General features: G+C 41.9%; 6 protein-coding genes and 1 pseudogene across 30 annotated transcripts in view; 1 reads left to right on the top strand and 6 right to left on the bottom strand.

Moving 5' to 3' along the window:
* Nucleotides 1-5829, bottom strand: part of LOC102789482 (methylglutaconyl-CoA hydratase, mitochondrial-like) — a 674272-nt gene extending 668443 nt beyond the window's left edge. For 4 of the 12 annotated variants that reach the window (XM_087838443.1, XM_087838441.1, XM_087838442.1 and 1 more), the window contains exons 1-3: nt 3657-4032; nt 553-885; nt 362-460 (exon numbers count right to left, since the gene is read on the bottom strand). In XM_087838443.1, coding sequence (XP_087694569.1) covers nt 362-460; nt 553-885; nt 3657-4032 — 808 coding nt within the window. Of the gene's footprint in view, nt 1-361; nt 461-552; nt 886-3635; nt 4060-5817 lie in introns of those variants that run through there. The other 8 variants (XM_087838445.1, XM_087838444.1, XM_087838457.1 and 5 more) reach the window with 6 other exon arrangements.
* A 25358-nt stretch (nt 5830-31187) lies between these two features.
* Nucleotides 31188-60086, bottom strand: LOC148103195 (uncharacterized). 6 transcript variants are annotated; one of them, XM_087838501.1, is made up of 15 exons: nt 59971-60086; nt 59615-59722; nt 59442-59522; nt 57856-57950; nt 57399-57512; nt 54417-54618; nt 52191-52538; nt 51404-51736; nt 50704-50814; nt 49945-50262; nt 43730-44053; nt 37838-38164; nt 37257-37577; nt 32834-33160; nt 31188-31468 (listed from the first exon to the last, which is right to left on the bottom strand). In XM_087838501.1, exons 6-15 carry the CDS (start codon nt 54496-54498, stop codon nt 31377-31379), a joined length of 2583 nt encoding a protein of 860 aa, XP_087694627.1. In that variant the 5' UTR covers nt 54499-54618; nt 57399-57512; nt 57856-57950; nt 59442-59522; nt 59615-59722; nt 59971-60086; the 3' UTR covers nt 31188-31376. The 6 variants fall into 6 exon arrangements, with proteins under 6 accessions (XP_087694627.1, XP_087694626.1, XP_087694628.1 ...); XM_087838500.1 differs by lacking the exons at nt 59442-59522; nt 59615-59722; nt 59971-60086 and adding exons at nt 58039-58102; nt 58220-58403; XM_087838502.1 differs by lacking the exons at nt 54417-54618; nt 59442-59522; nt 59615-59722; nt 59971-60086 and adding exons at nt 52705-52722; nt 58039-58403.
* On the top strand, nt 39716-41539 carry LOC148103196 (uncharacterized). Its single transcript, XM_087838644.1, has 4 exons — nt 39716-39851; nt 39993-40244; nt 40821-40910; nt 41081-41539. Exons 1-4 carry the CDS (start codon nt 39722-39724, stop codon nt 41338-41340), a joined length of 732 nt encoding a protein of 243 aa, XP_087694770.1. The 5' UTR covers nt 39716-39721; the 3' UTR covers nt 41341-41539.
* Nucleotides 60087-61189: 1103 nt separating the features above from the next.
* LOC148103197 (uncharacterized) lies at nt 61190-63906 on the bottom strand (annotated as a pseudogene).
* A 7513-nt stretch (nt 63907-71419) lies between these two features.
* On the bottom strand, nt 71420-74180 carry LOC148103198 (butyrophilin-like protein 2). The gene is made up of 5 exons (XM_087838666.1): nt 74024-74180; nt 73449-73772; nt 73261-73362; nt 72176-72508; nt 71420-72109 (listed from the first exon to the last, which is right to left on the bottom strand). Exons 1-5 carry the CDS (start codon nt 74163-74165, stop codon nt 72063-72065), a joined length of 948 nt encoding a protein of 315 aa, XP_087694792.1. The 5' UTR covers nt 74166-74180; the 3' UTR covers nt 71420-72062.
* Nucleotides 74181-78846: 4666 nt separating this feature from the next.
* Nucleotides 78847-86732, bottom strand: LOC148103199 (uncharacterized). Of its 2 annotated transcripts, XM_087838604.1 has the most exons (6): nt 85671-86732; nt 83781-84128; nt 81826-82158; nt 81638-81739; nt 79037-79369; nt 78847-78970 (listed from the first exon to the last, which is right to left on the bottom strand). In XM_087838604.1, the coding sequence occupies exons 1-6, from the start codon at nt 85699-85701 to the stop codon at nt 78924-78926; spliced, it is 1194 nt and encodes a 397-aa protein (XP_087694730.1). In that variant the 5' UTR covers nt 85702-86732; the 3' UTR covers nt 78847-78923. The 2 variants fall into 2 exon arrangements, with proteins under 2 accessions (XP_087694730.1, XP_087694729.1); XM_087838603.1 differs by having other exon boundaries at nt 83781-86732.
* A 2693-nt stretch (nt 86733-89425) lies between these two features.
* LOC148103200 (butyrophilin-like protein 2) lies at nt 89426-107198 on the bottom strand. 8 transcript variants are annotated; one of them, XM_087838567.1, is made up of 8 exons: nt 107187-107198; nt 105026-105395; nt 101922-102254; nt 101731-101829; nt 100676-101002; nt 96294-96620; nt 89607-89930; nt 89426-89517 (listed from the first exon to the last, which is right to left on the bottom strand). In XM_087838567.1, exons 1-8 carry the CDS (start codon nt 107196-107198, stop codon nt 89426-89428), a joined length of 1884 nt encoding a protein of 627 aa, XP_087694693.1. The 8 variants fall into 8 exon arrangements, with proteins under 8 accessions (XP_087694693.1, XP_087694692.1, XP_087694697.1 ...); XM_087838566.1 differs by lacking the exon at nt 107187-107198 and having other exon boundaries at nt 105026-105428; XM_087838571.1 differs by lacking the exons at nt 101922-102254; nt 107187-107198 and having other exon boundaries at nt 105026-105401.
* Between the last annotated feature and the right edge of the window lie 24112 nt (nt 107199-131310).

Raw genomic sequence — 131310 nt, forward strand, 5'->3', positions numbered from 1 at the left:
TAACTTCTGCTGCCCTCCGCTGGTCTCTCTTGTAAAAGAGATTTTAATCCCAGTGAGACTTTTACGTGCATAAATAAAGTACACATGCAGCCTCTGTGTCAGATCAATGCAGTGAAGCACACACACTGGTTAGTAAAGTCATGTTGTGGAGCTGTTTCACTGATCAATGACTGAGTCTGAAGGAGGTTTTCTGACTTCTGGAACAAACCTGGAAGTTTCTCTTCAGCTCTCTGTATCAGCTGTTTGTAACTCTCAACTCTTTCAGCTTCTGGAACAAGTTTGTGTGAGCCACAGTCAAGGAGCCACCAGAGGACACCTGCTGACCATCGGCATTATGGGTAGTGTAGTAGGAGACACTCACCTGACATGAAATAGTGCCGGAAATAATATAGAAGACCTCCAGAAACCACAAGAAGAACCAGGAGAACCAGGAGAGCTGTGGCCCAGGATGGAAATGGTTCTGTGGAGAAACATAAAACAATATCAACATGACTGCTGAACACTGACCTCAATTTCCTCCATTAACACCTGGTGTTTTTCTACATCTCTGACCTTTGACCTGCAGCACTACTTTGTGTCTCAGGATGTCTTTGTCCCTGTAGATGGTGCAGATGTATCCTCCACCGTCTCTCTCTGTGGGGTATTTCAGGGTCAGACTGAGGTCTCCAGTTCTCAGCAGGTCTTCATTCATCTTTGTTCGGTCTCTGTAAAAACTGTCCTGGTCATCCAGGTGGTTACTTTTGTTTGGATACACATGAACCACCATCAGTTCAGGGTCAGAGTGAGTCCACTCCACTCTGGTGTCCTGAGGCAGGTCAGCTGTAGTTTTGCAGGGCAGAATGACAGACTCTGAGCCTTCCTCCACCTCCACCTCCACCTGATGGTCTGAGAGGACAATAAACCACAGTATCAGGTGTAGAAGCAGCAGCAGTCACACTGATGGTAACTGAAGCACGGCTGAGTATCTACACAGCAAATCTCTGGAGTTAAATATCCTGGACTTGGGCATAAAAGTGCACAAGAGTTACATTCTGGGAGTTTATTTTTCACCTTATACTACAGTCAGTGTTGGGGAGTACTCTAAAGCAGTGTAATATTTAGGTTTTCATTCACTGGGTGCTAAGGAGTCGAATTCAAACCATTGCTGGTGTTGTTTGTCTGTCGACCGTTACCGCGCCTATCTGTGTTTCTTTCCTGGACTCCGACATGTAGGAGGTAAAAATACTTTATTTACTTTGGGATTTTCTGAGAGTGTAGTGATGTTATTTGTATATATTTAAAATAAGTAAAACATAAAGTTAACTAACTAGGACTACATGTGTTTTCTGTATGTTATGCTGATTTGGAGATAGCAGCTAGGCTAACGCTAGTCAAAAGTTTGCTAACTAACTTATCTTACTGTATTTTAAGATACACATTTCACGTTGTCAATGAAAACGTTTATTTCTTTTTCTTATTTTTAACACTAACGTTTAATTTAATGTTAGCTAACTACAGTGATATTCTGTTTAGACTCATGGTAATGGCCGTATTTAACCAAAGAGAGGTGCAGCCTGCACTGATGAGATGTTGAGGTACCATTAACATCAGTTAGTTAGTCCTGCTGCACACTGAGATATGCACACAACCCTGTCTCCAGAACTGAGAAGACAAGGACACAGCAAACATGCGGTCACATTGTCTGCTAAACCTAGCCTAGCTAAATAGATTTGAAGCAATATTTAGTGTGGACAGGCTAACTCAATGTTAGAAAGTGTTTATTGATTAAGTTATACACAGTTCACATAAAGTTACCATAAACAACCTCTTCTTCTTCTGTTGTGTTTCATAGTAGTTAAGGTATTTTTTTCTGTACGTGGCCAAGATGTTGATAAAAGTAAAACACAGAGAGACAAAGAAATATGTCAAATTGGAAGAAGTCAGCTTCACAGATTTTGTGAGAGCAGGTAAGTTATGGTTTGTACTAATGTTGTTATTAACTGAGTGATGATTTTACTTCAGTGCAGCAGAAGTTTCTCATACCAGAAAATGCAGCTCTGAAAGTCACAGATGAGCAGGGTATAGAGGTGGATGAGGATGTCTTTCCTGAACTTGCAGCAGTCAAAGAGTTTTGTCATCTATACAGCTGAAGGTAAGTAAATATATGCTGTGATAGATTTTGAAGGATTTGATTTGTACAGTTACTCCTAAATAAACATTTTTAATTTGTCTAATATCCTGTGGTAACGATCACAAAACGCTGCTTTCATGGCTCAACAGTAAGTTGGATTTATCACATGCATTTCAGACATCCTGGAAACACAATCATCCAAGAAGCTGCGCGACTGCTCAGACCTAACACACTGTGTGACACTCACACCTTGTGGTATGTAAATTGTATATTACCATAATAAAATACAAAATAACCATCTGTTCTCCTGGGAGAAAGTATAATTTAATCAAAGCGTGCAGTTCACTGGCCCTGTGTGCATAAATGGTATATTTGTTGTGTTGTGTTTTTGATTGTATATACCTTATATTCTAATATTTATGTTTGTCACCCTCAGATTTGACTGTCCTGAAGCAACATGTGGAAGAGCCCTCCTCTCCAAGTCTAACAGATACATTGTCTGTCCCAACCACCAGCAGTCAGAGCAGTGACACAAGTGATGCCGGACTTCAAACGGTTCAGCCTCTATTGGACAGCATACATGAAAGAAATGTAGATACAGTACTTAATTGACTTATACTTGACTCTTTTGTTGCCATTGAGATATAGTCAAAATCTCTACCGTTGGCCAAATTCATATTGTTTCTATCTATAGCCCTATAAGCGTAAAAACTATAATCTCTATCAAAAAAGGAAAGTTTGGAGTCTAACCTTAGAAGTAGAGAGGGTGTCTGGGATCTTTTGCTTTTACTCTTGAATGGTTTCATAAAATATTCACTGGATCTTTCTCTGGGACAGCCAGTCCACTGAAAAAGATGCTTTCTATTTAGTTTTTTACAAATGTCTCTCAAATGAGTAGATGCTTTGTTTGTGTATAATGAACTTACAGGAAAGTCTAGTCTATTGAAACTATTTCAAGTGTTTCCGTCAGGCAGCAGCTGTCTGAGATGATGGTTGATAAATGTAACAGATAAAAACTTAATCAGAACAATATCAAAATATAAACATCAGTCCTACAGTTTTATGCCATTAACTCTGCAGTCCCCTCGCTGTTACCTGAACCCCGCTATGATTTACACTACATATCCTAAAACAGCAGCTATTAACCTGAGAGTCTCAGTGACATCAGGACCAGCTGGATGAAACATGATGAACCATCTCTGCTCTGTCTGCGTTTCATAGCAGCTCCTCCAGTCTGAGTCTGTACAACATCAGGACACTTCCTGCTGCTCTGTGAGCTGCAGTTAGAGAGCTCATGTTCTCCACTGTGTACAGTGTGTAAATGTTGTGAGTGGAACCCTGCACATGCAGTAAAGACTGCAGCTGTTGTAGCAGAGACATCCTGTTTCCACTGAGGTTAGCTCTGAGCTACATGTTGCTGCTGCTTTTTCAGGTTAGTCACAACAATTTACAAAACGTTCCCTTCAGTTTGACCTCTTACTCTGAGATGTCACATAGATAACAGGCTCCATGTGGAGTCTCTAACCCACCCAGAGTTCTGACTGACCTTTGACCTGCAGCTGTATATCTCTCACTCTCCGTTCTTCTCTCCCATCGCTGATGGAGCAGGTGTAGCTGCCACTGTCAGTCTTTCTTGGTTTTCTCAGAGTGAGGCTGAAGTCTGAAGTGTCCAGAGCATCAGACCTCATCGATGTGCGCCCGCTGTAATGCTGGTTTTGCCCTGTAAGATCGTCTCCTCCTTCTCGTTGTAGATGGACAGATTTGGGATCAAGATCAGAGCGAGTCCACATCACTGTGAGGTCATCAGGTATTAAACCTGAGTACTGACAGGGAAGCAGGACAGATCTTTCCCCCTCATTCACCTCCACCACAGCCAGGGCATGCTGGGAAACTGAGGACACATAAACACAAATTAACTGCATGCAGTGTGTTTGTCTCAGAGTCCACATTTATCAGCAGGACACAGAGACCAGTTTTACAGTCAGACACTCAAATTTAATGTATTTATTTATTAAATCTGAACATTTAATCTGTGAACACCTGACAGATTAAACTGAGTGTGTCTGTGTTCATGAACCAGCCTCAGTTTGGTGCATTTTACTGAGTTTACAGAAAATGTTGGAAAATGTGACTCTTCCTGGTCTTTGCTTTATTTTCTAAGCACTTCCTTTAAACTCTGCTGTATCTTCATCTTTGTTAAATGTTTTGGAGGACCTGAAGGTTTTCTGCTCCCTCTGAAGAGTTCACTGTGACAGTCTGCCATCACGATGAGCTGTACTGAAACCTCATGTTCCCTTTGAACTGAACGTACTCTCATGATCCATCTCTCTGAGACAGACCAAACTAAACCACCAACTGGCAGAATGAGTCACATGAACACAGCCAACATGTTTTTCATCACAAATACAAAAAACTGCAGCTAACACAAACCATTTAAAAGAGAAAACACGGACTGGTGATAAATTAACTTAAAACCCAGAATGAAGCGTCTCAGTAAGGTGTTGGGATTCTGTGAGCCTCCAGATCAGCTTCACTGCTGCTCAGCATTGTTTCTGTGAGGAGGGATGAGCACTGTTCTTCTGAAATATTCTCTTATTCAGAGACAGATTTACTAAGAGGCGAAGGCTAAAAGGCTGCAACTGCAAAACGATTCCACCAGGAGCAGAAAGGTCTGTCAGTTATTTTATTTTAGTGTTTTAATTCTGTTAATGCTTCCCCAGTATGTACTGTTCCCTTTAACTCTTTAAGACCTACCATAGAACCAAGTCCGCCAGAGCTTATATTATATGTTTACATGTTGTGGAGCCATTTTTGGGAGCATTTCAAGTTGATATACATCAATACAACCATTATAGCCTAAATTTTAATAAAGTGTCTGCATTAAGTGCATAGTAATTACATAAACTGCAAAAAAAGTGCAAAAAACTACAAAAAAAATTAAAATCGTTTTTGTTTTTTAACATATATTTCTAGTTAGAGAAATTTAAGCTTATCCCTCAAAACTGTAAATACAAAACAATTGCACAAAATAGTTTCCCACCACAGGAAATTTATTTTTAGTGTTGTCATGGGCCGGGTCTGACGCAGTGTTTGAGTTCTTATATATTTTGGTATTCATTTGTGCCCTAGTTTAGTTCATCTAGTTAATTTCGAGGTTGCTGTTTAGTCCTTTGTTTCTTAGTTGTTTATGTCATCTCCTCCTGTATTCAGTCTCCCTGGTCCGTGCGTCTACCTGTCATGCATCATGTCTGTGTGGTTATGTTCAGTTCAGGTCACGTCTAATCCCCATGTTTCCTGTTTTACTTTGAAAGTCTGTGTCTAATGTCAGTGTATGTAGTTTCACTTTCCCTGTCCTGTCATTAGGTTCATGTGTATCAGCTGTTCCCCCACATCTGTTTCCACTTCCCTTATGTGTATTTAGTCTCTGTGTTTCATTCAGTCTGTGTCGCGTCGTCTGTGTTCCCACCCTCCATGTTTTCACGGCTAGTCTTTGCAGTCATCGTCATAGTTCTCTGAGTCTCCATAATTTATCACAGTATTAGTTTAGTTATAGTTTAGTCACGGTATTTCTGCTTTGTTTGAACTCTTTGTCATCAGCCATAATAAAGGCTCACTTTCAGTTTAAGTTCACTCCAGTCTACTCACTTGTGTTCGCACGTGGGTCCACCACACACACCACCGCACGGCCTGTCTCCACAGACCGTGACAAGTGTCTTCATAGTTTTATTTTTGAAATACACCAGTTTTTATATACTGCAGGAAAAACGAAAATAAATATTATAATGCAAATTTGCAAAAAAACAGCATATGCATCAAAATAAACTATTTCCAGCAGTGCAATATGAGTCCTAAGCATCCCAGAAACCACACAGAAAGTCATGAAGTCAAACATAACTTTTAAAAACACCAGTATAGGCTCATGAGGCCCTGATGGTAAAAAACTACATTTCAGCAAAATGACGTCACTTCCGGTTTCAGGCAGGACATGGAGGACATGCGATAGTTCACGCTGATGGACGTAGGAAGTGTTACAAACAGCTGATCGGATCGGCAAAGCGTGTTTCTGGAATATTATGTTTTTGTTGCTGCAAGTGCTTTTTATGCAGTTTTTGCAAAACTATATGTGGAAGGAAACTGTGACCGAGGACAAGCTGATGGCATAAGATGTAAGTACAACTCCTCTGGTTTCATATGCAAAAAAAAATTATTGCGCTAGCTCACGTGGTTGCAGAGCTACCGGGATTTAAAAATAGTTATGCAAAATGGAGAGAAATGAATGTTAAAAAATACTGTATTTTTTGGATTATAAGGCGAACTGTCGATGAAGGGGTCTGTTTTCATACATAAGGCGGACTGGATTGTAAGGTGCATTAAGCAAAACAAAACAGTCAGATAAGTCAAACTTTACTCAACTCATTCTTCTTGCTTCTGCACCATTACCTCTATTCCCATGTTGTTGCAGTATATTAATGACTAACCTCTTGATTGTAGATGTATTATCTCAGTTGTTCTCCTGACTGAAGTTTGGTCTGTTTACAGCATCCTGCCATGCGATTGCATTTGTCTCTAACAATCAGGAACCCTTACGTTAACTTTTATCAAGTGGAAAAAAGTTAGCGTTCATCCTCCAGGTTTCCAGCTTTGTACCAAAGTCGTACTAAAACATTTTTGACAGATTTTTCAGCGCCATATGCCACAAAAAATCGGTTTGAGGTCAGTAAGCACAACCAGAATTCATACCTAAGGTGCACCAGATTATAAGGCGCACTATCAATTTTTGAGAAAATTAAAGGATTTTAAGTGCGCCTTGTAGTGTTGAAGTGCTGATTCAACTTCTTTACTCAAGTAAAAGTAAAAAAGTACAACCTCAAAGTTTTCAAAGTAAGAAAGTAAAAGTAACTCTTTGGAGGACATTTCAATACTTATATTTATATAAGTGGATTCAGCCGGTGGAACAGTAAAATTAGTTGTAATGGCTCAGTGTGCGGAAAAGAATCATAACTCACAATAATTTCTATTGAGAGCTCCAGTAGATTTTCTGAGTGTACAGGCTGTGATCAGCTGACCTGCTGCTCTTTATACACAACTGAATTCACCCAGATGTGAGCAGATGTTACATGAGTTGTCCCGGCTGATTTCCATCCTCTACACTGACAGTACAGTTTATGCTGTCTTTATACTAGATCTCGGCATCATCTGTGTGCATGAGTCACACAAACTGTTTTTTACTTTTAATCCATCACAGTAAAGCAAACGAACCTGTTTATCTATCTCTAGCCTGCAGAGGATATTCATGCAGTCTGCAATAACACAGTTAGCCTACCTTAGTCTGATTAGCAGCTGCCACGGTCCAGCAGATCTGCCTCAGAAATTCTGCTTTGTTTTCTCTTTTTCCTCTCTTCCTCCCTCTCTCTCCCTCTGTTGCCTGGGTGGAGCTCATTGTGGGCTTCCGCCTTTGGCCTACATACCTGGGAGATGATCAACACCTGCGTCTTATTAACTGGCCTCTACTAAAGGGAAGAAGCGAGGTTGCTCTTCGCTGGATCGTTGCTTGACCTGTGTCAGTAAAATCCTGGCTAGGACACTGCAGTCTAGTTCCCGTGGTTTTGCTTCTTGTGTTAACACATGTGTACAGACTAGGGGTGGGTTTTGATTATCGATTTATAGATTAAAATTGATTCTAGCTTGGATAACGTGATATTGATTCATTAAAATCCTGAATCGATTATTTAATATAAATTTATTTTGCCCGAAATGCCAGAATCTCAGGTTAAACCTCACAAAATTTCAACAACCACCAAACAGCTAAAACAGTAAATGAGAGCAGGTACACAGATTCTGCACAAAGACGCAAACACAAAGAGATGTCGCCTTTCTCACCCGACGGCACGGACACGGTCGGGGCTGAAAGCCGACAGCTCGCTGATTCTGATGTTTCGGCGGGTCCACGCTTTGTGTTTACGCCCTTTTTGCGCTGATTCTAAGGCTGTTAGTTTTATCTCTCCCCAAACAATATTGACTGAACCAGCAGCAAAAGAAGATCCAAACTACGCTTCACATAAACATCCTAATGAATTCACTCTGACTTTTGCTGTTTTGCTTCCACCACGATAAAATCACACTTCATGCACAGCTCTCTCTTTGTACTTCAAGAACAGTTTCCCGTCTAAAAATCTGTTTTCTGCATTATTGGCTTGCTTATTAATCACAAGTCTACTGTTGTTTACAGCGCTGTTGGTCACTGTTTTTTTCCTTTTACTTACTTCCAAAAAGAAAACCTAATTTCCACTGTTTAATACTGAACAAATGTAAACTTTTTAAAATTATGCAAAATTGCAAAACGCTTAACCGTGTCTCTAATAAAACCTCTGTAACTTTGCTCTACTTCACTTCAGCAGCATCAGGTAATTTTCACATGTTGATAAATGGTTTTCTTTTGTTTTTGATGTTCTGCAGAATATTTTAAAAAAAATCCCAGGCCAGGAAAATCACCTTCATGTTTTTCTGTGTTTTATCCTCAGTTACTTTGACACAAAGACATCTGCTGTGATGCTCACACCTTTGATAAAGTCTGGCAACTGTCAGCTTTCTTTTTATAGATATAAAAATATGGAAATGTACTGATGCATGATCTGAATTATAATATTTCTGACTGTCTGAGGCAAAATTTCCCAGATTCAAATCGAATCATGGATTGAATCGATTTGGGACCTTGTGAATCGGAATTGAATCAATTCTAGAAATCAGTGACGATACCCAGCCCTAGTACAGACAACCTGGACCTGCCCTTGTTCCCTATAGAGATTCTGGTGCATGAGAGGAGTGAGAGACTGCTGAGACACCAAGAGAGACTGGAGAGGAGTGAGAGTGTTCCCCCCGCTTTTCCCTGTGGATTCCCTGGAGCCCTGATCCCCGCACCCTTGTATATAGCACTTTGTCACTGTTGCACATTTCACCTGGTGTTTGTGAATAAACCCTCTGTTCTTCCTTTGAGCAAAGGAGTCCTGCGTTTGAGTCCCTCCAGTTACCATAACAGAACAATCCAGCCAGTATGGACTCAGCGGACTCGGAATCTGCGCCACAGCCTGGTCAGCCTGGCGTCTTGCCTGTACGGCACGAGCAAATGTTGCTGCATATCAACCAACAGCTGGCAGCACTCACTCAGGCACTGGCTCAGCGCACACCGTTGGAAAGCATGCCCCCCCAATCTCCTCCTTCGCAACCCCAACCCCAGGCATCCCCGCCGCCAGAGCCTCCTGCCCTGTAATCACCAGCTCCGCCGGCACCTCCCGAACGACCGTGCCCAACCCCTGAGCGATTTTCTGGTGATTTAGAAAAGTGTGCAGGTTTTTTAACTCAACTCTCTTCAGTTTCGGAAGCAGCCAAGAGCTTTTGCGAGTGATGGGGTTAAAATTGCATATTTTGTCCAGCTGTTATAGGAGCGGACGTTAAAATGGACTCAATCTGTTTTGGGAACTAATCCAACTAATCTCTTACCTTGACTTTCTCACTAAGTTCCATGGTGTGTTTGACAAAAGTTCTGGGGCCGCTGCTGCTGCCCACCGGTTACTAAACTTAAAACAGGGCAGACGGAGTATGATGGATTATTCTGTGGATTTCTGGATTTTGACAGGGGAGACCAGGTGGGAGCAGGCTGCACCGATAAGTACACCCCTAAATAATATATCTCCGGAATTACAAGGTGATATGAGAAAATTTCCCAATTCTTTGGATGAAGTTATGTCTTTATGTATTAAGGTTGACAATCACTTTCGGGCTAACTGCGGCACGCGGAACTACAGCTCCGCAGCAAAGTGTAATGGCAGCTGGAGGAGGAGCATCTGGAAGCGGAGTCCGTTGCAAATCGGAGGATTCGGGGAAAAGCGAGGAGCCCACGGAACAAGGATGCTCCATTAACTCCAGAGGTGTGACACCGCCGCTGGGAGGCTGGAGAGTGTGCTTATTGCGGCCGCAAATACCATATCGCTATGAACTCCATATCACTGAGCATATTTCTTTAACTCTCTCCGGCAATCTTTCTGAGATTTTACACTTGTTTGTGTTTAAAGCTCCGCTCATGCCACTGGTATTAGGATTTCCCTGGTTGCAACAACATAATCCCACACTAGATTGGAAGACAGCTAAGGTTTTGGGGTGGGGGAAGGAGTATCACATGACCTGCTTAAATGCCGCTACACCACCTATCAGTTCATCAGATCCAGGCTCCGTCCCTGATTCTTGTGATCTTTCCTCTATCCCTCCCATCTATGATGATCTCCGGGGGGTGTTTAGTAAAGACTGCACGTCATCGCTGTCCCCACACAGACCTTATGACTGTGGAACTAACCTCCTCCCTGGCGCTCCCCTTCCGACGAGCCGTTCATACAGTATTTCTCAACCTGAACGTGAGGCAATGGAAAAATACATCACCGAATCTCTCGCCGCTGGAATTATCCGGCCCTCTTCCTCACCTCTTGCTGCTGTGTTTTTCTTTGTAGAAAAGAAAGACAAGAGTTTAAGGCCTTGTATAGACTATCGCTATCTTAATAAGATCACTTTGAGAAATAAGTACCCGCTGCCTTTGCTAACATCTGCCTTTGAACTCTTTCAGGGGGTCACCCTTTTCACTAAGTTGGACCTGCACAACCGGTCGCAGCAGATGGCCGTCCCTCCCTGAGCCTGGTTCTGCCGGAGCTCATGGAGGACCAGGCTCATGGAAGTGCGGCCATCTGCTGTGATCGGTTGCGGTGAGAGAAGAAAAACAGGACAAAGACATGCTGTGGAAGAGAGACAGAGATTAATAACAGATATGATTCAATGCAGAAAGGTCTATTAACACATAGTGAGTGAGAAAGGTGACTGGGAAGGAGAAACTCAATGCATCATGGGAATCCCCGGCAGCCTACATCTATTGCAGCATAACTAAGGGAGGATTCAGGGTCACCTGGTCCAGCCCTAACTATATGCTTTAGCAAAAAGGAACGTTTTAAGCCTAATCTTAAAAGTAGATATAGTGTTTGTCTCCTGAATCGAAACTGGAAGCTGGTTCCACAGAAGAGGGGCCTGAAAACTGAAGGCTCTGCCTCCCATTCTACTTTTAAATACTCTAGGAACTCTAGGCCTGCAGTGTGAGAGCAAAGTGCTCTAATAGGTCTTTTCTTGGCTCTTGGCGAAGGTGGTCGCAAATTTTCTCCTCTCCTCCTTCCCCTTATCTTCCCTGCTTAGCCTCTTGTGTCCTTGTCTTGTCTCGTGTGTATTACTTTCCCTCGAACAGTCTCTCACTGTCGTTCTCTAAAACCTAAAAGAGAATTATTGATTTGATCAACTGGTCTCTGAATGCTATTGACACCCTTTTCTCAACGAGAAGTCTGGGCTCGGGAGAGCCCGAGTGCCCTGGAGGGACTTTCCCTGCCGGATACACGATGGACGGGTGGCAGAACTGGAGGGTCATGTGCCTGGCGGGACTGTCGATCGAGGACGCTGAAGATATCTACCTATTCGGAACCATGATAACAGGGTTCTTGCTCTTATCGGAGAAATAAGAGAGCGGAACCGGCTGTTCAAACCGCCCCAAGGCTGCCTGCTGGAATCGAAGCGATGGGACGAGGCGCGACCTCTCACAACGAACGCAGCGTGGTTAACACCTTGGAGATGCTTACAGCTGCCGTGAAGACTCAAAACAACACCATTGAGCGTATGTTGGGATACATCAAAGAGAGGCCTGCTCAAAATGAGACCCTTGAGCGAAAGTTGGATCACATCGCAGAACGGCTCACTGCAGTTGTGGGGTCTCAGAATCAAAAGAATGACAACACCATGGAACAGAAGTTTGATACCATCATGGGGAGGCTCGCGGCTCTCCAACGGGAGATTGAGAGACCAGTGTCGGAGTGTTAAAGAACAGCTTGAAATTCTCCTGAGCTGCTCGCATAAAAGAAAAATCAACAACATCAACATGCGGACACCACGGCGCCAGCTGCACGGGCCCAAGGCTGGAGCCGAACAAAAACTCCCTGATAACGACTGTGTGATGACTATTCTTCCCATTCCATGCAAGGCCACCTGGGTTGGCTAGCAGACTGTTTACTTAGCCTGATAGGGTGAAGGACACTGTCTCAGCTGAACTATGGACACGCACACACATACACTTACACTGATAAGGATTCACACATCCCCCTTCCCCTTCCAACGCCTTCGATGCTTGTTGCCTCCTGGGAACACGAGGCGGGTCTGGGCCCGCGCTGGAGAGTCGGCGCAGTGGCAGGATGGCTGCTGTGTTGCCTGGGATTACTCCTTATCCCCTACCCAACCCTGTTGCTGGTCACGTGCTCTATAATGTTGTGCTGTGGACATTTATGTGCTTTCTGTGCAGAGGAGGTTTTTTTTTTGTTTCCTGTTCTCATGCTGTCCTCCTCCTGCTGTACTCCAGCATGAATAGAGGTCTCTTTTTTTCCTCTTGTACTTTTCCCATTGTAGCATCCATTTCAGTGTTTTTTCTGTAATGCAACCGTTCTCTGACTTGAATCCCCATGTGATGTCTGTGTTGTGTGTGTAAGGTCGGGGGGCGGGTTCATTCCACTGCAGGGCAACCTGCCACTGCATGTGGCGAATAAAATTTGAACTTGAACTTGATATGGTACTACAAGGTCATTAAGATAAGATGGGGCCTGATTATTTAAGACCTTGTATGTGAGGAGCAGGATTTTGAATTCAATTCTGGATTTAACAGGAAGCCAAAACAGGAGAAATGCAAAATCGAGCGCACCTCTCTGCGTTTCGAACACGCGTCACAACAATTAAGAGGACCCGAGGGAAGCTCTGTGTCATGTTTCGGCTGAATTAGACACAGAAGGGAATCACAGCTGGGAGAAATCGGACATAACGAGACCCAAGGGAAGCGAAACTCAATACATTCACGTAGGACACAGTCCTTCAAAGTAAAACAGGAAATGTAACATAGACGCAGACTTGACTAGGGGAGACAGAGCTACTAAGAAACACAGAACAATAACAGAGAGACACAGAGGGCGCTAACTAAATACTCAGAAAACTAAAGAGAATACAAGAAAGCCAAACTAAGACACTAGACCAGGGGTCTGCAACCTTTAATACCCAAAGAGCCATTTGGACCCGGCTTCCACGCAAAAGAAAACACTGGGAGCCGCAAATACTTTTTGACATCTAAAATGAAAATAACATTGTATATATTGTTTTTTACCTTTATGCTTTGTGTGAACAACTAAGGTGTGTTGCTTATGAAATCCATGAAGTGCTACAGAGAAAATTAGATGTTATTTATGTAATTAACACATTTTGAACTCCTAAAGAAATATAACAAAAGGAAAGACACCCAGCTGAACTAAAATGATCCATGTAGCAAACAAAAAACTGTTGTGAGCCGCCACCCTTATATCGCCTTTGGGCTTTTGGATCCTTGACCTGACTTTTAAAAAAATAATTGGAAAAAAGGCACTATGTTGCTAAAAATGAAAAATAGATATTTGCAAAATTCTGCCTAAATATTAGGGGTGCAACAATACACAAAATTCACGGTTCGGTTCGGTTCGATACTTTGGTGTCACGGTTCAATATTTTTTTCGATACAAAAAAATGTTCATGCTTTTTTAATTTGTCATTTATTAAAATTATAAATATATATTTTAACTCAAAAGTACAGTTTTTAAATTTAATGTTGCTGTTCACTAGTTCATGCATTTATTACTTCCAGGCTGGACTACTGCAATTCATTATTATCAGGATGTCCAAAAAACTCACTGAAAAGCCTTCAGTTAATCCAAAATGCTGCAGCAAGAGTACTGACAGGGACTAGAAAGAGAGAGCATATTTCTCCTGTTTTGGCTTCCCTTCATTGGCTTCCTGTTAAATCCAGAATTGAATTCAAAATCCTTCTCCTCACATACAAGGTCTTAAATAATCAGGCCCCATCTTATCTTAATGACCTTGTAGTACCATATCACCCTATTAGAGCACTTCGCTCCCGCTCTGCAGGCCTACTTGTTGTTCCTAGAGTATTTAAAAGTAGAATGGGAGGGAGAGCCTTCAGTTTTCAGGCCCCTCTTCTGTGGAACCAGCTTCCAGTTTGGATTCGGGAGACAGACACTATCTCTACTTTTAAGATTAGGCTTAAAACTTTCCTTTTTGCTAAAGCATATAGTTAGGGCTGGACCAGGTGACCCTGAATCCTCCCTTAGTTATGCTGCAATAGATGTAGGCTGCCGGGGGATTCCCATGATGCATTGAGTTTTTCCTTTCCAGTCACCTTTCTCACTCACTATGTATTAACAGACCTCTCTGTATTGAATCGTATCTGTTATTAATCTCTGTCTCTCTTCCACAGCATGTCTTTTATCCTGTCTTCCTTCTCTCACCCCAACCGGTCGCAGCAGATGGCCGCCCCTCCCTGAGCCTGGTTCTGCCGGAGGTTTCTTCCTGTTAAAAGGGAGTTTTTCCTTCCCACTGTCGCCAAAGTGCTTGCTCATAGGGGGTCATATGATTGTTGGGCTTTTCTCTGTATCTATGAAGCGCCTTGAGGCGACATTTGTTGTGATTTGGAGCTATATAAATAAAATTGAATTGAATTGAAACAACAAAATAATAATAAAAAAAATCTATCAGATCGAGAAATCACTTATCTTTGGAAAAGAGAGTTTATTACAGAGAAATGGCTCTTTCCAAAATAAAAGCTATACTATACGCTTCTTCTGGGCTATATTCTCAGCAGCATATTAAACATATCAGGTCCCCATAAGGAGAATCATGTGCTAACGGCTGTCTAAATGACTCGGGTAAAGTTTGTAGCATGCGTGTTTGTTGTTTTTGTCTGCTTCCACTTGCCTTTGCACTAGGATGACGTCGGCGTAAATGTGCAGTCATATTCGTTGTGTTCCCACTAGTGCTGTCAGTGTTAATCTCGTTAAGATGACATAATGTGGCAAATTTCCGTTAACGAGTTACCGCGGATCGCCCCGTGTGTGGGGCTGGACGGCATCAACACGTTAACAAGCTAACTGCACTAACGCACTAGTTCCCACCAATTGAGCATTGCGTGGCACATCCAACATACTGCTTTACTTTTGTCCATGACGCGCTTACCTTCAGGGTCATACATCACATGAACACCAAGATAGTTCCAAACTCCAGATCTGAATGAGGGTGGGGGAGGTTCAATTTGCCATGTTGCAACGAGTTTAACTTCTGTCTTGCTAGCTTGCGCTGCGCTCAGTGGATCTGCACTCAATAGTGCAGCCTAGGCAGAGTAGTCGAACGCAGATCCACTGAGCGCTCAACAGAGAAAGCATCGTCAGAAGAAAAGTTGATGAAATAAATAAAAAAATTTGTATTGTTTGATACATATGCATACCAAACCAAAACCACTGTATCGAACGGTTCAATATTGATACGAGTATTGTTTCACCCCTACTAAATATGTATTTTACCTGGTTAATGTGTGTGGTGGGGCGTCATCTGCAGTGCCGCTTAGTGGACACACCTGAGCGGCACCCGCAATCAGGCCTCGCGGCCATAACATCTGTGCTATCTATGCTCCAATGTCCTGTTATATTTTAGATAGCAAGGAGCAGACGGCCGAGTTTATTAAACTCCACCGAGACAGCTGGTGAAGCAAATCTGAAGGCTAGACCAGCGATCCCCAACCCCCGGGCCTCGGACCGGTACCGGTCCGTGAGTCGTTTGGTACCGGGCCCCGCGAGTTAAGGCTCAGGTGTGAAATGTATGGTTTTCAGGGTTTTTATCGTTATTTTGTTATCGTTTTTATTGTTTACTCGGTTTTCCTGGGTCTTTTCACGTGTGTTATGTATAAATCTTCTTTTTTTCGGTACCGGTACTAGTTTTATTTTGTTGTATTTATCCGCGACACCCTAAAGGCCGGTCCGTGAAAATATTGTCGGGCATAAACTGGTCCGTGGCGCAAAAAAGGTTGGGGACCGCTGGGTTAGACCATCCTATTTCACAGCCACTCTCTTCTGGCCTACCCGGCCTCCTGAGGACCCAGCCCAGGTAGACCGCAAAGGCCGGGTCCTCCGAAGGATGCAGCCTATGAATTTGGACACCCCTAAAGTTTGTCTGTTGTTGACCAAACTGACACTTTCAGAATTGCAGCGACTTTTTTTGTACTGAACGGCTGGTTGCCCCAGTGTGACCCAGGATGTTTTTTAACACAATTGAGTAACACCATTGAGAAATTAGGTCCCATATGCGACCAAATCGGTTGCACTGTAGAGCCCTGGTAGGGCTAGCTAGATGCTAAAGTACCACAATCACAACTTATGGATATCTGCAGTCGTTCAGGTGTTGTGGCAACCCCGCCCCCCCCAAAAAAAACAAAAAAACAAAAAAAACAAAAAAACAAAAAAACAGGCCCACTTTTAACACCTGAATTTTGCACACGTCATCTCTCTAAGTTACATCCTCTGATCAATAAATGAACAGGGTTTCCTTTCATGTATTTCTGTTTAACCTCAAATCGGTTTGATGTTTGGAGGCTTGCGGTGACGAAATAATAACTCCCCTAAAAACCAAACGTAACAAGCCTGTTTTGAAAATGCAAGGAGCAGAAAAATGCAGATATTTGTTTAATAATGTAGAGGGTAAAAGTAAAAAGCAGTCAGAAAAAAAAAACTACTCAAATACACATACCTGAAAATTGTACTTAGGTACAGTAACAGAGTATTTGTACTTCGTTACTTCCTGCTTCTGGATAAAACTATGCTGATCCTACAGTATCTGTATTTAGAAGAATTCTCTTATCTGAAATGAACGTCTTTCACTCCTTGATCGCATTCTTTGGACATCGCAGATAAATTAATCAAAGATTAATCAGAAAACCAGACATCACTATATTCTGAAAATACTGTCTACTACTCCTCAGCCTCCTATTATATTCACCTGTGTTATAAATTTGAAAATTCTCATCAATGCAATTAAAGAATCTTTACTTTATTCAGTAGCTATACCTGGATTATAGCCACTCTTTAGTCATAATTACCTCATCTCTGATAACAAGTGGAATAATAAATTCTTAATTTCCAAAGAATATTGCTTCCTCCTTAAAGAGAAGTTATACTGTTCAAAGATTATTCTCTCAGGATTGTAAAAAAAAAAATAAGATGTGATTATTTACAATTCCCTGCTCCACCAAAGGCTAAGCAAATCATATAAGAATAATGTATCCATATGGAAGTAATTGCTGAGATTAAAGCTTAAGAACTCAAATGACTGCACATTCTGTGAAGCTGGGAATAAAACAGCAGAACTTTTTTTTCTTTTCTGCCAGGCTTTGCATTGATAAACCAGATCGTTGTACTCGTTGAGTAGCTCCTTGAACTGATGGTTATTCAGCCCTCTGCTTGTGATGAAGTTTGTGGTAGACAACGGTTTTCATCAGTGTTAACCTTCAGGGAATGTGCACACAGACTCTCTTGATGTATGAGTGGCATACAACTAAATTATTTGCATCCAGACTCAAACAGCTCATTTCTTTTTTGGCTAATGCAGACAATCCTTTCTGCGTGCCAACCATTGTGGGTGCTCCATCAGTGGTGAGCCCGCTCAAGTTTTTAAATGGCAGTTTAAACTTGTTCAATGCCACAACAACAAATCCTCACCTTTAGTAGTGCCATGCATGGCTTGCAAAGACAGCAACTCCTCCTTCTTTTAAAAGTCAGCCATAATCCTCAAATCTGAGATTTTACATGTTATAGTTTCTCAGTGCTTAATTTTCAATTTCCAGATTTTTGTGCAGGAATACAAGCTGGTTGACACAGTCAGCTCTCAGGACACTTCTCTGTGCATTTACTATGTCTCCTGCAGAGGGGAATGAAATTCATTCATTCATTTATTTACTTACTTTTTTTCCTTCTTTATCACAGCCACCAGTGTACAGCAGTCTGGAACAGGCCTCACTGGTCTCTGCTTCAGACAAGAAGTCCTTAAACCGAGGATCAACAGTTGATGCCACTGTTTTTAGTCTACTGTGTGGGAGGTGATCTGTGATGACCAGTGTTGGGTAAGTTACTTTAAAATAGTAACTTAGTTACATTACTAGTTACTTCTATCAAAAGTAACTCAGTTACTTCAAGTTACTCGTTACTTTCAAAGTAACTAGTTACTATGGAAAGTAACTTTGGTTTTACTCAGAATTCTCTTGTTAATGTGTTGCTTCCATAACTTTGCCAGTCTTCTAGCTTGCTTACTTGCCACAAGTGCACTGTGCCACCTACCAATAGAAAGGAAAAGATAATGTGCATATTTCCACGAGAGAAATCCCACGCCTGGACCGTCATTGACTGCTGCCATAATTCTAGCCTACGTCACAGCGTCATGTGCGCCTTTTACATCCAACACAAGTCGTGGTGCTTTGATTGTACTCAGAACTCGGAAATTCTGCCTTCTGAATAGGAAGATGTAAGTAGAACCAGACTGCAGATGAGCTGCATACAGGGCTGGATGGGGACAAAAAATCTTCCCGGGCATTTTGACTAGAGACCAGCCCACCATTATAGGAAAAATCATAAAGTCTTTGAATGAAAACAAACGCTGTTGTGACAGTGATATACACTTTTTTGATGGTATATATGCATCAATCTATCAATCGTTTGTTGTAAGATTCAGGTAATTATTTTTTAAAATCTAGACATTTTAAATGAGAATAAGAAAGAAAAGTATTTCTTTGTGCCCACCTCTCCCTGTTAATGCCCTACCTGGCCCCCCTGGCAAAACTTTGCTAGACCCGCCCCTGCACAGTTACCAGCTGTCAGCTACCTAAAAAGGATCCTGGGGTTATCTGTCTCTCAGAAACAGTTCATAACTTCCCTTCAACTCATTTATGTCACCTAAAAGGTAAACCTGTTTCTCCATCACCTGTTCAGCTCTGATGATTCAGTAAGGATGTCTCCTGGTTTCATCTTCATGTTTCCCTCTCACCAAATAACCAAACCAATATCATGACCAGCAGCTTTTTTGCAGCTGTGGCTCCAGCAAACATCAGCTGATACTAGAAAATAATATTAAATAAATTCTAACAACAGCTGATCAAGCTTAAACGTGCTGCTGTTGTTTAACGCGACATCGGCTGGTTTCCTCTTTCTGGCGCAAAGTGGGCGATAAACAAACAAGAGAGCCGATCAGCTGATCATTGATCAGTTTTCATGATTGAAGTAGAAACGGGAGAGGGAGGGGGGAGAATGAAAGAAGAAGAGGCAGCTGTGCAGCAAAGACACAGAATAACTCCAGCTTTGTGTCTTTTTCATTGTAGCTGAATAACGGGACAAACTGTTCCTTTTCGCCTCAATAAGAAACGCGTAATATTTTCTCTGAATACCAGACGGGACAGTTGGCAACTCTAATAACTTATGAACAAAATAAAGTTCAACATCATTAACTTCATAGCACCCACCAAGCTGTATAGAAACTCCGTCATGCTAGCTAGTAAGCAGTACGAAAAAAGTCAGAATAACGAAAATAAACTCCACCTAAACTTGGTTTATATCTGACCCAGATAGACTGCAGGTCATAACTTCTTACCTGAAGTTCAGTTCACACTTGGACCGGTGGCTGCCTCGGGTCTCTTTTCCTTCTGCGTCCCCTTTCACTCATCCACCTGCTGGCCGCCACCACTTGCTAATGTTACAGAATCTGTGGAAGCTCCGCGATAGCCACCACACGAAGTAACGAGTAACGACCCTATCTAAATCCCAGTAACGACTAACGCGTTCCTGATTTTGGCATAATAACTAGTTACCGTGCTCATTACGACAATAATAACGTAGTTACTGTAACGCGTTAGTCCCAACACTGGTGATGACCACGGAGAGGACATCGACAGACTGGTGACATGCATTACGGACTATATTAACTTCTGTGTGGATAACACCGCACCCTCCAGGACTGTGCGGTGTTTCTCCAACAACAAACCTTGGATTACCCCAGAAATTGAAGCTGTCCTCAAGCAGAAGAGGAGGGCCTTCAAATCTAGAGACAAGGAGGAGCTGAAAAGGGTGGAGAGAGAGCTGAGGGGACTGATAAGGAATGGGAAGGACAGCTACAGGCAGAAGATGGAGAACCAGCTTCAACAAAACAAGGAAGTCTGGAGAGGCCTCAGAACCATCTTGGGCCACAAAGAACTCTCTGCCTGGGAGGGATGTGAGGTGGGCAAATGAACTGAATCATTTCTTTAATAGGTTTGATTCATCCATGAGGCAGTCTCCAACATCAGCTACAGACTCACCCACCCCTACTGCTGCTGTTCCACTTTTGACACCTCAGACACTTCACACCTCCTCTACTCACCCTGCTCACTCCTCCCCACCCCCAACGACAGCATCCAATACACACTCAACACAAGGCTCCAGCCTGTCTCTCTCAACCAACCAGGTTCGGAGCGAACTGAGGAGGATTAAAGCCAGGAAAGTTGCAGGTCCAGATGGCATCAGCTCAAGGGTCATCAGGTCCTGCGCAGACCAACTGTGTAGGGTGATAGAGCACCACTTCAACCTGAGCCTGAGGCTGGGGAGAGTCCCACAGCTCTGGAAAACCTCCTGTGTTGTACCAGTGCTCACCACTGTGAGAATCATGTTCTTTGATTTCTCCAGTGCCTTTAACACCATCCTTCCCACGGCCCTGAAGGACAAGCTGGAGAACTCTGAAGTGGACCATCACCTCACTACCTGGATTTTGGACTACCTCACTGACCCACCACAGTATGTGAGAGCTCAGTCAGGTCTGTGTGTCGGACAGGGTCGTCTGCAGTACAGGGGCCCCACAGGGAACGGTTCTGGCACCGTTCCACTTCACCATCTACACTGCAGACTTCTCCCACAACTCCACCCAGTGCTTCCTGCAGAAGTTCTCTGATGACTGTGCAATAGTCGGCCTCATCATTGATGGGGACGACAAGGAGTACAGAGAACTGACACAACGCTTTGTGGACTGGTGCCAACAGAACCACCTCCAGATCAACACCAGTAAAACCAAGGAGCTGGTGGTTGACTTCAGCAGGCACAAACGTCCTCCACTGCAACCACTGAACATCCAAGGTATGGACATTGAGACTGTGGACAGCTACAGGTACCTTTGTGTTCATCTGAACAATAAACTGGACTGGACTCATAAATCAGATGCCCTCTACAGAAAAGGGCAGAGCAGGCTGTACCTGCTGCGGAGACTCAGGTCGTTTGGAGTGGAGGGCCTGCTGCTGAAGACCTTCTATGACTCTGTGGTGGCCTCAGCTATCTTTAACGGTGTGGTCTGCTGGGGTGGCAGCATCTCTGCTGGGGACAGGAAGAGACTGAACAGGCTGATCCGAAGGGCCAGCTCTGTTCTAGGATGCCCTCTGGACCCAATGGAGGTGGTGAGTAACAGGAGAATGGTGGCTAAGCTGTCATCCCTGTTGGACAACATCTCCCACCCCACGCAGGAGACTCTGACAGCACTGAGCAGCTCCTTCAGTGGCTGCGGCACCCACGGTGTGGGACGGAGAGATTTTGCAGGTCTTTCCTCCCCACTGCTGTCAGACTCCACAACAAAGACTTCAACTGATCAAACACACACATCCATACATGTTCAAAAGCAATAACACTAAATGCAATACTCTTTCTGGCATCGTTATATTATACTCATATTGTATGAGCAGTTTCAGTATACCTAGAAGTGCGTTTGTCTGTGCTTTGAATTGTGCCTGTGCAATGCAAAGAGTTTAAAGGTGAATTAAGGGCCAGATTAGGCATAAAGTGCTACAAGCCATCAAGCTGTCCTTCATAACTGACTAAATAAATTAAATAACTTGTCTCTTAACCCTTTAAAACCGGTCGGAGCGGGCACGCTCCGTTTAGCGTAACTATTTTTAAATACCTGTAGAACCGGAACCACGTAAGCTAGTGCAATCATTTTTTTTGCATATGAAACTGGAGGAGTTGTACTTACATCTTATGCCATCAGCTTGTCCTCAGTCACGGTTTCCTTCCACATATAGCTTTGCAAAAATTGCATAAAAAGCGCTTGCAGCAACAACAACATAATATTCCAGAAACACGCTTTGCCGATCCGATCAGCTGTTTGTAACACTTCCCACATTGAAATAGACATCAGCGCAAACGATTGCATGTCCGCCATTACCTGCCCGAAACCGGAAGTGATGTCATTTTCGCGGAAAATGTAGTTTTTTACTTGTAGGCCTTAAAAGGCTATACCGGTGTTTTTATAAGTCATGTTTGACTTTATGCTTTTCTGAATAGTTCCTGGGATGGTTAGAACTGCACTGCTTAAAATAGTTAATTTTGATAAACATGCTGTTTTCTTTGCAAATTTGCATCATGGGAATGTTTTTTGTTTTTTCTGCAGTATATAAAAATTGGTGTATCTCAAAAATAAAACTATGAAGACACTCAAAATAAATTTCCCATTGTTGTAAACTATTTTGTGCAACTTTTTTGTATTTAAAGTTTTGAGGGATAAACCTCTTGAATTTCTCAAAGTAGAAATATATGTAAAAAACCACCTAAAACAATTTTTAAATTTTCCGTAGTTTATTGCACTTGTTTGCAATTTATGTAGTTACTATGGACTTAATGCATACATATTATTAAAACTTGGGCTATAACAGTTGTATTGATGTATAGCAACTTAAAATGCTCCCAAAAATGGCACTACAGCATGTAAAAACATAAAGTAAGCTCTGGCGGCCTTGGTCCTATCGTAGGTGTTAAAGGGTTAATCATTCCATCATAAAGATTTTTTTCTTTTTTAAAAAGCCACGTGGTTCTCTTTTACATCACAAAATGTTAGACATACAGGCAGTTCATAACAACCTGAAAGGTTGGGAGTTTAAAATGCAAATCAACAGAAGGAGAAGTAGAAAAGTAGAATGTCACAGAGCACATGGTGTTATGTTTATAATATGTATTATAAAAGAGCTATATAAGGATCTGAATGTGGCAGGATGAGCTAATCTAACGTTAACCAGAATTTCTCTCATTGTTTCTTGTGATTTTTGTCCTAATACACTAAATTTCTGTGCTACAAAACTGACTGGATAGAGAATCACATAAATCATTGCTTCGATTATCAGAAGCAATCCTTATTTTAAAATTCTGATAGTTTGTCTAATGACTTTTGAGTCTTTGAAAAGGACTGTATGTAAGGGGCTGTAGATCATAAAAAAGTCCATGCAAAATTAACAGTCGTGGCAGATGGCTCCCTGTCTCTGAGCCTGAGTTTTTGTTTCACAAAAACCAGGCATGCTGCCAACAGATACTGTGCTGTGTGAGATATCTATTCTTTGCAGTCTTAAAACTTCCATGGAAGACAATCTCCTTGGTAGAAAACTGGAACCATCAACATAACACCTGTCACCCTCATCATCACAAACTGCACCTTTGTTTCACATGAATTTCTTGTGTTAATCTGACCTTAACGAGCAGTTGAGGAGGAACTGTATACCTGAACTGCCAGGAAAAACTGACAAATGGCAGAGAAGATTTCTTTTAGATGTCATCAAGTTGAAGTGCCAGCAAAAGGACAAGAGAGAAAAGATGTAAATATTAGAAAGATAACAGCCATTCAGCAAGTTGTTGATATATCATTATTATTATTACTAATAGAAGGAGTAGTACAAATAGTCATTCATTTGTATTTGGGACATTGTAGAATGTATTTTGTTCTGACTTGTTTTTTACTTTTTTACTGCTTTTGACACGGTGAGATACACCAGTATGTTGTGAAATGGATGCAAGTGCAGACACTGAAGGAGACAGAACTGTGTTGTAGACGAAAACAAACCTTTTTTATTGTGTGAATGCTGTAAGGCACATGTGTCAAAGTCAAGGCCCGCGGGCCACATCCGGCCCGGCGTACATTTATATCCGGCCCGCGAGATCATTTTATATAGATTTATTATTATTGTTATGCATGGCCCGGCGATACGAGGTGCTAATAAAACACAAACTACAGATCCCATAATGCAGCGCCGCAGAGTTGGGGAAAAGTTCTCAATCGAGTTTTTGAGCTCAGCAAGGAAATCTGTCAGTTCATGGACATGGCATGTATGATATGGTGAAGGCATTTCAAGTGAAGCTGTCACAAATGCACCAGTGCAACTGAGATACACCAATTTTTATATACTGCAGAAAAAACAAAAAACAATCCTATGATGCAAATTTGCAAAGAAAACAGCATGTTTATCAAAATTAACTATTTTAAGCAGTGCAGTTCTAAGCATCCCAGGAACTATTCAGAAAAGCATGAAGTCAAACATGTAACATATAAAAAGAACAACAACAAGGTCCTTTGCATTCAATCCCTATTCAATCACAGCCTCAGTTAGTAACACTACAATGTTTTCACCTGTGTTACTATCATGCATGGCTCGCATTTGTAGTACATGAGACTGAAGTTTCCACTGGTCCGTTATGTGACGTGCTGTAACAGTTACGTACGATTCAGTGGCTCTCGAAGTCTAAGCATCGCATGTCAATGCAACTGTCTCCGATGAGCTGAGAGAGTCCAGCACTGTCGCTTTGACTTCTTGGTACAACTTTGGCAAAGCGATGTCCGTGATGTGTTGTTGGGAAGGAACAGTGTAACGGGAATCCAAAGTTTTAATCATATTACGAAATCTTTTATTCTCCACGACACTCAGAGGGCGCATGTCTTTGCAAATAAAAACAAGTACTGACTGCGTTATTTTTGTTGCACGAGTTGAAGTTGCTGGTAGTTTCAAAAAGTTAACTTCTTCAATTGTCCGTTGAATGGGATCACATTTGTTTCGTTTTAAAATTAGCGTTTGACACTTCGTCGTTATGGTGTCTAGACACGTGTGTTCGTAAATTTGTTGTATTACCTGAATATTTGACTCTGGCGGTGCAGATTTTACGGGTGCATTGCTCTTGTCATAGTCTTTACTGCCTTCTTTTGTCCTAAATCCAAAATAAGTCCACATATCAGCTTTGAAAGCTGTTGGGGCCGGCTGTATCCTCTCCTCTTCAGTCATCAGTTAGCTAGCACAACTGGCCACACATCCACTGTTTTACTTCCTTGGTTTTGGCAAACTAGACGCTTCTACAGTTATCGCGAGACCTTGTTTTTCCATCAATGTAAAGGCGGTAAAAACTGCAAACAAGTGGCCAGAGTTTGAATTGCAACATACAAAAGAAATACACAGTAAATGCATGTAATTTTTCAATTAAAAAAATCGATAACACTGATTTTGAATATCCATTCAGTATCAATACACGAAATATCACGATATTTCGATGTATCGATATTTTCGTACATCCCTACATGCTATAAGTGCGTATATAAACATAAATTTGCAGTCCGACTGAAATAGTCTCATGGGCCGTATTCGTATCCGGGGGGGTGGACGTTCCCCACCCCTGGCATAGACTCTCAAGCAACAGGCACTTTGCTCTATCTACGGTTTATTGAGGTTATAGTTAACCCTCTCAGGCTCAAATTAAGTTTTAGTTGCTATTGCACAACCAAGTCCTCCAGTGGTACTTCTGAGTAAAAAAAACTCGTAAAATATGTATGTGGGGTAATCAGGTTGTTAGTTTTTAACTGTTGCAAATCTGCAACGCCTGCCTTGAGAGGGTTAATCTCAGGAAGAGTCTTCCTGAAGAACTCACTCTGCAGCCCCATAAACTAACTCCACCCCCACTGACCACTCAAAATTTTTCATGCAGTACAGCCAAAACATGTCTCTTAAGGTGGTGTTGGAGAGGCGGATGTTGTCCAAGACTCTGGTTTGTTTAACCAGGAGGATCCCAGGCCTGATTTTTGTTGCTGTATTATAAGTATTCTTGTTTTATTGTTATTGTTATTTACTTTATTGTTGTTAAATACATATCAATTCAAAATTGTTCAAAGTTAGTGTTATGTTCCTACATGTTAAAAATACTTTTAAGTAAAATGAGTTCAGTGACCATTGCTGTTTGTTTTAGTCAATTTATCCATAACATAAAACTTTTAAACTAGTGCAACACATATAACTGTCATGGTGCGCTGTGTGGCAGGCAGGGATTGGACTCAAATGCAGGACTCACGGAGGCAGAACGTGAACTTGAAAACAGGTTTAATGCTGACCAAAGGAAAACCAAACAGAAAACCCAAACTGGAAACACATTAAAGAGAGAGAGATGAAAGAAAAGCTGATGATGAGAGCAGAGAGAGGAAGGTGTACTTACCGTGCAGGAGGATCACAAACACCACAAACATCTTCATGTTCCTGTCAAACTCAGAGACTCTTTAAAAGCCCTTCAGGACATCAGCTCACAGCAGCTTCACTTTCCTCTGCTGATCATCTACTGACACTCTCACACTGCTCACACTGTCACAGCTCAGAGTTCAGCTTCACACTTTGTTAAACCAGATCTGTGGAATGAAGTCCGGCCGGCCACAGATCACTTCTGAGGAAAGAGGAGGACGTCGGCTTTCCTCCTAGTTTCACGCCCAAGCGCTCCGGTTGGAGGCGGCTGCTGCAGCCTCACCCTGACATGCACAAAGCTCCACCTTCAGTCCTGACACTCAAACTTCCCTTCCGCTGTCGCTACAATGATGCAGATGTGAAAAGCTCAGTACAGGTTATCAACGAGGCCGGGTTCTCTGATCACAGCGATCCTCTGTTTCTAAAGTCCCACATGATCACATTTATGATGTGGTTTCTTTTCAAATCAGGCAAATAAAGTTTAAAGTCTGCGTGTCTCCAGACTGTGTCCACAGTGTTTCAGTGCAGCAGAGTGAATCTGATTTACTGGCAGCTTTTTGTCCTTTCACTGAACAAGAAGCTCCAACAGAGATGAAATGAAGCTGTGTTTCTATCGTTGCTTCATGATGGAATAATGCTGACATCAATATAAAAATGGGACTTTTGGTTGTCGGTGATATTTGTGAGGCTCACATGTGTGAATGTTGTTGTTTGGAGGCTCAGCAGCTTTAATGAGAAGAATGGAGGCCAGGCATATATCAGCACTGCTGCTGCCTGAGCCTGTTCACTCCCTGCTTGGTGTCCACACTGTGGACTTTATATGTGCTCTTTATACTGTCTGTGTCAGAGCTGATGGCTCAATACACACAAATATGCCACATAATGTGAGCGCACACTCTGTGTGTGGCACATTCCAACAGTGCTGTTTGTGTGTCAAAAAACAAGCAGAACAAAGGTTCAGTTTAAAAAGAATGACTACACCCTGAGGGTTCCTCGGGTGGCTCAGCAGGTAGAGCAAGTCCTCTCCTGACTCCTCCCACCAGCATGTCAAAGTGATCTGTACAAATGAAACTGAGGTTATTGTTCTCGTCCCTAAACATCATAGAAATATGGTATCTAACCAGATTCTTTCTCTGGATGGCATTACCTTGGCCTTCAGTAACACTGTGAGGAACCTTGGAGTCATTTTTGACCAATTCAATTCAATTTTATTCATATAGCGCCAAATCACAACAAAAGTCACCTCAATGTGCTTTATATTGTACAGTAGATCGTACAATAATAGAAAGAAAGGCCCAATGGAAAAATGTACCATGTCAACCAATTAATTAAGTGGGATTTGGTTGTTGGAGAGAGAGAGCGAGATTCTAGATGTGGGAGATTTGTGACGTTTGGTGTGGAGTAGTTAGTTAGTGTGTTGTCTCGTGTAGTTGCTGTGTAGTCGTTTTGTGTGTCAGTGAGGGCACTGATGAATGTCACAAAGGCACATTTGTAAACACTGTCACCGAGTAGAAAACCAGTGGAGTGATACACCTCCTGCTGTCAGGCCTGCAGGTTTATCCCTGTGCTGCTCTCCTCTGTCTTTTGGTGGACCAACATTGTTTTTTCCTGTCACACATCATTTGTGGGTTTTTATACTTATTGGGCTACATATGTATTTATCATACAGGCTATACAGGACATAAAATCAAAACTCACATGTTTTATGTAACTAAAGTGTTTAATTATGTGGGCTACAGACAATAATTAAATTATAAACTATATGTATATGAAAAACGTGTATACTTACTGCATTTGAATTATTTTAACCACATGTAAACACCTGCATGTGTGTTTGAATAACAGGTTTTGATTTTGCCGCCTCATTTGATTTCTTTGCCACCCTCATGCCACCCTAAGAAAATGTCTCTAGATCCGCCCCTGCATATACAGTGGCTTGCAAAAGTATTTGGCCCCCTTGAACTTTCCCACATTTTGTCACATTACAGCCACAAACATGAATCAATGTTATTGGAATTCCACGTGAAAGACCAACACAAAGTGGTGAACACGTGAGAAGTGGAATGAAAATCATACATGATTCCAAACATTTTTTACAAATAAATAACTGCAAAGTGGGGTGACAATGTTGTTGTCTTGAGTTCCTTCTTTTCCCTTCCGAACACACGCATGTAAAGGAAGCACTTAAAACATGCGGTTATCCTAATTGGGCGTTCATAAAGTCAGCAAAGAGGCAAAGAAAAGAAGATGAGACACCAACTAGGGAGGATAAGAAGGACAGACACAACAACATTGTCATCCCCTATGTAGCCGGTGTATCAGGAAAACTCAGGAGGGTTTTCTCCAAGCATGACATCCCGGTGTACTTCAGACCCAGCAACACGCTCAGACAAAAACTGATTCACCCGAAAGACAAAACTCCAAAACACAGACTTAACAATGTGGTGTTTGCTGTACAGCAGCGAGGAATGCCCAGACCTCTACATTGGAGAGACCAAACAGCCACTTCACAAGCGCATGGCACAACACAGAAGAGCCACCTCCACAGGACAAGACTCAGCAGTTCATCTGCATCTAAAGGTCAAAGGTCACTCTTTCAAGGATGCCAATGTTCCCATTTTGGACAGAGAGGACAGATGGTTTGAAAGAGGAGTGAAAGAAGCCATTTATGTCCATTGTGAGAAACCATCCTTGAACAGAGGCGGTGGTTTACGACACCAACTGTCTGCCATCTATAATCCAGTTTTGAGATCCTTAACGGACGCCTTAACGCCCAGAAACAGAGTCCGCACAATGTGGTGAGCCACACGGTAAATCAGGGTTCCTACTGCGATGAGCTGTGGCTTTCCATGCTTTCAGGTGACAGCCTGGGTGATTAACACAGGGAGTTGTGGGGAATAATCCAGCTCCAACAAGTCTCAAGCGTATCTTATTGGCAGCAGCCCAAGAGTAAAGCCCCTGAAGATCCAGTTCTCTGCTAAGCCGACGAAGCAGCACAAAAAAGCCCGCTCTCTTCCCCCATTACCTCAGATGAGGCCTGGGAAGCAAAAAAGAGCTGACTGGCAAGAATGGAGGTAAACCTGGTGCTGTGCCGCACCCAAGTGCCGCGCCCAAGTGCCGGTGGGAAAACACCCTTGTTTCGTTGACTCTGAAAATTATCCATAGCAGATTTAACGCTATCGCAATAACACATGGTGATCATAAATCCGGAGGGAGATGATGCTGGACAAAAGTGTAGAAAAGACACTAGCACAACATGAAAAGTAAACAAACAGATGGACAGAGGCAGCGGCACAGCCAAACACAGGCGCCATCTTGCATCTGTGAACCAGTGCACCTTACATTCCTTGCTAAAGATAAGACTTTATTAATCCCTCGGGTGGGTTCCTCTGGGAAATTCGGTTTCCAAAAGCACAGCACCGACAGAAGTTACAGAGCGTGAGCAGAATATTATATATATACACATATATAAATACAGAGACATATATAAATAAAATATACGAAGGGGATAAATAGAATAAATAGGAATAAAAATAAAAATAAAAATACAAGTGAATTGCACATTTCAAGTATTGAAGTCTGTCTTATGTAGGAAAAAAGACCCGTTCATCGACAGTGCGCGTTATAGTCCGAAAAATACGGTAATATTCTAGAAATAATAATGGATTGCATTTATATAGCTCTTTTCAAGGCACCCAAAGCACTTTACAATGCCACTATTCATTCACTCTCAGCTACAGTTGTAGCCACAGTTGCCCTGGGGCAGACTGACAGAAGCGAGGCTGCCAACAGGTGTCTTGCCCAAGGACACAACGACCAGGACAGAGAGCCCGGGGATCGAACCGGCGACCTTACGGATACAGATGCGTTTCCCAACCCCCTGAGCCACGGTCGTCACACACCTGTCCTATCAATTGTCTGTAACACTTCCTACGTTGGAATAGCCATCAGCATGAGCTATCGCATGTCCACCATCACATGCCCGAGTATGGAAGTGACGTCATTTTCACGGGAAATGTAGTTTTTTGGGTTTTTTTTTTTTTTTTTTTTTTTTGGGGGGGGGGGGGGGGGGGGGGGGGGGCTTATAAGCCTATACTGGTGTTTTTAAAAGTCATGTTTGACTTTAAGGTTTTCTGTATATGCTCAGAACTCATATTGCACTTGTAATAGTTTATTTTGATGCGCATGCTGTTTTTTGGGTTTTTTTTTTTTGCAAATTTGCATTATATTTATTTACATTTTTCATGCAGTGTATCTCAAAAATACCCTCAAAATATCAAAATGTCCTGTTCAATTCAATTCAATTTTATTTATATAAAATATATAGCCAAATATATAGCCAAATATATAGCCAAATATATAGCGCCAGATCACAACAAAAGTCGCCTCAAGGCGCTTCATAGATACAGAGAAAAGTAGCCATGATGGTTACCTTCTGTTAAACGCTTAATGACGTTTCAAACGTGGCAAACTTGTCTGTGTGTGTACCGATTTCCAGATTTAATGAACTGATATCGGTTTATTCCAGTTAAAATCAATTTTAATTGAAAAATCGATTATTAAAACCCACCCCTACTGTGTGTGTGTGTGTGAGTACTGTAACTCCTTTATTTCACACAGACAGCTTCAGCATTTGTTCTGCTTTCTCTGCTTTAATTTGAATGTAACAGAAAAACACGACTAGAATTTACACAAACGTGTTTACAGACTGACTTTAATGTGTTTCTGCACATGCTTGTCCTCTGGTCATGTGAGCATGTGGTTTGCAGGAACGCTCCTCTTCCTCAGAGGATCCACCTGTGCTTCCTCTCCTCTCTCCTCCACCTGTTACAGTGAGGGAACGTCCTCCATGATGGAGGAGCTGCTGGAAAGTGCTGAGAGTTTCCTCCAGAGTGAGACCTCTGTCACAGTTCAGAGGATCTACGGCAGCAGAGACCTTCATGGACACTAAAAGTCTCAAACACACAACAACAACATCACACTGACTCCACTCTGACATCACTGATCAATAATCAAAGAACACACAGATCAAACTGATTGATCAGCCATCAGAGGAGTCGGATCAATGGAGCTGCTTCTGTTCCTGATGTCCCCTGTTTGATCCTGGACCTGAACTCTCCCTGCAGAGGAGACACAACACAGTCAGACACACAAAACTCGCTTCCTTCCTCAGACATAATCGGTGTAAACTGGTCCAGTGAGGTCCTGCAGAGAGTTTTCAATAACACAGGAGATGTGCTAACTCCAGAGTTCAGATGACAGTGAGCTGGGTTGAGCCACAGACTGAGCAGCAGAGCACAGAAGCACTATTGACCATCATCCTGCTGGTCTGTGCACACTTAATCTACTCCATCACTGTGTCATTCTCCTTATTCACCAGTCTTTGTTTGGTTATAGTTCATAGTTTTGATGCATGATTCATAGAGTTATGATGTCTTTGTGTTTCCCTGGTGAGTATTAATAATAGGTAGAACCTTAGATTTCTGAAACAATTAAAATGTTCAGTAAGCATTAAAGTAAAATCCTAAAACAGGACACCTACACTGTTTGTACACAGACTGGGCCGATGTTTGAATTCAGGTTTCATATTTCCTCTTTACTCTCAAACCTTCGAACAGCTGCGAGTCTGCAGCTGAGACAATAACAACTCAAACTGTTGGTTATTTTCAGAGTTTTGTTTTAAAATCACTTGGAACCGTCATGTTTTCAGTGATTCTTTTATTTCCAGCATGTTTTAAAAGCATCACAGATCCTGTGCTGGAGGAATATGTTCTATATGTGCAGGTTCAGCCGTACTTCACTGAAACCACTGAGCGAAGCCAAACTGTGCATCGCCTCGTCACAACTATGTGTTTATTAATTTAAGGTTTTTGAAACCGTAGACAGGTTTTTAATTTCTTTTAGCTGTTGCTAAATCTCTATTACACTGATGGAACTGGATGCTGACCTTGCTTTGTAGTACAGGGCCCAGGAAGATATAATATCAGCAAAGTTCATCACAGTCAGGATTTATTTACCTTACTGTGGTTTAACTTTCTCTGTTGGGCTTCTGCCTAAACTGAGCACATTTAAACTCTAAAGTTTACCACCCGTAGCCTAAAAAACAAGCAGCACCAGCTGAGGCTTGTCAGCTCAGGTGAGAGGATTACAAAACCACCTCAATCTAGAGGAGCTCTACACCAAATGGTGGTGAACGAGAGTCATGAGCCCTCATAGGAAGCCCAGTCACACCAAAAACAGAACATCTTCTGATGGGCAAGACAGAAAACGAGCCGGAGCTTCTAACCTCAGATCATCATACTGAAACATACCAGCACTAAAGCCCCTCCCTCACTACTCAAATACTCACTCATGAACATCTGTCGTTATTGCTCTGTTAATGCTAATTTTTCTGTGGTTGCATTTCTTTCTTTAATTATTCTGAACTCGTAACAATCATTTAACGGTGCATTAACTTACATATCAGAGCAAAGACACAAACAAACCTGTGACTGTGAGCAGCACTGTTTTCTTCCTCCAGATGTCCCCACTGATGACCACACAGCTGTACTCTCCACTGTCTCTCTCTGTGGGCTGTTTCAGGGTCAGACTGAGGTCTCCAGTTCTCAGCAGGTCTTCATTCACTCTTGTTCGGTCTCTGTAAACCTGGTGCTGTTTGTCAGGCTGGTCAGATCCACTCTGACACATGTGAACCATCGTGTATTCTGGTTTATATCGTTCCCACTTCACTGTGGCCTTTTCAGGAAGCTCAGCTGTGGTTTGGAAAGGCAGCTTTACAGACTCCACCCCCTCCTCTACGATCACCTGACAGTCTGAGTGGACAACAAATACAACAAACACAACATGAGCTCTACACAAAGCAACAGATGGTTTTCACAGTTTCACAGTTGTAGAGAAATCTGAAGAACAGAAGCAGATCTCAGAATAAAAAATAAAAGAGGCAGAAATCTTTTTCATTCAGTTCAAATCCAGTCTTTAAAAAACAACCCTTGTGTCCTGACTGCAAACTGACAGCTGATTTAATGGGAGAGAGACTTTACAACTAAACGTTCTGCCTCTAATTCCACTTTTAGAAACTCTGGGAATCACATGTTAGCCTGCTGTTATGGTCCCTGCACTGGGCAATGTGTTGTCTCTCTCTCGGGCTCTAGGGCTCCTCCTCTGGGTGGAGACCTTCATTCCACCTGGGAGCTGCACCTGAGGCTGATTATGTCAGCAGTATTTAAGACCAGCGCTCACAACCACTCGTCGCCTGAACGTCTGCTAATCATCGTTAGTGCTAATCCGTTCATGTCTCTTGCTGATTGTTAGTATTTGTGCTAATCTTTTGCTCTGTCTTCAGCTAAATCCACCGACCACGCCTGCAAACTGTCACCGCTTACACAGTCTGGTTGCTGGTCACTTTTGCCAACCATTGTGTGTCAGTCATAGCAGTCCCAGCTCACAGTGTGTGTGTGTGTGTGTGTGTGTGTGTGTGTGTGTGTGTGTGTGTGTGTGTGTGTATCTGCCCTAACCTTTGTATATATTCCCCCAGCCCAAGTGTTTATAATCACAGTTTTCACTTAGTCACTATTTCACTCCACCTGTATATAGCCACTAAACTCCATATTAGTGTGTATTCACGTTTTTTTCACTTGTTGTAATAAATTCTTGCCACGTTCATCCGGTGTCTGTGTTTAATCTGTTTGAGTCCAATCCGCCCTGTACAGCCCGCGCCGTGACAATTTCCTTTAATACAAATGTTGTATTCTAGCATCTGTAATTGTGTGGATGCTGTAAGCACTATTGTTTTCCCGTTTCTCTTAATTCTTTATTATTCTAGTTGCTTCCATTTTTAGCAAAAACCTCTTTTCAACAGAATTTTTGAGAATTTTCACCTCTTATTAGAACAAATCTCAGCTGTTTTCAGAAAAAACTATTTTCGGCCCAAATTCTGCTGATTCACCTCTTTTCTGCAAAGTTTTCAGCCTTTTCACCTCTTATCAGCACAATTCTCAGCCGCTTCTGCTCATTTCAGCAGAATTGTCAGTCTCTCCACCTTTTCTTTGTGAGAATGACTTTGGCTCAGTGAGATGAGTAGCTGCCTTGAGACCAGGAGGGCCAGGTTCTAATCCTGCTCAGGGCAACATTTTTTTTCACCACTTTTAAGCACAAATTTCAACGTCTTTACCCCTTTCAGTAGGTTTTTTGGCTTTTCACCACTTTTCAGCAAAAATTTCTGCTTCTTCACTTGTTTTCAGCAGAATTTTCAGTTTCTTCACCGCCATACAATTTTTGCAACTTTTAACTTTTTCAGCTATTTTCAGCAGACATCTTCAGCGTTACAGCATCCACACTGCATTTTCTCAGGAAATGCAAATTTTTCTAGTCTAATGTTGTGGTCAGCAGCATCAGTTGCTACAATAAGGACCAGCACAGAGATGACTCCACTTTCAGAAACCATAATAAGATCATTTTTATCTTTCACCAGTGCTGCTTTGGTGCTGTGATGAACTTTAAATACAGACTGAAACTCTTAAAATAAACCACCTTCTACAAATGATCACACGCTGATTTATAATCACTTTTTAAGGAGTTTAGGAAAAAACTGAAAGCTCAAATTTGATCTATGATCATTCTGTCTCAGCTACACCTGTTGATCAAACAAACAAATCTTTACCCGAACATCAGAGGAAAAAAATCCACAGGAAAGAAACACTGCTATTAGAAATTATAGTGATGTGAAAAACTGTTTGACCCATACTGATGTCCCACTGTCACCATGTGTTCACACTTAAAAGTTTCACTTCATCAAACTAATTTTAACCCTCTCAAGGCAGGCGTTGCAGATTTGCAACAAGTAAAAGCTCACAACCCGATTACCCCACATACATATTTGATGAGTTGTTTTTACTCAGAAGTACCACTGCAGGTATTTGTGCATTAGCAACAAAAACTTAATTTGAGCCTGAGAGGGTTAATATATTTGATATACTTAATACCACTTTTAAATCGCATCTTAAAACTCATGTATTCAAAATTGCATACCCTTCATTATGATTCCATATTAGTCTATTTTTCCTTTGTTTAGTTTTTATACTTTCATACTTTTCATACACTTTGTTTTTATTTTCTTGTACTATTGTAAGGTGACCTTGAGGGTCTTTAATAAAATTATGAAATTATGTGATAGTGAAGCCCGAGATATCCAAACTTGCCTTAACTAACATGAAAATAAACATAATCTACATAAAATAAATATAATAATAATAAGTGTTTTTGATAACTTTTGATGAGTCATTAAAGCACAGCGGAGGAATTTTGCTTCACTACCTGCAGAATTACTGTACGCGTACTGTAATCTGATTACAGTAACACGCTACTCTCTATCTGAGACTGGAGTCAACTAGGGCGCTCCAGTACCTCCATTTTGGTATTTCTGAGTTGTTCAGAGGTGGACTTCCTGCTGTGTTCTGGATCAACGTCCTGCTGCATAACTCAACCACTCTGGAGCTTCAGAGTAGAAACTGATGGTCGGATATTCTCCTTCTGATTTTCTGGTAAAGACCAGAGTTGAATATTCCATCAAACACAGTGAATCACCTTTAAGCAGAAAAGCAGCCCAGACCATCACACCACCATGTCTGACTGCTGCTGAGTTCTCTTAACTAAATGCTGTTAGATTGATGCAGATGTAAGAGGACTCAAACCTTACAAAAATTCCTCTACCGAGTATGATGTTTCACAGAAAATGTGATGCAAACCTTTTTCTTTTTGCTCAGCAGTGGTTTTTATCTTGAAATGCTGCCATGCAGGCCATTTTTGTGCAATCTATTTCTTATAGTGGGGTCATGAACTCTGACCTCACCTTTGGGAAGTGAGGCCTGCAGTTCGTTGGAGTTAATGAGCTGTTGAGCTTTTGGGGTCACTTTGGCCGGCTCATAGGAAGGTTCACCACTGTTCCACAGTTTCTCCTTTTGTGGATAATATCTGTGGTTTGTGGTAAATAGTGACATGATGTGTTGCTTTTCAGGTCTGTGAGCCTACTTCACTTTTTCAGACGATTTCTATTTAGTGAATTTCTTGATTCTGGCAATAATATGGCCACACCTGAGTGTGGATAGTGAACGTGAACTCAGCTTTCCAAACATGTGTTTTCACACAGGGCCAGGTGGGTTTGGACAATCTTTTGCCCAAAATAAATGAAATCATCATTTAAAAATGTGTTTTGTATTTAGTCAACTTATCCTTATCTAATATTATAAACTGATTATCTGAAATAAGTAAGTGGGGCGAACATGCAATATGGAAAAATAATGAAGAAGAGGAACAAGTTTTTTCACAGCACAGTCACCAAACTTTAACGTCTCTGCTTTTATGAGATTTCTCTCAACAAAAAAGTGTTAAAGATTTTTTGTAAGATATTCTTTAGCATACATTTTTGAGGTAGCATTTTAAAATGGTACCATCAGTCAGCTCCCTTTGGCCCCAAACTCAATTAGAGACATTTCAGTGGGAAACCGCTTTTACCCTCAGGTAGCTTTAAATGAATATAGTAGTAATAATTTAATAGCAGGTCTCACAGTAAGAAGGTCCTGAGTTTGATTCCACATGACTGGGGCCTGTCTGTGGGGAGTGTGTTCCCGTGTTTGCGTGGGTTCTCTCCGGGTTCCTCCATGCAGTTAGTGCGGTTAGATCATTGGTAATTCTAAACTAAAAGGTGTGAGTGTGCGAATGAACGTCTGTCTGTCTCTATGTGTTAGGTGACCTGTCCACTCTCCCTGTGGTAGCTGGATAGTCTCCAACCCCCCGTAACCCTGACAAGGATAAGAAAATGGATGGATGGTGCTACAAAATACACTACTGACTGGAAGCAGAAAATTAGATGATGCAAACCTCTGACCTCTGACCTGTATCTACAGCACTGACCTCTGACTTTCAGCTGCACTTCCTTCTTCATCAGGATGTTTCCCTTCCTGTAGACGGTGCAGGTGTAGACTTGTGTGTCTCTCTCTGTGGGGTATTTCAGGGTCAGACTGAGGTCTCCAGTTTTCAGCAGGTCTTCATTCATCTTCGTTCGGCCTCTGTAATCCTGGTCCTCCTCTTCAGGCTGGTCAGAGCCGTTCTCATACACGTGGACCTTTCCGTAGTTACCCTTCCACTCCACTTTAGCATCTTCAGGCAGGTTTCCTGTGGTTTTAAAAGGCAGCTGGACAGACTCCACCCCTGAATCCACCTCCAGTTTTTGGACTGAGAAGACAGAAAAGCACAAACTTATAACTTAAACATGACAACAGTTTAAGCTGTTTTGGAGAGGTTTCATGTTTGGAAAATGCTATTGTCTGCTGGCGGGAATGAAGGAGACAACGAGTCTCTTGATTGCACTATTAGTTATGTTAAATTATTGTTTCTGTGGTTGTGTTTCTTTCTTTAATTAATCTGCAGATGAACAGCTAACAACCATTTAACGGTGCATTAACTTACATATCAGAGCAAAGACACAAACAAACCTGTGACTGTGAGCAGCACTGTTTTCTTCCTCCAGATGTCCCCACTGATGACCACACAGCTGTACTCTCCACTGTCTCTCTCTGTGGGCTGTTTCAGGGTCAGACTGAGGTCTCCAGTTTCCAGCAGGTCTTCATTCACTCTTGTTCGGTCTCTGTAAACCTGGTGCTGTTTGTGAGGCTGGTCAGATCCACTCTGACACATGTGAACCATCATGTATTCTGGTTTATATCGTTCCCACTTCACTGTGGCCTTTTCAGGAAGCTCAGCTGTGGTTTGGAAAGGCAGCTTTACAGACTCCACCCCCTCCTCCACGATCACATGACAGTCTGAGAGGATGAGAAATAAACAACATGACCTCTTGTGACCTTGTGCTGCTTAGTTTTGACAGTTTAACAGATGCAGAGAAAGCTGAAGAACAATGTTACAGTCATTGCAGGAGCTCCAATAAAACTGACCTCATGTGGGTCTCTCCTGCCTTTGATGCCACCCTGTTTTGTTCAGCCGACTTTAGTCAGCGATTAGAGCTACTTAAGGCAAAAGAAAGGTGAGCTCTAGTGCCAGGCATCCTTGTTGGTTTTGTAGCTGGTGTGAGTGTGCAGTGGCACTTTTAGGGAAACGTAACAAGTGGGGCCTAGTCCGTGATCTCAGAAACCAGAAGCTTGGAATTGGCAATATTTCATTTTTGAATATTTGACTTGTAGGTGTCTAGAATAATGTTACCTTGGAAAATACAACTTCCCAGTTAAGTTAGGTGAGTGTCTGAGTTTAAGTTCTTACTTCAGGCACTAGTTGCATAGATAAGATAAGATAAACCTTTATCAGTCCCAGTATGGTCACGGCACAAAGCGGACAATACAAAGTTAAGAGCAGCAAAAATTAAGAAAAACAGTAGAATAGAATAAAAAAATAGAATAACATACTATACAAAAGAGAATAAAATTGTTTAGCCTTATTTTCAGAGTAATCTGGGGATAAGTTCTCTGTTGGGGACAGGAAATTGAGGGCTCTTGTCACTGAAGCTTTTGCCTTACAAGTCGCCTCAAACCCAACATGCTCCAGAAGATAGGGAGGTGAAGTTCATTGTGGTTATGAACTGGGTCAGTTTGTATTTACCATTTAATGTTTATGCCACAACAGGTAAGTTGGTCAACGAGAGTAAGTTGTGTTCAGTTTAGCATTAGTGTGTTTGATTGTTAGCAAGCTTGTGACCGAGTTGGCAGACGGGTGTGGTGGTGCCTTAATTAGGTGTTTCAAGGCAGGTGCAGCATGCTGGCACTGCTCAAGTTTGTGTATTTGCTAACCGTTCTCTGATCGATATCAGCATTAAATTCAGTTTTATGTATAAATATATAGCAGCAATTCACAACAGCAGCTGCTTTAAAGGTGCTTCATGCTGCAAGGAGGCTAAGGTCCTGGGAACAACAGGAAGTAATAGCTTTATTTTAAAGGGAAAAGACCACCAAACGAATCAGGCCTCAGGAGCAGCCTCTGTCCCGACAGTGTAACGGTGTGTTCACACCGAACGCGATGGACGCGAATAGAGCGTCAGGTTTACATGTAAAGTCAATGGAAAAGCGCGATGACGCGCGATTGTGGGTCCCGCGAAAATTCGGAAGCAGATTTGCGTCGCGAAAACGCCAAAACGCGTGAAACGCGCGTCAGTGTAGCGCGTCTGGCGCGTTTGACTCGCGAATAAAACCACGCGCGTGAGTTTTTGTGTTGCATTTTGTGCATACGCGCGTTTCGCGTCTACCGCTCGAGTTGGAAAAAGCTGAACTCCAGCGTCAAATCGCGCCGCGACAACCAATCAGGAGCCTGGTGACGTGTCTCTGACCTAGGTCAAAGGGGCAGATCCAGCCAAAGCCCTTCATTCTTCATTCAGTATGGAGGAAAAGCTCATCAGTGCCGTGGCTAATCACCCGGAGTTATATGATGCTAGCTACTACTTCTACCGAGACAGGAATAAAAAGGACCTAGCTTGGAGACACATAAGTGAGGAGATCGGGCAACCTGGTAAGTTCATTCCTTCTTCTTTTTAATTTTCAGACTGACCCGATGTACCCGCGCAAAAGCTAGCAAGCCCGCCTACTGTCCCGCTATTTTCCCACTGATGTACAAATACCTTTCCGCTAACAAGATAATGCGTTTATTCAGAGGACATCTGCAGGAGAAAGTGGAAGAGCCTCAGGGACACTTATAATAAGGAGAAGAAGACAGAGAAGGAGAAGGGGAGTGGGTCTGCAGCAGGATCGGGGAGAAAATGGAAGTTCTTCACGGTCATGGGGTTTCTGGACCCCTTCCTCACCCCGCGGGAGACTAGCGGTAATATGGTGCGGACCGTGGAGAACTTCTCCCCCGAGGACCAGGGACAGCCCGAAGAGGCAGCAGGGGAGTGTCAGTCAGAAGGTATGTTTACAATGAGTTAATGTAGGCAGTTAATTTATGCGTGTTGTCATACAGGAACATATTTTGTTTATTAATAAACAGTATACAGTAGTCCCGCTGTTCATCCGTCACTGCCTCGCCTTTTCGCTGATTTTATTTATTGCACCGTACAGCTTTCAACGATGCGCATTGCATTCTGCAGCCCAAATGACAAATCTCCTCCGTGTCGTGTCTCCTGCGCTTGCCAAACTTATCATGTTTGGTTTTGATAACCATCACGTCCAATAGAAAAAAACAGCACAAAAACACTCATAACTATGACCCTTATTCGGAAATACACACCTGCACCGGGAGCAAAAAAGGCGCACAAAAGTGGCGCTGCAGACGGAGAAAAAGCGCGGCATAATACTTTTACGTTTTAAAATCGACAAAGGTTTTCACTTTGAGAATCAACTTGTGAGAACTGTGACTACTGTTCATGTGCTGCAATAAATGAGAGACCACTGTATATAATAATAAGTATATAAGTATATAATAATATAATATTCTCTATGACTATTGTCTTCAACCTGTTAACATTTAATATTGTCTTCATAGAGTCAAGTAATCATGCAGCAGAGTCCTCAACTGTCTCTTCTCCTGGCTCTCCAGTCCCTGGTCCCTCAGCTCCTGCTGCTGCACCCACAGGTATGAACATCAAGCACTGACAGCTTTTTACTTGCTTGGATTCCCTTGTGATCACCTTTACTAAATATCTACAACCAATCTGTTTATATCCTGTTTTTTTCAATTTTGAAAATGAAAATCTAGTAGCAGCCTTCTCATTACTTTGTGTTGTTTTGTGCTGTGTTTTACAGGCCCACAGAGGAGGACAGCTCGAAGGCGGGCGAGGGACGGGTCCCAGGACGGTCCATCGGCGGTGGAGCTGGCCATCCTGGAGTCCCTAAAGAGGCCACGCCCGTCTCCAACAGAACATTTCCTCCTCGGCCTTGTTCCTGTTCTGGAGAGCATGCCGCCTCAGACACGAGAATTCGTGAAATTTCAAATTTATAAATTAGTTTTTGAAAACAGCACAGCTGTGTTAAATTTGGAAACATTGGACCCTAATGATCAGTAGTTTTCTGATGAGGCAGCAGCTCTCCAGGGCAGAAACAATGTTCTTATTTTTCTCCTCCTTCTCCCTGAGGCTCTTCCACTCCAAGCTGGGTCCTTTTTATTCCTGTCTCTCTGTAAATAGTTAAATTTCATATATTTATGATAAATGTTTTTGTTAATGAATTTATATATTTTTTCAAATAAACATTTATAATGACTAATGTCTCTGTTCTACTACACAGCAAATATTGGCACCCGACTTGACACAAGTAGAATTTATTTCATATTATACTAATGACAAAACATACTAATACAGTGGGATGCAAAAGTTTGGGCAACATTGTGAAAAGTAATTATTTTCTTGTACAAATTATTGGTTGTCACAATAAAAATTGTCAGTTAAATATATCATATAGGAGACACACACAGTGATATTTGAGAAGTGAAATGCAGTTTAAAGAAAGTGTGCAATAACTGTTTAAATCAAGCAGGTGCATAAATTTGCGACACAAAAAAAGAGAAATGAAATAAATATTTAGTGTATATCAATGTGTGTGTCTCCTATATGATATATGTAAGTGACATTTTTCATTGTAACAGTGATTCATACAGGAAAATAATGACTTTTAATAAGGTTGCCCAAACTTTTGCACCACACTGTATATAGGAACATAGTGAAGACAAGTTATTTAAGAGAGTAAAAAGAGGTTAGTTTATTTTGGAGTAGAGCTCCATTTATTAAGAAAAATTTAAAAGGACAGGAACACTCTTTAGAGGTTTGTGGGTGGCTCTTAAAAGAGCCGTTGTGGGGAAGTCACTCGGACTTCAAACAGGCTACTCCTTTGGTTGCCAAGACACAGCTCCCTCCGCCGAGAAGTGAGCCATGAACTTCTCCCTCACCAGGACAGCCTCTCTGGAGGAGTTGTTTGCTGGCAAGGAACCTGGACAAAATTGTTTAAAATGAGTATTATGTGTACTGCAGTTACAAAATACATTATTGAAATTACAAAATTACAAATTGCAAAACATAAATCTTACATAAAACCTTTTGTAATTATAAGGATAATTACATGATATATATTAGATATAATCTAAAACAGTCTGCGGGGATTATATACAAATATTCAACTATCCCAGAATTAAACCAGGTCTAAATAAAAAGGAGTGAGTATCACTACAAAGGTTAACTCAGTGGTCCTAATGCTACAGTTTGATATCAGCAAACACCGAGCGCATACATTGATATGACACCACAGACATGCTATCATTCAAACACTGATAACAGCATAAATCGAATTAAATCGGGACTTGATGAGACCTTCTGAGTATCACTAGAAATATTATAAACAGTCGTCTCCGTACCACATTCACTGTTAGCATAGCACATCCATGTTAGCAGTGTATAAATGGATGGTTTAGCATGTATTAGCACAGGTATCAATAAAGGACTACCGTATTAAATACTTTTACTAACCTCAGGCAGATGGACAGGCGCTCTGCAGGTGGGATTGAGCGCCTGTAATTGGTGTCTAGGCGGGCGATTCTGGGACCGACCCGGGGAAGCAGGTCCTCAAACTGGCCGAGTGAAAGACAGTGATGTCGCTGGAATCGGCCGTCATCCAGGCGCAGCTCCTGGAGCAAATGGTGAAACTCACCAAACTGCTCATGCCTCTGGAGGACCTGATGGACCCAGGTACGGCGAGGGTGTCTTTTACGCCGCTGCTCTGCTCTCCACAGTACATAGAGAAGGGAGACTCTCTCTTCAAGCGCTAACTCGACAGCTGCCATCTTGCAAAGATACCGGTCTGGCACAACTTCCTCCCACATCCCTCCCACATTTCCGGTTCACGCGCGTCAAAATATCATATTTTGACGCGCGATGGATTTTTCTTGGACACGCGTTGAGGCGCGAATGTGCACGCGTCAAATTAGGGGCGTTTGGGGCGTTTTTGTTCGCGTCCATCGCGTTCGGTGTGAACACACCGTAAGGGTTTCTGGTTGAAACAGAATAACGTAATTTTCTCTGAATTTGGAAGCAGGTAATTAAAGTTTACCCAGGCTGTGCTTTATACATGTCTGCAGTGACTCATTGATTTCTGCCATCTCGCTTCTAAAAGTCTTAGTTAAACCTTCTGAGGATCCATAACTGGATTCATGTGTGAAGAAGATTGCTCACACACATGCACAAGTTAAGTCTGTCAGAAATGGCACAGTGCCAAATGTGAAGGTAGGCAGGCAACTGTGAAGGGGGCTCAAGTCACTTTGCTCTTCTTTAAATAATCATTCATTTTCCTCCCACACAGCATATTAATTTAGGGCTACTTTAAAATTCCATAATCAGTCAGTTCACTTTTTTCACCTCAGACCTGTAACTACACCACTGACCTTTGACCTGTAACTACACCACTGACCTTTGACTTTCAGCTCCACTTCTTTCTTCATCAGGATGTTTCCCTCCCTGCTGTAGACGGTGCAGGTGTAGGTGTTTGTGTCTCTCTCTGTGGGGTATTTCAGGGTCAGACTGAGGTCTCCAGTTTTCAGCAGGTCTTCATTCATCTTCGTTCGGTTTCTGTAAGCCTGTTCTTGTTCTTCAGGCTGGTCAGAGCCATTCTCATACACGTGGACCTTTCCATATTTGTCCTTCCACACAACTTTAACACTGTTAGGCAGTTTAACTAACGCTTTGCAGGGTAGCTGGAAAGACTCCACCCCTGAATCCACCTCCACCTGGAACACTGAGAGAACAAAAAAGCACAACATGAATACATTTACAATGTTTCCTTTGACTGGATAAGTTGAAATATTTCCATTGAAATCCTTTCTGACTAGTTCCATCCTTTTACATCAGCAGATGCACTGACATTTGAAACAGTTCATTCAGCTGTTACTCCTGAAGGAGGAGGAGGCTGGTGGTGAGTGAGACTCTGACATTTGATGATGATTGTTCTGGCTCCTTAAGCACTCACGTTATGTAGTGTTATATAAGTTCATGCAACCTTTATTCGTTTCTGGCACACTGTTCATTTTATTTTGACATTCTACCGGAAGTGCTACTTCTCATTACTTCCTGTCTAACGGGAGAAGGACAGTTTGCTACTCCTGTGCCTGCCTATGCTGCCTCTTAAGCCAGCACAGTCTGTAAGTTGGCAGTAATGTTGTGTTTTACCAGTGAATGTTTAGCACTAACTGCCGTGTGTTGTTTGTGATATTTTGAGAAAGTAAATTCACTCAATTATGTGCTTTATTAGTCATTAGCCTAGACGCTAATTAGCGCTAGCTAACCACTAACATTAGCTTGTTAGCTTGTTTCGTTCTGCTTTGCTTTGCATAGTAACAGGTCATAGCATCTTCTAATTATAAGATTGTTTGCTTATGTCAGCTCATACGGGATATTTTGTTTGTTTACAGTTTTACCATTCATCCATTCATGCATTTCAACAAATCCATGCTATGCATCCAATCAAATAAATCCACCAGAAAGGAACAACGGTGTGGTTTTTCTACATGGGATGATGGTTGTCTGTCTGCCTAGTTAAGTGCAAGGGCAGAATAATGATGAAGAAAACGCTCTTATTTTTATTTGTTGGCATTTGACGCATCATCTGAACCTCCTTTTTTGATGATACTCTTCAACAAGAGAAACAGCTCATGGAGGATGGGACTACACTCTACTATGTTAAAGCAAATAATATAAACATGACAACAGTCACCTGTTTAAACTGGTTAGATCTGTTAGATTCTTTGACTTAACTACTCGGATCATTTTACATAAACACTGACCACCACACTTTATCTCATTCACATTTACTAACGAGATGAAGTAAATAAGTTGGAATTTCAAGGTCATAAAGTGTGAAAATGTGTCCTCAGTAATTTCTCTCCATTCAGTGTGTGACGATCCACAGTATGAAGTATAATTAAAGCTTCTGTATTTATTGCTCTCTGACCATTTTGTTCTGAGAGTATCAAACCTGACTTGTCTCCACATGTAATCATTGTCTGCCTGAGTCCTGTTCTTGGGTCTGTTTGACTCTCTTGGTGTGCTGTCTAATAAATGGAAGCTCTCTAACCATGTTCTGTTTAGTTTCCAGCCCTGCCTCGTATGCAAGCAATCTCATAATGAAAGCAATTTTGAGTTTTGTGAGTCTAACGGTGTGTTCACACCGAACGCGATGGACGCGAATAGAGCGTCAGGTTTACATGTAAAGTCAATGGAAAAGCGCGATGACGCGCGATTGTGGGTCCCGCGAAAATTCGGAAGCAGATTTGCGTCGCGAAAAAGCCAAAACGCATGAAACGCGCGTCAGTGTAGCGCGTCTGGCGCGTTTGACTCGCGAATAAAACCACGCGCGTGAGTTTTTGTGTTGCATTTTGTGCATACGCGCGTTTCGCGTCTACCGCTCGAGTTGGAAAAGTCTGAACTCCAGCGTCAAATCGCGCCGCGACAACCAATCAGGAGCCTGGTGACGTGGCTCTGACCTAGGTCAAAGGGGCAGATCCAGCCAAAGCCCTTCATTCTTCATTCAGTATGGAGGAAAAGCTTATCAGAGCCGTGGCTAATCACCCGGAGCTATACGATGCTAGCTACTACTTCTACCGAGACAGGAATAAAAAGGACCTAGCTTGGAGACACATAAGTGAGGAGATCGGGCAACCTGGTAAGTTCATTCCTTCTTCTTTTTAATTTTCAGACTGACCCGATGAACCCGCGCAAAAGCTAGCAAGCCCGCCTACTGTCCCGCTATTTTCCCACTGATGTACAAATACCTTTCCGCTAACAAGATAATGCGTTTATTCAGAGGACATCTGCAGGAGAAAGTGGAAGAGCCTCAGGGACACTTATAATAAGGAGAAGAAGACAGAGATCATGGGGTTTCTGGACCCCTTCCTCACCCCGCGGGAGACTAGCGGAAATATGGTGCGGACCGTGGAGAACTTCTCCCCCGAGGACCAGGGACAGCCCGAAGAGGCAGCAGGGGAGTGTCAGTCAGAAGGTATGTTTACATTGAGTTAATGTAGGCAGTTAATTTATGCGTGTTGTCATACAGGAACATATTTTGTTTATTAATAAACAGTATACAGTAGTCCCGCTGTTCATCCGTCACTGCCTCGCCTTTTCGCTGATTTTATTTATTGCACCGTACAGCTTTCAACGATGCGCATTGCATTCTGCAGCCCAAATGACAAATCTCCTCCGTGTCGTGTCTCCTGCGCTTGCCAAACTTATCATGTTTGGTTTTGATAACCATCACATCCAATAGAAAAAAACAGCACAAAAACACTCATAATTATGACCCTCATTCGGAAATACACACCTGCACCGGGAGCAAAAAAGGCGCACAAAAGTGGCGCCGCAGACGGAGAAAAAGCGCGGCATAATACTTTTACGTTTTAAAATCGACAAAGGTTTTCACTTTGAGAATCAACTTGTGAGAACTGTGACTACTGTTCATGTGCTGCAATAAATGAGAGACCACTGTATATAATAATAAGTATATAAGTATATAATAATATAATATTCTCTATGACTATTGTCTTCAACCTGTTAACATTTAATATTGTCTTCATAGAGTCAAGTAATCATGCAGCAGAGTCCTCCCCTGTCTCTTCTCCTGGCTCTCCAGTCCCTGGTCCCTCAGCTCCTGCTGCTGCACCCACAGGTATGAACATCAAGCACTGACAGCTTTTTACTTGCTTGAATTCCCTTGTGATCACCTTTACTAAATATCTACAACCAATCTGTTTATATCCTGTTTTTTTCAATTTTGAAAATGAAAATCTAGTAGTAGCCTTCTCATTACTTTGTGTTGTTTTGTGCTGTGTTTTACAGGCCCACAGAGGAGGACAGCTCGAAGGCGGGCGAGGGACGGGTCCCAGGACGGTCCATCGGCGGTGGAGCTGGCCATCCTGGAGTCCCTAAAGAGGCCACGCCCGTCTCCAACTGAACATTTCCTCCTCGGCCTTGTTCCTGTTCTGGAGAGCATGCCGCCTCAGACACGAGAATTCGTGAAATTTCAAATTTATAAATTAGTTTTTGAAAACAGCACAGCTGTGTTAAATTTGGAAACATTGGACCCTAATGATCAGTAGTTTTCTGATGAGGCAGCAGCTCTCCAGGGCAGAAACAATGTTCTTATTTTTCTCCTCCTTCTCCCTGAGGCTCTTCCACTCCAAGCTGGGTCCTTTTTATTCCTGTCTCTCTGTAAATAGTTAAATTTCATATATTTATGATAAATGTTTTTGTTAATGAATTTATATTTTTTCAAATAAACATTTATAATGACAAAATGTCTCTGTTCTACTACACAGCAAATATTGGCACCCGACTTGACACAAGTAGAATTTATTTCATATTATACTAATGACAAAACATACTAATACAGTGGGATGCAAAAGTTTGGGCAACATTGTAAAAAAGTAATTATTTTCTTGTACATATCACTGGTTGTCACAATAAAAATAGTCAGTTAAATATATCATATAGGAGACACACAGTGATATTTGAGAAGTGAAATGCAGTTTAAAGAAAGTGTGGAATAACTGTTTAAATCAAGCAGGTGCATAAATTGGCGACACAAAAAAAGAGAAATGAAATAAATATTTAGTGTATATCAATGTGTGTGTCTCCTATATGATATATGTAAGTGACATTTTTCATTGTAACAGTGATTTATACAGGAAAATAATGACTTTTAATAAGGTTGCCCAAACTTTTGCACCACACTGTATATAGGAACATAGTGAAGACAAGTTATTTAAGAGAGTAAAAAGAGGTTAGTTTATTTTGGAGTAGAGCTCCATTTATTAAGAAAAATTTAAAAAGACAGGAACACTCTTTAGAGGTTTGTGGGTGGCTCTTAAAAGAGCCGTTGTGGGGAAGTCACTCGGACTTCAAACAGGCTACTCCTTTGGTTGCCAAGACACAGCTCCCTCCGCCGAGAAGTGAGCCATGAATTTCTCCCTCACCAGGACAGCCTCTCTGGAGGAGTTGTTTGCTGGCAAGGAACCTGGACAAAATTGTTTAAAATGAGTATTATGTGTACTGCAGTTACAAAATACATTATTGAAATTCCAAAATTACAAATTGCAAAACATAAATCTTACATAAAACCTTTTGTAATTATAAGGATAATTACATGATATATATTAGATATAATCTAAAACAGTCTGCGGGGATTATATACAAATATTCAACTATCCCAGAATTAAACCAGGTCTAAATAAAAAGGAGTGAGTATCACTACAAAGGTTAACTCAGTGGTCCTAATGCTACAGTTTGATATCAGCAAACACCGAGCGCATACATTGATATGACACCACAGCCATGCTATCATTGCAAACACTGATAACAGCATAAATCGAATTAAATCGGGACTTGATGAGACCTTCTGAGTATCACTAGAAATATTATAAACAGTCGTCTCCGTACCACAGTTTGCTATCAGTAAAAACCGAGAGCATTCACTGTTAGCATAGCACATCCATGTTAGCAGTGTATAAATGGATGGTTTAGCATGTATTAGCACAGGTATCAATAAAGGACTACCGTATTAAATACTTTTACTAACCTCAGGCAGATGGACAGGCGCTCTGCAGGTGGGATTGAGCGCCTGTAATTGGTGTCTAGGCGGGCGATTCTGGGACCGACCCGGGGAAGCAGGTCCTCAAACTGGCCGAGTGACAGACGGTGATGTCGCTGGAATCGGCCGTCATCCAGGCGCAGCTCCTGGAGCAAATGGTGAAACTCACCAAACTGCTCATGCCTCTGGAGGACCTGATGGACCCAGGTACGGCGAGGGTGTCTTTTACGCCGCTGCTCTGCTCTCCACAGTACATAGAGAAGGGAGACTCTCTCTTCAAGCGCTAACTCGACAGCTGCCATCTTGCAAAGATACCGGTCTGGCACAACTTCCTCCCACATCCCTCCCACATTTCCGGTTCACGCGCGTCAAAATATCATATTTTGACGCGCGATGGATTTTTCGTGGACACGCGTTGAGGCGCCAATGTGCACGCGTCAAATTAGGGGCGTTTGGGGCGTTTTTGTTCGCGTCCATCGCGTTCGGTGTGAACACACCGTAATGCTTCCATGTGAACTGTATCATTAGTGGCCTTGCCGTATTCATTTTTAATGGTGGTTATAATCTTGTTAGATGGTGGTTAGAGTTTGAGGTCAAAAGCTAGTGAAAGAGAGGCAGGGACACCACAAATTCGTGGGGTGCCTCAGGGGATAGAGCAGGACATCTGCTAATGGAAAGGTTGAAGGTTTGATTGGTTTGATCTGCTCCAGTCTCATGTCAGGTGGCTGGAATGTGAAATTGTGTAAATGTTTGATAGAAAAAGTCTAGAAAAAAGTACTTTAATGAGTGAATGAGGCCATTTGTTTTTGAGTGCTCAGATAGAAAAGTGCTATATAACAACCAGTTCATTAAGAAATCTAAAAGTGAGACAAAGTTCTAAATTATGTTCCAATATCGAGACTCAGATGTGACTCACTATAAATGGACAGAAAAAAAGCTTATGCTGTATTGTGATGTATTGGGGGGAGGAAGGAGCGTTTAGCCAACTGATACTTAGCACACCATTACAATGAATCTGACCTTTGACCTGTATCTACAGAACTGACCTCTGACTTTCAGCTCCACTTCCTTCTTCATCAGGATCTTTTGCTGCCGGCTGTAGATGGTGCAGGTGTAGGTGTCACTGTCTTTGGGATGTTTCAGGGTCAGACTGAGGTCTCCAGTTTTCAGCCATTTTCTCTTCATCTCCGTTCGGTCTCTGTAAACCTGGAGCTGTTCTTCAGGCTGGTCAGAGCCGTTCTCATACACGTGGACCTTCCCATATTTGTCCGTCCACTCCACTTTAGCATCTTTAGGCAGGCAAACTGTGGTTTTGCAGGGCAGCTGGACAGACTCCACCCCTGAATCCACCTTCACCTTGTAACCTTTGAGGACAACAAAGAACAACATGATGACATCAGCAGCAGCTGTGATGGTCACATGACCTCACTGTCCCCTCCTTGTCTTCTAGTCTCAGTCAGATTGTGTCTCAGTTTGTTCCTGATGTGTTCCTGACTCGTTCTTTGGTAACTAGTCTGCAGCGTCCTGTAAAGTGCTGCAGACATGTTGGATGAAGAGCAGAAGAACAGACAGACTGAGCCTCCACAGTCGGCCATGTCTCACACACATCAGCACAGAAACCATGAAGATCTCATGTGTCTGAACATCTGAAGCTCTCCACCACATGACTGAGCACAACTCAAGGAGGAACATTTACTCTCTTCAGCTCTCTGTAGCAGCTGTTTGTAACTGACGCCAACAAGTCAACAAATGACAAATATTAACCACACAAATGCATTATGGGTAGTGTAGTAGGAGACACTCACCTGACATGAAATAGTGACGAAAATGAAATATGAGACCTCCGGAAACAACGAGAACAAGAAGCAGGAGAAGCAGGAGAACCAGGAGGGCTTTTGTCCAGGCTGGAAATGGTTCTGTGGAGAAACATAAAAACTGACCTCTGACCTTTATCTACTAGGGAAGGGATATATGGCGTCATTATCAGTCTGACCTAAATTACTGGATCAGATATCAGGGAGAAATACTGGCATCCATCATGAAGCCGAGTCTACATTTATTTGCATTGCTTTCCACTACGTTCAGCTATAAGTATAAAAGTGTCCTGTTACAACGTGTTTTGTTTTAAGTTGTTGAAAATAAACATCATTTTGTCCTGATATTGCACTGGTTTTTTTTCATAACCAAACCAGTTTTGAAAACTGCATAAAATTGCATTTAAATTACTTTTTGAATATTACTTTAAATGTGTAGATTTAAAGTTCTGCTAAAGGTTTAAATAAAAGGATCAGTATTGTTGAAAAGTGAAGTATTTTGCATGATTAGTTTTATGTGTTTTGTTTGTTAAAACTTGAGTATGAACTTACAAAATGCAGCACGACATAGAAAAACAGTTTTACTAATGATAAAAGACGGATTCATGTCTGTATCAGCAGATATCCAAATTTCTGATATTGGTATGGGACATAACAAAGTGGCACCATCTGTAGTATCTCCATGTCTGACCTTTGACCTGCAGCACTACTTTCTGTCTCAGGATGTCTTTGTCCCTGTGGATGGTGCAGATGTATCCTCCACCGTCTCTCTCTGTGGGGTATTTCAGGGTCAGACTGAGGTCTCCAGTTCTCAGCAGGTCTTCGTTCATCTTCGTGCGACCACAGTAAAGGTCGTCCTGGTTCTTAAGGTGGTCACTCCTGTTTGGATACACATGGACCATCAAGATTTCTCTGTCAAATCTCGTCCACTCCACTGTGGTGTCCTTGGGCAGGTCAGGTGTTGTTTTGCAGGGCAGGATGACGGAGTCTGAGCCTTCCTCCACCTTCACCTCCACCTGCTGGTCTGCAAATGATAACAAACCACAACCAGAAGCAGAAATTATAGTCGTTCCACTGATCTAGTTTGGGTATGTATGTTCTACCAGTCGTGATCATATACAACAACAATACTTTCCAACAAAAAGCAGCAAAAAGGGCATTTGCTGGGACAAGACATCAGTCACTTTCTATAAAGAGTCTGTCCTGAATGAGGACGATGACATCTGTGCTCATGAAAAGAAGAACAGTTCATGTTTTTTTGGACGTTTGAATCAAATATTTCTGAGGTATTTCCTTTTTGGTGAACAAAGCCTCAAATAAAACTAAACGTTCTGAACTCAACTCAAAAAGGACCATGTTTAAAACTGAAGTTTGTCCAGATAAAGTCTCAACACTGAACAGATACAGTATCATTAAAGCCAACCGTTACTGTGCACTGTTGGACTGTGGTTTGTACGACTATCAGGACATCTGCTGACCTTTGACCTGCAGCTGTACATCTCCCACTCTCTCTTCATTTCTTTCATTGCTGAGTGTGCAGGTGTATCCTCCGCTGTCAGTCAGCTGCAGGTTTCTCAGAGTGAGGCTGAAGTCTCCAGAGTCCAGAGCATCAGGCCTCATCGATGTGCGTCCGCTGTAACGCTGGTTTTGTCCTCCGAGATCGTCGGTTTCTTCCTGTCTCACGTGGACAGATTTGGGATTGAGATCGTTGCGAGTCCATGTTACTGTGGGGTCCACAGGTATTAAACCCGAGTACTGACAGGGCAGCAGGACAGATCTTTCCCCCTCATTCACCTCCACCAACACAGCCAGAGCATGCTGGGAAACTGAGGACACACAAACAGAAACAAAAATTATCTGTGAGCTGTGGATTACAGCAAGAAATCACAGCTTCATCTGAACGTGTTTAATGTTGATGTATTCTGCTGTTAGTGTAGTTGCACATGCTCATAGTTATAATGGAAATGTTAATGAATGACAGGAAGCTCAAACCTGCACGATCTCCTCCTGCTGCACTTCAACACATTAAAGAGAGAGAGATGAAAGAAAAGCTGATGATGAGAGCAGAGAGAGGAAGGTGTACTTACCGTGCAGGAGGATCACAAACACCACAAACATCTTCATGTTCCTGTCAAACTCAGAGACTCTTTAAAAGCCCTTCAGGACATCAGCTCACAGCAGCTTCACTTTCCTCTGCTGATCATCTACTGACACTCTCACACTCTCACACTGTCACAGCTCAGAGTTCAGCTTCACACTTTGTTAAAGCACATCTGTGGAATGAAGTCCGGCCGGCCACACATCACTTCTGAGGAAAGAGGAAGACGTCGGCTTTCCTCGTAGTTTCACGCCCGAGCGCTCCGGTTGGAGGCGGCTGCTGCGGCCTCACCCTGACACGCACAAAGCTCCGCCTTCAGTCCTGACACTGAAACATCCACTGTAGCTACAATGATGCAGATGTGACCCTCAGCAGCTGGATTTCCTCTCCATAGATGTGTTTCCATGCAGATCATGGACATAAAGCAGCTGCAGGATGAAGAGTGTGAAAGAACTTCTTCCACTACAGTATTCATTACAGCACTGTGGCACTCCACAAACCCTCACACTGTCCCAATCCCTGTTTCCAGTTTGACTGAGAGAAGGCCTGAAGCTCAGCCAATCACAGGACAGGAAGTGATCAGCTGACAGTGATTTGAAGCTGTCAGGGTGAGGCTGCTTCATGCAGGTGTGAAACTATGAGGAAGCTGAACGCCTCCTCTTTCCTCAGAAGTGATCTGTGGCAGTCTGCCATCATGTTTGGCTGCACACACTGAATCACAGAAGAGCACCAGGACACGCTACAATCAGCTGTCAGTGACTTGAAGGTTCACATTTCTAGGTTCACACCTGTTGATGAACTTTGGCCGACACAGAGTTCATCAACAGGTGTGAAACTACGAGGAAGCTGAACGACCTCGTCTTTCCTCAGAGGTGATCTGTGGCAGTCTGCCATGTTCAGCTGCACAGACTCAGCCTGAGCTCTCTGAAAGCTGACTGGGACCTTTTTAAATAAGTGTTGTTTATAATTTAAAACATGAGAAATACATTCAAATGTCTGATAAAATAAGTATGATCTGATTTCAAACTGCAGCTATATTTCTTAATTTTTAAGAGCCAGTAAATGGTTATTGTGAAATGATAATTAAAAACATTTGAAATAAACTGTGAACAATGAAATTATTTTGATAGAAGTGTTTTGTGATGAATACAGCAGACAGTAACCCTTCTGTGTGCAGCGGTGCTCTGCTTTCCTGAGCAGACAGTAAACGCAGCATGCAGAGTCCAGTCTGTCCTCAGTGTGTCAGCACAGCTTCAGTTCAGTTTCATTTAGTCATCCATTTATTTCTCTGTTACATTCATTTGGTGGGGACTGAGTGTTTATCTCTAAAGATCGGATCCAAGACATTTATTCAACCCTTAGAGGTGAAGGTTGTTACCATGGGAACCATAGACCTTAAATCTTAATGTTGATGATTTTATTTTAACAATCTCTGGGGAAATAAATGTTTCTCTGTTTAAAGCTGTAAATCTACTGCTGAGGAGAGTCCAGAGACATTTCCACAGATGTGTACAAATGTAATAATTTAAGAAGAATTCTGTTATTTAACCATAATAATAAAAATGAAACACCAGGTGATGATTTCAATATAAGACTGAATAACTACCTGCTGCTGGTTTCGGCTGCGCTGTGCAAAGCTCTTTGGAGCTGCAGGATGAAGAAACAGCTTTTGCACATGTGAGCAGCATTAAGGGCGAGTGTGGTCATGACGCTGAGCCTGTGGGTGTCTGCAGAGACCCTCTCACTCTGTTAATGGAGCCTATGTCACCTGGAGCCCAGCAGACTGGAAACTATAATCAGGTCTTTATCTGTGTGGAGGCGTGAAGCGAGGACACAAACATGGACACATGTCTCCCTTATTGTGACTGCTTGGATACTCAGTGAAGGACACTTCTGCAACAATAATCAGCCTAAAATAGTTTCTCTGTCCTGTCACAAAGTTTCTAAATATTTCACACTAACTCTTAATCAGTTTCATGTTTATTGTCATCAGATCTTGAGATTTGTCAGGTTCGATGATGTCACACGACAGAAGAAACTGAAGCTGATTGGATCATAGATGACAGACAATTTTGTGCAAATGAGATTTTCAAGATTTCAGCAGCAGGTCAGCTACTAGAAGAAGGCTGGTGGATAATAACCCTCAGCTGTTTTCTGAGCATCCACTGGAGTGTAACTGGTGGATATTTCCACAGCTAACCCATCATGAGAAAAAGTTTCATTTTTATTTCTTTCATCCTTCCTTAAAGAGATAAAGCAAACAGCACATATAGTATAGGACGCCAAACAGAGGAGAGTTGTCTGAAGGACAGGAAGACAGATCTGCATTCTGTTTCCTGATGGGCATGGAGGAGGAGGCACAGCTGCTCTGACTCAACTGATGCTTGAGGTTAAAGTTACCACACTTCCAGCTCACGTGCTGAACAACAGAAACAATCTGCACCACCTCCAGGTAGACTTTAGGTGTTGTGCTTCTGCTGCACTATGGAAACCTGATGATGACGCTGCTGCTGCTGTTTGTCAGAGTCCAGCTCACAGCCCAGTTTCTGGTTTCCATGCCAGAGTAAACACGGCTGCTAAGCAACAGCTGAGCAGGATCTTCTCACACAGGGAGAGTTATGGCTGCACTCTCAGGATGGCGTTTTGTTTTTCTGCTTTGATAAACATTTCCTTGCCCTTCGTGCTCTTCGGCCTCGTGGTGGATCATGTTTGGAGGCCTTCCCAACATCTCAACAAGATAACGCAGCAGTGCTGCCCGAGGTCGTTCCCAGATGAAACCGTCTTCTTATCACCCAGGAGGAAGGAGAGAGTCTCACACTGAAGCTCAACCTGTGACTGGACTCTCACAGACAGATTCATGTTGTTGTTCACAGCTGTCTGCCAGCAGGAACACACACTGCTGCACATCTGTGTGCGTCCAGCTGTGCTCCACTGTGCACAGTGTGTAGATGTTGTGAGTGGAACCCTCCACTGCAGCTGTCGTAGCAGAGACATCCTGTTTCCACTGAGGTTCGCTCTGAGCTACATGTTACTGTGAGTCTATTTAGGAAATCTTCCCTTCAGTTTGACCTCTGACCTTTGCCTACAGTACTGACATCAGTATCTACAGCAGGTGCTGGGGTTTGTTGCTGACCTTTGACCTGTAAATGAACGCTTGTCGGTCTCTCCCATCACTGATGGAGCAGGTGTAGTTGCTGCTGTCAGTCTGTTGGTTTTCTCAGAGTGAGGCTGAATCTGTGTGACCATCGTAGCTGTTTCTCCTCTAAGATCGTCTCCTCCTCCTCGTGGACAGATCAGCTGAAGAGTCCACATCACTGAGGCCTTCTAAAGTATGAAGCTGAGTACTTGCAGTTTGTTCATTATTACAAACACATTCCTCTGGACACAGACCAGGTACAGACAGCTCTGCATCCTCATCTCTTTAGAAAGAACTCTGAAGTCGCTCTGACCTCTTTGTGAAATGTTTCAGTCTTTGTGTCAAACAGAATAAAACAGCTGTGTTTGGACTATAAATGCTGCTGGAGCTTCTACGCTCTTACAAACTCATCTCCTCTCTGGTAAATCAAAGTAAGGAAAAGAAATGAATGAAACAGCTTTTAGGAAAATTAAACACCAGCCCAGTCTGTGTCCTCTGTGAGACCTTTGAAAAACAATGAAAATCTCTAAACATTCAGTCAAATGTGACCCAGAGTTCACTGGGTCAGACCTCAGCAGATCAGCAGGTATGAACTCACCACCTACTGACCAATCAGATCTGTGGAATAACACCACTCTCTGTGGCAGATCTCTGTGCAGACAGTGGGAGGGTCTGAAGTCTTTGTGTTTCCCTGATGAGCTTCAGTAATAAAGATTTTTAGACTTTAACAGAGTCACAAATCTGTTCTGATATAGGCTTTCATATATATTCAGACCGTCCATTCCAAGCAGTATTTCAAGCCTACACTTGAATCCTGTGTTTATTCTCTTTAAAGTATAAGTATAAGTACTATCTGCAATCGCTGTGCATCCTTTATGACACATATCTGTTATTAACCTCTGTCTCTCTTCCACAGCATGTCTTTATCCTGTCTTCCTTCTCTCACCCCAACCAATCACAGCAGATGGCCCCGCCCCTCCCTGAGCCTGGTTCTGCTGGAGGTTTCTTCCTGTTAAAAGGGAGTTTTTCCTTCCCACTGTCGCCAAAGTGCTGCTCATAGGGGGTCATATGATTGTTGGGTTTTTCTCTGTATCTATGAAGCACCTTGAGGCGGCTTTTGTTGTGATTTGGCGCTATATAAATAAAGTTGAATTGAATTGAAATTCCCAACTGTGACTTGCTCTCTTTAAAGTATAAGTATAAGTACTATCTGCAATCGCTGTGCAGCCTTAATATTTGCACATCCTAAAAAGAGTATGTCACAAAATCTGCATGACTTAGGGCACCAAAGTATTAACCATATACTTAATTTGTGCAGTATACTGTGAAATTTAGAATTAGATGTATTCATATCTATTACAGCTACTGTTATGGATGTGGATATTCTTCTGACCATGGCATGATGGCAAACAAGTAAGAAATTATATACAAATGTATATTATCATCACTTACCATCCACAGCTGAAGCCATCCTTCTGCACTGGATGGGTCAACACACCTCCCTTCCATTTAATGTCCACCCATTCTGTTTTTGCGTGGTGGGTTCTCCTCATTTTTAAGTAATCACTGCACATTATTACAAAGCAGAATACAATTTGGTATATGTCGTATTTCCTAATTTAAAAAAAAGATATTTTACAGAATTTTATTTATTTTTTATTTATTTATTTTTTGGCCTGTCCCGTTTGGCTCTTTTGCATCAGAATTATTGTCTAAATAATTTGTTCACCTGATAATTTTTATTTAACCGTACTGATTTATTTTGCAAATGAGACCTGGCCAAGAGGATGCCAACAGAGAAACACGCATTGTGGGGCCAGGTACAAAAAGCTTCTACAAAGATGCAGTTGTAGTAAACTAACTTGTAAAGCCTATTTGCATAGAACAAAATGTGTTAAAGCCTAAATACCTGAATTTACGTGCAGCGAGTTTAGAGTCTTCCTCCTCTGATGAACTTGGGGCAGGATCAAGGAGATCAACAGTGTGATTCACTGCATTGATGAACTGTAGCAAAGATAAATCATTAAAACAATATTAATATATCGTCATTAAAAAAATACACAGACTTTAAAGTTATAATCTTGTTGCTTACCAGAAACTTCCAGTGCACATTTTTAATGTTAACAAACGTGACAATGGTACCGATCGAAGTTTACCTGTCAGAAAACATTTATGTATTTCTTACAGTTTGTGGAATTCTGTTAGCATTCAATCAGTAATTCTTTCTAAATGTATTTGAACATAATTATATGGACATTGGACAATCATCTTACGTTCCCCAAGCTTTGGCGAGAAAGCTGTGTCCGATCACCAAAGAGAATCAAGCCCGCTGTGTAATGGTTCATAATGTAGATCCCCTTTTGCTCCTTTTTTGCCAGACAATGAAACAGCCCTTCAATTACCCACGTAAACAATTTGCATAAACACAAAGCTATGTAATTTATATACTTTAAATTATGTTAATGATAAATAATCATGATAATGTCCTTTTAATTGAATTACATTACACAGTCTAATTATTGTGGTTATGAGTGCTTAAATTAATCATTGATATACCTCGCCTGTTAGCCACAGCTGTGGTCGAAGGGTTGGCAGATCACTGTGGCGGATAATTATGGACGTACCATGGTTTGTTGAGGGAAGCACAGAAACCACAACCTCTGTGTCTCTTTTCTTCCACAAAGACAGGACCTCCTCATTAAAGGAAAACACACTTAACATAAGATCTGACCAGCTATTGAACATGGTTTTGTTATTTCTAACACAGGTTTATGGACTGTTACTAACAATATGTCTTTGGAAAATTCATTCAAAATGTATCACTCCATGTCTTGAATGGTAAATGAACTGGTTCTTATAAAGCGCTTTTCTACTCTGAGCACTCAAAGCGCTTTACACAACTTGTGCATTCACCCAAGCAGATTTTTCTAAGTGTGTTCTAACATTCACACACAATCGATGGATGCACTGGAGAGCAATTTATGGTTAGTATCTTGGATATCTGGTATGCAGACTAGGAGAAGCCAGTAATCGAATCACCAACCTTCAAATCAGTAGATGACCTGCTCTACCACCTGAGCTACAGCCACCCTTGAGCATTGGTAACTATATAAACTCAAAGCTGTAATGGCAACACTTGCAAAGTTACTTTTCCCATACTCTAACTATGTTCCTGAATGCTTGTTCCCATTCAGTTTCTACTGAGGAAAACATATTTATTTATTTTGTTATTCCAAAAATTTACCATGTAATCACTGCAATCATTTTGAATTTTGGTGCCTCCCACTTAGGTTAAGGTTACAACTAGTCAACCAAAATCCTGGATGTTCACATCGAATGAATTGAACATGAATATCAACATGTAAATAAATAAGATTTGCCCTTCATACACGTGTCCATGACTGATTACTGTGTCATGGAAAGGATCTTCTATGGAAAAAGAAGACATCACTATTACTTTGATGAATCCTTTATGTTAGCAGTTGTCAATCCTACCTGAAATTTTGGAGTTTCCAAGGTAACATCCTCAACTCTACCAGTCTGCACAGGGGAACTCGGGGCCATAGAGGAAGCAACCTATATAAATATTGTGTACAAGAAATACAAAAAATGTTAGGCAAAATATTTGTCTTTATAAATGAACGATAAATTTGCGCAACATTTTATACCGTCTTTGAAGATCTCCTGAAAGGAAAGGGCTTGCGGAGTACTGTTACATATCTCCCCTTCTTTTTTTGGCGACGTTCCTTCCATTTTTCTTCGTCCACTCTAAATTTCTGAACAAAATATAGGAGTCATTGAACATTGTTTAGGAATTACAAGTGAAATGCTGTGACAACATTTTCCTTAATTTACAATAAAGCAAAACACACAAAAATGTCCAGTAAGACACACCAGTGCCACCAAGCTATAAAATCACAATGTGGGGCACCTCAATATCCCACCACATCAAGAAGACTTCTTTTTAATGTTCCATTTTGAAACGGCAAAGCATTGATGGACATCAGCCAGTCATTCTGCAAACCTTTCTTTGAAGCTTTCTTTTTGAGTCTTCGTACTCCTTCAGCAGCGCTGTGTGACTGATTTGATACTGGACAACAAAGTCATCCAGCCTGGTGAGCCTTCCCGAACGTAGACGGATATGTTTTCAGATCCCACTGGCTCTTCTCCATTATCCCTGCGTTTTATTACTCTCAGTAATATTCTGAAAAATCAAATTAAGAAATCATTAAATGTGATTTTTTTTAAAGATACACATTGTTGTTGTGTGCAATGTTGTATGATCTGCAATACAGATGACTCCTCTGGACCCGCCGTTTCTCAATCACACCACACAAATATGTATATATACTAAAAATCATGTGTCTTACTTGTCTCTTGATCTTTCTTAAGGCATTGTATTTGTTGTGGTACTGCTCATACATTTTCCCAGTGCCATGTCTTCCAAGGTCACCTTTGGATTTTGAAGATTAGAATAATATTGATGTGTGTAATTTCATTTTATAAACTAATTACTTGTCTACTTTGAAATGGCTTACCTAACATTATTGCAGACCATAATCCAGAAAAAGGAAGAAGATATTTGCTGATGTGCTCCATGAGCCCCTTGCTATAGTAAGGGTTTGCCTCACCATCCATCTCCAATGATGTGTTGGAAATGAGCTCCTTAAAATGTCTCCCAAAGAGGTTGTTTCCCTTGACTCCCAAGCCAACAGACAAAACAGAATAATTATGTGATTTGAACATTGTGTGCACTCATCTTTCATATTTTTAATCTAAAAACCCAACATTATGTTGTATAAAACATTTAAAATTACTTGTGATTATTATGCTATTCCAAAGTATTTAAAAAGATGTATAAGAGGCAAAAGTTTAGCCTTTAGATAAATAATAAAAATTGACTTCAGTTTACCTTCAGGTCCTCATCAGCTTTTGAGTTTCTGGCATTGCCATCAACATCAACATTGGCTTTCTGCATCCATAACTGCAGGTTGTGAAAATGTTTTTCGACATTCTCACCACTACAAGGACTCCCAAAAACAACTGCAGCACTTCGAACCATGTCAGTGAGGTCTTTTAAGGAAGTTGCAGTAGTGAAGACTCCAACAGTGTGCATTGCAAGATGGTAGTTCTTTGGTGCAGTTTAAGAAGAAATTATCTTTAAGTGTTTCCAAAACAGTAATAATGTTTTCCCAAATTGAAAAATGAAATGCCATGTCACACGTCACAATAAAAAACAAACAAGTGAATACTGTATTAAAAGGACTACACTTACTACTTTTTACAGATCTCCTTGGCATTCTTCATAACATGACTAAGGCATCTGTGAAGAATTGGAACCTCGAAGTTTTCCTTGTTTCCTTGTGATGTTATAATAATGATTTATTGTGTCAGACAGATTTTTTTTTGCAAAAGCTAAACAGATAGCTTGCATTAGGACCATAGATCCATCACACATAAGCATTAAAGGTGAACGCATGGCTTTGCGCCCAAAGGCCCTTTGCAACATCAGTCAGAAATGCTTCCAAAAAATATGTGACTGAGGCAGTGGTATGGTCACATGTTAAATATGTAGCCACTGGTAGGGGAGAGGATGTTTTCTGTGGATTTCTTACTACAAGTTCGTAAACATAGAAAGGAGGCGAACCCTTTCTTTTTTTCATGATACTTCCTGTAGCATCCAAATAAACTATGTCCTCCCGACAGCGGCTCTGGAAAATCTCAATGCTCCTGGAAGACCATAAAAAAAAAAACACCTTTTGGATGTAACATCACTTTCTGCAATACATCCTCTGGGTTGTTCTTCTTGTTTGCCACCATTAACTGGAGACTCATAATCTCATTATGATGAAGACGACTTTTCTTTCGGATTTCCAAGGCTATGTTTCTCAACACTTGAGGAGTTGGAACTTCATCTCTACACCCCGATTGCACAACATCATCATCCATTTTGCTCATTTTTTCCAGATACATGGCTCTAGGTAATTGGTTTTCCAATTCATGGCCAATTTTATCTCTCTTATGAGCTCTTACTGGCCTTCTTCTTAGTTCATAGTGGTTGTGCACACACTCGAGACCTTGAAAATTGACTTTTGCCTTTAGATCGTCTTCATTATCTACAGTGACAGTGACTGGACAGTCCTCAAAACTGCAGTAACCCAGACACCAGAAGAAAGGGCCCTTTCTTACTGAGTCCAAAGCCTTGACTCTGTGCCTTTTGAAGGCAAAGGAACAATATGGAAACACTGTCCGTATTCTGTCTGAAATCAGATCTGTCCACTGTAGTCCCTTGTATCCTCTTTGGGATCTCTTATTTTTTATATTAGTCCATTCTTTCCTTTTCAAGAAAAAAAAAAGTCTGTTCAAGTGGGACCCTGATTCTTATGAATCCATCATCAGATGAGTTGCTGTTAGGCTAAAAAAGAGGAAAAATTTATTTTGTGAGAAAACGTTTTGTCCATGTTACATAACTACTATAATATCAGTAAATATACTTGAAACACTTGTGTATTTTAAGTATATTAACAACCAGTGTTTCTAATGTCAGAATATACAGCAAAAATTCATGTTGAGAAGTGTCATGAAATATAAATTTCATTCTATGTTACAACATTTGATAAAATTCTTTATTTAATTGTATATTGTGTTTTTAAAAATATTTTTTATGTAACATAAAGTGGTCATTTAAACAATGATCCTAGCACCAATCATAACTTATTTGAAAGCATTTTTTAATGACTGACCTGCTCAGGAGACAGCTGTCCTTCCACCTGCGAGGAGATGTCCGGTGACAGAGAAGAGGCAGCTGATAGTTCTTCCTGTTGAAAATGACAATATTAAGTTTAGGGATAATTTCAACAGTAACACATTGACTAAAATTTGGTATACCAACATATTTGATATCAAACACATAGAATTTTATTTATGGAACCTGCTCTGGTGGCTTTTGTCCATTATCTGAATCCCCTTTGACTGGTATAGACAAGTTCTGTAGAGAACAGGCATACATTTTTAATAAATTTGATTTTAACTAAATAATTTAATACAATATGTTTTTAAAAAAATTAAGTGAAAAGAACTAACCTGATGAAATGCATCACAAATTCTGTAGCGGTTATTTTTATTATTCTGAATAGCAAGTGTCAGGCAAACTTGACCCCAGGGGCCTTCTTTATGAAGTGCATGGTCCTCCAGTTGCATGCCATGTTTTTTCAGCTGTTCCACAGTTTCAATAATTTCATTGATTGTAATCGTTTTCTTTTTGTTCTAAAACAGAAGATATAGCATTTTCAGTTTTATTTTTCCTGGAAAATGTATATGAAAGAAAAGAAGAAAAAAAATACATACCCCAAATAAGCAGAAGCGGTAGACTCTAAGTGTAAAAAAGGAAACATTACAGTGGCATTTATATCATTGATGAATATGAAATCATAACATTTTATAAAGAATATGTATAATATTCTCAATGAATTGAGAACAATTTTAAATCGGTGCCACTAATTACAAAACTTTGTTTCTATTCAAGTACTATTTGAACATGTTTTTGTGAAATACAATGCCCCTGAAGAAAATGTGCAGCACTTGATGTTAAAAAGCCATTGCCTGTTAGCAACAGATGTGCCTGTTATAGAACACGTGTTAATTAATTTCTGCCGTATGCTACAACTTTGCCTGAGTCCTGTGCGCAAATCTTTTTTTGTTTTTGCTCATAGCGAAGCCTGTTATCGAAAAAACCCCAGTAATAATATGGTGACATAAATGTAATTTTACGTGTTACACATAAGAAAAAAGACATTTTTACAATCAGAAATAACCTGGCTAATATCTTAGGCTAGGCTACAAGACTTGATTACTCAATTACATGTAATTGGAGATGAACTACTTTGTTAGCAAATTTTAAAAGTTACTATTTAAAGTTTATACTTAAAAAAGGAACTCACCCCTTCTCCTTCTTCGGCATTTTTTCTGCACAAGACTTTTATGTTCAAAATGACATGTTTTCACCTCTAGTTTTTGAAATGCCGACAGAGTCAGACACTCCAAGCTCGCCTGTTTAATTGTAACGTCCAGTAGTGGGCGGTATAGGCTCTCCAACAGATTTTGTTTTTTTCAAGTGGACCATTATGGCTTTGCAATATTGCTCCACTTGATTGAAGTTTTAAAATATCTTTATTTATTCAATCATTTTATTGTAAAATTTAAATTTGCAGTTATTATCACAGGAATACACATAATTGGTTGATAGGAAATATTAACCCTTTAAGACCTACCATAGAACCAAGTCCGCCAGAGCTTATATTATATGTTTACATGCTGTGGAGCCATTTTTGGGAGCATTTCAAGTTGCTATACATCAATACAACCATTATAGCCCAGATTTTAATAATATGTCTGCATTAAGTGCATAGTAATTACATTAATTGCAAAAAAGTGCAATAAACTACAAAAAAATTGAAAATCGTTTTTGTTTTTTTAACATATATTTCTAGTTAGAGAAATTTAAGAGGCTTATCCCTCAAAACTGCAAATACAAAAAAGTTGCACAAAATAGTTTCCCACCACAAGAAATTTATTTTGAGTGTCTTCATAGTTTTATTTTTGAAATACACCAATTTTTATATACTGCAGGAAAAACGAAAATAAATATTATAATGCAAATTTGAGAAAAAGCAGCATATGCATCAAAATAAACTATTTCCAGCAGTGCAATATGAGTCCTAAGCATCCCAGAAACCACACAGAAAGTCATAAAGTCAAAGATAACTTTTAAAAACACCAGTATAGGCTCATGAGGCCCTGATGGTAAAAAAACAAAATTTCCGCGAAAATGACGTCACTTCGAGTTTCGGGCAGGTCATGGCGGACATTTGCGCTGACGTCTATTCCAACATAGTAAAATGTTATGAACAGCTGATTGGATCGGCAAAGCGTGTTTCTGGAATATTATGTTTTTGTTGCTGCAGGTGCTTTTTATGCAGTTTTTGCAAAGCTATATGTGGAAGGAAACTGTGACCGAGGACAAGCTGATGGCATAAGATGTAAGTACAACTCCTCCGGTTTCATATGCAAAAAAATTATTGCGCTAGCTTATGTGGTTGCAGAGCTACCGGGATTTAAAAATAGCTACGCAAAACAGAGCGTGCTGCTCTGACCGGTTTTAAAGGGTTAAGACTTAGACAAGAGACGTTCAAAAGAGGGGAAAAACAGAGGGGATGAGGGACGGTGACACAAGACAGTAAATTCCATTGGATTACCTACTGGAAGAAAAAAACAGAAAAGAAAACAAGCAAAAATATAACACAGTACGCAACAGCAAGTATCACAGCCACAACCTAGATAAGTATAAGTAACAGTAGATAATAAATATTGGTGTCAGCACGGCCCCTGCCGAGAAACATTATCATCTACATGTATTTAAAATTGAGACGTGGGCACCGGCAACTTAGGAGAGGTTGAATACACAGACCATCCCTTGGACGCCATTCAGCATGCCCAGCACAAGTGATGTTGATGTATAGATTGTGGAATAAAATTGAGGTACAGGTGGTCGGAAGGGCACACAGCAGGAATGTCTCACACCCACCTCAGTGAAACAACTGTACGCCAAAGCCCTGCATGTGAGGCGGTGTGATGGAGTGGGGATGAGGAGGGGAGGGAAGTGAAGGCAAAGTACTCTCTCGTGGGGCCAGGTCCCCCACTGACCCAAGTAGGCACCCCTGGAAGCCACAAAGGCACATCCGGACGGGGGCCTATATTAGCACCACCACCAAGCCCCACGGAGCCTGGGGTGGGGGGCGCACATCGTAACCCACCACAGAGGAAAATACATCCACCAAAACATTCAATAATCTCTCTGACTGCATAAGACAAAAGACACCACGGCTGAGTTTATTCTCCACCTCTGTACTAATTTTAAAGTTAACTATTGTCTTTTTTTTGTGGGTTTTAAATGTGGTGAATACTTGACAAACAAAGTAAAAACAAAAAAGACAATTATAAATTAAAGGGCCTTGGAGATGTCATTCAAACTAACACCATTGCACATCAAAACATACATGTGAGTAACAGAAAGAATGAAAAAACATTTCAGAATAATTCTAAGGTGGAAACCGAAATTATTCTTTTTAGAGCATTTTGAAATCACTGAAAGGTAGGTGAATTATGGACAATTTGAAAAGGCTTTTACTTTGGAAGGCAAAATCAGAATGACTTGATATTGATATGGTATCACTGTGGGGCTGTATACTGTTGATCTAACATGGATTCATCCTGTGGAAACAGCAAAATTCTGTTTAAGAGCATTTTGAAATCGTTAAAAGAGTAGGTCATATATGCTAAATTTGAAAGGGCTTTTATTTTGGAAGGCAAAATCAGACTGACTTGATTTTGATATGGTATCACTGTGGGGTTTGATACTGTTGATCTAAAGTGGAATTATCTTGTGGAAACAGTCCCAAACTAAACCTAAAGCCGGCATAGATAAACCCTACGTTGCAGGCCTGTATTGACCCTGTGCACGAGAAAATGCTAACTTCCTGGTTTGAGACTGGATGTGGGGTTGTACATTTCCGGTAGCTTTACTTTGCGGTCAATCGCTACTGCGAAGATATCCTCCAAAATCATGTCCACAACTCGAAAACGGAAAGATGGCGTTAAGTTACAAAGAGCAGGAGGTGGGAACACTCACCACTGTGTGTCATAAAAAATCTAATGATCATTTTTGACGTTTAAAGAGTTTAGATCGATCAGTTGTTTACATCACTCAACACAAGCAGAACTGCAGCAGAAGACACATCGTCCACATTCAGAAGCACATCTCTGTACAGTGACTGGTCTCATGATTTAAACAGGCAAATGTTCAGCATTCAAACTACAGGTGAACAATAGTCAAACCAGATGTTTCCCGTTATGTCGAGATCAGCTCGTCAAGTACACACCTACACAGCATGTTAACAAACCGTGAAAAAAAAGCCACACAAAAATGAATGATTGCTGGTAACGGTTTCTATACATTAGTATTTACGAAGGGTATGTTGTGACTTACCTTCAAAATTACAGCGGTCCCTCGCTATAACACGGTTCACCTTTCACCTCGCTGTTTCACAGATTTTTTAGTGCAAGTTTGCATGTTTTTGGTTTTTTTTACGTCACATTGTGTCCTGATCACTGCAGACGATCTCCTCCGTGACGTCTCTCCTGTACAGCATCGCTGCATCGATGCTAGCAGTGTGACTCTGAAGTGCAGTGCTGTATGTCCACGATGTCCACCAAACGTTTTGCACCGTCAAAAAATAAAATTGGCTACTTGATTTCACCTATCACTGGTTATTTTTAGAACATAACACCCGCGATAAACGAGGGACACTGAGAAATATAACATTTGAATCCCTTTTCTCTTTTGCTCTGAGGCGCGGGGAAAAATATCGACAAGTCGATGAACATCGTTTACAGATATATTGGGTAAATGCCCGAGACATCTATAGAAATGTAAATCGCCGCTTGATTTATTCATTTGCTTAACTTGTTTTGGACCGTAAACAGGGCGTGAATAGGACACCGGAAACAGAGCTCCCCACAGGAGTTTCTGCACCGGAAGTAGCATATGCTAACGTGCACATAGTCAATTGCTCCAGTATAAATCCAAAACGATCTCCCAACCGGAAGTTCTTCACTCAACGATCAATAAATAAATAAATAAACTCAGTACCTTGTGAAACGTGCACTTCCCACCAGATTAATCCAGGCAACAAGTTGTCTTCAGCTCCTTCAGAAACACTCCGCTCTGAATGCAGTAGCACAAAGATGAGGAAGGTCCGTGATCTCCACGTGCTCCACAAGCTACCTGTTTTAGCTTCCCACGTTGCCAGAGGTACTCTGAGTGACTCGGGCACTCAGAGTGACTATCCGGGGTCTGTCCGTCGTTATCCAGTTCGGTAACGATCCTCTGCAGCTTGTTACTTCCACAACTTTAGCGAAACGGCAGCTACAGTAGTCCTTATTAGCTAACGGCTGGGTTAGCCTCGCTTTAACTTAATGCCTGCACGGCCGCAGTAAACAAAACACACAGTCCAGCAGCTTCACGCCGAAACTTTACGTGTCACGTCACTAACTTACCGACACTGTGACTTATCTTTCTGAAAAGTCGAAACACACTCACTGATACTACATAAAAACAAGCTAACTTCTCCGGATGCTCCGTGTAACTCACGCACCACCGCCCTCTCTCCTCGCGCTCTCTTTTTTCTCTTTTTCCTTCTCCACCCTGTGTTACCTTCACAGACCTTATCCCCGTAGGAAATTACAGTTCTCACAAACAAGTCACAAGAAAAGAAAGATAACGTATTTTAAACAATGCAAACATGTTTTTAATCAGTTGACATGAACTTTGATCTTTTTAATATACAAGAAAATTTAAATAAATGAACTCTTTGATATTTATATTCTTAGACTTTACTTATCTTTTACTATTTATGCATCTTTTTAACTCGGGTTACATAATGAAAGCATACTATACTGTAAGAACAGAGGTTTATGGCTCCATAGTGTAGAGGTTAACATGTTCAGTGGTGACAATAATTGCCTTTGTGTTGCATTTGGTGTAAAACATGCAGAGCTGTGTGCTGTGACAGCGTCTTGTGATGAGGGAGCAGCTGAAAGTAGCTGCTGTACGAACACGTCCATGACTGAGTGGTCTGTTTGAGGGGACGGAGGTGAGTCTGTCACTCGGATCTACATCCGAACAGAATCAAGTTTTTAGGATGATGCAACTTTACAGAAATAAAATAAACTACAGTGAGGGGCTTCATTTAGTGAACTCATGTTACAGAGTTTGTCGTTTGAATGCTTAAACCACTGCAGAGAACAACAGCAATCTCTCCTCCTCGACCAGGACAGGTTTACCGTCCTCCTCTAAATGTCACACAATAATAAAATGGACTCAAAACCCAAACTGGACAAAAGGGAATCCCAGTGAAGAACAGACGGTTTTCATTATTACAGTCAGGTTGTACAAACCAACATGTGTTAACTCACTAAGTTAACCCAGAGTTTGCTCATACGTTCACATGAAAGAGGCGGTGCTGGCAGCATGTAACCAATCTAAAGGGGGTGTTTGATGGATCACATGACTCCACAAAAAATGATCCCTACGAGCTCCACCTACTAAAACACATTATCAGATAGGGATGAAAAATCTATAAAAGAACACTATTGTGAAAACGAATGCTGCAGCAAATCATTAACCTGCTGATTTAAAGCACAGAGCAGTGAAATAATGGTTTTGTTGCTGAGCGCGCTCTCAGTGCTGCTGATTATTTCTCCGTGATGGCTGCACATTAAACTGGACCAACTGAAACTATAAAGCTTGTTGTCCAACAGCCTGTGGAGCTTCATTTTAATGCACATCACAGTGAAATGAACGTGAGTGGTTGAACAGGTGTGCACTGCTATGCAGATGACACCCAGCTTTAACCATGAAGCCAGATAACACTTGCAAATATGTAAGACTGCGTTCTTCCATTTGTGCAACATCTCTAAAGTTAGAAATATCCTTTCTCAGAGTGATGCTGAAAAACTAGTTCATGCATTTATTACTTCCAGCCTGACGACTGTAATTCATTATTATCAGGAAGTCCTAAAAACTCGCTGAAAAGCCTTCAGCTAATCCAAAATGCTGCAGCAAGAGTCCTGACAGGGACTAGAAAGAGAGAGCATGAAGTGGCTGCTTGGTGTCTCCAGAGGTCTGAGAACTGCTCGCTGCTCTGCACAGCATACTCTATGTTTGTTTTTTTCCAAACTGCTGAGACGACCATGACCTGGATGACTGGGACACTACACAGACTTAGAGTTTAAAGCATCTTGAGACGGCTGTTGTTGTAATTTAGGGGTACATAAAGAGAAAGAAAGAAATCTAGAAAGTCAGAGCAGCTGTCTGTGTTATGACTTACCATCAATATGATCATACTTCAAAAAGCAATATCATCATGTTCAATGAATCCAAATCAACCTGATGATCAAATGACCTCAGATGAGCTGCTTCCTGAGTGGATTTGTTCCCTCTGTAGTGTTGAACATGAACAGCTTAGCAGGACGAAGAAAACGAGACAAAACCTCAGTGTGTAAGAACAGGATCAGAGCCTGAAGTGAGAAACTCCTCCATGATCTACATCCAGACTTCAGCAGAGCCAAACTGGATCAGACTGTCTGCTGGACTCTTACACATTCAGAGCTCAACATATACACTACACACTAAATAGTTGGATGGTGTTTACTGGCAGTGTTTTGTTGCTGTTTCAGACTCTGAATCTGAAGCTCAGCAGTGTGTTTCCTGTGTTTCTGTCTTCACATTGTTCCTTAAAGCAGCGGTCTCCAACTTTTTTTGCGCCACGGACCGGTTTATGCCCGACAATATTTTCACGGACCGGCCTTTAAGGTGTCACGGATAAATACAACAAAATAAAACTAGTACCGGTACCGAAAAAAAGAAGATTTATTCATAACACACGTGAAAAGACCCAGGAAAACCGAGTTAACGATCAAAACGATAACAAAATAACACTGAAAACCGATAAAAACCCTGAAAACTATACATTTCACACCTGAGCCTAAACTCTCGCGGACCAGTACCAAACGACTCACGGACCGGTACCGGTCCGAGGCCCGGGGGTTGGGGACCGCTGCCTTAAAGGTTCCTCCATGTTTTCTCACTGTTGCTCTGATCCATGCAGATCACCATTACAGGCATTCAGCTTTCTTCTTCTACTCCTTCTTCTCTGTGTGCCATGTTTGAATCATCCATCTGTAGTCAGGAGCAGCCGCTCCATCACCACAGCAGAACAACAACACTGGATCAGATTAAATTGTTACGACGAGGTTAAATTCATGGAACAATAATTATTATAATAATTTAGATCAAAACCAAATTGACAAGTTAAAAAAGGCGAGTGAGAACAAAAAGCGTTACTATGGTTACTATGGACCTGTGATCATGCTGACATCACTGATCAGTCACACAGATCAAACTGATTGTTACGGCCCGTCTAGGCGTGGCCAGACCATAATATACGGCTGATCCATCCCCGTGTGACCGTGAGCAGCACATCGCATAATTAGTACATTTTGATGGCGATTCATTTACAATGAGTGGGTTCAACACAAAGGAGCGGACTTCAGCTTCGGGGTGGAGCTAACAGCAATACAACAAACAAACGGGGCTCAAGGTGTGATGGCTGCACAGGATGAGCCACACCTCAGCATTACTTCACTTTAGTTTGCTTTGCAGTCACTACTTTAAATATATTCTACTCATTGTCCAATATTGTTCCTTTATTATTTGTTTTTATTACACCTTCCAATGTTTAGAAGGCGTGCACACATATGAACACTGCAAGGTCAAAGTTCTGTTTTAGATTAATACATCTTTCTGTGTTTGAGTCACCTGGGGTTTCTCTCCTGTCTGGCAAAAGGGCTGGGAGAGCTGAAGTACCACTGACAGCCGTCGTGCTTCATTGCCTGGAGGGTGTTTCAAGTTTGTTTAATTGTTTTGTATTAGTTGGTTACATGGCAGCCATTTTTTCCCCCGTGTGTCATGTGGTTTAGCTAAACCAGTATTAACGTTCCCCCGTGTGTCGTTTCAGGAGCTCAGTCTGTCTTATGTTTGTTTGAGGTTTTGTTAATTGTTATCTTGAGCTTAGTCTATTGAGTTGACCTGTTTTGCTGGTCTGCCTGTTTAAGTTCTGGCTTTGTTAAATATCTGTTTATACTTTTGGGTCAATAAAACCCAATTTTTTAAATTAAACACCTGGGTCCTTTATGCTTTACTGCTTGGTCCCTGAGACAAGGATACAAACAACATATTCAAAGAAATTAAACCAAATGACAGCAGCGTACCTCCAAAACTGACAAAAACAGGAGAAAACAGTGATCAAATACAAAGGCAGTCCACCCCTACATGCTCCTGTGTAAATATGTTGTCTCCATGTAGTTAGCCAATCAGCAGGCACCGTCTCCGGGATCCACCAATGACAGAAATGCACCTGCACACTTACATTTGCACATGAGAGACAACATTACGACAGCAGTCGTAACACTGATCGATCAGCCGTCAGAGGAGTCGGATCAATGGAGCTGCTTCTGGTCCTGATGTCCTCTGTTTGATCCTGGACCTGCAGAGGAGACTCGAGACAGTCAGACACAATCACATAAGCCAGCAAACAAACAGACAAACCAACCTTTGACTTTGAGCTTCACGGTTTTCTTTCTGATGAAGGTTCCCTTCCTCCAGACCAAACACTCGTACTCTCCACTGTCTCTCTCTGTGGGCTGTTTCAGGGTCAGGCTGAGGTCTCCAGTTTCCAGCAGGTCTTTGTTCATCACAGTTCGGTCTTTGTAAACCTCGTGCTGTTCTTCAAATTGGTTTGGGCCGTTTGTAAACATGTGGGCCTTCTGGAACGGCTCGTAACGTTCCCATATCACTTGAACTTCCCCCGACAGGTGTTTTGTGGTTTTGAAGGGTAGCTGGACAGACTCCACCCCCTCCTCCACCTCCACCTTCACCGGAATCACTGAAAGAGCAACAAACACAGACAGCAGCAGGTTTTCAGAGGTGTAGAGAAATGCCATGTCCTGTTTGAATCATCCATCTGTAGATTCACTGAATGCTGGAGGTTCAAACAATCTAACACACAAAGTCTGATTTGTGTTTACAGAGCTGCTCAGAGCAGATCTCGCTGTTCTCACAGGGGGAACGTTATCAGGTTTTCTCCTGGAGGTCAAAGTTCAGCAGGTGTTCGCTTCTCATTTTACACTCTGATCCTCGAGGACACAGGAGGAGCTTTCAGACCAAACTGTCCTGCAGACTCTCTGAGAGGAGCTCCTCCAACATCTACAGACTAACAAAGACTTGTTTTCTGTTTGAACGACACCACCAGCAGGGACAGGCTAATGTAATGGAAAAAGGTCTCCCCAATCTTACTGGTGGAATTGGAAAAGAATACAAAAAACTCCCACGAATGAGAAATGTGGGTGTTACACAACTCTTATAGCAAGGGGATGTAAAATATAAAAGGAAAACACAAAGTGGTCCTATTTACATAAGCAACTGAAGTTTGTATATGCAGGTAACGATGTACAGAAACATGTATAGACAACTGTACGGAGTAAGATAGCAGTAAGATGAACAATGGGCTGTGACTTTGATCATTAATATGCAAATTAAATATTTACATATTAATGAATAAATTAGCGGAACAAGTCAAGAAACCACCAGAGGAGGCTAACTATATGCATTATGGGTAGTGTAGTATGAGAGACTCACCTGACACCAAGGCATGACGGAAATGAAACAAAAGACTCGCAGAAACAACCACAAGAAGAAGCAGGAACACCAGGAGAACTGTGGCCCAGGACGGAAACGGTTCTGTGGACAAACAAAACAATATCACATGACTGCTGAACGCTGTACTCAATCTGCTCTGACCTCTGACCTGTAGCTACATGTCTGACCTTTGACCTGCAGCACTACTTTCTGTCTCAGGATGTCTTTGTCCCTGTAGATGGTGCAGATGTATCCTCCACTGTCTCTCTCTGTGGGGTGTTTCAGGGTCAGACTGAGGTCTCCAGTTCTCAGCAGGTCTTCGTTCATCTTCGTGCGACCACAGTAAAGGTCGTCCTGGTGGTCGCTTCCATTTGAACACCCATGGACCATCATGAGTTCTCGGTCAGAGTGAGTCCACTTCACTGTGGTGTCCTCAGGCAGGTCAGGTGTTGTGTTGCAAGGCAGGATGACGGAGTCTGAGCCTTCCTCCACCTTCACCTCCACCTGCTGGTCTGAGAGGACAAGAAACCACAACATCAGCAGCAGCAGTAACACTGATGATAATCAAGGCATCTGTGTTTGTGATGGTCTCTTTCTCTCTCCAGTTTTGTTTTGATGTTTCCAGACTGGTTGCGTTTAGAAAATGTTTCTGCCATTTTTTAGGTTTAGCCCCTTTCTACTACCTTTTACTGTGACCTCTGACCTGTGTCAGCACTGTACTCATCTTTGACTTGTAATTACAGACGTTATTGGGGTTTTTGACCTTTGACATGCAGCTGTACGTCTGTCAGTTTCAGTTCCTCCCTTCCAGTGCGGATGGAGCAGGTGTAGTTGCCACTATCAGTCGGTCGGGGGTTTCTCAGAGTGAGGCTGAAGTCTCCAGTGTCCAGAGCATCAGGCCTCATTGACGTGCGCCCGCTGTAACGCTGGTTTTGTCCTGTTACATCATCAGTTTCTTCTTGTCTCAGATGGACAGATTTGGGGTTGAGATCAGTGCGAGTCCATATCATTGTGGGGTCCTCAACTACAAAACCTGTGTACTGACAGGGCAGCAGGACAGACTTTGCCCCCTCATACACCTCCACCATCACAGCCAGGACATGCTGGGAAACTGGAAGGAGACACAAACACAAAAAACACTAATTAACTTTAACTAACCCGTATAACGAGGATAGAAAGAGACTGAAATCCCCCTGATTTTTCTCTCCCTACATCTGAGCAAGTGTGGAAAGGTTTAATATTTTTATGTGTGAAATGATAAAGCTCTAAAAAAGAGCTTTTCCATACAGTGGGATGAAAAAAGTTTTGGCAACCTTGTTAATAGTCATTATTTTCCTGCCCAACAATCGTTGGTTGTTCCAATAAAAATGTCAGTTAAATATATCATATAGGAGACACACACACTTGGATTAACAGAAAGTGTGCAATAATTGATTAACAAAATCAGGCAGGTGCATAAATTTGTTGTCATGTTATTGATTCTAAAACCTTTAGATCTAATTATTGGCTCGGTAAGCTCAGTGACCCCTGACCTACATACACAGGTGTAGAAAGTGTAGCTGCACTGCAGCAGCTACGTTTCAGATAACAGAAAATTGCTGACTGGGTTTCCCATGAACTGGTGAAAGACTGCACGAGATGAAGTCAAGCTATCTAATGGATAGCCACAGATAGTGGATATGTAATTATGCAATTAGACCCATTAGTCTGACACAGAGACAGACAACCATTCACACTACGGGCAAATTAAAATCACAGATTAACCTCAACCCCACTGACTGCATGTCTTTGGACTGTGGGAGGAAACCCTGAGAGAACCCACTCATACAGGAGGAGAACATGCAAGCTCCACACAGAAAGGCCAGATGCTGCAGTGAACTCAGAACTTACAGTGCATCAGTAAATTCATCGACTCGGGAATTTTCTTCTCTCCTTTTTAAATCCTCTGCAGCAGCATCAGAATTATGATGCGAATGCCAAGATCAGCTCTGTCTCCTCTGGTTCATGTGTTTCTTTTATCTTTTTATTTCTTCATTTCTATTTGTGTTGTTTCAGTTATTAAAATATATCTGGTGTACAGTATGATGATGTCTAAGGCAGGACAGGCAGGAGGAAAACATGGGGTGGAGGAGACTTTAGGAAGATGTAATAAATGACTAGAGCACAAATAGAAATGAACAGCATATCGCCAACTGCTCTGTTGGTAAGAGAAAAAACAACAACAAATGTACAACGTCTGGAAAACAAACATCTAAAAATTCACAGCTACATAAATCCACTTAAATCTTATCGTGGTGTGTGTGAGAGCGAGAGTGTGTGTTCGTCTTCATCACAAAATGTATGAGGGTGGGAATCTGCTAATTATTTTTCTTTTATTTAGTTGGACACTTACAAAGTTAATTATTGTGTGATAATTTAATTAAAAACAGAATCATTGATAGTGAATATTTCTAGATCTACTATCACTCCAGTAATAAGGATTTCAATTTGAAGATGAAGTTTAAAAAAGCTAAACTCTCAATGCAAAAAGTACTTTTTCAATTTTCAGTTTTTAAAGATGTTTTTGAAAATAACTATGAAATTAGTTAACAAATCAGTCATGCAGTGTGATGAAAGGAGCTCTCTGATTGGTTAGAGCAGGGGTCCCCAATCCCAGTCCTCGAGGGCTAGTGTCCCTGCAGGTTTTAGATCTCACCCTGAGTCAACACACATGAATCACATGATTAGTTCATTACCAGGCCTCTGGAGAACTTCAGGACATGTTGAGGAGGTAATTTATCCATTTAAAACAGCTGTGATGGCTCAAGGACACATCCAAAGCTTGCAGGGACACCGGCCCTCGTGGACTGGGATTGGGGACCCCTGGGTTAGAGTAACACAAACATGCACTGATGCTAGCATTAGCTGTTTTAGCACATTAGCTTAAGAGGTTCAATGTTGCACAGAGTGTGAATGCTGGAGCTAAAAGTCCTTTGTACGAGCACACACACCTCTTAATAATGCTAAAGCTAATGGTTCAAACAGGAGTGTAGAAAAAAATCCAGGTCAGTCTCCAAAGTAAATTTAAAAAAAATTCCTACATGTATTTACTAATCTGTATTTTACTGTACAATTAAACACCAAATCAAAAAAGCTTTATGTCAATGTGTGTGAATCTCTTGGTCTTCCATATCAGACATCTGGTGCTTTGACACACCTGGAACACTGCACAGCCAAAAGTCCTCAATTTAAAAAGTCCAGAGCACGTTTGTGCGTTCGGAACAAACTGTTACAAATAAACCAAAAACTAAATGTTGTTTGTTAAGTTTAACAATGACCTGTGAATCAGTGAAGCTTAAAAAGGCACCAGGATGAACCAGTGTGGGGACTACACTACACAACTAATACATTTGACATTATGAGCACTTTGTTAAACTGACCTGCTGCAAAAACACACTGTTCTCATTTATTTAGCTGAAGCTACAATAGATCTGGCACCAGGCTTCTTTTATAACCTTTAATGTGGCCAAACTTCACTACAGGCAGTACTGTGGTACTATTAGTGAGACAGGACAGGAACATTTCTTAAACAGATGAGCAGATACCAGGATCATGAGCATGAAGCCTGCAGATTTCAGCAGGAGTAAAGTAACTGCAGTGAGTAGTTATACATGTTACACACTTCAAATTATTTTAAATAACCGTGTGTGTGTGTGTGTGCATTCAAAGAGCGCTCTCACCGAGTACCAGCAGCACGAACAACAGCAGCAGCATCTCCTTCTCTGGGAAAAACCTTTAGTCAGAAATCACTGTGGTGTTCGCTGCACTGCAGGCTTTGCTGCACGACGAAAAGTTTCCTGATAAGAAGACCCTCCTGAGTTCCTTCAAAATAAAATCCTTTACAGAAAAGGACTTTCAACATTAAACTCGGAGGAGAAGCGTTACAGCATGTCTCACACAAACTACTGACAGCTTTTAGCAACATGTGGATTTATATTCTGCTGGAACCTGAAGCTGAAAAGAAGGTTTGAAAGGGAGGACGTCAGTTTTAGTCTCTCTAATAGAAATGTTAAAGTTCTGCAAAACTGACAATAAGTTTTCAACCTATGAAAAATGTTTTTATAGCTTTAAAAATAAAATTCAACTCTTCAAGCTCATGACTTTGTTTTTTGAGTTTTATTCTTTGACTCCTGCTGCAGTTCTTATGTGTTAAAAAACACAAATTAATAATGTTTAAAAAATTAAGTATTATAATTACTAAGAAAATGTTTGGAATCATTTGTAAAAGGAGTACAGCGTGTTTAAGAAGTTTAAAGCATCACTTTGGTTTTAGCTAACGAGCTCGCGCCATGTTGGAGATGATCACTCTGCAGTCCTTCACAAATGTTTTACAGAGGGAGGAGGACGTGTTTCTGTTACTAAATACAAAAATCTGTCGCAGAGGATGACTAAAGGCTCATAGAAAGTTGAGAACAGATAGAAAACATGTCCTCCACACTCTGGAAACATGGGCCTACAGAGCCGATAGACGCAGTATGAAAACAATGTCTAAAATGAGTTTATGTTTGAGGTTAAACACACATGTGGACTATAAACAGCTCGTACATGAAGGTAACAGTGAGTAAATGTTCAGAAAAAAAGACCCAACATTGGACGTCCAGAAATGGTCATAAAAGTCTCAATTCATGATATCAGGTTTGCACAGTGGGTAAGCTTCCTGAAGCTGTGGGAAACCCTGATTACATCAAACACATCAGGAGCAGCTGCTCCATCACAAACACCACAGAAGAAGAACAACACTGGATCAGATTAAGGGTTAGCCTGTTGTTTTTATTGAACAGGGACAGTGTGAGTTAATGTAAATGAATCAGCAACATAGTGATGGAAACCAGTCAGATTGTAGTTAAGCTGCTCATTTCCAGCTGTACACTCTGGGCAGGTCACATGGTCCCAACACCGGTTACACCACAGTAGCAAATGATGCATTCAGTGCACTGTGAACCCAAACAGTTCAACTCAGTTTTATTTATAAATCATGATGACAGTTGCCTCAAGACAAGCAGGTGAAAAACAGCAGAAGCTGTCAGAGGAACGAACACACAGGCCTCTCATTTCTCTTCCTCTGGGGAGAGCACGGGTCCCTCACCTTAGGAGTCCCAGGTGCAACACCTCACAGCCCACTGGTTCCACTTAGTTGGTCCCGCTCTCCATTTCCATCACAATGTAAAAATAACAACCTTCTGTTGCAACAATTACTTTGGGAATACCAAAATATTTTCTTCATTTTAATTTGCAAAAGTCAAATACACACAAAGCTTTAAATGACAACAAACAAAACCCCCAAATAAACAGTAAGGTAACACTAGACTATGTGTGCAACATAATGCATACAAAAGACACAAGAAAACCAAACGATAAGTGAAGTAAAACCTTTATTTAAAAGTGTTTAATTAAAGTGCAGAAAAAGCCCAAAAATGGCTTAAAAAGGTTAAACAACACAACTGTAAAGATGGTGAGAAACAGATGAGGAACGTCGAACAATAGCTGATCACACACATCAAAGACAGACTGAGGATGTGACTGGACTTAAAGTGAAACGTGTGTTCCTGTATTATCACGCTGTGACATTAAAACTCACTAAATGAACAAAAAGGCGAGTGGTGAGGGTAAAACTCAGAGTCCGATCAATGGAGCAGCTTCTGGTCCTGATGTCCCCTGTTTGATCCTGGACCTGCAGAGGAGACTTGAGACAGTCAGACACAATCACACAAGCCAGCAAACAAACAGACAAACCAACCTTTGACTTTGAGCTTCACGGTTTTCTTTCTGATGAAGGTTCCCTTCCTCCAGACCAAACACTTGTACTCTCCACTGTCTCTCTCTGTGGGCTGTTTCAGGGTCAGACTGAGGTCTCCAGTTTCCAGCAGGTCTTTGTTCATCACAGTTCGGTCTTTGTAAACCTCGTGCTGTTCTTCAAATTGGTTTGGGCCGTTTGTAAACACGTGAGCCTTCTGGAACGGCTCGTAACGTTCCCATATCACTTGAACTTCCCCCGACAGGTGTTTTGTTGTTTTGAAGGGCAGCTGGACAGACTCCACCCCCTCCTCCACCTCCACCTTCACTGGAATCACTGAAAGAACAGCAAACACAGACAGCAGCAGGTTTTCAGAGGTGTAGAGAAAACTGAAGGACGGAAGCAGACCACAGCACAGAAATTTGAAACTGCTGACAAAAGGTAAACATAAATTCAGTAAAATTGTAATTCACGTCGGCAGTAATGACACCCGGTGACGGGTGGTCACTAAAAATGATATTGAATTGCACGTTTAGCCGCATGTTCGCCTTAAATTGCTGGCTGTCTGAGTAGTGTCCAAAAAACGATGTGGGCTTTATGGATAATTGTGAATCTTTCTGGAGGAAACTTGGTCTTGTTAGAAGAGATGGCATCCATCCCACTCTGGATGGAGCAGCTCTCATTTCTTGATAAACCTAAATCCCAACAAATTATTGATCTTGTCTCTTGGCTCTTGATGGAGGCGGTCACACTTTCTCCTTCTTCCCTCATCTTTCCTGCTCAGCTTCTCATGTCTTTTGTATAGTCTCGCTTGGGAGGGCCCGATTGTGCTGTGGAGACGTTTGCTTCTGGATACTCGATGGTCGGTTGCGTCTCTTGATGGAGGACATTGAAGGACATCTACCAATTTGGAACTATGGTAACAGAGTTCAGGCTGATTGGAGCTGGCTTATAAAAGAACAAGAAGCAGATGAAGCTGTTTAAAATCCCACAAGGCTGGCCGACATGATAGACGATGGGCTGTGAGCACTCAGACTGTGTTTTTGGAACACATTATGGATAAGATCTTGAAGAAGAACAACAGGAATTAAGAGACCTGGTGACCAGTGATGGACGTTACACCAGCTGTAAAACTGGATGCAGTTTTTTCGCCCTAACCAAAACAACTACCATCTTCATCTCATGCGGCCCCCCTGGCACCAGCTGGATGCTCAAGGCAAAAGCTGACGGGAAAAACAAAACTCTCCTTTAGATAATAAGACTGTTTGTTGTGACTCTCTCTTCCCTCATTCAAGGCCGCCCACATTGAAGAAGATTGTTGACTTTAGCTTAACCGGGTGAAGGGACACTTTCTCTCGGTTGAACACAGAACACACACACATACGCATGTACACTGACGCACACCTACACTCACCCCCCCGATCACCCAGTTGGAGCTCAGTCTGGGGGGAGTTATTTTTTCTCCTCGTCTTTCCTCATGTTGTGCATTTTCCATTGTTATACCTCTCTGACCTGTCCATGTGATGTTTGTGTAATGTATGTATGGTTGGAGGGTAAGATGGCGCTGACGAGGCTGGCAGCCTTAACCCGATTTCCCTCGGGGATGAATAAAGTATTAACGGTCTCATATTTTCTACCCACTGAGCAGCTAACAGTACTGTGACCTGTGTATACTGAACATTCATCTTTAACCCTTTTCCTGCTTTGACATGAAACTCTGGAACAATGAATGCTGACCTGGTTTGATCACATGTATTCTTTTATTTATAGATTTGGACAGAACTTGAAAAATGTAAGCCTGCATCATATGTGAGTTTAAAGTTAAAACTCCATCTTTGCTCTTCTTTTCCATAAATGTGAACCTACTGTCTGCTGCTGAATTAAATAGTACACATCTACGGTCCAACACTCATCTGATCAACACAGTCTACAAAGCTCTGAGAGAAATCCTGTCTGCTGCTCATATTAACCATCTCATATTTAACACCTTACTAAAATGTATTATCCACATCATTGTTTCAAACCACAAACTTGAACTGTTTAAATCGCATAACATTTAACTTGTGCCTGACCTCATTTTCTACCTTTTCCTTATAAAAACATCATCTTTGTCTTGTTGAGTAAAAATTTCAATCTCCATTCATATGAGTACTTTTCATTGAAGTGCAACTCACTAAGGCACCTTTAACCAAATATTGCAAACAATCTGTACCTCACTGATGTTCTTGAAAATTGTTATTATTACACTTCTTCTGGATTCCTTCATCTTGATAAAAAACCGCAGACAAGAGTCAAAGCAACAATGTTTTGGAGCATGATGGAGACACAAGTGTTAGACTGCGTCTCCATCATGCTCCTGATGTGTTCCTGACTCGTTCTTTGGTAACTAGTCTGCAGACATGTTGGATGAAGAGCAGAAGAACAGACAGACTGAGCTTATTTACTGTCAGCACATTTTTCCAAGTGAACAGAGGGTTTTGATTGAGTTCACTGATCAATGACTGAGTCTGAAGGAGGTTTTCTGACTTCTGCAACAAACCTGGAAGTTTCTCTTCAGCTCTGCTAACCATCGGCATTATGGGTAGTGTAGGAGGAGACACTCACCTGACACCAAATAATGACGGAATTGAAATAAAAGACCCGCAGAAACTACTAGAAGAAGAACAAGAAAAACCAGGAGAGCTGTGGCCCAGGACGGAAATGGTTCTGTTGAGAAACATGAAACAATATCAACATGACTGTTGAACCTCAATCTCCTGCACTGACCCCTGATGTTTTTCCACATCTCTGACCTTTGACCTGCAGCACTACTTTCTGTCTCAGGATGTCTTTGTCCCTGTGGATGGTGCAGATGTATCCTCCACTGTCTCTCTCTGTGGGGTATTTCAGGGTCAGACTGAGGTCTCCAGTTCTCAGCAGGTCTTTGTTCATCTTTGCGCGACCACAGTAAAGGTTGTCTACATTTTTAGGATGGTCACTTCTGTTTACATACAAATGGACCATAGTGAGTTCTTGGTCGGGGCAAGTCCACTCCACTGTGGCCTTTTCAGGCAGGTCAGGTGTTGTTTTGCAGGGCAGGATGACAGAGTCTGACCCTTCCTCCACCTTCACCTCCACCTGCTGATCTACGAGGAAAATGAACCATAATATCAGAAGCAGCAGCAGCCATGCTCATGGTAAAGAGAGAACTGACGTGCTCTGATCTCTGCTACCAGTAAAAATACATATTAATAATATATAAATATCATGATTCTCTCTCTTTTTGTTTAAAATGGTAACTAAACTGGACACTATAAAATCCATACAAATACTCTTCACAGTGCTACCTTTAGTAATCACTAACAAGCAACAGAACATGTGTGTAAATAAAGATAGAGACATACACTGTAGCTCAGGTGGCAGAGCAGGTAAGCCACTAATCAGAAGGTCAGTGGTTCGAGGCCAGGCTGCCCCGTTGGGCAAGATACTAACCCCATGTTTGCCTACTGGTGGTGGTCAGTGGCGACAGTGTCCGGCAGCCTCGCCTCTGTCAGTGCCCCCCAGGGTGGCTGTGGCTACAATGTAGCTGCCATCACCAGTGTGTTAATGGATGGATGATTGAATGTAGTGTAAAGCGCTTTGGGGTCCTTAGGGACTAATTAAAGTGCTATACAAATGCAGACCATTTACCATACACGATCATGATTGGTCATATGGGCTGTTCCATCAAGCTCAACCACTGTTGCTGATTGGCTTTGATTACCCACATTTCCTGACTCCAGTGGAGCCTGCACATCTGGATCCATGGCGTACATACACAGTACAGATGGCAGCACCACATTGTTCATCATCATGTCAAGGATCGCATCTCGGCCCTGCTCTGAAAACAGTTGGCCAGCCAGCATCTCCATTTCAACCCTCCATACGCTCCACATGGTGGTTCATGGGAACGGGAGATTTGTTCCATCAAATCAGCTCTACACCATCTCGGAGCATGTCACTGAAGAAGTCTTTAGGACCATACTCAGCAAAGTAGAGGGCATCGTCACCTCCAAGCCCCTGGTTATGTTTATGTCCTCTCAAACGTAGCTGATTTTGATTCAATCACTCCCGACATGTTGTTGATGCGGCGGCCTGATGCTGGTACGTTCAGGTCATCTACCCAGAAACGGAGCTCCTGGGCCATCATAGATGGAGGCGGTGCCAAGTTTTGGATCCACAACATTCAAAATTATCTGCCTTTCCTCCAGACGTGCCACAAGTGGCAGCTTGAGGCCGTTAAGGGAGCGTCACCAATTTCTCATGTTGGCCCTTCTATAACACCCCCTTACCACACTACCTCCACACTCACATTATGAATGCATAACCCTGCTTCCTGTTCAATAAATAAATAAACGAAAGCTACTTGATTGGAAGTGGATTCTTCTGGAATAAAGAACAGCTGGCAGCACTTTATCATCCTGTCATTCATAGTTCCAGAGGTCAAGTTTATCTTCTTAAAATGACATCCTCTGTTACATGTTGCACATCAGTCTCTATTAGACCTGTGAGCTGCAGGTTTTCTTGCGTATACAGGATGTAAAACCGTCTGAATCAAATCATCCAGATTTAGTAGAAACACCAAAAAATCTACCTGTGAGATTTTGATGTTTGCAGACTGGTTACATCTGGAAAATGTTAATGCCATTTTCCAGTTTTCAGCAAAAGAAATTCCTTTTCTATCAACCTTTAATTTGACATTTTTCTTTTGTTTGTTTGGGTTTCTTACCTTTGACATGCAGCTGTACGTCGGTCAGTTTCAGTTCTGCCCTTTCATTTCTGATGGAGCAGGTGTAGTTGCCACTATCAGTCATTTGGGGTTTTCTCAGAGTGAGGCTGAAGTCTAAAGTGTCCAGAGCATCAGGCCTCATTGATGTGCGCCCTCTGTAACGCTGGTTTTGTCCTGTTACATCATCTGTTTCCTCTCGTCTCACGTGGACAGATTTGGGGTCGAGATCATTGCGAGTCCACAGCACTGTGGGGTTCGTAAGTATAAGACCTGTGTACTGACAGGGCAGCAGGACAGACTTTGCCCCCTCATACACCTCCACCACCACAGCCAGGACATGCTGGGAAACTGGAAGGAGACACAAGCACACACAACAAAAAACACTAATCACCTGTATGCTGTGGATTTTTCTAGTGGTTCTTATCGTGGGGAAAGTGGTTTCAGAAGCCACGTTTTCTGCTAAGTACTCAAACATGGATTCTTCCCATCCAACAAAAACTAACTCGAAGGATGCTTAAAAAACATCAAAGAAAACTTTGATGCACGTCTGAAAAACACGGAAGTGAAACGTTCTGAGACTAGTCTCTGTTAGGAATGAAGTGCTTTTAATCCTTGACTGTAATCTGCAAACGATGAACGTGTTAATAAACAAGCATTATTAAAGAAAAGGCGTCATCGACTTTGAAGACGGATGGTTTTGTTTCATTTTCATTTTTTTTTAAATATTGTTTTTTGTAAATTTACTCCCTTCAAGTAATCATAAGGACATCTATAAAAGAAATTTAGTTAGTTAATTTTTAACCATAACAACAACACACACACACAAACACAGGTAACCGAGTGGACAGGATATAACAGGGGTGACTAAACCAAAGGGAACGTGCATTTTGATTTGCTTTCATGTGTCGGGCTTAGAAAAGAAGGAAGTTCTCATTAAGCAGATGAAACATTTTTCATGACAGTTTTTTCAACCCCATGAAATAAAAATAACAACCATAATAACAGCTGTTAAAAACAGTTTGAGAAACGTAATAAAGCTTTTACGAACATACTGATTTCATGAAGTGACACTTCTGCAGCTGTACCACCTGACCTCGACGTCTAAACACACTTTTACATGGACACCTTTACTGACGTTTGTCCTGGTACCACCAGCATATATAATACTTCTTAAATATAGTAACAATATTATAATGCATTAATATTTCCTAGTTTTCACATTTGTTCTATCTCCTGACATGAAATGAACACCAACCGTACAAAGATATCAGTTTGTACAGTAACAGTCACAGTGAGACATTCTGATGTATGAAAAACAAAAACAGGGGTGACGATCTTACTGTGGACCTTACTGTAAGTCATGTGACCAGAGGACCAGGGAGGGGACCTGTTCAGGGGGATTTCTATAAGGGGGCAATTCAGGACACAAGTTATTCTGAGACTAAGCATTAAAAATGTACAAACACACAGAGTAACATCTGGTGTTGAATAAAAAAAGAGAAAAATGTCTATTTGTTGTTTTAGGATTGTTATAACTTTATTAATCAGTGAACTTGAACATAGATGATTGTGCACGTGGCGTTATTGTGAACAAAAACCATTTTTGACACATTAAAGTGCTTTCTATGGTAAACGGGGCTTTTAATATTGTGAGACAAGCTTTTAGTTTTTATACAAAGTACTTTTATTTCTGCCGTGAATCACACGCACACGAGCACTGACGCACTTCTTAACAAGCAGATATCAGGATGATGAGCTCAGCTGTCACGGGGAGACCCGCCCCACATGAAGCCCGCATGTAGGGACCACAGTAACTACACAGAGGGGCTTCATGCAGTCAGCTCGTGTTACACACTGTGTGTGTGTCAGTCTGCGTGTGTGCTTTCTTACCGAGGACCTGCAGCACGAGCCGCAGCAGCATCTTCCTCTCCGCTGAAAGTCCCGTTAACTCTGAGGAACAGGCGCACGCAGCTCGATCACAGCACCGCTGACACACTGAACAAAGTTTCCTCCTCTGAAGTTAGACAGAGACACCTCACAACTTCCTGTCAGAGCCTTCAAAATAAAATCCTTCTGCAGAACTCTAAACATGAAAGTGAGGAGAAGCAGCAGGGAGCACAGACACTGCAGACAGCGAGCTGCTTTCAGGAACACGTGGTTGATCCACGTGGTTATATTAATGTAAGCTGACCTAATTACAGTTTTAGTTTTGCAAAACTGACAGTAAGTTTAGAAGCTGTATAGATGATGGCTGTGTGTGTGTGTGTGTGTGTGTGTGTGTGTGTGTGTGTGAAATAATAAAAACGAATAAATAATTAAATAAAAAGAAAAAGTATTAATATAATAATATGATCAACTGTCCTCACTGTTATTTCATAGTTTGAGTTTGGACCCCCAAAAAGGTCATGCCTAAAATTCTGACTTTAACTAAATTAATTACAGGGAAATTTTCCATGTATTTTGTTACATAAATACACTGTAAAATGTTACATTTATCATAATCTGGTCAAATTAAATGTAGTTGATTGGTATTCATGCAGGTTATACCGAACACGGTTTACTTAATGGTTAATTAAGTGAATAAACAAGCCTGTGATTGCTGTATTTCTGCACAGTGTTCATAGTTCGTGTCATTGTGAGTTTGGTATTTGATTTATCTCCTGTTTTAGTTTTATTGTCAGAGTTTCTTAGTTTTACTTTTACTTTGATTCGTTGGGTTTCCGGTTTCCTGCCCTCCTGTGCGCCCTAATTTCATGTCAGGTATTCTCTGCTGTTGTAACCTTTTATTTTGGTAGTTATGTCTACTGTGTGCTGTTTCTGGTGTTGCTTTCTCTTCTTCTCATATTGAAGAGTTTTCAGTTACTGTGCACAAATGTACTCCATTTGTGTATAGGGGGTTTTCACATACTTCACTGAAGAGGTATGTGCCATCCTGCATAGACCTGATCCCCCTCTTCTGGCCCTCGCATGTAACATTTTCTAGATTTTCCCTGTTTGTTATCAGATGGATACTCAGTAGGTGAGGCCATAAATAAATGTCCCGTAGAGCTATTCATGAACCCAGGAAACAAAGAGAGAAAAGAACAGATTGGAGATCAGAGCTGAACACACACTTTTTTAAAAGCATGCAGGAGCCGTGAGGACGAGCACAGATTCATTCATTCATATCTGCTCTGTAATCTGAACTCTCTCTCTTTCTAATCTCATGTCTGAAGGTGAGAAGGACACCGTCTCCCTAACAGAAAAGCTTCTCCACCCACACAGCTGAAGAAGATATTTACAGTGTGTACAATGGCATCACTCTTCCACACACAGACAATCACTTGTTGATGCAGCGTGGTCCAGCTGGGAGTAAGGAGGTAGGAAAGCTGAGCCAGTGTTCCCGCTTTAAAGAAGGCACCTTCAGCCAATCACTGACTCCACCCACAACTCAGCATAGTGACAAATACTCAGCACAGGCTAAACAGCTCCACCCTCAGGCCAACATGGAGAAAAACATTCACACTGAAACAAGACAAATGATGATCTGGGCTCCAAACATTCATATCCAACACATGTAAAGCCTTCAAACGTCATCTGCTAATGTTTCTGTTTATTCTATGATTATTTTAAAATGAGCTCACAGCCACCTGTCGTCCTGCTGAGCTCCACCAAGGGGCCACTTTAAGGACCTGTCAGATTATCTTATTAGTCAATCGTTATCTTATCCTTTTACAATTCTCTTTAAACTTTCAGCCGTTTAACTTCAGTGATCCTCAGAACGTCTTTGATATCCAGGAGTTTTACCCACGTCCAGTGAAAAATGACGATCAAATGAAAAAATCCACTTTTTCTTCTTTGACTCAGTTCCTGAAGAGGGTCTCATATCTGCCAGACTCCCAGAAACTCAGTGTGTTCAAGAGTGAGCTGACAGTCAGAGTCCCTTCAGTCTCAGCGTGATCCAACCATATTTGTGTGAACAGCATCACAGAGGATTCAGCTGCTTTAAATGGGACAGTGTGAGTAAATAACAGGGACTAGAAAGAGAGAGCAGAGTTCTCCTCAGTAACACCAGGATACCTGACCCGTCTGAGTCTCGCTTCCCCGCCTCCATCATTTAGTGACGGCCAAATCTACCATGTCTGTGCCGAGCGCTTTGGTCAGGGCCAAACCTTGTGTCACCATGGCAACTACACCATGACAGCATCCAGAGAGAAACTTGTGAGCCCACGACTACATTAGATGTTTGCTCTGCTGAATCCAGCCAGCCCCTACCTGCCTTTAGTCATATGGGATAAAACGGTAGGGCCAGAGGTGGGAAGTAACTAAGTACAAATACTCTGTTACTGTACTTAAGTAGGATTTTCAGGCATCTGTACTTTCTACTCCTTACATGTTCAAACAGGCTGGTTACTTTAGGTTTAACACATTTGAGGGGAGTTATTATTTCATCAGTGCGAGCTTCAAACATCAAAGTGATTTGAGCCTAAACAGAAACACATGAAAGGAAATCCTGTTCATTTATTAATCACATAAAAAGAGACCAAAGAGTCAAACTGTGAGTCACAGTCAGGGCTTAAAGTGGGCCATGTTTTTATTTGATATGTTTTTGGGACAACACCTGAACGCCTGCAGGTGTCTGGAAGTTGTGTTAGCGCTACTTTAGCATCTAGCTAGCCCTGCTGAAGAGCAGCGAGCATAAAGGGACGAACGTTTTTGAAGTGTCAGCTAATTTCAAATGCAGCGTTTCTATCAGCTCAACAAACATCAGCAAACACACAAACTGTTTGTGTGCAGTTTGTCTCACAGTGTGTTGCAGCTAAAGGTCCAGCTGCTGTATTTCACAGGGAGAGAAAAGAAAGAAAAGCTGCTGTAGGAGAGGAAGCCAAGCTTTGGCATCGCTCTGAAAACTATCGCTGATCCTTTTACTCGCTGGCTTTCAAATAAAAGCTGAAATGAAATTTGTGGCGTTTGCAGGATCGAATCAATCACACAGGATCAGGGGATAAGACAGCAGAGCAGCTGATTTTACACCTGAAGATAAAACTGTAATGTTAGAAACATATGAAGATATTACACACACAATACAGACTGCAGCTCAGACAGCTGCTGGACAGATGTGTGTGTGTGTGTGTGTGTGTGTGTGTGTGTGTGTGTGTGTGTGTGTGTGTGTGTGTGTGTGTGTGTGTGTGTGTGTGTGTGTGTGTGTGTGTGTGTGTGTGTGTGTGTGAGTACTTTAACTCCTTTATTTCACACAGACAGCTTCAGCATTTGTTCTGCTTTCTCTGCTTTTATTTGAATGTAACAGAAAAACACGACTAGAATTTACACAAACGTGTTTACAGGCTGACTTTAATGTGTTTCTACACATGCTTGTCCTCTGGTCATGTGATCATGTGGTTTGTAGGAACGCTCCTCTTCCTCAGAGGATCCACCTGTGCTTCCTCTCCTCTCTCCTCCACCTGTTACAGTGAGGGAACGTCCTCCATGATGGAGGAGCTGCTGGAAAGTGCTGAGAGTTTCCTCCAGAGTGAGACCTCTGTCACAGTTCAGAGGATCTACGGCAGCAGAGACCTTCATGGACACTAAAAGTCTCAAACACACAACAACAACATCACACTGACTCCACTCTGACATCACTGATCAATAATCAAAGAACACACAGATCAAACTGATTGATCAGCCATCAGAGGAGTCGGATCAATGGAGCTGCTTCTGTTCCTGATGTCCCCTGTTTGATCCTGGACCTGAACTCTCCCTGCAGAGGAGACACAACACAGTCAGACACACACACACACACACACACACACACACACACACACACACACAGAAAAATAATAAACAAACCTTTGACCTTGAGCTGCACTGTTTTCCATCTCATGATGTTTCCATGACTCCAGACGAAACATCTGTATCCTCCACTGTCTCCCTCTGTGGGGTGTTTCAGGGTCAGACTGAGGTCTCCAGTTTTCAGCAGGTCTTCATTCATCTTCGTTCGGTCTCTGTAAACCTGGTGCTGTTTGTCAGAGCCGTTCTCATACACATGGACAGGTATTACTGGTTTAGGTTCATAGCGTTCCCACTCCACTTTAGCGTCTTCAGGCAGGTTTTGTGTGGTTCTGAAGGGCAGCTGGACAGACTCCGCCCCCTCCTCCACCTCCACCTGACACACTGAGAGGACAACAAACACAACATGAGCTGTACAAAGTGTGATTGGTGGTCACAGAGCAGCATCATGTGACTCTTGTTCTGCACTAAATGAAGCGATGGAGTGGCGCCTCCTTCAGGCAGAGAAACAGCTCATGGAGAGAAATAATTATTAGAGCAAAAACAAGAGTGGAGCTGCAAATAAGGCCGAGAGGAACGCTGCAGAAAACTGTTCATGTGTGAATTCATAACTTCATAGATTTCTTTGAGCACTAAAATCAGAGCTGCTTCTATTTCTAATATGACAGCTGTACATTAGAGCTGGAACACTTTAAATGTGAGCCATAAAAACATGATACTCTACAAGTGCATTCAGCTCTGACACTGTCACATCATGAAGGAGACGTGGAAATCACTTTGTTACACAAATCAAAGTCAAATCAGTTCTATTGATGGAATATTGTGTGATCAATAGACTGATCAGTTTCTAATCTGTCATCTATCAGCTGGAAATCCAGCAGTGTCAAACAGACTGGGCAGCAGATTAGGACCAAACACAAACACATTGAGACTTTTTCTTCAGCAGTTGCAGGTAAACTGCAGCAACAATGCGACTCAGACAGTTTCTCTATAACTGCAGGGCTTCCTGCGCTGCTGTTAGTCAGATACGGATCAACAGGTTGTGGATAGAAAGCAGATTCCTTCAGCAGAGGATCCAGATCACACTTGAAGCATGTCGTCGGGAAAACCATCAGTGAAAATGGGACACTTTGAGCCAATTTGAGCCTCAAACTCTGAACATAACCTGCTGCAGACCAGCTGATGTGTTCAGTTACCATGGTGAGGAATTTCACAATAAAGGAGGCGTACGCTCTGTCTTTTCCCAGCCCGATGCTCTGGGACATTTTAGACAAGTTTCCTGGCAGAATACGATCCCGTCCGGAGGCCGACACCATCCTTATCCACATGGGCACAAACCGGATTCCAAACAGCGCTCCCACTTCCTCAAACTGGACTTTGTGTGTCTTTGTGAGGCTGTGAAACAAGCCCACCGTAGTGTTTGTATCTCCGGCCCCACTCCCACCTGTGGCCGTGGGGCGTTTGGGTCCTGCTCGGCCTCCACACCTGGCTCTCCTCTGTGTGTGACTCCCACAGCCTGGGCTTTAGAGACAACTTCAATGTTTTCTGGGACAGGAGGCATCTTTCTGCAGCAGATGGGCTCCACTTCAACCAATCAGGAGCCAGATCCTCTCTGCTAACATATCATATGGAGTCCAGCAGGAAACACTCCATCAAGCACCTGTCCACACCTGCCCACACCTGCTGACCGCTCCGTCACTGACTGACGTCCCCCAGGTCCTAGTCCCTACCATCTCAGTTCCACTCTAAACACTAATACATGTTCAGCTGGACTCGGAGCCTCTGGAGACATTTTGGATGTTCCAGTCATGATAACTAACAGGACAGTTTGTGCAAGGTGGAGAAAATCTGCTGCATCATCCCATTGATGAAGCATTCAGCTCCACCCTACAGTTTCTCTGCTGCCTCCATCCACCTTGGTTCACTTTGCTCTTCTTAATGTTGCAGCTCTGAATAGTCAGGCTTTTATTCTGAAGGATTTTACAACTTCCCATCAGCTTGATTTGATGTTTTGAACAGAAACAGGATGAAATCTGGAGAGGACTGTCTAGTCTGTGAACTCTGACCCCACATATGATTGTTTCAGTCAGCCCAGAGAAAGTGGCTGGGTGGGTGGAGCTTTGGCTTCAAATGCTCCCCTATTAAGGTGGATGAAGGGTGTAGTTTGGAGGTGCTGCTTGTTAAAGAGTGAAACAGCTCCTATCTGTGCAGGTATCTCCACCCTCCTAAGACTCCATCAGAGTTGGAGCTGAACTCTCAGATGTTTCCTGCTCCATGGTTCTTATGTGTGATCACATGATCTGAGCTGCTGATTTTAAGATCCATGTTGATGATCTCACTGACTCATTTGAGTTCCTCAGTGCAGTAAATTCATTGGTTTCAAACAGCTGGGACTGTGTGAGGTCCTGAGGACTGACACTCAGGTGCAGCTCAGGATTTATCAGAGGAGAGCTGCATGATTACAAACTGAACTGTGAGGATCAGCTGACTGTACATGAACATGATTCAGCATCAGATCTGATCACTTACACACTCTGATAACATCTCCCCCTCTCTGTGCAAATACATGAACACTGCTAGAAGCAACAAGCACATCAGGATCAATCACATTTTGATTGCTTTTTGTGTTCCATTGAGAACAATCTGCAGTAAAGTGTGCGTCACAGACCTGATTTATTTCAACACTTTACTCCAAACTTTGAAAGTGAAACTCCTCCAAACACATATGAAATAATCCAGCCACAGAAACTGTCCACAGCTTTCAGTCTCCACATTTCCTGTGAAGCTCTGCAGGAAACCCTGACAGCAGCTTTTTAGCTCCAAAGCAGGTTTAGCTGTGGTGCAGAGTGTTAGTGACTCTGCCCGTGGACACAGTTATTTCTGCAGGTCACCTTGTTACAGGTGCATTTGGAGGAGATTCCCTTTCAGAGCACTCAAAGCTTTGTGGCAGGGAGTTTACTGCAGACTGCAGCATGTTTAATACCAAGCATGATGTGAGCCTGATGTGGCTGATAGCTGCTTCTAGCAGTCTTCATGTATGTGGAACGAGAGGGGAGATGTTATCAGGACCAGTTGGACGTCTCAAAGCTGTGAGCGCAGTGCTGAAACTTTGGCTCTGTCCTGTAGCTCTTCACTCAGTCCTCACCCTGAGTGTTTAGAGCCCAGCCACACATATTCCTGCTCCTCAGGAATTCTGGGATTTGGAGGAAACACAGCTAAACTGACCTGAAGCTAAGGGGGAGGAGCCACAATACAAGCTGCATCCAGCCAATGGGTGCACTGTTGAGCCACGGATGTGCAGAGGGTCACATGTTTAGTCCCATTTGTAGAAATGTGTCCATAATGAAGACAAATGCAGTCACACAGCTCTGCAACAGCACAAATCACTTTGATGGAGTTTGTTTGTGCTGCTCTCAGATCTGTACAACACTGACATGTGTGTCAACATGCTGCAGACTCACAAAGATGTGCCGTGTTAGCTTCATGTGTCCATCTGACACTATATTATAGTGACTTGAAGAAATCCCTGCAGCATCACATGCAGAACAAACAGAGGCCACGTGTGGCACAGTTCCTGTAACGGGATGAATCCGTGGATGTGTCGGGATCTGACGCTGAATCGTGTTGCTGTTCTTTTCCACATGGTACAGGTCAGCTGTTCCACACAGATTTCAGCTTTCTAGAAGAGTTAGTCTGGAATAAAGCAGCTCTCCTCTGGACCAATCCTGCCTCCAGCTGAGCCGTCACACATTCACACACAGTCCCAGCAGTTTGTAGCACAGCAGTGATCCTTCTATCAGAAACATGCTGCTTCTCCTTCATCCTCCTCTCATTGATCTGAATCAGCTGTTTTCACAGAGAAACGCTGCACAAATCCTTCACTCCACTATTTCTGTCAGCAGATGACTCGCTCTATCATGGCTGCTGCTCCTTTTTCACACACTCATTTGTGCTTTGAATCCAATCTGTTTCTCATCATCACCATGAACAGGCTGCTCATCAATCAGCACATTAGCTGTAGATCAGCTGCACACTGATGAAGATGCTCAGACAGACGGGCTGGGCACACAGAGGACTTTATGATCTGTTCTTAAATTCAGTCCAACATGGATCATTTCTGCTCACAGTCCAATCATCTCTGGAAACTTGTGCTTCCATGGCACACGGTGCGCTGGGCTGCTTCAACAAATAGCACTACACCTCTGGTTGTCAGCTTCACCTCTCCATCGCTCTCCCCGTGGCTACAGTACAAGTGAGCTGACACATCCATCAGTGGAGACTGTGGGCCAGTAAGGAGCAGCAGCTGCCTGCAACATGGGCTTTACATTGCAAACAGCCACAAGTCTGGGCCTAACCACGCCTTTGACTTCTTCTTCATTTCCATGAGATTTACATTTCAGGGAGTTCCCCTGGAAAAAGAGCCATTTTGAAAGCTGTTTGCTGACTTCATCAATAATCTGCTTCAATCATCCAGATGAGAATCCTGAGAATGGAGCAGCCCTGATAGCAGCTCATAGGATCACAGTGTTTTTCATTCAGCTGATTGATTTCACAGGTTAGGAGGTGAACCATCTAACTGTGCTCCTCCTTCCACCTTTGGACCACTCATTTAGTGACAGCCAGGATTTGACAATCAGCTGTGACACAGGAAAACATGAGGTGGGAAACTCTGGAGAAGATCTGCTTTTCTCTACAGGGAGGCTCGCACATCTGATCTGCTCACCATCACTCAACTCACTTCAACAACATGCTGACTCAGTCATTTCTGCACGTTTCCTCATGTTACAGCCCTGACTTCAGTTCAGCTGAGGAGGAGATGAGGGAGGAGAGAGCAGTGGTGGAAGAAGAGGAGGAGAAGATCCAAAGAGGAGGCAGGGGGAGAGGCTCAGGAACAGTTAGCATCAGAGACTTTGAGCCATCATGGACTCCCACTCCTTCCATCCAGCCCTGTGTGGATCAGCAGCTCCAAAATGTCTGCTCACTCATGTTCTTACTGTCTGTGCTCTTCTTTCATTTCACTCATTATATATGAACTGCTCCTAAATCACACTGGATATGGATTTTCTGTCCATCCACACTAATTCTCTTCATTCTCACCTGATTGTTTGGATGCTCTTTGATAGCACATTGAAAATCCTCACAGTGACTTCTATTGCCACACTGACTGGACAAATACAAAGTTGAAGGCTTCATGTGTTTGGCACAAATAATACTTTGGTAGGTCTGAATTGTGTTTTGAACCATCTCTCAGGACCAAAGTCTTTTTGCTTCATTCAAAAAGAGCTGAAGGCTTTTTCCCTCACAGTTTGTCCTTTGATATTATTGGATGATGGACTGTGGAAAACACAAATGTGCACTTCTTAATGGCTCATATGTGCTGTGAAAGAGCTCTTTGTGATCCTGAAGCTTTTCAATAGTTTTTCTTTGGCTGTTTGTAAAGTTTTCTGTGTGAACTCTCAGGAATCTGGAGCAGTCTAATAGAAGTCTACTGGGGTATAGAGGGAGGAGCTTCTGTCAGACTCTTTCTGATGAGGAACTGAAGCCGCTCTCATGGTCTCATCAAATCCATCAGACTGAGAAAAACTGTCATGTGACCTCTCAGAACAAACAGCCTGTTAGTTTCCTGCTGCCTCCATCACTCACTTTCATTCACTCTCAATCACACCAACATGTTAAAGCAGCGCTATAGCTCACCTGGCTGAGCAGGTGGGCTGAAGGCGGGGCTTACTACAGGTGCCTGTGTGTCCCTCACTCTCTCCCCACTTTCCTGTCTACTCTCTGCACCTATATAATAAAGGCAAACATGCCTCCAATAGAAATCTTTGCAAACACAAAGTCCCACAGCAGCCCCGTGTTCTCCGGCTAAAATGAGAGTTTTTGTCAGTGGAGTCTGGTGGCTTTAACCACACAAACATTACAGCTGCGCTCAAATATCACAAAGAGCTGTGACAGCAGAGAAACACATGAAAATCCTCCAAAGATCATCTAGAAATAGAAATCTGTCCACTGTGGGACGTGTGAGGCTGACATTAATATGTCTTAAAGTGGGAGATGAAGAAATGCTTCCAGGGCCCAAATCATGGAGACAAACATCAATCCACACTTCACTTTGTTTCCTGTCTCTAAAGTGGGAATATTTCAGTGTGATGAACAAACGGCCTCCAACAAATAAAGCTCATTTCCTTTTCCTGTCTTTTCTCCAGCGGCCTCAGCTTCTTCCTCTTTCCCCTGTCTTCTTCTGCAGACGCTCCTCTGTAGCTTCAAGCTCTTTCTCTTTACAAGGAGAGCTACAAACCTTTGCATCCAGCCACAAACACCCCATGGGCTCCTCTGGATCATCACACTCAGCATTTTCACAATAAAAGCCTCATATTTATGGCTGCTCCACCCTGACATGTGACAACATCCAAATGACTGGATCAAAGTGTTTGAATGATCTCAGCAGCTTTAAAACTATTGATATTTATACATTTACACTGATTTGGACTAAACTAACAAAACTATTGATTTGATCCAAACTCAAATAATGCCAGAGGCTTTTATTTTGAAGGTAGGATCATTTTAATGGTCTTCTTAGTCTGTTCATTTAAACACACAGTTGCTCCACCTGACATTTTTGGCTTTTAGATCAAAACATCAAAGAATTTATTTTATTTGAATGAACTGAAAATAGATTCAAACTAAAAGCTTTTAGAGAATAAACTCCTACATGACCTCTGACCTTTGACTTGTATCTACAGCACTGACCTCTGACTTTCAGCTCCACTTGTTTCTTCAGCAGGATGTTTCCCTCCCTACTGTAGACGGTGCAGGTGTAGGTGTAGTTGTCTCCATCTGTGGGCTGTTTCAGGGTCAGACTGAGGTCTCCAGTTTTCAGCAGGTCTTCATTCATCTTCGTTCGGTCTCTGTAACGCTGGTGCTGTTCTTCAGGCTGGTCAGAGCCGTTCTCATACACGTGGACCTTCCTGTAGTATTCGTCCCTCCACTCCACTTTAGCATCTTCAGGCAGGTGAAGTGTGGTGTTGAAGGGCAGCTGGACAGACTCCACCCCTGAATCCACCTCCACCTGGGGGACTGAGAGGACAACAAAGCACAACATGAGCTTGGATGGAGACATTTGTGTTGACTCTAACAGGCTGAATGCTGCTGCTTCACTGGGAGCTCACTGTTAGATAGAAAGTGGTCAGTGTGAAGAGGAGACGCAGCAGAAAGATGAAGACTGACAGGAAGAAAGCAGTGAACAGACTGTTGGAGCTGCTGTTAGTGGGACAGGACTTTATTCAGTCTCTGAGGACCAGATTTGACTTGATGAAGCAGAGAAACACAGTCTGAGTGTTTCTGTCACACTCACTTCATCACACAGCTCAGTTTGACAACATTTGGAAGAATTTGATAGAAGCGTTCCTTTAGTAAAAGCACCAAGAAAACACCATGAAAACACCTCAGTACATACAAAACTGCAGTACTGGCAAATTGTACATAAAGTATGAAAAGTCAAAGTACTTATTGTGCAGAACTTCCGATATATGGAGCGACTGCCTCTCTCTCTCTCTCTCTCTCTCCTGCTTCTACTTCAATCGTGAAACTGATCAATGATCAGCTGATCGGCTTTTCTGTCGAGAGTCCGTCTCTCTTCTTTGTTTTTGGCCCACTTCTCACCAGAAAGAGGAAACCAGCGGCTAAACAACAGCAGCACTATTAAGCTTGATAATCTGTTGTTAGAATTTATTTAATATTACTTTCTACACCAGGATCTTTTTCTACGCAGCTGACGGCTGGTAACTGTGCAGGGGCGTATCTAGCAAAGTTTAGCCAGGGGGGCCGATAGGGCATGAACAGGGAAAAGGGGGCACAAAGACATACTTTTCTTTCTTATTCTCATTTAAAATGTCTAGCTTTTAATAAATAATTATCTGAATCTTACACCCAAAGTTTTAATCTTGTGTAAAATATATATAAGTCCATTACTGTATATAGTAACTGTTAAATCTAATATACCCTAGTAAGCTGTAGTACTTTTTCCTTTGGGAAGATACCATCTGTGCAGTCTGCAATTCTGTTGAAGAAAGATGTTGAATCTATTTAATTATTCTTGAAAAATAATTTCTTTCTGTGCATTTTCCCCCTGCATCAAATTAAATTTGATTACATCGATTAAGCATCATGAGCTGGAGGGTGGGGGGTGGTTCCCTATTTTTTTTTTTGCTGGGAGTTTGCAACCCTATTAGTTAGGTTGCTTAATATTTCTGCTAAGTACTCTTTAAAATACCAGAATAGGGAGGATGGAGCAGGTTTAAGTTTATTAGATTGATCAGTTTTGCTGAACTATGAAATATTTTGTTGTATTTTTTACATACAGGTATAACAGAATAGCTTTAGTGTTGTTATTTATTTAAACTTGAGTATAAACAAAATGCAGCAAGATATTAAAAAAAAAACGTTTTATTGATTAAAAAACACTATATCGGATTCATATCGGTATCGGCAGATATCCAAATTTATGATATCGGTATCGGTATCGGACATAAAAAAGTGGTATCGTGCCATCTCTAGTCTGTACAGGTGGAGATCACTGGAGAAGCTGAAAGCTTTGGTGCTTTTCTACTAGTTGGGACAACTCTGTGAAAATCTGCTGACAGTCTGAGCAAGTTTTTGGACTCTTGCGCACAAAGTAAAAGACATTTTACAAAGTGAACAGAAAAGAAACTTGTTCTGAGTGTAAGTGTTGTTTTGGATGCTGATGGATTGTTGAAGCTCATGTTTGAAGAGTTATGGATTGTTTCATGTTCTTCTGTTTTAAGTTGAATGAACAGCTCAGCTCGTCTCCATGTTTATAAGCTCACATGATGCCTGTGCAAAGTCTCTGTTAGCTGCCTTGCTCTGAAACTTCACACAGCTTTGGATGATAACATGGAGAAAGGATGTGGAGATTTTCACACTTCTGCTAGAAATCATCTTCTAGTTATTGTGACTCAGATATGACTGATTATAGATGAGGACCAAAGAGGGATTTACTGAGATTTGAACTGACTTAGCTTAGCCCAGGGGCGATTTTAGCTCATTTTTGGGGGTGAAAATAAATCAAAGCACCCCCAAAGATTTCTTTCTTTTTTTGACAATATTTGCTGTTTGTGTGAAACACTTCTAAAAATATAAAAAGCATATAGTCCTTGGTTGAGATGTAACATTTTAACAAAAATAGTATAGATACCCCTCCTACCCCCCTCCCGAAATGGTTTGTCCCAGCTCGCCTCTCCCCTACTCTGGCTCTAGCACCGTTGCTGCCAGAACGATGGTGGCTGAGATGCAGCTGAGCGGAGGTGTGAGTGCCTGACTTAAAACAGGACATATTAGCTGCATTTAACCTTCAGTTACTCTTTATATAGTTAGGTTAGGTAGGAGTCACACCATGTTTCTTTTTAGCTGAAAAACATTACACCAGGTAACCTGCAGTGTTGAAAACTTGTTTTCTGACGATGTTTCTACCCTACAATCCGTCCTCCTGTAGTAAAATCAGTTACTATTTATAGAGTTAGGTTAGGTAGGAGTCAGATCATGTTTCTTTCTTGCTCCCATTGAAATTTATACAGCCTATTTAAAATCTAAAACTTAAAATTGTTTTAGCCTACTGTTGTTGCCACTTTCTTGTTTGAAATGAAATGAGAGAAGCTGCTTATTTTGTCATATGTGCCGATATTAAACCCAGGAACAACATTCAGGTAAAAGTGTAAAATCAAATGATCCGTTAATCAAGAATAATGTTGGATCAGTGTTTCAATGTTTATATCTTTTATTAGATGTTCATGTGGTTTGGTTATTTGCCTTTGGGTTGAAAGTAGACTGAGAGAGGACTTTTTGTTAGTGATCTTAATAGTATTTTTTCATATTAATGTAATTTATCATCTAATTGAATACAATCTATTTGTGTATGATTGTCAGTCCAAAGAGGGAGAGAGGAAAGAGGGAACGTGAGGAGGAAGTACAAGATCAGGAAGAACCAGGTAAGGAAACAGACAGGGAACAGTGACAGGCAGAAACTGTTAAACTGCTTGAGAAAGTTGACCACTAAAAGTGACAGACAGATTTGCCAACCTCAAGGTGAGGCCACAAAAAAAAAAAAAGAAAAGAAAAGATCTGTAGTAGTATCTGCAGTAAAGATCTTTTCATACATTGTACCATAGGCAAAGTCCAAAGTCCATTTTTATCATTTTTTATCAATATTTTGTACATTTGTACATTTCAAGGACTCTATTTTGTGTATTTTTTGTGTATTGAGTGTATTATATTATACATACACATTCGAAGTGAATCTCTGACAAAAAATGTACTCAGTTTACTTTTTACTCACTATGAGCATCATTCATTATTCCCCCCCAGTAATTAAGGTTAGGATATGTATTTTTTTTCCAATCCATTCTTCTTTTGCAGCATTTAAATAAACTTTATCTGATTTGATGGTTTTCTTACAGACTTTAAAAAAGTGTTTTGCTTTTCTTTCAGGGATTAAATTGTGTTAAAATGTACAAAACAGTGATGTCATGTTTTGTGACGAGGACCCAGGCACAGAGAGAATTGATGAATTTAAGAATCTTATGATTTAATAAAGAAATTTGTAGACCTGCACAGAGATGGTAAAATTATAATGACTGATAACAGAGATGAAGACAACAGACAATGAGGACAGGGAGGAACAGGAGTTTAAATGCACCAAGGAGACAGTCAGAAGTAACTCGGGACAACTGGAGACATTTAAGGATGCAGGAGCTGACAGAGACGGGGAAGACGTCTCATCGTGACGAGTAAAGTTTATCTTGCTTGGCTGGGCAGCTCCCCCAAAGCTCTGATCCTAGAATCGCCCCTGGCTTAGCCTGTGTTTTAGCCACATGCTAAACAAACACATGTTCAGAAACTAGAAGATGTTACCTTTCAGATGAAGTCTCACACATGAACTTTGCTCCTACAGTTCATCTGCTGAAGCTTTTACATTTGGGTTGAAATCAAATAAAAACCAAAACAGCCACAAACATCAGACATGCTAACACTGTAACATTATTGGATGGAGCCCACTGACACTGAACCACCATCATGAGTCTGACCTCTGACCTTTGACCTGTGTCTACAGCACTGACCTCTGACTTTCAGCACCACTTGTTTCTCCATCAGGATGTTTCCCTCCCTGCTGTAGACGGTGCAGGTGTAGGTGGAGTTGTCTCCATCTGTGGGGTGTTTCAGGGTCAGACTGAGGTCTCCAGGTTCCAGTAAGTTTCTCTTCATCTTTGTTCGGTTCTTGTATTTATCGTTCTGTTCTTCAGGCTGGTCAGAGCCGTTCTCATACACGTGGACCTTCCTGTCGTATTTGTCCTTCCACTCCACTTTAGCACCTTTAGGCAGACAAACTGTGGTTTTGCAGATCAGCTGGACAGACTCCACCCCTGAATCCACCTCCACCCAGGTGACTGAGAGGACAACAAAGCACAACATGAGCTGTAGTGAAGTTACTAATGTTCTCCTTATGACCTGTTACAGAGGACTTATTTCTGTGCTTGTCCTGTTAGACCTCAGTGTAGACCACAACATTTTACTGCAAACACTAGAACACACCAGAGTTATTAAAGGAAATTCACTGCAGTGGTTTGAATCACATCTGATAGATTCCAGTTTGTTCATTTAATGAGGAGTTTTCTTCACATAGAAAACTCAGGCATGGACTTCCACAGAAAGGTCACCATTTCTGCTGACATTATACTTGGTTTTCTACAACATAATGTAAAGTTATTATATATTATTCACGTTTCTGTTCAGTTGTATTGGTTGTTTTCATTGTAACTTCTGCTGCCCTCCGCTGGTCTCTCTTGTAAAAGAGATTTTAATCCCAGTGAGACTTTTACGTGCATAAATAAAGTACACATGCAGCCTCTGTGTCAGATCAATGCAGTGAAGCACACACACTGGTTAGTAAAGTCATGTTGTGGAGCTGTTTCACTGATCAATGACTGAGTCTGAAGGAGGTTTTCTGACTTCTGGAACAAACCTGGAAGTTTCTCTTCAGCTCTCTGTATCAGCTGTTTGTAACTCTCAACTCTTTCAGCTTCTGGAACAAGTTTGTGTGAGCCACAGTCAAGGAGCCACCAGAGGACACCTGCTGACCATCGGCATTATGGGTAGTGTAGTAGGAGACACTCACCTGACATGAAATAGTGCCGGAAATAATATAGAAGACCTCCAGAAACCACAAGAAGAACCAGGAGAACCAGGAGAGCTGTGGCCCAGGATGGAAATGGTTCTGTGGAGAAACATAAAACAATATCAACATGACTGCTGAACATTGACCTCAATTTCCTCCATTAACACCTGGTGTTTTTCTACATCTCTGACCTTTGACCTGCAGCACTACTTTGTGTCTCAGGATGTCTTTGTCCGTGTAGATGGTGCAGATGTATCCTCCACCGTCTCTCTCTGTGGGGTATTTCAGGGTCAGACTGAGGTCTCCAGTTCTCAGCAGGTCTTCATTCATCTTTGTTCGGTCTCTGTAAAAACTGTCCTGGTCATCCAGGTGGTTACTTTTGTTTGGATACACATGAACCACCATCAGTTCAGGGTCAGAGTGAGTCCACTCCACTCTGGTGTCCTGAGGCAGGTCAGCTGTAGTTTTGCAGGGCAGAATGACAGACTCTGAGCCTTCCTCCACCTCCACCTCCACCTGATGGTCTGAGAGGACAATAAACCACAGTATCAGGTGTAGAAGCAGCAGCAGTCACACTGATGGTAACTGAAGCACGGCTGAGTATCTACACAGCAAATCTCTGGAGTTAAATATCCTGGACTTGGGCATAAAAGTGCACAAGAGTTACATTCTGGGAGTTTATTTTTCACCTTATACTACAGTCAGTGTTGGGGAGTACTCTAAAGCAGTGTAATATTTAGGTTTTCATTCACTGGGTGCTAAGGAGTCGAATTCAAACCATTGCTGGTGTTGTTTGTCTGTCGACCGTTACCGCGCCTATCTGTGTTTCTTTCCTGGACTCCGACATGTAGGAGGTAAAAATACTTTATTTACTTTGGGATTTTCTGAGAGTGTAGTGATGTTATTTGTATATATTTAAAATAAGTAAAACATAAAGTTAACTAACTAGGACTACATGTGTTTTCTGTATGTTATGCTGATTTGGAGATAGCAGCTAGGCTAACGCTAGTCAAAAGTTTGCTAACTAACTTATCTTACTGTATTTTAAGATACACATTTCACGTTGTCAATGAAAACGTTTATTTCTTTTTCTTATTTTTAACACTAACGTTTAATTTAATGTTAGCTAACTACAGTGATATTCTGTTTAGACTCATGGTAATGGCCGTATTTAACCAAAGAGAGGTGCAGCCTGCACTGATGAGATGTTGAGGTACCATTAACATCAGTTAGTTAGTCCTGCTGCACACTGAGATATGCACACAACCCTGTCTCCAGAACTGAGAAGACAAGGACACAGCAAACATGCGGTCACATTGTCTGCTAAACCTAGCCTAGCTAAATAGATTTGAAGCAATATTTAGTGTGGACAGGCTAACTCAATGTTAGAAAGTGTTTATTGATTAAGTTATACACAGTTCACATAAAGTTACCATAAACAACCTCTTCTTCTTCTGTTGTGTTTCATAGTAGTTAAGGTATTTTTTTCTGTACGTGGCCAAGATGTTGATAAAAGTAAAACACAGAGAGACAAAGAAATATGTCAAATTGGAAGAAGTCAGCTTCACAGATTTTGTGAGAGCAGGTAAGTTATGGTTTGTACTAATGTTGTTATTAACTGAGTGATGATTTTACTTCAGTGCAGCAGAAGTTTCTCATACCAGAAAATGCAGCTCTGAAAGTCACAGATGAGCAGCGTATAGAGGTGGATGAGGATGTCTTTCCTGAACTTGCAGCAGTCAAAGAGTTTTGTCATCTATACAGCTGAAGGTAAGTAAATATATGCTGTGATAGATTTTGAAGGATTTGATTTGTACAGTTACTCCTAAATAAACATTTTTAATTTGTCTAATATCCTGTGGTAACGATCACAAAACGCTGCTTTCATGGCTCAACAGTAAGTTGGATTTATCACATGCATTTCAGACATCCTGGAAACACAATCATCCAAGAAGCTGCGCGACTGCTCAGACCTAACACACTGTGTGACACTCACACCTTGTGGTATGTAAATTGTATATTACCATAATAAAATACAAAATAACCATCTGTTCTCCTGGGAGAAAGTATAATTTAATCAAAGCGTGCAGTTCACTGGCCCTGTGTGCATAAATGGTATATTTGTTGTGTTGTGTTTTTGATTGTATATACCTTATATTCTAATATTTATGTTTGTCACCCTCAGATTTGACTGTCCTGAAGCAACATGTGGAAGAGCCCTCCTCTCCAAGTCTAACAGATACATTGTCTGTCCCAACCACCAGCAGTCAGAGCAGTGACACAAGTGATGCCGGACTTCAAACGGTTCAGCCTCTATTGGACAGCATACATGAAAGAAATGTAGATACAGTACTTAATTGACTTATACTTGACTCTTTTGTTGCCATTGAGATATAGTCAAAATCTCTACCGTTGGCCAAATTCATATCGTTTCTATCTATAGCCCTATAAGCGTAAAAACTATAATCTCTATCAAAAAAGGAAAGTTTGGAGTCTAACCTTAGAAGTAGAGAGGGTGTCTGGGATCTTTTGCTTTTACTCTTGAATGGTTTCATAAAATATTCACTGGATCTTTCTCTGGGACAGCCAGTCCACTGAAAAAGATGCTTTCTATTTAGTTTTTTACAAATGTCTCTCAAATGAGTAGATGCTTTGTTTGTGTATAATGAACTTACAGGAAAGTCTAGTCTATTGAAACTATTTCAAGTGTTTCCGTCAGGCAGCAGCTGTCTGAGATGATGGTTGATAAATGTAACAGATAAAAACTTAATCAGAACAATATCAAAATATAAACATCAGTCCTACAGTTTTATGCCATTAACTCTGCAGTCCCCTCGCTGTTACCTGAACCCCGCTATGATTTACACTACATATCCTAAAACAGCAGCTATTAACCTGAGAGTCTCAGTGACATCAGGACCAGCTGGATGAAACATGATGAACCATCTCTGCTCTGTCTGCGTTTCATAGCAGCTCCTCCAGTCTGAGTCTGTACAACATCAGGACACTTCCTGCTGCTCTGTGAGCTGCAGTTAGAGAGCTCATGTTCTCCACTGTGTACAGTGTGTAAATGTTGTGAGTGGAACCCTGCACATGCAGTAAAGACTGCAGCTGTTGTAGCAGAGACATCCTGTTTCCACTGAGGTTAGCTCTGAGCTACATGTTGCTGCTGCTTTTTCAGGTTAGTCACAACAATTTACAAAACGTTCCCTTCAGTTTGACCTCTTACTCTGAGATGTCACATAGATAACAGGCTCCATGTGGAGTCTCTAACCCACCCAGAGTTCTGACTGACCTTTGACCTGCAGCTGTATATCTCTCAGTCTCAGTTCTTCTCTCCCATCGCTGATGGAGCAGGTGTAGCTGCCACTGTCAGTCTTTCTTGGTTTTCTCAGAGTGAGGCTGAAGTCTGAAGTGTCCAGAGCATCAGACCTCATCGATGTGCGCCCGCTGTAATGCTGGTTTTGCCCTGTAAGATCGTCTCCTCCTTCTCGTTGTAGATGGACAGATTTGGGATCAAGATCAGAGCGAGTCCACATCACTGTGAGGTCATCAGGTATTAAACCTGAGTACTGACAGGGAAGCAGGACAGATCTTTCCCCCTCATTCACCTCCACCACAGCCAGGGCATGCTGGGAAACTGAGGACACATAAACACAAATTAACTGCATGCAGTGTGTTTGTCTCAGAGTCCACATTTATCAGCAGGACACAGAGACCAGTTTTACAGTCAGACACTCAAATTTAATGTATTTATTTATTAAATCTGAACATTTAATCTGTGAACACCTGACAGATTAAACTGAGTGTGTCTGTGTTCATGAACCAGCCTCAGTTTGGTGCATTTTACTGAGTTTACAGAAAATGTTGGAAAATGTGACTCTTCCTGGTCTTTGCTTTATTTTCTAAGCACTTCCTTTAAACTCTGCTGTATCTTCATCTCTGTTAAATGTTTTGGAGGACCTGAAGGTTTTCTGCTCCCTCTGAAGAGTTCACTGTGACAGTCTGCCATCACGATGAGCTGTACTGAAACCTCATGTTCCCTTTGAACTGAACGTACTCTCATGATCCATCTCTCTGAGACAGACCAAACTAAACCACCAACTGGCAGAATGAGTCACATGAACACAGCCAACATGTTTTTCATCACAAATACAAAAAACTGCAGCTAACACAAACCATTTAAAAGAGAAAACACGGACTGGTGATAAATTAACTTAAAACCCAGAATGAAGCGTCTCAGTAAGGTGTTGGGATTCTGTGAGCCTCCAGATCAGCTTCACTGCTGCTCAGCATTGTTTCTGTGAGGAGGGATGAGCACTGTTCTTCTGAAATATTCTCTTATTCAGAGACAGATTTACTAAGAGGCGAAGGCTAAAAGGCTGCAACTGCAAAACGATTCCACCAGGAGCAGAAAGGTCTGTCAGTTATTTTATTTTAGTGTTTTAATTCTGTTAATGCTTCCCCAGTATGTACTGTTCCCTTTAACTCTTTAAGACCTACCATAGAACCAAGTCCGCCAGAGCTTATATTATATGTTTACATGTTGTGGAGCCATTTTTGGGAGCATTTCAAGTTGATATACATCAATACAACCATTATAGCCTAAATTTTAATAAAGTGTCTGCATTAAGTGCATAGTAATTACATAAACTGCAAAAAAAGTGCAAAAAACTACAAAAAAAATTAAAATCGTTTTTGTTTTTTAACATATATTTCTAGTTAGAGAAATTTAAGCTTATCCCTCAAAACTGTAAATACAAAACAATTGCACAAAATAGTTTCCCACCACAGGAAATTTATTTTTAGTGTTGTCATGGGCCGGGTCTGACGCAGTGTTTGAGTTCTTATATATTTTGGTATTCATTTGTGCCCTAGTTTAGTTCATCTAGTTAATTTCCAGGTTGCTGTTCAGTCCTTTGTTTCTTAGTTGTTTATGTCATCTCCTCCTGTATTCAGTCTCCCTGGTCCGTGCGTCTACCTGTCATGCATCATGTCTGTGTGGTTATGTTCAGTTCAGGTCACGTCTAATCCCCATGTTTCCTGTTTTACTTTGAAAGTCTGTGTCTAATGTCAGTGTATGTAGTTTCACTTTCCCTGTCCTGTCATTAGGTTCATGTGTATCAGCTGTTCCCCCACATCTGTTTCCACTTCCCTTATGTGTATTTAGTCTCTGTGTTTCATTCAGTCTGTGTCGCGTCGTCTGTGTTCCCACCCTCCATGTTTTCACGGCTAGTCTTTGCAGTCATCGTCATAGTTCTCTGAGTCTCCATAATTTATCACAGTATTAGTTTAGTTATAGTTTAGTCATGGTATTTCTGCTTTGTTTGAACTCTTTGTCATCAGCCATAATAAAGGCTCACTTTCAGTTTAAGTTCACTCCAGTCTACTCACTTGTGTTCGCACGTGGGTCCACCACACACACCACCGCACGGCCTGTCTCCACAGACCGTGACAAGTGTCTTCATAGTTTTATTTTTGAAATACACCAGTTTTTATATACTGCAGGAAAAACGAAAATAAATATTATAATGCAAATTTGCAAAAAAACAGCATATGCATCAAAATAAACTATTTCCAGCAGTGCAATATGAGTCCTAAGCATCCCAGAAACCACACAGAAAGTCATGAAGTCAAACATAACTTTTAAAAACACCAGTATAGGCTCATGAGGCCCTGATGGTAAAAAACTACATTTCAGCAAAATGACGTCACTTCCGGTTTCAGGCAGGACATGGAGGACATGCGATAGTTCACGCTGATGGACGTAGGAAGTGTTACAAACAGCTGATCGGATCGGCAAAGCGTGTTTCTGGAATATTATGTTTTTGTTGCTGCAAGTGCTTTTTATGCAGTTTTTGCAAAACTATATGTGGAAGGAAACTGTGACCGAGGACAAGCTGATGGCATAAGATGTAAGTACAACTCCTCTGGTTTCATATGCAAAAAAAAATTATTGCGCTAGCTCACGTGGTTGCAGAGCTACCGGGATTTAAAAATAGTTATGCAAAATGGAGAGAAATGAATGTTAAAAAATACTGTATTTTTTGGATTATAAGGCGAACTGTCGATGAAGGGGTCTGTTTTCATACATAAGGCGGACTGGATTGTAAGGTGCATTAAGCAAAACAAAACAGTCAGATAAGTCAAACTTTACTCAACTCATTCTTCTTGCTTCTGCACCATTACCTCTATTCCCATGTTGTTGCAGTATATTAATGACTAACCTCTTGATTGTAGATGTATTATCTCAGTTGTTCTCCTGACTGAAGTTTGGTCTGTTTACAGCATCCTGCCATGCGATTGCATTTGTCTCTAACAATCAGGAACCCTTACGTTAACTTTTATCAAGTGGAAAAAAGTTAGCGTTCATCCTCCAGGTTTCCAGCTTTGTACCAAAGTCGTACTAAAACATTTTTGACAGATTTTTCAGCGCCATATGCCACAAAAAATCGGTTTGAGGTCAGTAAGCACAACCAGAATTCATACCTAAGGTGCACCAGATTATAAGGCGCACTATCAATTTTTGAGAAAATTAAAGGATTTTAAGTGCGCCTTGTAGTGTTGAAGTGCTGATTCAACTTCTTTACTCAAGTAAAAGTAAAAAAGTACAACCTCAAAGTTTTCAAAGTAAGAAAGTAAAAGTAACTCTTTGGAGGACATTTCAATACTTATATTTATATAAGTGGATTCAGCCGGTGGAACAGTAAAATTAGTTGTAATGGCTCAGTGTGCGGAAAAGAATCATAACTCACAATAATTTCTATTGAGAGCTCCAGTAGATTTTCTGAGTGTACAGGCTGTGATCAGCTGACCTGCTGCTCTTTATACACAACTGAATTCACCCAGATGTGAGCAGATGTTACATGAGTTGTCCCGGCTGATTTCCATCCTCTACACTGACAGTACAGTTTATGCTGTCTTTATACTAGATCTCGGCATCATCTGTGTGCATGAGTCACACAAACTGTTTTTTACTTTTAATCCATCACAGTAAAGCAAACGAACCTGTTGATCTATCTCTAGCCTGCAGAGGATATTCATGCAGTCTGCAATAACACAGTTAGCCTACCTTAGTCTGATTAGCAGCTGCCACGGTCCAGCAGATCTGCCTCAGAAATTCTGCTTTGTTTTCTCTTTTTCCTCTCTTCCTCCCTCTCTCTCCCTCTGTTGCCTGGGTGGAGCTCATTGTGGGCTTCCGCCTTTGGCCTACATACCTGGGAGATGATCAACACCTGCGTCTTATTAACTGGCCTCTACTAAAGGGAAGAAGCGAGGTTGCTCTTCGCTGGATCGTTGCTTGACCTGTGTCAGTAAAATCCTGGCTAGGACACTGCAGTCTAGTTCCCGTGGTTTTGCTTCTTGTGTTAACACATGTGTACAGACTAGGGGTGGGTTTTGATTATCGATTTATAGATTAAAATTGATTCTAGCTTGGATAACGTGATATTGATTCATTAAAATCCTGAATCGATTATTTAATATAAATTTATTTTGCCCGAAATGCCAGAATCTCAGGTTAAACCTCACAAAATTTCAACAACCACCAAACAGCTAAAACAGTAAATGAGAGCAGGTACACAGATTCTGCACAAAGACGCAAACACAAAGAGATGTCGCCTTTCTCACCCGACGGCACGGACACGGTCGGGGCTGAAAGCGGACAGCTCGCTGATTCTGATGTTTCGGCGGGTCCACGCTTTGTGTTTACGCCCTTTTTGCGCTGATTCTAAGGCTGTTAGTTTTATCTCTCCCCAAACAATATTGACTGAACCAGCAGCAAAAGAAGATCCAAACTACGCTTCACATAAACATCCTAATGAATTCACTCTGACTTTTGCTGTTTTGCTTCCACCACGATAAAATCACACTTCATGCACAGCTCTCTCTTTGTACTTCAAGAACAGTTTCCCGTCTAAAAATCTGTTTTCTGCATTATTGGCTTGCTTATTAATCACAAGTCTACTGTTGTTTACAGCGCTGTTGGTCACTGTTTTTTTCCTTTTACTTACTTCCAAAAAGAAAACCTAATTTCCACTGTTTAATACTGAACAAATGTAAACTTTTTAAAATTATGCAAAATTGCAAAACGCTTAACCGTGTCTCTAATAAAACCTCTGTAACTTTGCTCTACTTCACTTCAGCAGCATCAGGTAATTTTCACATGTTGATAAATGGTTTTCTTTTGTTTTTGATGTTCTGCAGAATATTTTAAAAAAAATCCCAGGCCAGGAAAATCACCTTCATGTTTTTCTGTGTTTTATCCTCAGTTACTTTGACACAAAGACATCTGCTGTGATGCTCACACCTTTGATAAAGTCTGGCAACTGTCAGCTTTCTTTTTATAGATATAAAAATATGGAAATGTACTGATGCATGATCTGAATTATAATATTTCTGACTGTCTGAGGCAAAATTTCCCAGATTCAAATCGAATCATGGATTGAATCGATTTGGGACCTTGTGAATCGGAATTGAATCAATTCTAGAAATCAGTGACGATACCCAGCCCTAGTACAGACAACCTGGACCTGCCCTTGTTCCCTATAGAGATTCTGGTGCATGAGAGGAGTGAGAGACTGCTGAGACACCAAGAGAGACTGGAGAGGAGTGAGAGTGTTCCCCCCGCTTTTCCCTGTGGATTCCCTGGAGCCCTGATCCCCGCACCCTTGTATATAGCACTTTGTCACTGTTGCACATTTCACCTGGTGTTTGTGAATAAACCCTCTGTTCTTCCTTTGAGCAAAGGAGTCCTGCGTTTGAGTCCCTCCAGTTACCATAACAGAACAATCCAGCCAGTATGGACTCAGCGGACTCGGAATCTGCGCCACAGCCTGGTCAGCCTGGCGTCTTGCCTGTACGGCACGAGCAAATGTTGCTGCATATCAACCAACAGCTGGCAGCACTCACTCAGGCACTGGCTCAGCGCACACCGTTGGAAAGCATGCCCCCCCAATCTCCTCCTTCGCAACCCCAACCCCAGGCATCCCCGCCGCCAGAGCCTCCTGCCCTGTAATCACCAGCTCCGCCGGCACCTCCCGAACGACCGTGCCCAACCCCTGAGCGATTTTCTGGTGATTTAGAAAAGTGTGCAGGTTTTTTAACTCAACTCTCTTCAGTTTCGGAAGCAGCCAAGAGCTTTTGCGAGTGATGGGGTTAAAATTGCATATTTTGTCCAGCTGTTATAGGAGCGGACGTTAAAATGGACTCAATCTGTTTTGGGAACTAATCCAACTAATCTCTTACCTTGACTTTCTCACTAAGTTCCATGGTGTGTTTGACAAAAGTTCTGGGGCCGCTGCTGCTGCCCACCGGTTACTAAACTTAAAACAGGGCAGACGGAGTATGATGGATTATTCTGTGGATTTCTGGATTTTGACAGGGGAGACCAGGTGGGAGCAGGCTGCACCGATAAGTACACCCCTAAATAATATATCTCCGGAATTACAAGGTGATATGAGAAAATTTCCCAATTCTTTGGATGAAGTTATGTCTTTATGTATTAAGGTTGACAATCACTTTCGGGCTAACTGCGGCACGCGGAACTACAGCTCCGCAGCAAAGTGTAATGGCAGCTGGAGGAGGAGCATCTGGAAGCGGAGTCCGTTGCAAATCGGAGGATTCGGGGAAAAGCGAGGAGCCCACGGAACAAGGATGCTCCATTAACTCCAGAGGTGTGACACCGCCGCTGGGAGGCTGGAGAGTGTGCTTATTGCGGCCGCAAATACCATATCGCTATGAACTCCATATCACTGAGCATATTTCTTTAACTCTCTCCGGCAATCTTTCTGAGATTTTACACTTGTTTGTGTTTAAAGCTCCGCTCATGCCACTGGTATTAGGATTTCCCTGGTTGCAACAACATAATCCCACACTAGATTGGAAGACAGCTAAGGTTTTGGGGTGGGGGAAGGAGTATCACATGACCTGCTTAAATGCCGCTACACCACCTATCAGTTCATCAGATCCAGGCTCCGTCCCTGATTCTTGTGATCTTTCCTCTATCCCTCCCATCTATGATGATCTCCGGGGGGTGTTTAGTAAAGACTGCACGTCATCGCTGTCCCCACACAGACCTTATGACTGTGGAACTAACCTCCTCCCTGGCGCTCCCCTTCCGACGAGCCGTTCATACAGTATTTCTCAACCTGAACGTGAGGCAATGGAAAAATACATCACCGAATCTCTCGCCGCTGGAATTATCCGGCCCTCTTCCTCACCTCTTGCTGCTGTGTTTTTCTTTGTAGAAAAGAAAGACAAGAGTTTAAGGCCTTGTATAGACTATCGCTATCTTAATAAGATCACTTTGAGAAATAAGTACCCGCTGCCTTTGCTAACATCTGCCTTTGAACTCTTTCAGGGGGTCACCCTTTTCACTAAGTTGGACCTGCACAACCGGTCGCAGCAGATGGCCGTCCCTCCCTGAGCCTGGTTCTGCCGGAGCTCATGGAGGACCAGGCTCATGGAAGTGCGGCCATCTGCTGTGATCGGTTGCGGTGAGAGAAGAAAAACAGGACAAAGACATGCTGTGGAAGAGAGACAGAGATTAATAACAGATATGATTCAATGCAGAAAGGTCTATTAACACATAGTGAGTGAGAAAGGTGACTGGGAAGGAGAAACTCAATGCATCATGGGAATCCCCGGCAGCCTACATCTATTGCAGCATAACTAAGGGAGGATTCAGGGTCACCTGGTCCAGCCCTAACTATATGCTTTAGCAAAAAGGAACGTTTTAAGCCTAATCTTAAAAGTAGATATAGTGTTTGTCTCCTGAATCGAAACTGGAAGCTGGTTCCACAGAAGAGGGGCCTGAAAACTGAAGGCTCTGCCTCCCATTCTACTTTTAAATACTCTAGGAACTCTAGGCCTGCAGTGTGAGAGCAAAGTGCTCTAATAGGTCTTTTCTTGGCTCTTGGCGAAGGTGGTCGCAAATTTTCTCCTCTCCTCCTTCCCCTTATCTTCCCTGCTTAGCCTCTTGTGTCCTTGTCTTGTCTCGTGTGTATTACTTTCCCTCGAACAGTCTCTCACTGTCGTTCTCTAAAACCTAAAAGAGAATTATTGATTTGATCAACTGGTCTCTGAATGCTATTGACACCCTTTTCTCAACGAGAAGTCTGGGCTCGGGAGAGCCCGAGTGCCCTGGAGGGACTTTCCCTGCCGGATACACGATGGACGGGTGGCAGAACTGGAGGGTCATGTGCCTGGCGGGACTGTCGATCGAGGACGCTGAAGATATCTACCTATTCGGAACCATGATAACAGGGTTCTTGCTCTTATCGGAGAAATAAGAGAGCGGAACCGGCTGTTCAAACCGCCCCAAGGCTGCCTGCTGGAATCGAAGCGATGGGACGAGGCGCGACCTCTCACAACGAACGCAGCGTGGTTAACACCTTGGAGATGCTTACAGCTGCCGTGAAGACTCAAAACAACACCATTGAGCGTATGTTGGGATACATCAAAGAGAGGCCTGCTCAAAATGAGACCCTTGAGCGAAAGTTGGATCACATCGCAGAACGGCTCACTGCAGTTGTGGGGTCTCAGAATCAAAAGAATGACAACACCATGGAACAGAAGTTTGATACCATCATGGGGAGGCTCGCGGCTCTCCAACGGGAGATTGAGAGACCAGTGTCGGAGTGTTAAAGAACAGCTTGAAATTCTCCTGAGCTGCTCGCATAAAAGAAAAATCAACAACATCAACATGCGGACACCACGGCGCCAGCTGCACGGGCCCAAGGCTGGAGCCGAACAAAAACTCCCTGATAACGACTGTGTGATGACTATTCTTCCCATTCCATGCAAGGCCACCTGGGTTGGCTAGCAGACTGTTTACTTAGCCTGATAGGGTGAAGGACACTGTCTCAGCTGAACTATGGACACGCACACACATACACTTACACTGATAAGGATTCACACATCCCCCTTCCCCTTCCAACGCCTTCGATGCTTGTTGCCTCCTGGGAACACGAGGCGGGTCTGGGCCCGCGCTGGAGAGTCGGCGCAGTGGCAGGATGGCTGCTGTGTTGCCTGGGATTACTCCTTATCCCCTACCCAACCCTGTTGCTGGTCACGTGCTCTATAATGTTGTGCTGTGGACATTTATGTGCTTTCTGTGCAGAGGAGGTTTTTTTTTTGTTTCCTGTTCTCATGCTGTCCTCCTCCTGCTGTACTCCAGCATGAATAGAGGTCTCTTTTTTTCCTCTTGTACTTTTCCCATTGTAGCATCCATTTCAGTGTTTTTTCTGTAATGCAACCGTTCTCTGACTTGAATCCCCATGTGATGTCTGTGTTGTGTGTGTAAGGTCGGGGGGCGGGTTCATTCCACTGCAGGGCAACCTGCCACTGCATGTGGCGAATAAAATTTGAACTTGAACTTGATATGGTACTACAAGGTCATTAAGATAAGATGGGGCCTGATTATTTAAGACCTTGTATGTGAGGAGCAGGATTTTGAATTCAATTCTGGATTTAACAGGAAGCCAAAACAGGAGAAATGCAAAATCGAGCGCACCTCTCTGCGTTTCGAACACGCGTCACAACAATTAAGAGGACCCGAGGGAAGCTCTGTGTCATGTTTCGGCTGAATTAGACACAGAAGGGAATCACAGCTGGGAGAAATCGGACATAACGAGACCCAAGGGAAGCGAAACTCAATACATTCACGTAGGACACAGTCCTTCAAAGTAAAACAGGAAATGTAACATAGACGCAGACTTGACTAGGGGAGACAGAGCTACTAAGAAACACAGAACAATAACAGAGAGACACAGAGGGCGCTAACTAAATACTCAGAAAACTAAAGAGAATACAAGAAAGCCAAACTAAGACACTAGACCAGGGGTCTGCAACCTTTAATACCCAAAGAGCCATTTGGACCCGGCTTCCACGCAAAAGAAAACACTGGGAGCCGCAAATACTTTTTGACATCTAAAATGAAAATAACATTGTATATATTGTTTTTTACCTTTATGCTTTGTGTGAACAACTAAGGTGTGTTGCTTATGAAATCCATGAAGTGCTACAGAGAAAATTAGATGTTATTTATGTAATTAACACATTTTGAACTCCTAAAGAAATATAACAAAAGGAAAGACACCCAGCTGAACTAAAATGATCCATGTAGCAAACAAAAAACTGTTGTGAGCCGCCACCCTTATATCGCCTTTGGGCTTTTGGATCCTTGACCTGACTTTTAAAAAAATAATTGGAAAAAAGGCACTATGTTGCTAAAAATGAAAAATAGATATTTGCAAAATTCTGCCTAAATATTAGGGGTGCAACAATACACAAAATTCACGGTTCGGTTCGGTTCGATACTTTGGTGTCACGGTTCAATATTTTTTTCGATACAAAAAAATGTTCATGCTTTTTTAATTTGTCATTTATTAAAATTATAAATATATATTTTAACTCAAAAGTACAGTTTTTAAATTTAATGTTGCTGTTCACTAGTTCATGCATTTATTACTTCCAGGCTGGACTACTGCAATTCATTATTATCAGGATGTCCAAAAAACTCACTGAAAAGCCTTCAGTTAATCCAAAATGCTGCAGCAAGAGTACTGACAGGGACTAGAAAGAGAGAGCATATTTCTCCTGTTTTGGCTTCCCTTCATTGGCTTCCTGTTAAATCCAGAATTGAATTCAAAATCCTTCTCCTCACATACAAGGTCTTAAATAATCAGGCCCCATCTTATCTTAATGACCTTGTAGTACCATATCACCCTATTAGAGCACTTCGCTCCCGCTCTGCAGGCCTACTTGTTGTTCCTAGAGTATTTAAAAGTAGAATGGGAGGGAGAGCCTTCAGTTTTCAGGCCCCTCTTCTGTGGAACCAGCTTCCAGTTTGGATTCGGGAGACAGACACTATCTCTACTTTTAAGATTAGGCTTAAAACTTTCCTTTTTGCTAAAGCATATAGTTAGGGCTGGACCAGGTGACCCTGAATCCTCCCTTAGTTATGCTGCAATAGATGTAGGCTGCCGGGGGATTCCCATGATGCATTGAGTTTTTCCTTTCCAGTCACCTTTCTCACTCACTATGTATTAACAGACCTCTCTGTATTGAATCGTATCTGTTATTAATCTCTGTCTCTCTTCCACAGCATGTCTTTTATCCTGTCTTCCTTCTCTCACCCCAACCGGTCGCAGCAGATGGCCGCCCCTCCCTGAGCCTGGTTCTGCCGGAGGTTTCTTCCTGTTAAAAGGGAGTTTTTCCTTCCCACTGTCGCCAAAGTGCTTGCTCATAGGGGGTCATATGATTGTTGGGCTTTTCTCTGTATCTATGAAGCGCCTTGAGGCGACATTTGTTGTGATTTGGAGCTATATAAATAAAATTGAATTGAATTGAAACAACAAAATAATAATAAAAAAAATCTATCAGATCGAGAAATCACTTATCTTTGGAAAAGAGAGTTTATTACAGAGAAATGGCTCTTTCCAAAATAAAAGCTATACTATACGCTTCTTCTGGGCTATATTCTCAGCAGCATATTAAACATATCAGGTCCCCATAAGGAGAATCATGTGCTAACGGCTGTCTAAATGACTCGGGTAAAGTTTGTAGCATGCGTGTTTGTTGTTTTTGTCTGCTTCCACTTGCCTTTGCACTAGGATGACGTCGGCGTAAATGTGCAGTCATATTCGTTGTGTTCCCACTAGTGCTGTCAGTGTTAATCTCGTTAAGATGACATAATGTGGCAAATTTCCGTTAACGAGTTACCGCGGATCGCCCCGTGTGTGGGGCTGGACGGCATCAACACGTTAACAAGCTAACTGCACTAACGCACTAGTTCCCACCAATTGAGCATTGCGTGGCACATCCAACATACTGCTTTACTTTTGTCCATGACGCGCTTACCTTCAGGGTCATACATCACATGAACACCAAGATAGTTCCAAACTCCAGATCTGAATGAGGGTGGGGGAGGTTCAATTTGCCATGTTGCAACGAGTTTAACTTCTGTCTTGCTAGCTTGCGCTGCGCTCAGTGGATCTGCACTCAATAGTGCAGCCTAGGCAGAGTAGTCGAACGCAGATCCACTGAGCGCTCAACAGAGAAAGCATCGTCAGAAGAAAAGTTGATGAAATAAATAAAAAAATTTGTATTGTTTGATACATATGCATACCAAACCAAAACCACTGTATCGAACGGTTCAATATTGATACGAGTATTGTTTCACCCCTACTAAATATGTATTTTACCTGGTTAATGTGTGTGGTGGGGCGTCATCTGCAGTGCCGCTTAGTGGACACACCTGAGCGGCACCCGCAATCAGGCCTCGCGGCCATAACATCTGTGCTATCTATGCTCCAATGTCCTGTTATATTTTAGATAGCAAGGAGCAGACGGCCGAGTTTATTAAACTCCACCGAGACAGCTGGTGAAGCAAATCTGAAGGCTAGACCAGCGATCCCCAACCCCCGGGCCTCGGACCGGTACCGGTCCGTGAGTCGTTTGGTACCGGGCCCCGCGAGTTAAGGCTCAGGTGTGAAATGTATGGTTTTCAGGGTTTTTATCGTTATTTTGTTATCGTTTTTATTGTTTACTCGGTTTTCCTGGGTCTTTTCACGTGTGTTATGTATAAATCTTCTTTTTTTCGGTACCGGTACTAGTTTTATTTTGTTGTATTTATCCGCGACACCCTAAAGGCCGGTCCGTGAAAATATTGTCGGGCATAAACTGGTCCGTGGCGCAAAAAAGGTTGGGGACCGCTGGGTTAGACCATCCTATTTCACAGCCACTCTCTTCTGGCCTACCCGGCCTCCTGAGGACCCAGCCCAGGTAGACCGCAAAGGCCGGGTCCTCCGAAGGATGCAGCCTATGAATTTGGACACCCCTAAAGTTTGTCTGTTGTTGACCAAACTGACACTTTCAGAATTGCAGCGACTTTTTTTGTACTGAACGGCTGGTTGCCCCAGTGTGACCCAGGATGTTTTTTAACACAATTGAGTAACACCATTGAGAAATTAGGTCCCATATGCGACCAAATCGGTTGCACTGTAGAGCCCTGGTAGGGCTAGCTAGATGCTAAAGTACCACAATCACAACTTATGGATATCTGCAGTCGTTCAGGTGTTGTGGCAACCCCGCCCCCCCCAAAAAAAACAAAAAAACAAAAAAAACAAAAAAACAGGCCCACTTTTAACACCTGAATTTTGCACACGTCATCTCTCTAAGTTACATCCTCTGATCAATAAATGAACAGGGTTTCCTTTCATGTATTTCTGTTTAACCTCAAATCGGTTTGATGTTTGGAGGCTTGCGGTGACGAAATAATAACTCCCCTAAAAACCAAACGTAACAAGCCTGTTTTGAAAATGCAAGGAGCAGAAAAATGCAGATATTTGTTTAATAATGTAGAGGGTAAAAGTAAAAAGCAGTCAGAAAAAAAAAACTACTCAAATACACATACCTGAAAATTGTACTTAGGTACAGTAACAGAGTATTTGTACTTCGTTACTTCCTGCTTCTGGATAAAACTATGCTGATCCTACAGTATCTGTATTTAGAAGAATTCTCTTATCTGAAATGAACGTCTTTCACTCCTTGATCGCATTCTTTGGACATCGCAGATAAATTAATCAAAGATTAATCAGAAAACCAGACATCACTATATTCTGAAAATACTGTCTACTACTCCTCAGCCTCCTATTATATTCACCTGTGTTATAAATTTGAAAATTCTCATCAATGCAATTAAAGAATCTTTACTTTATTCAGTAGCTATACCTGGATTATAGCCACTCTTTAGTCATAATTACCTCATCTCTGATAACAAGTGGAATAATAAATTCTTAATTTCCAAAGAATATTGCTTCCTCCTTAAAGAGAAGTTATACTGTTCAAAGATTATTCTCTCAGGATTGTAAAAAAAAAAATAAGATGTGATTATTTACAATTCCCTGCTCCACCAAAGGCTAAGCAAATCATATAAGAATAATGTATCCATATGGAAGTAATTGCTGAGATTAAAGCTTAAGAACTCAAATGACTGCACATTCTGTGAAGCTGGGAATAAAACAGCAGAACTTTTTTTTCTTTTCTGCCAGGCTTTGCATTGATAAACCAGATCGTTGTACTCGTTGAGTAGCTCCTTGAACTGATGGTTATTCAGCCCTCTGCTTGTGATGAAGTTTGTGGTAGACAACGGTTTTCATCAGTGTTAACCTTCAGGGAATGTGCACACAGACTCTCTTGATGTATGAGTGGCATACAACTAAATTATTTGCATCCAGACTCAAACAGCTCATTTCTTTTTTGGCTAATGCAGACAATCCTTTCTGCGTGCCAACCATTGTGGGTGCTCCATCAGTGGTGAGCCCGCTCAAGTTTTTAAATGGCAGTTTAAACTTGTTCAATGCCACAACAACAAATCCTCACCTTTAGTAGTGCCATGCATGGCTTGCAAAGACAGCAACTCCTCCTTCTTTTAAAAGTCAGCCATAATCCTCAAATCTGAGATTTTACATGTTATAGTTTCTCAGTGCTTAATTTTCAATTTCCAGATTTTTGTGCAGGAATACAAGCTGGTTGACACAGTCAGCTCTCAGGACACTTCTCTGTGCATTTACTATGTCTCCTGCAGAGGGGAATGAAATTCATTCATTCATTTATTTACTTACTTTTTTTCCTTCTTTATCACAGCCACCAGTGTACAGCAGTCTGGAACAGGCCTCACTGGTCTCTGCTTCAGACAAGAAGTCCTTAAACCGAGGATCAACAGTTGATGCCACTGTTTTTAGTCTACTGTGTGGGAGGTGATCTGTGATGACCAGTGTTGGGTAAGTTACTTTAAAATAGTAACTTAGTTACATTACTAGTTACTTCTATCAAAAGTAACTCAGTTACTTCAAGTTACTCGTTACTTTCAAAGTAACTAGTTACTATGGAAAGTAACTTTGGTTTTACTCAGAATTCTCTTGTTAATGTGTTGCTTCCATAACTTTGCCAGTCTTCTAGCTTGCTTACTTGCCACAAGTGCACTGTGCCACCTACCAATAGAAAGGAAAAGATAATGTGCATATTTCCACGAGAGAAATCCCACGCCTGGACCGTCATTGACTGCTGCCATAATTCTAGCCTACGTCACAGCGTCATGTGCGCCTTTTACATCCAACACAAGTCGTGGTGCTTTGATTGTACTCAGAACTCGGAAATTCTGCCTTCTGAATAGGAAGATGTAAGTAGAACCAGACTGCAGATGAGCTGCATACAGGGCTGGATGGGGACAAAAAATCTTCCCGGGCATTTTGACTAGAGACCAGCCCACCATTATAGGAAAAATCATAAAGTCTTTGAATGAAAACAAACGCTGTTGTGACAGTGATATACACTTTTTTGATGGTATATATGCATCAATCTATCAATCGTTTGTTGTAAGATTCAGGTAATTATTTTTTAAAATCTAGACATTTTAAATGAGAATAAGAAAGAAAAGTATTTCTTTGTGCCCACCTCTCCCTGTTAATGCCCTACCTGGCCCCCCTGGCAAAACTTTGCTAGACCCGCCCCTGCACAGTTACCAGCTGTCAGCTACCTAAAAAGGATCCTGGGGTTATCTGTCTCTCAGAAACAGTTCATAACTTCCCTTCAACTCATTTATGTCACCTAAAAGGTAAACCTGTTTCTCCATCACCTGTTCAGCTCTGATGATTCAGTAAGGATGTCTCCTGGTTTCATCTTCATGTTTCCCTCTCACCAAATAACCAAACCAATATCATGACCAGCAGCTTTTTTGCAGCTGTGGCTCCAGCAAACATCAGCTGATACTAGAAAATAATATTAAATAAATTCTAACAACAGCTGATCAAGCTTAAACGTGCTGCTGTTGTTTAACGCGACATCGGCTGGTTTCCTCTTTCTGGCGCAAAGTGGGCGATAAACAAACAAGAGAGCCGATCAGCTGATCATTGATCAGTTTTCATGATTGAAGTAGAAACGGGAGAGGGAGGGGGGAGAATGAAAGAAGAAGAGGCAGCTGTGCAGCAAAGACACAGAATAACTCCAGCTTTGTGTCTTTTTCATTGTAGCTGAATAACGGGACAAACTGTTCCTTTTCGCCTCAATAAGAAACGCGTAATATTTTCTCTGAATACCAGACGGGACAGTTGGCAACTCTAATAACTTATGAACAAAATAAAGTTCAACATCATTAACTTCATAGCACCCACCAAGCTGTATAGAAACTCCGTCATGCTAGCTAGTAAGCAGTACGAAAAAAGTCAGAATAACGAAAATAAACTCCACCTAAACTTGGTTTATATCTGACCCAGATAGACTGCAGGTCATAACTTCTTACCTGAAGTTCAGTTCACACTTGGACCGGTGGCTGCCTCGGGTCTCTTTTCCTTCTGCGTCCCCTTTCACTCATCCACCTGCTGGCCGCCACCACTTGCTAATGTTACAGAATCTGTGGAAGCTCCGCGATAGCCACCACACGAAGTAACGAGTAACGACCCTATCTAAATCCCAGTAACGACTAACGCGTTCCTGATTTTGGCATAATAACTAGTTACCGTGCTCATTACGACAATAATAACGTAGTTACTGTAACGCGTTAGTCCCAACACTGGTGATGACCACGGAGAGGACATCGACAGACTGGTGACATGCATTACGGACTATATTAACTTCTGTGTGGATAACACCGCACCCTCCAGGACTGTGCGGTGTTTCTCCAACAACAAACCTTGGATTACCCCAGAAATTGAAGCTGTCCTCAAGCAGAAGAGGAGGGCCTTCAAATCTAGAGACAAGGAGGAGCTGAAAAGGGTGGAGAGAGAGCTGAGGGGACTGATAAGGAATGGGAAGGACAGCTACAGGCAGAAGATGGAGAACCAGCTTCAACAAAACAAGGAAGTCTGGAGAGGCCTCAGAACCATCTTGGGCCACAAAGAACTCTCTGCCTGGGAGGGATGTGAGGTGGGCAAATGAACTGAATCATTTCTTTAATAGGTTTGATTCATCCATGAGGCAGTCTCCAACATCAGCTACAGACTCACCCACCCCTACTGCTGCTGTTCCACTTTTGACACCTCAGACACTTCACACCTCCTCTACTCACCCTGCTCACTCCTCCCCACCCCCAACGACAGCATCCAATACACACTCAACACAAGGCTCCAGCCTGTCTCTCTCAACCAACCAGGTTCGGAGCGAACTGAGGAGGATTAAAGCCAGGAAAGTTGCAGGTCCAGATGGCATCAGCTCAAGGGTCATCAGGTCCTGCGCAGACCAACTGTGTAGGGTGATAGAGCACCACTTCAACCTGAGCCTGAGGCTGGGGAGAGTCCCACAGCTCTGGAAAACCTCCTGTGTTGTACCAGTGCTCACCACTGTGAGAATCATGTTCTTTGATTTCTCCAGTGCCTTTAACACCATCCTTCCCACGGCCCTGAAGGACAAGCTGGAGAACTCTGAAGTGGACCATCACCTCACTACCTGGATTTTGGACTACCTCACTGACCCACCACAGTATGTGAGAGCTCAGTCAGGTCTGTGTGTCGGACAGGGTCGTCTGCAGTACAGGGGCCCCACAGGGAACGGTTCTGGCACCGTTCCACTTCACCATCTACACTGCAGACTTCTCCCACAACTCCACCCAGTGCTTCCTGCAGAAGTTCTCTGATGACTGTGCAATAGTCGGCCTCATCATTGATGGGGACGACAAGGAGTACAGAGAACTGACACAACGCTTTGTGGACTGGTGCCAACAGAACCACCTCCAGATCAACACCAGTAAAACCAAGGAGCTGGTGGTTGACTTCAGCAGGCACAAACGTCCTCCACTGCAACCACTGAACATCCAAGGTATGGACATTGAGACTGTGGACAGCTACAGGTACCTTTGTGTTCATCTGAACAATAAACTGGACTGGACTCATAAATCAGATGCCCTCTACAGAAAAGGGCAGAGCAGGCTGTACCTGCTGCGGAGACTCAGGTCGTTTGGAGTGGAGGGCCTGCTGCTGAAGACCTTCTATGACTCTGTGGTGGCCTCAGCTATCTTTAACGGTGTGGTCTGCTGGGGTGGCAGCATCTCTGCTGGGGACAGGAAGAGACTGAACAGGCTGATCCGAAGGGCCAGCTCTGTTCTAGGATGCCCTCTGGACCCAATGGAGGTGGTGAGTAACAGGAGAATGGTGGCTAAGCTGTCATCCCTGTTGGACAACATCTCCCACCCCACGCAGGAGACTCTGACAGCACTGAGCAGCTCCTTCAGTGGCTGCGGCACCCACGGTGTGGGACGGAGAGATTTTGCAGGTCTTTCCTCCCCACTGCTGTCAGACTCCACAACAAAGACTTCAACTGATCAAACACACACATCCATACATGTTCAAAAGCAATAACACTAAATGCAATACTCTTTCTGGCATCGTTATATTATACTCATATTGTATGAGCAGTTTCAGTATACCTAGAAGTGCGTTTGTCTGTGCTTTGAATTGTGCCTGTGCAATGCAAAGAGTTTAAAGGTGAATTAAGGGCCAGATTAGGCATAAAGTGCTACAAGCCATCAAGCTGTCCTTCATAACTGACTAAATAAATTAAATAACTTGTCTCTTAACCCTTTAAAACCGGTCGGAGCGGGCACGCTCCGTTTAGCGTAACTATTTTTAAATACCTGTAGAACCGGAACCACGTAAGCTAGTGCAATCATTTTTTTTGCATATGAAACTGGAGGAGTTGTACTTACATCTTATGCCATCAGCTTGTCCTCAGTCACGGTTTCCTTCCACATATAGCTTTGCAAAAATTGCATAAAAAGCGCTTGCAGCAACAACAACATAATATTCCAGAAACACGCTTTGCCGATCCGATCAGCTGTTTGTAACACTTCCCACATTGAAATAGACATCAGCGCAAACGATTGCATGTCCGCCATTACCTGCCCGAAACCGGAAGTGATGTCATTTTCGCGGAAAATGTAGTTTTTTACTTGTAGGCCTTAAAAGGCTATACCGGTGTTTTTATAAGTCATGTTTGACTTTATGCTTTTCTGAATAGTTCCTGGGATGGTTAGAACTGCACTGCTTAAAATAGTTAATTTTGATAAACATGCTGTTTTCTTTGCAAATTTGCATCATGGGAATGTTTTTTGTTTTTTCTGCAGTATATAAAAATTGGTGTATCTCAAAAATAAAACTATGAAGACACTCAAAATAAATTTCCCATTGTTGTAAACTATTTTGTGCAACTTTTTTGTATTTAAAGTTTTGAGGGATAAACCTCTTGAATTTCTCAAAGTAGAAATATATGTAAAAAACCACCTAAAACAATTTTTAAATTTTCCGTAGTTTATTGCACTTGTTTGCAATTTATGTAGTTACTATGGACTTAATGCATACATATTATTAAAACTTGGGCTATAACAGTTGTATTGATGTATAGCAACTTAAAATGCTCCCAAAAATGGCACTACAGCATGTAAAAACATAAAGTAAGCTCTGGCGGCCTTGGTCCTATCGTAGGTGTTAAAGGGTTAATCATTCCATCATAAAGATTTTTTTCTTTTTTAAAAAGCCACGTGGTTCTCTTTTACATCACAAAATGTTAGACATACAGGCAGTTCATAACAACCTGAAAGGTTGGGAGTTTAAAATGCAAATCAACAGAAGGAGAAGTAGAAAAGTAGAATGTCACAGAGCACATGGTGTTATGTTTATAATATGTATTATAAAAGAGCTATATAAGGATCTGAATGTGGCAGGATGAGCTAATCTAACGTTAACCAGAATTTCTCTCATTGTTTCTTGTGATTTTTGTCCTAATACACTAAATTTCTGTGCTACAAAACTGACTGGATAGAGAATCACATAAATCATTGCTTCGATTATCAGAAGCAATCCTTATTTTAAAATTCTGATAGTTTGTCTAATGACTTTTGAGTCTTTGAAAAGGACTGTATGTAAGGGGCTGTAGATCATAAAAAAGTCCATGCAAAATTAACAGTCGTGGCAGATGGCTCCCTGTCTCTGAGCCTGAGTTTTTGTTTCACAAAAACCAGGCATGCTGCCAACAGATACTGTGCTGTGTGAGATATCTATTCTTTGCAGTCTTAAAACTTCCATGGAAGACAATCTCCTTGGTAGAAAACTGGAACCATCAACATAACACCTGTCACCCTCATCATCACAAACTGCACCTTTGTTTCACATGAATTTCTTGTGTTAATCTGACCTTAACGAGCAGTTGAGGAGGAACTGTATACCTGAACTGCCAGGAAAAACTGACAAATGGCAGAGAAGATTTCTTTTAGATGTCATCAAGTTGAAGTGCCAGCAAAAGGACAAGAGAGAAAAGATGTAAATATTAGAAAGATAACAGCCATTCAGCAAGTTGTTGATATATCATTATTATTATTACTAATAGAAGGAGTAGTACAAATAGTCATTCATTTGTATTTGGGACATTGTAGAATGTATTTTGTTCTGACTTGTTTTTTACTTTTTTACTGCTTTTGACACGGTGAGATACACCAGTATGTTGTGAAATGGATGCAAGTGCAGACACTGAAGGAGACAGAACTGTGTTGTAGACGAAAACAAACCTTTTTTATTGTGTGAATGCTGTAAGGCACATGTGTCAAAGTCAAGGCCCGCGGGCCACATCCGGCCCGGCGTACATTTATATCCGGCCCGCGAGATCATTTTATATAGATTTATTATTATTGTTATGCATGGCCCGGCGATACGAGGTGCTAATAAAACACAAACTACAGATCCCATAATGCAGCGCCGCAGAGTTGGGGAAAAGTTCTCAATCGAGTTTTTGAGCTCAGCAAGGAAATCTGTCAGTTCATGGACATGGCATGTATGATATGGTGAAGGCATTTCAAGTGAAGCTGTCACAAATGCACCAGTGCAACTGAGATACACCAATTTTTATATACTGCAGAAAAAACAAAAAACAATCCTATGATGCAAATTTGCAAAGAAAACAGCATGTTTATCAAAATTAACTATTTTAAGCAGTGCAGTTCTAAGCATCCCAGGAACTATTCAGAAAAGCATGAAGTCAAACATGTAACATATAAAAAGAACAACAACAAGGTCCTTTGCATTCAATCCCTATTCAATCACAGCCTCAGTTAGTAACACTACAATGTTTTCACCTGTGTTACTATCATGCATGGCTCGCATTTGTAGTACATGAGACTGAAGTTTCCACTGGTCCGTTATGTGACGTGCTGTAACAGTTACGTACGATTCAGTGGCTCTCGAAGTCTAAGCATCGCATGTCAATGCAACTGTCTCCGATGAGCTGAGAGAGTCCAGCACTGTCGCTTTGACTTCTTGGTACAACTTTGGCAAAGCGATGTCCGTGATGTGTTGTTGGGAAGGAACAGTGTAACGGGAATCCAAAGTTTTAATCATATTACGAAATCTTTTATTCTCCACGACACTCAGAGGGCGCATGTCTTTGCAAATAAAAACAAGTACTGACTGCGTTATTTTTGTTGCACGAGTTGAAGTTGCTGGTAGTTTCAAAAAGTTAACTTCTTCAATTGTCCGTTGAATGGGATCACATTTGTTTCGTTTTAAAATTAGCGTTTGACACTTCGTCGTTATGGTGTCTAGACACGTGTGTTCGTAAATTTGTTGTATTACCTGAATATTTGACTCTGGCGGTGCAGATTTTACGGGTGCATTGCTCTTGTCATAGTCTTTACTGCCTTCTTTTGTCCTAAATCCAAAATAAGTCCACATATCAGCTTTGAAAGCTGTTGGGGCCGGCTGTATCCTCTCCTCTTCAGTCATCAGTTAGCTAGCACAACTGGCCACACATCCACTGTTTTACTTCCTTGGTTTTGGCAAACTAGACGCTTCTACAGTTATCGCGAGACCTTGTTTTTCCATCAATGTAAAGGCGGTAAAAACTGCAAACAAGTGGCCAGAGTTTGAATTGCAACATACAAAAGAAATACACAGTAAATGCATGTAATTTTTCAATTAAAAAAATCGATAACACTGATTTTGAATATCCATTCAGTATCAATACACGAAATATCACGATATTTCGATGTATCGATATTTTCGTACATCCCTACATGCTATAAGTGCGTATATAAACATAAATTTGCAGTCCGACTGAAATAGTCTCATGGGCCGTATTCGTATCCGGGGGGGTGGACGTTCCCCACCCCTGGCATAGACTCTCAAGCAACAGGCACTTTGCTCTATCTACGGTTTATTGAGGTTATAGTTAACCCTCTCAGGCTCAAATTAAGTTTTAGTTGCTATTGCACAACCAAGTCCTCCAGTGGTACTTCTGAGTAAAAAAAACTCATAAAATATGTATGTGGGGTAATCAGGTTGTTAGTTTTTAACTGTTGCAAATCTGCAACGCCTGCCTTGAGAGGGTTAATCTCAGGAAGAGTCTTCCTGAAGAACTCACTCTGCAGCCCCATAAACTAACTCCACCCCCACTGACCACTCAAAATTTTTCATGCAGTACAGCCAAAACATGTCTCTTAAGGTGGTGTTGGAGAGGCGGATGTTGTCCAAGACTCTGGTTTGTTTAACCAGGAGGATCCCAGGCCTGATTTTTGTTGCTGTATTATAAGTATTCTTGTTTTATTGTTATTGTTATTTACTTTATTGTTGTTAAATACATATCAATTCAAAATTGTTCAAAGTTAGTGTTATGTTCCTACATGTTAAAAATACTTTTAAGTAAAATGAGTTCAGTGACCATTGCTGTTTGTTTTAGTCAATTTATCCATAACATAAAACTTTTAAACTAGTGCAACACATATAACTGTCATGGTGCGCTGTGTGGCAGGCAGGGATTGGACTCAAATGCAGGACTCACGGAGGCAGAACGTGAACTTGAAAACAGGTTTAATGCTGACCAAAGGAAAACCAAACAGAAAACCCAAACTGGAAACACATTAAAGAGAGAGAGATGAAAGAAAAGCTGATGATGAGAGCAGAGAGAGGAAGGTGTACTTACCGTGCAGGAGGATCACAAACACCACAAACATCTTCATGTTCCTGTCAAACTCAGAGACTCTTTAAAAGCCCTTCAGGACATCAGCTCACAGCAGCTTCACTTTCCTCTGCTGATCATCTACTGACACTCTCACACTGCTCACACTGTCACAGCTCAGAGTTCAGCTTCACACTTTGTTAAACCAGATCTGTGGAATGAAGTCCGGCCGGCCACAGATCACTTCTGAGGAAAGAGGAGGACGTCGGCTTTCCTCCTAGTTTCACGCCCAAGCGCTCCGGTTGGAGGCGGCTGCTGCAGCCTCACCCTGACATGCACAAAGCTCCACCTTCAGTCCTGACACTCAAACTTCCCTTCCGCTGTCGCTACAATGATGCAGATGTGAAAAGCTCAGTACAGGTTATCAACGAGGCCGGGTTCTCTGATCACAGCGATCCTCTGTTTCTAAAGTCCCACATGATCACATTTATGATGTGGTTTCTTTTCAAATCAGGCAAATAAAGTTTAAAGTCTGCGTGTCTCCAGACTGTGTCCACAGTGTTTCAGTGCAGCAGAGTGAATCTGATTTACTGGCAGCTTTTTGTCCTTTCACTGAACAAGAAGCTCCAACAGAGATGAAATGAAGCTGTGTTTCTATCGTTGCTTCATGATGGAATAATGCTGACATCAATATAAAAATGGGACTTTTGGTTGTCGGTGATATTTGTGAGGCTCACATGTGTGAATGTTGTTGTTTGGAGGCTCAGCAGCTTTAATGAGAAGAATGGAGGCCAGGCATATATCAGCACTGCTGCTGCCTGAGCCTGTTCACTCCCTGCTTGGTGTCCACACTGTGGACTTTATATGTGCTCTTTATACTGTCTGTGTCAGAGCTGATGGCTCAATACACACAAATATGCCACATAATGTGAGCGCACACTCTGTGTGTGGCACATTCCAACAGTGCTGTTTGTGTGTCAAAAAACAAGCAGAACAAAGGTTCAGTTTAAAAAGAATGACTACACCCTGAGGGTTCCTCGGGTGGCTCAGCAGGTAGAGCAAGTCCTCTCCTGACTCCTCCCACCAGCATGTCAAAGTGATCTGTACAAATGAAACTGAGGTTATTGTTCTCGTCCCTAAACATCATAGAAATATGGTATCTAACCAGATTCTTTCTCTGGATGGCATTACCTTGGCCTTCAGTAACACTGTGAGGAACCTTGGAGTCATTTTTGACCAATTCAATTCAATTTTATTCATATAGCGCCAAATCACAACAAAAGTCACCTCAATGTGCTTTATATTGTACAGTAGATCGTACAATAATAGAAAGAAAGGCCCAATGGAAAAATGTACCATGTCAACCAATTAATTAAGTGGGATTTGGTTGTTGGAGAGAGAGAGCGAGATTCTAGATGTGGGAGATTTGTGACGTTTGGTGTGGAGTAGTTAGTTAGTGTGTTGTCTCGTGTAGTTGCTGTGTAGTCGTTTTGTGTGTCAGTGAGGGCACTGATGAATGTCACAAAGGCACATTTGTAAACACTGTCACCGAGTAGAAAACCAGTGGAGTGATACACCTCCTGCTGTCAGGCCTGCAGGTTTATCCCTGTGCTGCTCTCCTCTGTCTTTTGGTGGACCAACATTGTTTTTTCCTGTCACACATCATTTGTGGGTTTTTATACTTATTGGGCTACATATGTATTTATCATACAGGCTATACAGGACATAAAATCAAAACTCACATGTTTTATGTAACTAAAGTGTTTAATTATGTGGGCTACAGACAATAATTAAATTATAAACTATATGTATATGAAAAACGTGTATACTTACTGCATTTGAATTATTTTAACCACATGTAAACACCTGCATGTGTGTTTGAATAACAGGTTTTGATTTTGCCGCCTCATTTGATTTCTTTGCCACCCTCATGCCACCCTAAGAAAATGTCTCTAGATCCGCCCCTGCATATACAGTGGCTTGCAAAAGTATTTGGCCCCCTTGAACTTTCCCACATTTTGTCACATTACAGCCACAAACATGAATCAATGTTATTGGAATTCCACGTGAAAGACCAACACAAAGTGGTGAACACGTGAGAAGTGGAATGAAAATCATACATGATTCCAAACATTTTTTACAAATAAATAACTGCAAAGTGGGGTGACAATGTTGTTGTCTTGAGTTCCTTCTTTTCCCTTCCGAACACACGCATGTAAAGGAAGCACTTAAAACATGCGGTTATCCTAATTGGGCGTTCATAAAGTCAGCAAAGAGGCAAAGAAAAGAAGATGAGACACCAACTAGGGAGGATAAGAAGGACAGACACAACAACATTGTCATCCCCTATGTAGCCGGTGTATCAGGAAAACTCAGGAGGGTTTTCTCCAAGCATGACATCCCGGTGTACTTCAGACCCAGCAACACGCTCAGACAAAAACTGATTCACCCGAAAGACAAAACTCCAAAACACAGACTTAACAATGTGGTGTTTGCTGTACAGCAGCGAGGAATGCCCAGACCTCTACATTGGAGAGACCAAACAGCCACTTCACAAGCGCATGGCACAACACAGAAGAGCCACCTCCACAGGACAAGACTCAGCAGTTCATCTGCATCTAAAGGTCAAAGGTCACTCTTTCAAGGATGCCAATGTTCCCATTTTGGACAGAGAGGACAGATGGTTTGAAAGAGGAGTGAAAGAAGCCATTTATGTCCATTGTGAGAAACCATCCTTGAACAGAGGCGGTGGTTTACGACACCAACTGTCTGCCATCTATAATCCAGTTTTGAGATCCTTAACGGACGCCTTAACGCCCAGAAACAGAGTCCGCACAATGTGGTGAGCCACACGGTAAATCAGGGTTCCTACTGCGATGAGCTGTGGCTTTCCATGCTTTCAGGTGACAGCCTGGGTGATTAACACAGGGAGTTGTGGGGAATAATCCAGCTCCAACAAGTCTCAAGCGTATCTTATTGGCAGCAGCCCAAGAGTAAAGCCCCTGAAGATCCAGTTCTCTGCTAAGCCGACGAAGCAGCACAAAAAAGCCCGCTCTCTTCCCCCATTACCTCAGATGAGGCCTGGGAAGCAAAAAAGAGCTGACTGGCAAGAATGGAGGTAAACCTGGTGCTGTGCCGCACCCAAGTGCCGCGCCCAAGTGCCGGTGGGAAAAACACCCTTGTTTCGTTGACTCTGAAAATTATCCATAGCAGATTTAACGCTATCGCAATAACACATGGTGATCATAAATCCGGAGGGAGATGATGCTGGACAAAAGTGTAGAAAAGACACTAGCACAACATGAAAAGTAAACAAACAGATGGACAGAGGCAGCGGCACAGCCAAACACAGGCGCCATCTTGCATCTGTGAACCAGTGCACCTTACATTCCTTGCTAAAGATAAGACTTTATTAATCCCTCGGGTGGGTTCCTCTGGGAAATTCGGTTTCCAAAAGCACAGCACCGACAGAAGTTACAGAGCGTGAGCAGAATATTATATATATACACATATATAAATACAGAGACATATATAAATAAAATATACGAAGGGGATAAATAGAATAAATAGGAATAAAAATAAAAATAAAAATACAAGTGAATTGCACATTTCAAGTATTGAAGTCTGTCTTATGTAGGAAAAAAG

This window comes from Neolamprologus brichardi, chromosome 3, assembly GCF_056152115.1.
Source record: "Neolamprologus brichardi isolate AB-2024 chromosome 3, ASM5615211v1, whole genome shotgun sequence".
NCBI classification, from domain to species: domain Eukaryota; kingdom Metazoa; phylum Chordata; class Actinopteri; order Cichliformes; family Cichlidae; genus Neolamprologus; species Neolamprologus brichardi.

Coding starts and splice junctions, on each gene's coding strand:
- LOC148103196 (XM_087838644.1), top strand. CDS start 39,722: ATGGAGGAAAAGCTCATCAGTGCCGTGGCTAATCACCCGGAGTTATAT. Junction 40,245..40,820: donor AGGGGAGTGTCAGTCAGAAG/GTATGTTTACAA, acceptor TTGTCTTCATAG/AGTCAAGTAATCATGCAGCA. Junction 40,911..41,080: donor TCCTGCTGCTGCACCCACAG/GTATGAACATCA, acceptor TGTGTTTTACAG/GCCCACAGAGGAGGACAGCT.
- LOC148103195 (XM_087838501.1), bottom strand. CDS start 54,498: ATGCTGCTCACATGTGCAAAAGCTGTTTCTTCATCCTGCAGCTCCAAA. Junction 52,539..54,416: donor GCAGCCGAAACCAGCAGCAG/GTAGTTATTCAG, acceptor GTGTGTCCTCAG/TTTCCCAGCATGCTCTGGCT. Junction 44,054..49,944: donor AGTGGAGCTGAAAGTCAGAG/GTCAGTTCTGTA, acceptor TTGTTCTCTCAG/TGTTCCAGGTGGAGGTGGAT.
- LOC148103198 (XM_087838666.1), bottom strand. CDS start 74,165: ATGAGGCCTGATGCTCTGGACACTGGAGACTTCAGCCTCACTCTGAGA. Junction 73,773..74,023: donor CGTACAGCTGCATGTCAAAG/GTCAAAAACCCC, acceptor TTGTCCTCTCAG/ACCAGCAGGTGGAGGTGAAG. Junction 72,509..73,260: donor CCGTCATGCCTTGGTGTCAG/GTGAGTCTCTCA, acceptor TTGCTCTTTCAG/TGATTCCGGTGAAGGTGGAG.
- LOC148103199 (XM_087838603.1), bottom strand. CDS start 84,255: ATGTTTGAGTACTTAGCAGAAAACGTGGCTTCTGAAACCACTTTCCCC. Junction 82,159..83,780: donor CGTACAGCTGCATGTCAAAG/GTAAGAAACCCA, acceptor TTTTCCTCGTAG/ATCAGCAGGTGGAGGTGAAG. Junction 79,370..81,637: donor CCGTCATTATTTGGTGTCAG/GTGAGTGTCTCC, acceptor CTGTTCTTTCAG/TGATTCCAGTGAAGGTGGAG.
- LOC148103200 (XM_087838566.1), bottom strand. CDS start 105,428: ATGTGGACTCTGAGACAAACACACTGCATGCAGTTAATTTGTGTTTAT. Junction 102,255..105,025: donor TATACAGCTGCAGGTCAAAG/GTCAGTCAGAAC, acceptor TTGTCCTCTCAG/ACCATCAGGTGGAGGTGGAG. Junction 101,003..101,730: donor CCGGCACTATTTCATGTCAG/GTGAGTGTCTCC, acceptor TTGTCCTCTCAG/TCACCTGGGTGGAGGTGGAT.